General features: G+C 38.7%; 3 protein-coding genes and 1 pseudogene across 3 annotated transcripts in view; all 4 read left to right on the forward strand.

Annotated features, from left to right (window-relative positions):
* The window catches only part of MUC7 (mucin 7, secreted), a 9,851-nt gene extending 7,602 nt beyond the window's left edge, over window positions 1–2,249 (forward strand). Inside the window, exon 3 of the mRNA XM_024579693.4 lies at window positions 784–2,249. Within this exon, the coding sequence (XP_024435461.2) occupies window positions 784–2,127 (1,344 nt within the window). The 3' untranslated portion in view covers window positions 2,128–2,249. The remainder of the gene's footprint in view (window positions 1–783) is intronic.
* Window positions 2,250–23,329: 21,080 nt separating this feature from the next.
* On the forward strand, window positions 23,330–23,930 carry LOC112320010 (peroxiredoxin-2 pseudogene; annotated as a pseudogene).
* Window positions 23,931–45,920: 21,990 nt separating this feature from the next.
* On the forward strand, window positions 45,921–65,116 carry AMTN (amelotin). The gene is made up of 8 exons (XM_024578928.3): window positions 45,921–45,974; window positions 48,808–48,894; window positions 49,820–49,885; window positions 50,786–50,875; window positions 54,370–54,405; window positions 55,636–55,662; window positions 63,967–64,234; window positions 64,890–65,116. The coding sequence occupies exons 1-8, from the start codon at window positions 45,921–45,923 to the stop codon at window positions 64,898–64,900; spliced, it is 639 nt and encodes a 212-aa protein (XP_024434696.2). The 3' UTR covers window positions 64,901–65,116.
* A 23,742-nt stretch (window positions 65,117–88,858) lies between these two features.
* On the forward strand, window positions 88,859–108,857 carry AMBN (ameloblastin). The gene is made up of 11 exons (XM_024578106.2): window positions 88,859–89,008; window positions 97,815–97,898; window positions 100,636–100,686; window positions 101,982–102,029; window positions 102,540–102,650; window positions 104,211–104,447; window positions 105,357–105,395; window positions 105,655–105,714; window positions 105,790–105,834; window positions 106,370–106,414; window positions 108,315–108,857. Exons 1-11 carry the CDS (start codon window positions 88,859–88,861, stop codon window positions 108,855–108,857), a joined length of 1,413 nt encoding a protein of 470 aa, XP_024433874.2.
* Window positions 108,858–125,993: the final 17,136 nt, after the last annotated feature.

Below are 125,993 nucleotides of genomic sequence, written 5' to 3' on the forward strand. Positions count from 1 at the left end.
ATTAATTAATGGTTCAGAGCCTGGGATCTCACTAATTTCTTGGAATGGGGAGTGAGAAAGGTGTTCTCGGGTAATTCCACCACCTTGCAGGACATTTGGTCCCATACAAAACATCCATGAGGCCATTTGGTCCACACCAAAAGATTTTTAAAATTTAGTCCTGTCCAAATCAGCCAAGATTAGGAAATGCCCTGGGTCCAAACATACCATAATGTTTATTTACACTTCTGGTTTACAGGATTAGATTTTATAGGAGTAGATTTTTCAAAAAGACTATTATGTTTTATTGGTTCAATAATTGTGTTGTGGCTGCCAATCACAACCCTTCTCACCTCAGGGGCCTTGCTGGTCATGGTACACGGGGTGTGGTAGATTGGGTTAGTGTGGATGAAATGTCTCTGTGGGCACTTTGGACAGGACCAAATGTATGCTAGTCATTCCCATGGAGCATTTACTTCCATCTGAACCAACTTCCCAAGGCCGCTTTTTTCATTAAGCAGTGTAGGTAATTTGGCCCTCTTCAAAATCTTTCGGTCAGAGAGTAAAGTTGTATTGTGTTCTGTTTTGTTCTTTTGTTTTGTTTTGTTGCATTTAATATTATTCTACTCTTTAGTGACTGCTAGAGTTCCAGAAGGAAGAGAAATATTCTATTTTTTCTTCGAATTTATTTTTTCAGTGGAATATATGACTATGACTTTTTAAAGTACATATACTAATGTTTCAACTTTTAAGTGATCAAATTTAAAACTATTTTTTGTTTCTGTTCAATTTTTATCACCACAGTCCAGTGATGGCTACGGAGTTCACAGGGGATACCATAGACCTTTCCAGCTGTCACCATTCCGTCTACCCCAACAGCCAGGAAGGGTTATACCAAGCGTCATTGTTCACTATCGTCCAGGATTTATTTCACCGTTCCCTCATTCTCTTTTTCGCCCACTATTGAATGTTCCTTTTCCTCCCCCTCCTCCCTTTCGACCACGGCCCATTCCACCTCTACCCCGTCCATTGATCCCTATCAGACAGCATCAACACCTTCCAGTCTCTCCAAATTCACCATTCCAAAAAAGACCCTCCCCTCCCATTATTCCTACAGATCATTCCAAATGTATACCTGTACCCATAATTAAAACAATCCCTGTAGCTACAACCACAACCCCTATCCCTAGAGAACCCAGCACCACTCCAACAACTGTCACCACTTCCACAGAACCCACCACCAAAACAGCAACCACTACCAATTCAGGAAAACCAACCACCACAATAACCACCACCACTCTTACAGAATCCCCCATAACACCAACAACCACATCGACAGAACCCCCTACAACAGAAACCACCACCACTCTTACAGAATCCCCCATAACACCAACAACCACATCGACAGAACCCCCTACAACAGAAACCACCACCACTCTTACAGAATCCCCCATAACACCAACAACCACATCGACAGAACCCCCTACAACAGAAACCACCACCACTCTTACAGAATCCACCATAACACCAACAACCACAATGACAGAACCCCCTACAACAGAAACCACCACCACTCTTACAGAATCCACCATAACACCAACAACCACAATGACAGAACCCCCTACAACAGAAACCACCACCACTCTTACAGAATCCACCATAACACCAACAACCACATCGATAGAACCCCCTACAACAGAAACCACCACCACTCTTACAGAATCCACCATAACACCAACAACCACATCGATAGAACCTCCTACAACAGCAGCAACCACCACCACTTCCACAGAAGAGACTACACCTGCAATCGACATCATTCTCGCAGAAGCCACCTCCACAACAACCACTATCACTTCTACAGAACCAACTACAGCAACCACCACCATGAAAATTTCCACGGAACCAATCATCACCACAACAGAAGCCACCACCTCCTCAACAGAACCTACCATTTTGACAACAGACCTCACTGCCACAACACCAGCAGCAACCACCACAGCTACTAGTCAAATTAACACAACCCCTCCCTCTACTGTACTGGCTACCACTATCCAGGTGACAACTCCCAGACAAATTACATCAAAAAAGAATATTTTCCAGCGTCTTTGGGGAAAACTCCTTTCATCTTTCCATCGACACAAATGAGAAATAATATTTCCCAAATCTCTGAGCTCATAGAAAAAATGAACTCCAATTATTTCATTGGAATCAACCCTGCTCTAACTAGCACACCAATGAAATAAAATAAAGTACTATTTGAGCAACAATTGCTGTCCTGATGACTACCACTCTATCTATATTTTAATACCTGCCACCAACTGATCGGTCAGTTTCCCAGAAGAAAGCAGAGAACCTTTATTTTTAACAAAGGCATTTAATAAAGGATCTACTTAAAGAGAGAGGGCAGGATTAAGTGAATGAAAAAGGGATATTAAGGCATTTAGGGTCTAGCCACAGTGGAGCTTGTAGTGTGCCTAGGCTTGATGGTGCAAAAGGATCAAATACCAATACCAGACCCTCAATGAGAGTTGGGACAATGGACAAAAGGCCACCCAGTGGGATCTGTTGCTGTCAAGGGATGTAACTACTTCAAGATAATGCATAACAGTATGGAGAGTGCAGGACAGTACCCCTACCTCTCTCCTATTGCTTTCATCACTGGGCTCCATCCAAAATCTAACAGGCAAGGAAACCCACGTAATAAAGTTTGTATAGTCATCCTCCCCAGGTAAACAGCTTAGTGGAGAAGGCTGAATTGCTAGTGAGAAACTAACGGCACATAGGGGCATGGCTCAGCATCTTAAAGACAAATGAGTAGGCAACAAAACACGTGAGAGCTCTTGGCTTCCTGCAGAGAAAGGGAAGGGATGGCAGCAAGGTAAATTATAAAATTAGATCAATTTTTACTGCCTTTTCCTGGAAATGCACATATCTCTGGGGATTCTAGGTAATAAAAATATAACTAAATAATATAATTTCTAAGAAAAGAAATACAAAATTGAAATAAAAATTATATATAAATATATCAATATAAAACTCAATAAATATATATTAAAGTGAAATAAGCCAGGAGGTAAAAGTCAAACACCATATGATCTCACCTATAAGTGGAACCTAATCAACAGAACAAACAAATGAGCAAAATAGAACCAGAGACTTGGAAATAAAGAACAAACTGACAGTGACCAGAAAAGGCAGGGGAGGAAAATAAGGGGGGAAAGCAGGAGAAAGGCAAGCCACGGAACGTGAATAGAGGACCCATAGGTATGAACAATGGGGGCAGGGAACTGACTGTGGGAGTGAGGGGGAAGGGGCAGGGCAGAGCAATGGGGGAAAAGACAGAACAACTGTAACTAAACAACAACAAAATAAAATAAATGTAATTAATACAACTTTAAAGGTGGTTTCTTAAACATAGCAGGACAACATACAAATATAAAACATAAGATAATATCTTAATGAATGGACCATTTTATGACCCATGAAGATAGCTCTCAAATTATACAATCACTTTTTATAATGACAGCACCATTGATTCATTTGTGAAGTTAAAAGTCTATTCTATCTATTCTAGCAAACTTAAATGTCTAAATGAGATATGAGGCAGTATTTTAATAAAAGTAGAAAAAAATGAATTTTGGTTATAGCAAAAAAATTGCTTCTCAGAATGCAACCAGTAAATATGGTTACAGACTTACTTGCTCTCAATCAACCTAATAATATCAGTCAGGTATGTTGCTGTCACTTCCAAATTGTATTTGTCTCTGACTCTTGTTCTTTGATTCTTTCACACAAAAAGATCACATTAACCCTTTGTGGAAAGTATGAAAAGTCAGAGTTACTGAATGCATTTGCATCAATATGTATTTGGCCTGTTAGAACAGCTTTTAACTCCTATTCCTGAGCACTACACGCCAAATTTAACCAACCTCCTTGTGAAGTATCACTAACATTACCTGGTTTCTAAACCTAAGTGCTGCTTAAGTATCTCAGAGAAGTCCACATCCCACTAATCTTCCAGCATGGGGCCATCAGAATTTCAGCACTGTCAGCTCTCTCTGCCCCTGCTGCTTCTGCTAGCAACTGGACAGATTCATGCCAACTCCAGTTTAATTCTTAATATGACCTCCATTAGGCACTTTTCTATGGCCCATGTGTACATGAAGTCAAAAGCATGTCTCCTGTCATCAAGAGCTCTTTATCCCTTTGACTTTTGGTACCCATTGTCTTATCACCCCAGAGATTTTAATGCAGGCAATTCTTGCCATTTCTGGCATAGACCCTATTTCAGTTGCCAGGGTAGGTTGGCCACCTGGAGGGACCATTTTGATAAGGAAAGATTCCTCTTCATTCCTCTCCATTCTCCCATGAGCCTTTGTAAAGAGAATTAGCTGAGTCACACCACACTGACACTGCAATGGAACATGGGCTCATCAGTTTTGCAAGACAGCCATCAACTTCATTTCCATTCAGCACACCCTTTCCCTAATGTTAACTTTTCGCCAATTGTCTGTTTCCCTCATTCCTGATAGGAACAGCTTTCACCAGAGACTCAGAGCCCTCCCCACAGCCTATTTCCCCTCACTTATGCTTCCTGAGCTTATATTGTGCATGTTATTCTAGAAACTCTGTCAAATGAAATAGCCATGGCTGCATTGTGTTCTGCACTGACCAGAAGCGCTGGGCTTACTATACACAACTCAGCAGTCACAGGGTTGTGAGTGAAAAATTCTTCATCTAAGATGTTTCATGGAATTCACTGTGATTCACTTCAGCAAATGTCTACCAAGTGCCAGACGCTGTGCATGGTGCTTGAGTTTCAGCACTGTACATAGGGTTGACATCTGGCTGGGGAACACATTCAACAAATTATTGCAAGTGTTTTATACAGAGGAACTACAGGGATCTGTGTGCTCAAATAGGAAGGAAACAGTCTATTCTAGGTGAAATTCCCTAAGCTGCTGTTGGCCCAGAATATGGAATAATTTACTTAAATAATTTTTAATATCAAGTTCCAAACAATAAAACATGATATGTCACCCAGAAAATTCTGTTCGAAGATCCAAAATGCATCTCACTGGGCTAAAACCAAGGTGTCCAGAGGGCTGTGTTCTTCCTGGAGGCTTGAGAGGAGCCTTAGTTTTTTTGTCTTTTCAAGCTTCTAGAGGTTGCCTGAATTCTGTAGCTTGTGATCTCTTCCTCCACCTTCAAGTGCATCACTCCAACCTGTCCTTCCATTATCACGTCTCCTTATCTGACTCTGCCTCCCTCTCCCACAGTTAAGAACTCTTGTGATTACATTGGGCCCTGGATAATTCAGGATAATCTGTTTATATTAAGGTCAGCTGATAGCAACCTTTATTTCATCTGCCATCTTACTTCGTGCTGACCATGTAACAAATATTCATATGTTTCAGGGATTAGGGCATGGGCATGTTGTGGGGTGGGAAGGAAGTATTATTCTGCCTACACAACTGGGTAAAGGGCAGAGAGGCTGCTACACATCCTACAGAGTCCAAACAGGCTCTTCAAGTGTCAGTAGCACGTGGCTGAGGAAGCCTGATCTAAGGTGGTGGATGGGTTTTGCTGTAAGGGTTTTCTAACTGAGCCAAAAGGGGTCCCTGGGGAGCCAGAGATTTTTCCTGTCTTGATCTGGGCTCTGGGCACACAGGTATAAACATACATAACATCTGTAAACATTCAAGATGTGACATGTGAATAATCAACAAAAGAAGAAAGCAAACAGAATATAACCAGAGACATTGAAATTAAGAACAATGTAGCAATGGCCGGAGGGGAGTGGGGAGGGGATAGTGGGGGGAGGGGTCTACAAAAACTACTATGGAGGACACAGGGACGAAATTGAGGGGGAGGGTGGGGGTGGGGGAGGGAGGTGGAACTGGCTGAGGTGGGAGAAAATGCAGACAATTGTAACTGAATAAAAATTAAAAATTTTTAAAAAAAGATGTGACATGTGAAGATTAAGATGAGCATACTTTACTGGAAGTATGTTTGTCCCCTTAAAAAGACCACCACCTTTAATATATGTTAAGCTTATGGTTTTAAAATATGTAGGCAAATAGAAGAAACACCTAAAAGAGTTAAAAACAGTTTCCTCTGGAAAACAGATTAAGATGTGAAGGGGTAGCATTTGTTCTATAAAATATATTACCTTGATAAAAATTAATAATTAAAAAGTGACAAAATGGAAGGAAAAATGCTCTGTCTGCATTTAGCCTCAGAAACCTGAGAGCCTCACCTAACAGGGACAACTTGGTGCCACTGAACTGGGATGTTGACAGAAAGGACAGAGAATATCTACATGAGCCATCAATGGCACAATTTTTTAATTTAACACTCATATGGAACTGCCAGTCACTAACAGCTTTACAGATATTAACTCATTTAATCCACAAAACTATTATTATCCCCCATTATACAGCCTGAAAGTGTCAGAGCCAACATTTAGACCAAGAGCATCACACGTTTTATCTAAATAGTTGGTAGGCCATGAACCTATAGATATTAAAAGTATGAAATGCCCTCTTTATATATTATTAATCAATTTTGACTAGACATCCATAAAAATTAAATCTGTTTACAAATTTATATATTTGATGAGTGAAGAATTTTGCATGGACTCACTTCTGGCTCTGTACCTTTCAAACTGTATTTCTCTTCCTCTATCCACATTTATTTTGGTGCTATATCCCTTAAGGTAAGTTCTTGCTCTGATATGACCTTTGGCCCTGCACATTGATGTCCAAATGTGCATAATACTACTTTAATACAACTTGGTCAAAACAAGCAAGATTCTCATGTACAAAGATAATGACAAATATACAGAAAAGACCTAAAGAACCCAAACAGCCACTGGGTGAACAGAGAACTGATATAAATGGGGTAGAGCATTATCAGTGTGCCCAAACAATTCTTGGTTAAAAAAAAAAATCTCCAGTAGGTCCAATGCATCAGCAAACTCCAAATCCTAAGAAATCAGTAATGCATGAGAAATCTACAGCTAACAAATCTCATTCAATTAAAACTGATAAAAAGTTACTGTGGAAATCTAAAACAACTTCTAGAACCATTTTCCAACAAATAGCAATGACCCCAACCACACTCAACTTCACCTGGTAGAAGAAATGGACAAACCCACATCAAGCCACCAGCATTCAGACCACGGAAAACATCTGGCCAAATAAAACTTCATGGAGAAAATATCACAAAGCAAAATATAGTCAAGAAAAAATTGTCAAAAGCAAACTAGTAAAAGAAACTATCAGGTCAATTTGACTAAATACAAACAACCAAGATGCTCAAAGCTTAAGACAAAAGCATCTGCTCAACAGAAAAGCAAACCAGCAAAACATCATCAGAGACCTCTCCAACTTGCCCTCAGCATCCCTTTTCAGGGCAACCAAAACCTCAACCAAAGGTGCCTTTATTTTGGCATTCTGTTGGGCAGAAACTTTCTGTCCCACTGTATATCCACCCATATAAACCTATTCAAGTAACTGGCACCCAAAAATATCATCAAAGTTGGTGCAGTAAAATACCCAAACCTTACCTAAACAAATATCCCCTAAGGCCATCAGTTAAACCTAAACCATGCTCACATCATCATCTTCCAATGGTATCCTAAGTGCTTCAACCTGGTAGAAAGTTACCACCCAGTTCAACAACCTGTAAACCTATATTCTTCACCACTGCCAAATCAGTGGCTGCCAGCAGCAAATCCTCTATTATGATCAAGACTGTGGTACTTACTATGAAGTCATCCACTTCTGCAATACCTGAGGCCATCACCACTGACATGACAGCCACTACACTCCTACCAACTCCCTCTAACAAGAATATGAGTGCCGCCACCAACTTCACTACCATCTTCAAAACAATGGCTAATACTACCAAGTCTGTCATTTTATCCACAAACCTCACTACAACCATAAAATATGTCACCACTACTAGAACTCTGGCCACCAATACAAAGGGTACTTTATCTATCAGGATATCCTCCATCAACACTGCAACATCCTCTATTCATACTACCTCATCAATTGTCCCTAAGGCTGCATCTGCTGCCCACTTATCATCAGATGCCACAAACATCAATTCATTTCCCACCATCACCTCCCAACCCATGACAACTTCCAGGATCACATCTGCTTCCACATTAACTACCCATCAGGTTAGTAACTTCAAACCTGGTAAGACTATCAGGCCACTTCCTTCCACAAATGTCATCACAGCTGTCAATCCAAAATCTTCTACAGCCACCATATCAGGTGTCACTTCCAGTTTTTCCATTTCAGCTGCCTGTACTCCACCACCATCTGAATCAGCTGGCACAGCACCTGTTTCTGCTATAACTGCTACAACTACCACTGCGTGTGACTTGACATCACCTCCTACAAGCATACCCACCACCACACTGTTTCTACTAAAAAGTTTTCTCTCCTGGCAACAAAAGTCACTAGTTCCAAGCCTGCCACCTCTACAGTCACTGCCATCAACATACCACCTGGGGCCACCATCAAGTCTTCTACCCCTTCCACAGCAGTTGAAATCCCCACCATTGTAACTGACTCACCCTCTCTAGATACTTCCACATCTGATGTCATCACAGCAGCTGGCCCCTCATCTGATGACATGTCTACTTCAATAACCATACCTGATTCTATGCCAACTGACATTTGTGAGCTTCCTGAAATCACCACCCTTGCTACCCCATGTCTGATTCCTTTGCAATAATCTTTTCCTTTGCAATAATCTTTGCTTCTACAGTATCAGCTGTCAGTACGAAGACCACAACATCAGTGTCCTTTCTGCCTCAACAGTGCTTCTCACTACTGTTTCCTTTGTCAACCGCTAATATACACTGGCTCCTACAATCACCTCTTCTTCTCACACCACCAAACCTACTCATTACACCAATCAATCAGCTTCTTCTGACATTCCTGGAAAACCAACATCAAGTGCCATGTCGACTGTTGCTAACTCTCCTGTAATCACTGCTTTCTCAACAATACTTGCAACTTTATCCACTAATACCAGGCTACAGGCTGCCTCTACCACAGTTGCATTCTCTCCGTCATCTGGAAGTACCACTGGCATATCCATTGCCGTGACCATTTCTGTTCCCTCTACCACCACCAAGACCTACCTGAGGCTCCCTCTTGTGAGCACAGCTGCCCCTACCAGCTCCAACCTCCTCTCTTGGCACCACCAGTCAGCTCTACTGCTTCTAGTGCAGGAGCTTCTTCTACTGCATCTTCCCTAGTGAGAACCACATCAGCTGTCCCCGCTCAGGCTCATGTTACCATTCTGGCTCCTACCACAGTTTCACCTACCATCCCTGCATTTGTACACACTATTTCTCTCTTCCCTACCACTCAACCAGTCACTGACATAGGCACCGCCACCAACACAGATGCTGCTGCCAATGCAAACTCTGCTGCCTCCACTACTGTTACAACTAATACTTCATCTGATTTCATATCTCTTAGCATTTCTTCACCTTCCACTACAAATCTGCTGCCTCCAGCTTATCCATATCACCCGTGACCACCCTGATCCAATGGACATTCCCACTTCCTCTATCTCAATTGTCCCTTTCACATTTTTTGGCTCTACTATATTTGTAGCCACAATTTCACCCACTGCCTCTATAGCAAATGCCCTGGTCATCACAGATGGCATGACGTTTTACTCAAACACATTTGATGACACTATGCTTTATGTGAACTTGACACCACTGATCTCAGCATAGACACACTGATTCCATCAATTTTTCTAATGCTTTTAAAAGCTCTGATATTACACCAGCCACTTAACATTCCTACACAAACAGAAGGAAAGTTCTGAGTCTAAGCTTTATATATCTACTGCTGCTCTATTAATAACTTCATTCAAATAATTACCACCTAATGTCAATCATGAACTTAAGGGGCAGACATAAAGGTAAAACTGGAAGACCTACTCCGACACCAAAAGTTCTATAGTGATTATTTCATCTCAGAAAAATGTTATATTTTATATTAATTCAATATATTTTTATATGTGTACTTGGTGTGACAAGCAATTTTATCACATTATTGATACTGTGGAATGGTGGGGAAATTAAGGAAAAGAAAAAAATGATGAACAAACTAAAAATTGTCTGCTATTCCAGGAATGATGAATGATCTTATAGAAATAAACTGCTTTGTCAGCTAATACATGAAGTAAAAGTTTCACAAATGAATAGAGTGTTGCAAAATGTAGACTTTTCATGTTGGAAATGAATGGAACACCCCCAACTCACACAGTTGGCCACACTACTGCTCCCGTCCAAATATAACAACAGTTATAACAGAAAGGGACTTGTCTTTGGGTGGTGGACCTACAATGCAATCTGTAGATGATGTATTATAGAATTGTACACCTGAAACCTATAAAATTGTAGTAACCAATGTCATCCCCAATAAATTTAATAAAATTTAAAAACATAAAACAAAAATTAAAATAATTTTTTAAAAACAGGCACAATGTATAAAGTTATTATGAAGACCATCATAAAAACTCTTAATCCAAAGGGTATATTTTCATGGCATTTTCCATTTTCTTGGCCTGAAAATGTTCTTCTGAGATATAACATTATGCCTGTCAACAGCTATCTCTGCTCAGTGAGTGAAGTTGATGTTTCACCATCCTCCCCCAATCTCCACAGAGCACTTGAAAAGCTGCCTAAAAAGTATAATTCTTTTTGCTTTTAATGGATTTCTTCTTAAAGAATCATCTCATTGTGTTATTTAATTCTTGAGGTCATATGCAAAGAAAGCAAAGAATTTGTTTGGGTCAACCAGAGGCATTTTATATTTACATGTCAAGCCCACCTTTCTCTTACTGGAGTTAAAGTATTTCCCCAGAGTCCTTTGGGGGGTTCTCAGAGCCAGAGACAAATTTTCTTCCCACAGATCCTGAATCCAGGGATTTGTAAATTTCCCAAAGAAACAATATTTTAGCATTAAGCTTGCTCATTATGGTCTGTGACTCTGGTAGGCAAAAGATGATAGAAGTGTAGGTAATCAGTAGTCAGAAATCTGACACTAACTCACTAACAACACCAAAGCAAAAAGAGTCCATAATGTGTCTTATAGATATTGCTACTCAACCAATAACAATTTTATGAATAGTCAGTGCTCAGAGAATCCTGTTTAGAAAGGTGAGCGTCCCATAGTTACTCCACACGGAATATCTCACCAACCTCATAAGCCAATCACAGTATATGCTCTCTCATTACTTTATTTGCATTTTGGTTGGAAGACTATCAACATATTTGCAAGATGAAAGTACCTATTCATTTGCTAACTGTATATAATGCCATTGCAGAAGTCACAAGTACCAAAATATGATGGCTTCAAAACATGAGAGCTACTATGTCCAGGTTTCCAACACAGCAGGGCCCCTGTAAAAATATCATTCATAAACCCTACCTAAATGTAGAAATTTACAGGAATGACAAAACACAAAAAGGAAAAAAGAAGGAAAGAATGAAATTCTTACTAGGTATGTAACCAAAAAAATCAATAAAAGCATACGATGCTCATGAATGTCTTCAGGAGCACATGTGATTTGAGAGGCTTGATCTCAGAGGATGAAGTAGAGAGTCAAGATAGAAAAGACTGACACCAAAGGATAGACTGTCTATTAATCAAGGAAATTATAAAGGTAACTCAATGAGGATTTTGTAACTTATTTCAAAATTAGCTTCAGATTTTAAAATTAAAGATAAAATTAGCTATGATTTAAAAATGTAATGATATTTTTCAGCCTAAAATTAATTTTTACAATGGATCAAAAGCCAAAGACTGTGCCTCCTCTCTCCTTGAATTGCCTTATCCAGTCTATCAACAAACTTTGTTAGTGCTAACTGCAAATAAATCTAGAATCTAACCTCTCTGCCTGTCTTCATCCACCCTTGTCCAAGTCATCACCATCTCTGACCATGCTATTACACATTACTGGTCTCCCTGTCTCCATCCTTGCCTCTTTCCTGTCATTCTTTCCACATTATAGCCACAGTTATCTTTTTAAACAGGAGTTAAGTCATGTCACTGCTCTGCTCAAAATCCTGCAATGGCTCCCATCTGGGCCATTCCTCTCTGTCATCATCTCTTTATGCTTTTTCCCTGTTCCCCCCCTAAGAAATGCTGTCTCTACCGCTGGTCCTCAACAAAACTAGGCACATTTCCGCCTCAAGTTTCTCTGCCAAAACTATGCTTCTTCTGGAAACCACAGGATTCATTCCAACACCTCCTTCACATTTTTGGTCACTTGACATTTTTCTCAATGGTGCCTTCCATTATCATCTATTTCAGTAGCTGATAGCACTAGCACTTCTGATTTCCCTTAACTAACTCTATTTTATTCACACAAGTTGTCATCTTTAATATACTATATAATTAACCTTGTCACACACACACAACCTGGGAAACCTCTATAGGGAAGGAATTGTTTTTTCCCTTGTTGCCTGCTGTAACCTGATATTGACAGCAGTGTCTGAAACATAGTAAGTATTTGATAAAAATGAGGGAATATTTTCCATTACTTAAATCTACTAGGTTTTAGTCAGATAAAATAAAAGTTTTAATCAGTAAATATAGAAAAGGCCCAATTTTCTATATTTTCTATATTCTACATTGTACATTCTAATTTTCTATATTCTACATTGCTAGCTCTTCGCCAAAAAAGTAGCTATTTCCTCCTCTCTGGAAATATAGCTAGACACTTCCCAGCCCCCTGTGCTGTTCGTTGGTCATGTGACTGAGTTTCATACTGTGGAATATGAGCAGAGGCAATACAGTTATTTCCAGACCAAGGCTCTTAGAAGTCTGCCATCTCCTCCCCTAGTTCTCTTTCACCAGCTAGATAAAGGTGTTGATGGGGCCCTAGTAGATGGTGGGACCACAAAATAAAAGAAGACTGAATCCATGGATCATTACATAAAATAACTATAAAGAACACATGGACAAAACCAGGGGGGGTGGGATCAGGGGTGGGAGGTGGCAATGGCTGGAGGGAGGGGGGATTGTGGGGGGGAAATGGAGGCAACTCTACTTGAACAACAATAAAAAATAAAATAAATAAAATAAAATAAAATAAAGCCGCCCACTGACTTAGAACAACAATGTTGAATCAAGTAACAATCTTCTCCTGAGTGAGAGCAATTATACATTTTGGGTTCGTTTATTCTAGCAGAGAGCATTACTCTAATATGTAAGACACCTACATTGCACAACAAAGCTTGATGCAAAGTGCTACAGATGTACAGAGGACATGAAGTTAAAGACGATAACAAATCTGTAACTAAACTAGTAGAAGAAGTAGACACATGCAAATTACTAAAAGCCAACTACTGTAAGTGTTAGTACTGGGCTAACAGGTTTTTTAAAAAAGGAGAGAATACTACAAGAAGACAAATGAAGCTTATTTTGATAGGGGATCTTAGTAAAGTACTTAAAGGATTACATAGCAATGTCTAATAGAAAGCATGAAAGATCCTTTCAAATAGAAAACTTTAATCTCTAAAGAATAAACTAAAAGAAATGCCATCAACTAACATGGCTGAGAGAAAATATGAAATATACCCAGAGGCTACTGACTGGCCCATAGAAATATGTCAGTAAGTGCGTGTTGCATAAATGAAACACAGGTTACCAAAACCTCCAGAAACTTAGCGTAGGCACACAGAAAAACTTGGTGCCATGAAACACAGCACGACGTCCTCAGGGGGGAAGACAAAAGACAACTGACAAACACAGTAAATGACAACGGTTTATTCTTTTGTTTAAGGAGAACACTTCAGTCACATTTAGTCATGATGTTCTGTTTTAGCACAATACATCCTATCTCTAAAAAAGAATGCAATAGAAAAACACAGGCTATAAAAATCACTGTTGTCTCACCGGTTCTTCTTGTGTCCTTACTTTTACTTACTCTTGGATTGTGTAGACTCTCAAACACAGTAACTGACAAGACTCCATTTAACTAAATTGACCACCTCAGGAAGAAAGAACACCACAGGGGTAGGTACTGGTAACTTTCAATAGAGACGCAGAGTCAGTCCTTTGAACTGGATTTTTCGGGTTAATGAACATTTTCAGGCACTGTGACAGGATGAACTTTTGATACGCTTTCAGTGAAAATGCAGTCGCTGATGCTGTTTGTATATACCTACAAAACACGTAGTAGGAAATATGACAAAGGAAAATACTCATACGCCCCATTTAGAAAAGCCAGGTCTGTCAACAGGCCTTTCTAGACTTCTACACTTTTAACCTCAAATAATATTCATTCAGTTGACCATGGGTTTAAACTAATTACATGTTTATCTTAATGACTGAATATTGTGGTTCATATTATTCCTACTTAGAAATCTAACCATAACATCTGTTATAATAAAGACTAAATTTTTTTAATTAACTGTGTGATTCTCTTTTATTCTATTATTCTATTCTTGAAGCTTAATTAATTTCCCAAATCAGGGCAAAGGACTAACAAAAATAAAACCATATTAAAGAAGAAATGTCCCAAAAAATAAAAGTTTTCTTTTCTTTACTGTGGAATTTTAGAGGATAAATGAGTTATTGTTAAATTTTCCACAATAGCATAACAGGTAAAAACAAAAATAGGAGCTTTGGAGTCAGAGAGTCATGTTTTTAAACCCTAGCTTTGTTACTTACTGGCTTTGAGACTTCGAACGAGTTGCTTAAATTTTTTACTTAGTTCTTCTATCTATAAAATGAAGGTGGTTTTATTCAATTCCTAGGATTGTTGCTAGAATTAAGGGAACAATATAAATAACATGTAGCCCATCTCTTAGAACAGGTCAGTAAATGGCAGCTACTCAGTAAATGGTAGGCCTGTTTCTCTAGACTGGAGACTGTGTTCTTATGACGTACTGCACTGACTGGTGAGAGAACTTAGAGCTCCACATTCTTCCCCACAGCATCGGTCAGGGGTAGAAGACAGGGCAGGCTCTGTGACTCTGTGCTGGGAGCCACAACGTGATATTTGGGGAGTCCTCCTGAACCACAGCTCTACTCCCAATGCAGTAGTTTTCTCAGAGAAAAGAGTTCTCCTATTCTTCCAATAATAATAGAATTTTATCAATGCATAAAAAAAGCTTATCCATTCAAGATTTTGAATCCATAAGTGAGAGGTTATTCATGCTATTTTTTTTTCCTTCCTGTAAGACAAGCATGACACAATAGAGACAAAACAGGCTGAAAAACAGACCACACGTGAATCCATCTGCATGGGCATCATCTACACTCCAGCACATACATTCCTTTGGGAAGAGTGGTTACATTTTCACTCGGTAAAATTCACCTGTTAACAAAGATCTGGAGGCTCTCAAACCCACTTATCTCCAAAGATTAAATCTAGCCAAAGCTCTGCTATACAACAAAGTAGCCGACAACCCTCAAATGATCTGAATTTGCCAGTTAAATCAAGATCTAAAATTGTCAAATCTGATGCCAGTCAACCTGCTGAAAAGTTAATTGAAGGTAATAAACCTCTCATGGTTATCTACAGTCATCCAAAATTAGATCAAGCCAAAGCTCCCCCATTTCAAAAAAAAAAAAATAAGCCCAAAATTAAGCTAAACCTATTAAGTAATTCAAAAATACCTAAGCAACCAAAATCTCAGTCAAAAATATGTGAACAAAATCAAAGTTAATGAAAAAAAAAAGAACAGCATGTTGTAAAGAGATATTACCCAAGTGAAACTAATAACCATCAAATTAAACCAAAAGCTAGTCAAAAATCTGCACATTAAAAAAACCAACAACTCTAAAGTAATATGAATATAACAGCTCAAAAACAAGATCAAGCAACACAAATCTTATCTAGTCAAAACTCCTAAAGCATTACCAAGGAAATCTAAATCTTTTTCCAGCACAAATATTCAACAGAACCCAGATATGACTAAGACATTTACAGCATCAACTGGTAAAAAATATAGTCAATGTCAAACCAGGCAACAAACTTTAGGTCCGCAGAAAACATCTGCAAAATCAAAACTTTGTAAAATTAACACCATAAAGCAACATCCCAGTAGTCAAATAAAAACGCCTTTATAAACTAGCCAGACACAATACAACTTCATTAATTCTCAAACACGAAAAACCCCATTATCAAAGCCTAAAGCAAAATCTACTGGACATAACAAGCCTAAAGAGACAAAACAAGAAACAAATAAACTGAAACCTAAAGCAAAAAAAATCCAAGCCTAGTGGAAATCATCAACTTGATCAAGCAAAACCTCATCAGATATTTCTTTCACAAAGGAGCCACCAAACCTAAAATAATACAAAAGCAAATGCTCACAAAAAAAGTCTAGTACATTCAAATCTCACACAAGTAAAACACCTGAAAAAAAGCCCAAAGAAATCTAAATCTTCCACAGGTACTATTATTCCACAGAACACAAGCCAAACCAAAGTATCTTCATGTATAAATGGTCACCAACAAGCAAAACCACAGATATCATGCCAGCAGAAAATATCTAGATATTCAAAACTGCAACAAAAAAATACAGTTATTAAACAGCAACCACATCAAGTAAAAAATCCTGTGGAAAAGCAAAATGACCTGAGAAAGCACCATTTCAGCACTACTAAAATAATAAAGATGAGATGCTCTAACCTGAAAACAAAAGAAAATGGACAAAAGAGGTTAGCGCTAGCCAAACATAGACCTCAACCAAATCCTCACCAAACATCTCCTACACCACTGAGTAGCCAATAAATTCGAAGCCCCAGGAATTCAACAGATCAACAAAAACCTAACAACCAAATCTCACCAAAGTAAAACTGCTAAAAAGTTAACATGAAAATTTTGATCTCATTCCATTACCCAAAGCCCAAACCATCTTTATCTTCCACTGGTATAAGAAATGGTCAATGCCAAACTAAACTACAAAATATAGCTGATCAACTGAAATTTCATAATTTTAAGGCCATCATGCTTTGTGAGCATAGGCCAAATCAAGCAGTAGATTAATAATACGTCATGACCAAGTGAGCTTCATTCCAATAATGTAATGTTGATTTAACACTTAAAATCAACCAATACAATTCACCACATGGAAAGACTAAAATAAAAACCTTATGTTCATCTCAATGAATGCTAAAAAAGTTTTCGACAGAAGTAAACACTCACTTGTGACAAAAACTCAGTAAATTAAGAGAAAGGACTTCCCTTAAACTGATAAAGAGTATGTACAAACAAAACAAAACAGCTGTGCCTAACATAATACTATTGGTTTGTAAACTGGCGTCCCCACAGTGAGGGAAATGACAGACTTAAGACTCAGACCTCTCCAGATGGTAGGGATTGTGTTTAATTAGCCAGGGAATTTACAAGGCTTGTCCTTAGAGGCAGAAAGAGGAGCAGATCTCTGTGCCCACCAGTATCTGAAAAGTTCATATAGAGGACTTAACTGGGTTCGGTCACATACTCACTCCAGAGAGTCTCAATAACATCTTACTCTGTCAAGGTCCCATCCTTGAAATGCCTCTGGCTGGAGAAAACGGTGGGCAAACATTCCTAGGACAAAGGAGCCTCAGATTGCCCAGATCCAGCTCACAGGTCAACTGCTGGTCATATCCCCTCAGTGAACTCCTCCAAAACTCCCTGCCCTGGAAAACACCTCTTAAGGTCTTACATGCTCTCATCCCCTTTCACACTGTTCCCTGAGTGATCGGCAAAGGTTTCACTAGCATGGAGGTGGCTGTTTTGACAGCTGATCTGGCTGGCTGCATTAAAGGTAGATGCCACAGCAAAATATACACATGTGTAAGAGAAAACATAGGTTACGGTAATGATTCACAAAATAAGTAAGTTTTTTTCCACTAATAGCCCCATGATCCAAACTGCTGATTTATTAAATCCCAAAAGCTAGGGGTAAGATCACTTAGGGTTTTCATTTTGTCCTCATGTGATTTAACAAAAACAATACATTAGCAGACTCATCAGGTATGAACACACGACCCTCTGGTAGTGGTGTAGGTGCTTCCTTCTGAGGCAGTAATAATGTCTAAGGCCAGCCTGTTTTGGAGGACTGCTTTTCTCATTAGAGACATTTCAGTATTCAATAAAGACAAGCTTTTTAAGCTATCATGTAAGGTTTGTCTCAAGCCAATCTGGGGTGAGACGTGACTATTTCAGTTCCTGCTTGGGCAGTGGTCTAAAATTCACTTCATCAGGTATAAGTGAAAGGTGTTAGTTTCTTGGGGAAGCTCTATAAAACACTGGTAATTTTGCTTTATTCAACGTGAAAACAGCTCTCTTCTTTTTTTCTTTTTTCTTTCCCCCTTTTTTTGTGCTGTGTTTCTGCATGTTTGATGTTTCTCCACTTTGAGCTTTCTGCCTGCAAGTACTGTCTCTGCACACCTGTGACACAGTTGTGAGTTAATTTCCACAATCTTGAGTAGGAAGGCAAATTCTTGAATGGGTCCCAAATTTCCCCATTGGGCAAAAGCATGGATGCCATGAAAAATTCTCCCTTAATAGCTTGGTAAATCTGCTTCTTTGTTGCCATAATTCTGGAATGTCTGCATCTAACAATTTAACAGACAATAATAGATAACGTTTATTGGGCATTTACCACATTTTTCAGACTATAAGATGCACTTTTCCCCCTAAATTTACAGGGGGGAAATGGGGATACATCTTAAAGTCCAAACGTAGCTTACCTGGCTCGCTGCGGGGGTGCAGGGGGGAGGTGATGGAGGGCAGGGGATCACAGGAGGCAGGAGCAGGACCACATATTTTGCTTCAATTTTTTTTTCCCTATTTTCCTCCTCTAAAACCTAGGCGCATCTTATGGTCCAATGCGTCATATAGTCCAAAAAATATGGTACTTTGTGTCAGATACAGCTAAACAGAGGCAATGCTAATTACCACATTTAATCTTCACAAAAAGCTCATGAGGTTGATCCCGTAATCATGTACATATATTACTATGAGGAAAATCAGTAACATATTACTAATTCTCAGAAGAGTTAAATAACTTATATAATCATAGAACTAATTCATCAAAAGGCAGAGCCCAATTGAATGAGGAGCCCAATAGAACACAAGTCAATGCAGAAATATGCCAACCTTTTCCAGAAAATACTTGTTTGATTCTTGAAGTCTTTTAAAAATAGGTAAGCCCAAACATCAAATGGTAAAATGGACTTTCTTTAGAAAGTTTCTCTAGTTAAAACAGAGATCAGCTAACAAACTTTTTCTGGAAAGGGCCAGACGGCAAATACTTTAGGTCTTTATGGGTGTGTGTGTGTGTGGGGGGTGTTTTTACAATCTTTTAAAAATGTAAACACCTTTATTTGCTGCGTATAAAACAAGGCCACAGACCAAATTGGGTCCATATGCTATGTTTTAATAAATTCCACTCTAGTAGCAAATTGGTTACTATTTTCACTAAACCTAAATTATAATACACATTTCATTCTATAATTTTATTATCTCAATGACACCTTCCCTTATTATTCATTCATTTTCTTTAGAGAACAAATTCCTTCCTGAGACATATTAGGATCCATCTTTCCACGACTACAGAGAAACATTAAAATCATTGCAAGTTGACTTTGCCCTTGCCAGTATCTTTCCTTTCATTTGTCTGCCTGTGCTCAGCTAATCAGAGAAAAGATTTCTCCACATTCAAAACTGCTTTTTTGCTTCCTTTCCTATATTTAGCACAAAATAAAAGAAAAATTATGGATTTCCAGTATTTCCATGCAATTTTCCCAGTGTATATTTCTTTAGTAAGATGTCTTCATTTTGTTTTGTTTTAACTGAAAAGAAACTCTGAGTCTTTCCTTCTTTTGTGATGTTTACCTAGTCTGTCTCTTAGATCAGGTATAATTTAAACATAATCTTTTTCTCAGCAATTTCTTGGAAGAAGGATCAGATTTTTAAAAATATTTTGTTATATAGAATGTGAAATTACAAACATCTTAATATGTTCTATAACATTTCTTTTAGCTTTTCAATCACTTCCCAGAAAAAAAATAATTGAAGTTTAAAGACAAAACACTGTTTTCAAGCAAGTTTTTTAGAAGACTATATCACATTTTAAAAACCATTTTCATTACAGACATCAATCAACCTTCCTCTTGTGCTCAGGAAGATTCTACCCTTTAAAAAAATTCACAGGTTTCCACAATATGCTAAAAGATCACTGACTCATTATCTACTGTTCTGTTTGTTAAAATCTGCATTGAAATAATAAGGTAATGAACACAAATACTGTTAATCCACTTAACCACTCAACCCAAGCAATTCTTTTGTGGTGAGGTGACTATGGATAGATGGGAGCACTTCCCCATTCTTGCTCTGAATGCCCACTGGTCCTGCTATATTCCCTATAGAATGACATGTTTTTTCATTTTCCCTTTCAGTCCAAGAACTTCTTATTCTGTCTTTGTCTATTTCAATACAAAATGCCCTCTTTAAAGTAGACCCAAAACTCCAGAGGCAGACATGGCAGTGGGCAAAATAATTGTAATTTATCTTAGTGAAGAAGTGCCTCAATCAATACAATGATTTACCTTAGGTTTTGCTAAATCCAAAACCAGAAGAAATAATCAATATAAAACCTTGAATCAAAAAAAAAATAAGAAGAAAATGATTTCCAGGCTAAAAAGTGTTAGTTTTATAAAACTGAAGCCAGAGGGACACAGCTGATACAAAAGGTATAGTCATTCCAAAGGAAGATTGGTGTTGGAGAAATGGAAAAAACTGAAGCGTGTCACTGGGAAGCACAGAGTATTTATTTAACCTTCCCCTAAAAAACATAGTTTGAGAAAGCTGATTTCCAGGACAAAAAGTGTCAGTTTTGTAAAACTGAAGCCAGTTTTATAAAAAGTGTACTTTTTATAGCTGTGCACTGAAGCCAGTACACAGCTATACAAAAAGTATAGTCAGGGCAAAGGAAGATTGACGTCAGAGAAGTGGAAAATAAGTGAGGCATTTTACAGGGAAGTACAAACTATTTACCTAACCTTCCCCTAATAAACATACTTTGAGGACGCCATATTATCAATGTCACCATTATCTATTGTTAGTCCACTGGCTTTGTTACATTAAGCAAAATGAGTGTCCCTAATAGATTCCCAGACACTACATTTGCTTCTAATAATTGTTCTATATCATTGATAATTATTGACTTTGTGGAAGTACTTTGAAAATGAAAAAGATTAGAGCACATTAAAATATTGGGATTGATAATAGTAGGAAATCAAAACTAAAGAAGGTGTACATTATTCTTTAATCCTTTTTCTTGCATATACAGACATAAGTTAGATTATATTGTCCCTACCAAGGCTAGCCAAAGCTGAGACAGGGCTTCCCACCACTTTTCCAGGTCAATTTTCCATTGTGTGATTGATAAATTCTCTTACTCTTAAATCCAGATTATTTCTCTAAACCGGAAAGCGAATTCCATAGACTCTCCCATCCTGCACATGCCTCCTGTAAACTCTAAAGGAAGCCAACTATCAACTTCGTAAAAACAGAGATACACTTTGAATTAGAAAAGCAAATTCTAAAATAATATTGATTCAGTTGTCTTAATGCACTGATTAAAATACTTGATATTCTCCATATTCTAATTAGGTTTTACAAAGGATTAGAAAGCACAAAATAACCTGAAGAATCCATGGGGCTGGGGGTCAGGGTAGAGAGAAGGCTGGTAAAAGCCTTTTGCTATGAATTCTACTTTAATGAACTTTTCAATTAATCAGCATCTGGTCTTATTGAAGTAGTTAACAAAATTCCTTTTTTCCAGCTACGAAGCATTCTGGTACGAAGGTGAAAGTGTAGTGAGGAGCAGAAATCAGCTGTAGTTGTTTTATTTCAGAAGAGCGGAACTCCGTGGGCAGTAAGCACACCATGATGTTACCATGTGGTGCCCCATGTCACAGCACCCAGTGCCAACTTAAACTATAGCATAATGGTAGTTTACAGTGTGTATGTTAGTAATTTCTACATGTTAGGGTTAAAATGTGCCTAAAGTAAACATGCTACTGCTTGATCATGAGTTCCTAAAATGCCAAGTGGCTCCAACTTAAATCAATAAAACTTCTACTACACAGTCAATGTTGACCACAACAAAAATAAATACATATCAAGGGTTATTGACAAAAAAAGAGGGAAAGAAATTGATACTGTGACCCATATCTGTTAACTGAATGCTATGCCAAAACTACTGTTTTCCACTGGTAGCGATTCAATAGCTGAGAGCTTATAACTTAAAAGTACCATTTCAGGCCCTTTAAATTACCTAATGTTATTCTCACAGCAACTTTGTAAGGTAGAAACCACCCCTATTTCTTCAGGTAGAAAAAGTGAGACTTAGAAAAGTGAGATAACTTAACAAATATTATATTACTGGTAAATGAAGAAGCAAGGAATCAAACCTGAACAATGTAATTGAACCTGCCCTTAGAAACCATATGTGAAAAGGAACAAATTGACTGGCTAGAAGTGCAATCACACTTCCAATTCAATGATTTTATATAGTAGAAATATTTCATTCTGAAAACCTTTAGAAAAATGGTTTCTAAATTTATTTCTAAGGATAAGTATTTATAAGACAACTGATCTAGTCATTCAATGGATCAATATTATGGGGAAGAAGAGAGGAGAATGTTATAGAATAAAACAAATTAGATACCTAACAAGTAAATGTAATGTATGGTCCCTCAAAAGAACCTGTGCACCCCAATGTTCATAGCAGCACAATTTACAATACCCACGTGGTGGAAACAAAGTGCCCATCAGTAGATGAGTGGATCAAAAAACTATGGTACATTTACACAATGGAATACTGAACTGCAGAAAGAAAGAAGGAGCCCGTGCCCTTCCCTATAGTGTGGATGGAACTGGAGAGCATTATGCTAAGTGAAATAAGCCAGGTGGTAAAAGACAAATACCATTATGATCTCACCTTTAAGTGGAACCTAATCAACAAAACAAACAAGCAAGTAAATTATAACAGAGACATTGAAATAAAGAACAAACTGACAGTGGCCAGAGGGCAGGGGGATAATGGGGAAAAGGGGGAAGGGTCATCAAGGAATATGCATAAAGGACACATGGACAAAGCCAAACGGGGGTAGGATCCAGGGTGGGAGGTGGGAATGGGCGGGGATGACGGTGGGGAGTGGTGGGGAAAAAATGGAGACAACTATACTTGAATAACAATAAAGAAAAAGACAGGTCTCTGAGAACGCAAGTCAGCTAGTCCGCTTCTCTGCGCCTCCCACCCTTCCCCACGCAGCTTTCAGTCATGGCCTCTGGAAATGCTCACATCAGGAGGCCCACCCCAGACTTCCGGGGCACCACCATGGTAGATGGCGCCTTCAAGGAGGTTAAGCTGTCAGACTACAGAGGGAAATAGGTGGTCCTCTTTTTCTACCCATTGGACTTGACTTTTGTGAGCCCCACGGAGATCATCACTTTCAGCGAGCATGCCAAGGACTCCGCAAGCTGGGCTGTGAGGTGCTGGGGGTCTCTGTAGACTCACAGTTCCCCGACCTGGCTTGCATTAACATAACATCCCCCTGAAGGAGGGATGTGTGGGCCCTCTGAACATCCCCCTGCTGGCTGATGTAACCAGAAGCTTGTCCCATGATTATGGCATGCTGAAGAAAGATGAGGGGATTGACTACAGGGGCCTCTTTATCATTCATGGCACGAGTGCCCTTCGCCAGATCACCGTCAATGATTTGCCTGTGGGATGCTCCATGGATGAGGCTCTCTGGTTGGCCCAGGCCTTTCAGTACACAGATGAGCAGGAGGAAGTCTGTCCCACTGGCTGGAAACCAGGCAGTGACACGATCAAGCCCAACGTGGATGACAGCAAGGAATACTTCTCCAAACAAAACTAGACTGACAAACAGGCACCATGCTTGGGCTCTTGGTCCCTACCTGGGTGCCCAGTGCTGGGTCAGGAAAGGCCAGATCTGCCCTTTCATTTTAGGGTCATAGCCTGTGACTCTAAAAAGCTATTCCTAGGCCTTTTCATATTCCTAGCTGAGTGGTGAATGGTGACCCATCCCTGGAGCTGCCCAATCAGGCACTGGCCTAGAAGTGACAAAGTATTAGGGGCAGGAAAAAAAAAAGAACAAGTAAAAATGTTTTGGCAAAATTTGGGAAATTTGAAGGTGGACTGACTTTTACATTATATATATGAATTAATGTTGTTAGATGTTGTTTGTGTTGTGTTATAAAAATAAAGTTTTAGCCCTGGCTGTTGTGGCTCAGTGGATTAAGCACCAGCCTGCAAACCAAAAGGTCACTGGTTCGATTCTTAGTGAGGGTACATGCCTGGGTTGTGGGCCAGGTCCCCAGTAGGGGGCACTAGAGAGACAACCACACATTGATGTTTCCCTCTCTTTCTCCCATTCTTCCCCTCTTTATAAATAAATAAATAAATGTTTAGAGGTAAATTCTGAAGTACTTATAGATTATTACAATTTCTGCAATTTCCCTTAAAAATGTTTCATCAATACAATTAATATTAAACATCTTTAGCAAAATTTTAACAACTGTGAAATCCAAGGAATGAGTATATATTTGTCCTCTATACTGCTATCCTCACTTTTCTGTGTTTGAATATTTTTCGAAATACAAAATCAAACTTTTTTAATTTTTTCATATTAAAAACTTCACTGTTTATCTTTAAGCTCTGAAGCAATTGTTCTTCATGAATATTTAGTATCTTCTTATTTTGTTAATTCTCTGCCCTTTGCTAAATCCTATTTCTTGACAGAGGAAAAATGGTGCTCTGTCACATGAACGGTCAGAGGTCAGCCCCTCGGCTTGCTCTGAAAGGCCAGCAGCAAACGATGGAAGACCGCCCCTGTGTGGAAGACCTGGGCTATAGTTGTTCGAGTCTACTTACGTGTCATTGATAGCTACCACTCAAGTTCTATCAATCGAGTGAATTATTCACTGAGAGCCTCTTCATGGCATTGTGTTCATTAGGAAGAAACTGATGCACAAAGGGCTACTGTCAACTCTTTCTTTGTCTTTGAAATCAAATTCCTTGACAAAAGTGACCCTCTTCTAAATCTAATAAATTTCCCATTTCCAGAAAAACTCAACTGGGAAGCTATAAAACCTGAAAATTCTCTTGTACTTTCTCCTTTTTTGCTTGCAGTTCTTATCCTAAAAGGATCAGTTGAAGGCAATCAATTGGACAAAACATCCTAAGAAGATAGAGTTACACAAGGCCAAGTATATGAATATTTTAGATGTATTGGGGACTAATATATTCTAATGTAAACTAAGCAGCTTTCAAGTTATATACATAAAGTAATAGCAGTAGTTGTGCTAATAGTTATTCTCCTCTGTTCTTGTGAACTGCTCAACTATGCCATAACAGGCTCAGTTCCTGTGTTATTAGAAGAAAATATTACCTGTGGGGAATACTGTTAATCTTGAAAATAAGAGGAGATAATCTGATAGGATATTAGGAACCCAATGAAATAATAACAATTCCTTTCTCCAATTGGGCCAAAGTTTTTCTTCTTGGTATATGTGTACTATAGTAATAACCACTACAGAGACCATACTGTGAACTGGACATTGCCCTCATAAAATTCGTAATATGAGTTATTCCGGTCAATCCTCATGACAATCTTAACATGTGAGATTGCAGCTCACACTGTAAGGGACAGAGCTGGGATTTAAAACCAAGTATGATTGATTTTACAACCTCTCCAGCACTTGTTGTTTGTTGATTTGGTTATGATGGTCATTCTGACTGGTGTGAAGTGGTATCTCACTGTGGTTTTAATTTGCATCTCTCTGATGGCTAGTGATGCTGAGTATCCTTTCATATGTCTCTGGGCTCTCTGTATGTCCTGCTTGAAGAAGTGTCTGTTCATGTTTTTTGCCCATTTTTTAATTGGGTTGTTTGTCTTCCTGGTATGGACTCATGTGAGTTCTTTATATATTTTGGAGATCAAATCCTTGTCCGAGGTATTACTTGTAAATATATTTTCCCACACAGTTGGTTCCCTCTTCATTTTACTGCTGTTTTCTTTAGCCATGCAGAAGTTTTTTTATTTTGATGAAGTCCCATTTGTTTATTCTTCCTTTTATATCCCTTCCTCTAGGGGACATATCAGTGAAATTATTGCTGCATGGAATATCTGAGATTTTCCTGCCTATGTTCTCCTATAGGATTCATGGTCTACTGACTTACATTTAAGTCTTTTATTCACCTTGAGTTTATTTTTATGTATGGTGTAAGTTGGTGATCAAGTTTCAGTTTTTTGCATGTAGCCATCCAGATCTCCCAACACCATTTGTTGAAGAGGCTATTTTTACTCCATTTTATGCTTCTGCCCCCTTTGTCAAATATTAATTGACCATAGACACATGGGTTTATTTCTCAGCTTTCGTTTCTGTTCTATTGATCTATTTGTCTGTTCTTATGCCAGTACCATACAGTTGATTACAGTGGCCTTGTAATATAGTTTTATATCAGGTATTGTGATCCCTCCTATTTTGTTCTTCTTTCTCAAAATTGCTGTGGCTATTCAGGGTCATTTACAGTTACATATAAATTTTTGAAATGTTTATTCTATATCTATGGAATATGTCATTAGTATTTTAATAGAGGTTGAGTTGAATCTATAAATTGCTTTGGGTAATATGGACATTTTGATGATGTTAATTCTTCCAATCTATGAACAAGGTATATGCTTCCATTTATTTGTGTCTTCCTTAATTTCTTTCTTCAGTGTTCTATAGTTTTCTGAGTATAGGTCTTTTACCTCCTTGGTAAGTTTATCCCTAGGTACTTTACTTTTTCTTGTTGCTATAACAAATGGGATTTTTTTTCCTGATTTCTGTTTCTGATATTTTGTTGGTGGTGTATAAAAATTCCTTCAATTTCTGAATATTGACTTTGAATCCTGTTGTTTTGCCAAATTCATTTATTAGGTGGAGTAGTTTTTCGGTGGAGTCTGTAGGGTTTTCTCCGTATACTATCATGTCATCTGCAAACACTGACAGTTTTACTTCCTCCTTTCCAATGTGGATGCCTTTTATTCCTTTTTCTTGTCTGATTGCTGTGTGTAAGACTTCCAATACTATGTTAAATAGAAGTGGTGAAAGTGGACATCCTTGTCTTGTTCCTGATCTTAGTGGGAAAGCTTTTAGTTTTCGCCCATTGAGTATGATGTTGGCTGTAGGTTTCTCATATATAGCCTTTATTATGTTGAGGTATGCTCCCCCTACTCCCACTTTGCTGAGTGTTTTTATCATAAATGGGTGCTGTACCTTATCAAATGCTTTTTCCGCATCTATTGAAATGATCATGTGATTTTTGTTTTTCCTTTTGTTTATGTGATGTATTACATTTATTGATCTGTGAATATTGTATCATCTTTGCATCCCTAGGATGAATCCCACTTGATCATGGTATATGATCTTTTTAATGCATTCCCGGATGTGGTTTGCCAATATTTTGTCAAGGATTTTATTGTCTCGAGGATTTTAGTTGCTAATGTTCATCAGCGATATTGGCCTGTAGTTTTCTTTCCTTGTTTTGTCTTTATCTGGTTTTGTAATTAGGATGATGCTGGCTTCATAAAAAGAGTTTGGGAGTCTTCTTCTTCTTGGTTTTTGGTAATAGTCTGAAAGGATAGGGGTTAGCTCTTTCTTAAATGTTTTGTAAAATTCTCCTGTGAAACCATCTAGTCCAGGGCTTTTGTGTGCCAGGAGTTTTTTGATTACTGCTTTGATTTTGTCAGCTACTATTGGTCTGTTCAGTCTTTCTGCTTCTTCTTCATTCAGTTTTGGGAGATATATCTTTCTAGAAATTTGTCCATTTCACTCAGGTCTTCAAATTTAGTTGTTCATAGTAATTTCTTACAATACTTTGTATCTCTGTACCACAGCTTTTTTATCCACTCATCTACTGATCAGCACTTGGGTTGTTTCCAGATCTTGGCTATTATAAATAATGCTGAAAAAAGTTTTTAATTGAAAAGATATATTCTTAATATCTATGTTGTTTTAAAAATATTTACTATCAGCATATATTATTTCTATGATTGGAAAAATTAAGAGTAAAATGAATTTTAAAGTTATCTGGTGGGCACACAATGCAATATACATGATATATTACATAATTATACATTTGTAACTTACATAATGTTATTAACCAATGTAACACCAATAAATTTAAACTATAAAAAATAAAATGAAATTATCTAAAAAAGAGTCTTTTTGCTCATTTATCTATGGGCAAAACAAATCATACATAGACTCACAAAAGCCAAGTATTGTAGTTAAGTTTTTTTTCCAGAAAATCTATTCAACCTTGTACTGTCAATGTTATCACTCCCACGTGATTTTCTAAATGATAAGTTCATGTTTGAAATTCAACAAAATGCGTTTTCTTATCTTTGACAAAGATCACTTCTTTCAGAAGAAATTAAGAAATCCACTAACTGAGCCACCATCAGAGAGCAGGAAGAATAAACACTTCTGTCCTGGAATTGCATTCTTAAGAGCTCTAGAATCTCTTTTAATATTTGTCTACCCAATGTAGGACACAAGGTTCCATGTACTATCAATTATCAATAAACACTTTTGACAGTGATAAGAAAAATGATGATGATGACTATTAAAATATCAGAAAGAAAACCTGCATAAGTCGTTATCTTTACTATTTTACCCCTTTGCTGGATGAGCTCCTCAGCTGCTCATTGGGCTTATTATCCATGACTTCTGGGTGCATATGGAAAATTAATCTTGGTTTTGGTTCAATAGTAAGTAACTTTAAAAATGTACTTGGACCAGGCTGCGGTAGTCTGAGAAGGATGAGGTAAAGCTATGAGAAGTTTACTTATTACTGATGGTCTATGTATTGTATTTTAGCAGTCATACTGAGTAGTGTACAAGAATATGAGGATTGTGCTGGGTCCAGGTAAGGCAGTCCCAACATTTATTCATGCTACTACATGGAGAATGAGTTTAACATTATGTATGAGTGTATGTGTATCAATCTGGACCTAGAGAAACATGATTAAGCTTCCAAAAGGTTTATATGGTTCTTAGTCAGCAATATATTTTCATCTGCACATTCTGCTCCTGCTATGAAGCTCTGGGTGGTCTTAACATTCCACTCAGCTTGACTAAATTTTAGACACATTTCTTCCCTGACTTAAAGCATTTACTTCAGAAAACTTAAAATTGCCAAATATTCTGCTGCTACTTTGAAAAGTAGATAATAATCTTGCATTATCTCACCAGTTTTACCACCCAGAGAATGACTTTCCCTAAGACCAAAAAGGACACATGGACAAAACCAAGGGGGAGGGTGGAGAGGGGGGAGGGAGGTGGGTTCAGCTGGGGTGGGGTGGAGGGATGGGGAGAAAAGGCATACAACTGCAATTGAATAACAATTAAAAAAAAAAAAGATTAAAAAAAAAAGAAAAGAAAAGTAGTCCTCAAGAATGAGTGTCCCTATCTCCCAGTCTCTGTGGGAGGTAGCCAACTACCACTCCCTAACAAGTTTAACTATCTAATGCCAATTAACAAATACAGATAGCCTAATCATATTGGCTACCCCTCCCCCATTTTCCCCCAATCCTTTTCCATTAGCTCTCATTCCGAGGCTTAAAAACCCTCCCACCTTTTGTCTCAGTGGATTTGAGGTCAATCTCTCTCCCTATTGCAATAGTCTTTAATAAAGTTTTCTCTGCCTGTTTAACTTGTCTGGTGAAATCTTTCTTTGACAGTAGTCAGGAAGTTTATACATATCTCTCTTAGAGAAAGTTGCTGCTTTCTCTGCTGATCATTTTGGTTGTGCTGACTTCCTCTTGTAAGAACACTCGGCTCTGCCCTGGCTGGGTGGCTCAGTTGGTTGGAGTGTCATCCAGTACCCCAAAAGGTTGTAGGTTCAATTTCCTGTCAGGGCACATACCTAGGTTATGGGTTCAATCCCTGTGTATGGGAGGTAACCGATGGATGTTTCTCACATCCATATCTTTCTCTCTCTCTCTCTCTCTCTCTCTCTCTCATCTCCCATTCTTTCCTCTCTCACTAAAATCAATAAATATATCCTCCAGTGAGGATTAAAGAAAAAAAAAAAACACTGCTCAATGTTTACAAAATACTTGTGTTTTTCTATCAATCCATCCCACATGATATTTGTCAGTATTATTTGTAGGAAATGTAATGTAGGAAAGGCAATATTCAGGAAAATTCCAGTGTGTTTAAATTAATTTATATAGTATATATAATACATATAAAAGAGCCATAGATTTGATGATACTTAAAATGTGATTCATTAAAAATATGAAACCCATATTTCAGTCTTTTCTAAAACCTTATCAAACCTCAATTTATGACAAAAATGTATCATACCTAGACACACAAAAATAGTAAATTTCAAGTGATAATGTGCTTTGTGCTTCTCAAAAATGTACTCCACAGAAGAGTAGTTGCATGAAAATATATTTTCTAAGGAAGTAAGTTTGAGGTATGTTAGAGAAAACATATTCATTTATTCTGGGACTTCTGGGAGCCTTGCGCACAGAGAGAAGCATTGTGAACCTCCAGGAAGCCTTACACTGTGTAACTTCTCCCAAACTTACTTAACTATAGATCCCTTTTTTTATGGCACATCCTGTGGAATGATGAAAACGGAAAGATATTATCATTAGTTCACTGTACATTTTTCAGGGAACTTTTGCGATGCTGGGCACCCACCCACAGGAGATTTGGCTCCACATTGAGACAATGAAAAGCAAAATTAAGCAGCCTTCTTAATTTGCTTCTTGTGGCTTTTGAGTTTTCAAAGCAAACATCAATCTCTAGTTGAAAGTCTCTAAACAAATCAGTAATCCTAAAATATATTTGAGTAACCTATCCTTGTATTTTTTCAGTAAATAATCTGATTGGGGAGTTTATGGTAAAGTCTATCCACTATTAGAATGAAAAATAATAGACTAAATTTTTATTCAAGGAGTTCCAATTTGATTTGTAATCAGAAACCATTACAAAATATTGGTAAAAAGATGACTAAATTGTATCTTAGAAAAACTATTGCTCTTCAGCATCCTTTTATTTACAAATAGGCTGGCCAATATTGTTTTCATTTTGCTTTTTTATTTTAGAGAGAACTTTATTTCTGACCATTGACAAGAAGGGAACAGGTCTTCACAGCTTTAGAAAAGCTGTTCACTGCTTCTCAACCTTTTGGCTAAATTCATGTAGAAAAACTGCTCACCCTAATTCTTACAGCTTGACAAATGTGCCCTCTGGTGGCTGCCTGCCTGACATGCAGATTCTGATCTTGGTGTTTGGTTGGTTTGCTTCTTTTTGCTTCTTTGCTTGCCCGCTTGCTCATTCGCTCTGTTATCTATCTATCTATCAAGTGAATAACTGAGTCTCCTTAAAAGGCACAATCTAAAAAAATCGAAAAATCCAGAGATTAGAAATGACAGCAAACAGCACACTGCATCATGTTTTAAATTGCTGTGATGCAGAGTGTATTTTAATCTCATTCTTTAACTTGCTAACCATATTAGTAATTTACAGTAATTTACAAAGATTACAGAAGAGTGTGGATATGCTAAAAGAGTATGGATTCATAGCAAGAGTCCCAAACAAAATAAAATGACATTATCCGATGGGATTTCCGAAGATCAACTGCCTTGGAAGCAAGGTTGTCTTCTCCAGCACGAAAGCAGCAGGTTGCAGATCCCTAATCTTCCACGACAAACAGATCAACCCTAGGAATTACCTGGAGGTGACTAGGTTATTACTTTAACCAGGGACGATGTTGAACAAGCACCCCCACACAGTTTCCCTGAACAAACATCACAACTTGGTCAGATAACATCCAAAACAGTCTTCAAAGAACAGTTGGATATTTCACTGTTTTTCTTCCTGTTTTCTCTATTTTATGTAAGTGTTGGATGTATATTAGGAACAGCACTCATTACTGAGGGATTAATTTCATTTCTCCACCAAATTACAAACGTAGAAAGGGAGAGGAGTGCTACCTTCCAAGCTGCTGCAGTGTGAGCCAGGAAAAGTAGCACTCCTTTTAGAGAATGAGCTGCTCCTTCTTACGACACCTTTGATTTTGCAAAGAGAGAATTGAGGGCTAATCTGGATAGTGGATGTGAGTAAAGAGAGGGCAAAGGAGCAAAATTATGCATACTATTGTCAGAAACATCAGAATTTTCTGCTAATTGTGAAAGAAGAGAGGGTAGGGACCAGAATTGGGTTATCGAAACTGCCCCAGTACCTTCTAATCTGTGTTTGTTCTCTAGCGAGTTTTTAATCATGAGGATGTTCAGGAGTCCCCTGAACATCCTCGTGATTGGTGACATGGACTGGTGACTCTGAGAATATGTCATACACACACGCTTATAACACCCACACCTGCAGTCAGAACTAGAGAACCAGTGGCAATGCGAGACAGAGTGAGAGAAGTCCTTCATCTCATGTGAAGAAGTGACTTATTACTGCTTAAAACCAGACACAAAGGGACCCAATGAACATACCTTTCTACTGACACCAATCTGCTTTCAGCTTAGCCTTGGGTCTCAGACCCCAGAAAGGACATAAATATTAAATATTTACTGTGCATCAAGCATTGTGATAGATATTTGTAGCCATACTAACCTTCAGCTCTATAAGATGAAGATGAAACAGCTGCTTTCAGCCAAGATGGAGATGTAGGTAGACACATTGTGCCTCCTCACAAAACCAAAAGAAGGACAACAACAATTTAAAAACAAAAAACAACCAGAACTGACAGAAAATAGAACTGTATGGAAGTCTGACAACCAAGGAGTTAACGAAGAAACATTCATCCAGACCTGTAGGAGGGGCAGAGACAGGCAGCTGGGTGGAGAGGACTCGCGGCAAAGCTGCAGCTGGTCAGCAAGGCAGGAGCTGGCAGACCAGCGATAGACTGCGCAGCCCAGGGCTCCAGCAGGGGAAATAAAGCCTCAAACCTCTTATTGAAAACACCTGCGGGGGTTGAGGCCCCAGCCGGAGAAACTCCCAGCCTCACAAGAGAGTTCATTGGAGACCCACAGGGGCCCAGAACGTACACAAACCCACCGACCTGGGAATCAGCACCAGAGGGACTAATTTGATTGTGGGTAGCAGGGAAAGTGACTGAAAACCGGCAGAGAGCAGAGCAAGTGGCATTGTTCCCCCTTAGACCACTCTCCCACATATACTGTCACAACACAGCCACATGGGTTGCCTGCCCTGGTGAACACCTAAGGCTCCCCTCCTTTACATAACAGACACGCCAAAACAAAAAGAAATGGCCCAAATGAATGAACAGATCAAAGCTCCAGAAAAAATACAACTAAGCAATGAAGAGATAGCCAGCCTATCAGATGCACAGTTCAAAACACTGGTAATCAGGATGCTCACAGAATTGGTTGAATTTGGTCACAAATTAGATGAAAAAATGAAGGCTATGCTAAGTGAAATAAAAGAAAATATACATGGAACAAATAGTGATGGGAAGGAAACTGGGACTCAAATCAACGGTGTGGACCAGAAGGAAGAAAGAAACATCCAACCAGAAAATAATGAAGAAACAAGAATTCAGAAAAATGAGGAGAGGCTTAGGAACCTCCAAAATCCAACATCCAACATCCAAATTATAGTGGTACCAGAAGAAGAGGAAGAGCAACAAATTGAAAACTTATTCGAACAAATAGTGAAGGAGAACTTCCTCAGTCTGGCAAAGGAAATAGACTTCCAGGAAGTCCAGGAAGCTCAGAGAGTCCCAAAGAAGTTGGACCCAAGAAGGAACACCCCAAGGCACATCATAATTACATTACCCAAAATTAAAAATAAGGAGAGAGTCTTAGAAAAGGACACAGTTACCTACTAAGGAGTGCCCATAAGACTGTCAGCTGATTTATCATAAGAGACCTTACAGGCAAGAAGGGGATGGAAAGAAGTATTCCAAGTCATGAAAGGCAAGGACCTACATCCAAGATTGCTCTATCCAGCAAAGCTATCATTTAGAATGGAAGGGAAGATAAAGTGCTTCTCAGATAAGGTCAAGTTAAAGGAGTTCATCATCATCACCAAGCCCTTATTATACAAAATGTTAAAGGGATTTATCTAAGAAAAATAAGATCAAAAATATGAACAGTAAAATAACAGCAAACTCATAGTTATTAATAACCACACCTAAAACAAAAACAAAAGCAAACTAAGCAAACAACTAGAACAGGAACAGAACCACAGAAATGGGAATAACATGGAGGTTATCAACAGGGGATTGGGAGGGGGAGAGAGGGGGAAAAGGTACAGAGAATACATAGCATAAATGGTAGCTAGAAAATATACAGGGGGAGGGTAAGAATAGCATAGGAAATGTAGAAGCCAAAGAACTCATATGTATGACCCATAGACAGTAGTAACTAAAGGGGGAGAATGTGGGTGGGAGGGGGTTTGCAGGGCAGAGGGGCATGAAGGAGGGAAAATGGGACAACTGTAATAGCATAATCAATAAAATATATTTTTTAAAAAGATGAAGATGAAATGTCTGTTTTATGGATAAAGAATTTAAAGGTTAGTAAAATTCCTTAATTTGTCTGAGGACATCCAGCTGGAAAGTAACAAAGTCAGGATTCCAATGCAAACATGTTTCTTTCCACTATACAAAATTATCTCACTCACTCACGCAAAAATATTTATCAAGTGCCCATTACGTGCCAGGCAACGAGACAACAGTGGAAAAGACAATGTCATCACTTCCATAAAACTTGCATCCCAATCAGGAGAACCACAACATGCAAGTAGATGGCACATAAACAAGGTAATTAGAAGTGGTGGTTAGTACTGTGAAGGAAATAAACAGGGTGGTGTGAGAGAAAGTGAGGGAGAACACTTCTCTGGGCACTAGAGAGTTCCAGAAAAGGTCTCTGAGAAGAAAACATTTATGCCAAGCCCTAAAGGTTGAATAAGAGCCAGCCAGGCCAACATTTAGGGGCCAAGCATTCCGGCAGATGAAGAGCAAGGGCAGTCTCTGTCGTTTGAGGAGAACAGGAAAGAGTCAGTGTGGCAAGAACATAGTGAACTGCAGGAAGACTGGTACCAGAGGAGGTTCACAAGCACCAAATTATTAAGGAGATTTTTTCATTAAAAAATTTAAAAAGATTTTGTAGACCACAATAATGAGTTTGCATTTCGCTCAAAATTCAATGAAAAGCCACTAAAGATTTTAAGAGGCCAAGATATTATCTGATTGACATTTTTATAGTAACTGGGTAGAAATCCGAGTGGAAACAGGGGATTAGTGGAAAAGCTATTGTGGCAGTCCTAGCTCAGATAATGGGACACAGGCCAGGACGGGGGCCAAAAGCCGAGAGATTATAGTCTGGAGGTTACCGCAGCAATTCATGTTGGAGATGATGGTGTCTGAGTCTAGATCAGTGGTTCTTAACTGAGTACAACTTTGCCCCTACAGGAGACATTTAGAAATGTCTGGAGGCATTTTTTGTTGTCTCAATGGAACACTACTGGCATCTAGCAGGTAGAGGCCAAGGATGCTGCCAAACATGCTACAATTCACAGAATTGTGTCCCTGAAAACAAAATTATCTCACCCATAATGTCAATGGTGCTAAGGTTGAAAAACCCAGAACTAGAAAAGACTTGGGGGCAAGGGACAGAATTGGAGAAACATTGAGCGGTTGGGATATATTTTAGAAGTTGTACTAAGGGTATAACAGCAGAATGAGCTCAGAATGGCCCTGTTCTGTTCAATGGATCACTGAGCTGTTTTTCAGAGACATCAGACCAAAATTACAAGTTACGCTGCCTTGGCAGAGGAGAGAACTTTAACCTTTGGCTACATCCCAAAGTCTTGCACCCCACCCTCCTCAAAACCAAAGGACCAGGACATAACCAGAACTTGAACACTAGAATGCTTTCAGAAGCCAAAGTTCCATTGTCTAGGAATATCAGTGTTGACTCCTCTTTACCATAAATAGCCAAAATCCAAGGTCCTCCAATTAGAAGTTGCCCTGCCAGCATTTCTGCACACCTATTCCCTCTCACCTGTGAAAAACCCTTAACCTAGTCCAGCAAGTAAGATCGATTTAAGATACCATTAGATCTCCCATCTTCTCAGTTGGTGCCTTCTCGATCAATAAACCTTTCCTTACTCCAAACTCTGATATTTTGAGTTTTGGCCTTTCAAAGTGTCAGGAATATGAACTTTGGTTCAGTAACAACAGCCATGCCAAAGGGTTGAAGTGCAAATCCAAGGTGTTTGACCTAGATAATTGGTGGATGATGGTGCTATTTACCTAGATGATGAAGATTTGAGAAAAATGAGTTTGGTAGGAAAATGGAATGTATTCAAAAATTAGTTTGAAATACATTATGTTTAAGATGTTATCAGATATCCAGATAGAGATCTTAAGTAGGCCCTCAGGTATAGAAGTTTGAACTCATAGGAAAAATGTAGGCAAAATATAAAATTGAGAGGTAACAGCATTTGAATTCTATTTAAAGATGCGGAATTGAGTGAGATTGCATAGGGAGAGAGGTGGGAGAAGAGATAAAAAGGGAAGGGAATGAAAGAGAAGGCAAGAGAAGAAAGCTCAGGACTAAACCTAACTTTGCTAAAGATTATACAGAACATTAGAAGGAACAATCAGGGAGACAACAGAAAAACCAGGAAAGCAGTACCATGCATGCAAGAGAGAAAAGTATTTCAAGAAAGAGGCAGTGGCTAATGGTACCCAAAGGCTGAATGAGATGAAGACCAGTGCCCCTTAGTGCTGAAAACTTGGAGGTCATTCATAATGTTAAGAAAGAGCAGTTCTAGCGGAGTAGCAGGAATGGACGCCATTGTGAAGTGAGCACACAGGAAGTGAAGAAAGAGGGAGAGGGAATGCAAACAATTCCTATGCAGAGGAGCTAAGAAATAAGGCAGCTGATTGACAGAGATGACTGACTCTTTGATAGAGTCAAGATAGTTGTGTTTTATTATTTCTTAATGTGGAGCATGTTGGTATGTTGATGGAAATGATCCAAGAAAAAAATAGAGTGGAAGATAACCAAAGAAGTGAAATCCTTTAGAAAGTAAACGAGAATGGGATCCAGAACAAAAGTAAAGGAGCTGTCCATTAGTAGGAGTAAGAATACTCCTTCCATTGTAACAACAAAAGGATGAGTCCAGGTGTGGGTAGGTTGAGAAGAAAAGAGTTCCCCTAAAATGGCTGTTCTTCTCTCCATGTTGTTTTAATTAAGAAAGGTGAGGAAATCAGCTGGAAGAAGTAGGGAAGAGGAAGAAATGTGGGGAGGAACAATCCCAAGTGGGGATCCTTTACGAGTTCTGTTATCAGTGGAAGTGGGGTTCTTGAGGTATCATGAGGAAAAGAATTTCCTGAGGCCTGCATGGGACTCTGTTGTGAACTTTACTGATGATGTAAAATCAAGGGGGTTCCCTTCCTGACTTCCCAATGTCCCATCTCTGTCCATCTCGCCATGAAAAATTCCAACCTTGTCTTTAGTAGGACCAGGATAAAGGCCATTGTCCAGAGTTTCTGTTCTATATTAAAAAATAGTCCAGTCCAGCATCCAGCCAGCTTAGTGTGTGTTTCCAGCTGCAGTCCATGGCTGTGCGGCAGTATTCAGGCTCCTTCCTGGAACCTGCATGTGGAGTCCCCACGGTCAGGGGCCACGTAGCTGCGAAGGCCGCATAGCTATGCAGAGAGGCCATGCATGTGCACAGTGCAAGTGCAAGTCATGATGAAGACACAGAGAGCTTCTTTGCTCCCCTGGGCTTATAATGAGGAGCTTGGGTTTTGGATGACCAGGTGCCTTTTCAAAATGACCAATCAAGTCTCCAAGCTTTTGCAGGCTTTGGATGGGTCCACACCCTCTAATTAGACTGACAGGCCTCTATGGTCCAGCATCTCACCTAGTGCCCCCCAACAATCCAGCAGCTTAGAGGGGGGGAGGAGGAATGAACCTCCCTGATGAAGCAATGCATGATCCCCTGGGGTATAAAGCTGTAGCTTCCTGGCGAAACATACAGGCTCATGCTCCCCATTTTATTAAACTCAATGTCTACTTACCTTTGTTCCCCTTTCCTATTAATTATTAGTTAAATGCCAACAGTAACAGTTCCATCCATGCCCTAAAGCTACAACTGTCCTCAGCACCACGGCTAAGTATCCATAAAAATAAAGGCACCCCACAACTATCTAAACCACAGCACTGTAACCGAGATGCTGAGAGTTACTGGAGATGATCACACAGCAGAACAATTGGAATTACTAGAAATGCTTGCCCCAGACCATTAGGCCCTGGTAACAGGCTCGCTCACACCCCAAAGAATTGTTATCCAGTCATACCCCAGAAATATGCAGGTTTGGTTCCAGACCGACACAAAAAAGTGAGTACTGCAATCAGTGAGCTGTAATGTTTTTGCTGATACAGGGTTTTGCCTTCAATCTGTAAAAAAAAGGCAACACCTGTAAAGCTCAAGCAAGCTCAGTAAAACAAGTTACACCTGTACATCCTCCAGCCTAGAATCCCAGTCTCTTTCCCTTGTCCCCCTCTCCTTAGTAAATGAACTTGATTAATCGTTCACAGAGTAAACAGAAGTCATCAAATTGACTTCTTCAATTCACTGCCACCATATCTACAAATCTACCCGCATCTGTTCACATCCTCTCCTTTAGTCCTATTACAATGGCCCAAAGACCAACCCCACCACTTGTGTTCTAGATACAAAAACATTCTGCCCCTCAGGGCCTTTATGCTGATAGGGCCTTCTGAGGCCTTTATTCTTTTATTCCTTCATCAACTCAAAGCTGAACATTTCAAAGGGCTAAGTTGTCTACAGATATCATAACACTCAGTATCTACTTCTTAACCTTCCATTCACTTCTCATTGCACTCACTTCACCAATGACCTACTTGTTGCTAATTTAAATGGACATATTTCAGTCATTATTATACCAAACCTCTTAGCAACTACAATTTAATCACTTGGTCATTTTTCTAAACCTTTGTCACTTTGCCTTGTATAAAACCACCCAAGTTTTTCTTGGGGCGCTGTTCCTTCTCAGTCTCCTCTACTAACTTCTCCACCTTCATACACTCTTCAAGACATTGGCCTTCAGAGCGACTGAATCTTAGGCGTCATCTATTCTCATTTTACATTAGAGATAGCAAATTAACAACATACTAGCTCAATCCCCCACTGTCTAGCATAGTGTCTGAAAAATAGTAAATACCTAATAGATAGTTGTTTCAATAATCAACTAGCTAAACTAGAATGTAATTGGACTTAGGTAAGGGGATGGGACACACTGAGAAACTAGTCACTAAAACAAAAGACAAAAAGCAAAAAGACTAGAATTCCTCTCCGCCCCACCTAAACAGGTTCCCACACCAATTAATATAAACTATCTAGGCTTGACAGTTGATCAAGAAGTCAACAATTAATGCTTCAGCACCTCCTTGACACATGGTGATTTAAAAACACAATTAGGAAGTTGTTTGGAGTACTTAACCAGAGGACTATGACCTAAACTACATAGACAAATGAGAGCTAGTCTATACCTCCTTTTGAGGGTCAAATTAAAACATTACCATGAGTTTATCCACTTGCTGCTCTTCTAAAACTCAGTGATGGTGTTTTATGTTTATTATCCTTTCTAACCAATTCTGTGATACTCAGCAAAGAAAAGCTAGAACTAAATAAAAAACAAAGTCTGATTCACCTGTTTTCAGGCCAGCTTCATCTCAATAAAAGTATGAGCAAATTCAAATTCTCCCTAATTATGTGATGTGATAGAAGTGTTAGCTCACACTACAACAACAATAGTATTGCAACATCAACATACATCAAATCAATATGTTGTATACCTTAAACTTACACATCAGTTATACCTGAATAAAAAAGCAAGTTAATTTCTTCCAAAACTCACTGAGAAGCAAAGAACACTCATAAACTCATCCAGAAATAGTTTTTCAGCTAAAATTTGGCCTGACACAAACGTATCAAGGACCAACCAATCAACAAAGAACCGCCTCATCCCAAACTCATCCCAAAACAGTGGTTTGTTCAAGATCTAGTGCTGCATAAACTCCACTGAAATCAGCTGGTCAGAAAAAAGTTTCTTTGTCCAAAGATCACCCAAAAGTAACTGCTTAGCTAGAACCCAGCTCTACACAAATTCATCAGACAAGATGATCTGCAAAGTCCTCTCCTGTCCAAAGAAGCTATTCAGCAAGGAGCTACCACAAACTCATCTGAAACAAGGCAATATACAAACAGCTGCACCATCCAAAACTCTCCCAAAAACAGCTGCCTCTGTCAAACTCACCTAAAACGAACTCATCAGAAAGAGACTTCCTTGTCCAAAGCTAGCCGAAAACAGGTGTTCAGTTAAGAATACCATTCAAGAATAAGTAATAAGCAAAGAGCCAACCCATCTAAAATATATACCAAAAACAAACTTGTTGCATCTGCTGTTGTCTTTCCTTATAATCATCCAAGAACAGCTATTAAGCCAAGAATCATTCTATCCAAAGCTCCTCTTAAAACAGCTATTCAATCAGGAAATTGCTCTCCAAAAATTCATAGAAAATTCCACAGTCAATAAAAATGTATCAAAATATTTTCAAAAAGCTGCTACTCTAAAAAATTCCTATGTCTCAATCTTATCCAATTGTCCAAAGCTACTGCAAAAATATCTGATCACACCAATTTAATTCAAATCTACTTATCGACAAGATTTGGACAAACTCAATCTAATCAAAATTAATTTTTTCTTTCTACGCTCCTCTATGCAATCCCACATTTGGATACTTTCATTTTTAAACTCTAACCCTCAAACACAAACCACTACTGTATCTTTCATAGCCCCTACTACCACTGCTTCTGAAGTGACTTCCACCACCACCACATCTGCAGCGCCAGTTATAATTCCCACACTGACATCTGCTATAACCATAAAACACACCACTCCATACTACAACAGCCTAGAAGCTGGCACCTGTGTCAGCTACTTTGAAACGAAAGCCTCTCCCTGCGATGGTACCCAACCTTACACTGACTCTGTGAACTTTGAAACACAGAATCTCCTTACGGCACCTCTGATTCATATACTGACCTTTTATTTGACTTTGAAGCAACAAATTTTCCTGACAACCTCTACAAAACTGAAAGTAATTACCCAATTGGCAGTATTGTATTAACTCTGAGACTACATATATTCCCAGCAGCATCCCAGAGCCTCATCTATACCATCATCCATCATCCATACACTAAAATCACTCATTCCTTTCACTAGTACTGCATCTCGTATCCCTCTCCTCAGCATCTTCATTTTGTTGCCATTTGCAAGACATCCTTTCCCAATTTCACCTACATCCAAGCTTATTTTTTAATCTATGTGTGTGTACTTTTAACATTGAGTCAGAATTTTACGTTACTACAATCTATGAAACCCCTGAAGTTGTCTAATACACATTATGTTTATGGACGTATGTGCATTTTTCTGAGGAGATGACGTATCTATTCAACCAGATTCTCAAAAGGGTGCATAACCCAAAGAAACTTAAAACTAAAACCAATGTGAAAGATTAAGAAATGTCGGGAGAACCAAGATGGCGGCGTAGGTAGACACACTGCGCCTCCTCGCACAACCAGAACTGACAGAGAATCGAACAGCAAGGGGGACCAACACCAAGGAAACAGAAAATAATCATTCATCCAGACTGGTAGGAGGGGCGGAGACGGCACTGGGGTGGAGAGGACTCGCGTGGCTGTGGCGGGACTGAGACTGGCGGAGTGTGGGACAAATGGCGCAGGCAGTCCGAGCACTAGCAGACCCTGCAGTCCCACATTTGCACAGATAAACCCAGAGGGCCGGACTCAGAGTGGCGGAGAGTGGGGCAGGCAGAGTGGCGGATAGCACATTGCGGCACCACATTCGCCCACAGATAAACCGGACGAACGGCGGGCAGAGAAGCAGACCGCTGCGCAACCCAGGGCTCCAGCGCGGGGAAATAAAGCCTCAAACCTCTGATTGAAAGCGCCCCTGGGGGTTGGGGCGGCAGGAGAGACTCCCAGCCTCACGGGAGAGGTTGTTGGAGAGACCCACAGGGGCCTAGAGTGTGCACGGGCCCACTTACTCGGGAACCAGCACCGGAGGGGCCCAGTTTGATTGTGGGTAGCGGAGTGAAAGACTGAGATCCGGAGGAGAGTGAAGCGGGCGCCATTGCTCCCTCTCGGCCCCGCCCCCACGTACAGCATCACAGCGCAGCGACCAGCATTACCCCGCCCCGGTGAACACCTAAGGCTCCGCCCCTTAAAGTAACAGACGCGCCAAGACAAACAAACAAAAAAAAATGGCCCAAATGACAGAACACTTCAAAGCTCCAGAAAAAATACAACTAAGCGACGAAGAGATAGCCAACCTATCGGATGCACAGTTCAAAGCACTGGTTATCAATATGCTCACAGACTTGGTTGAATCTATTCGAAAAACAGATGAAAAAATGAAGCCTATGCTAACAGAAACAAAGGAAAATGTACAGGGAACCAATAGTGATGAGAAGGAAACTGGGACTCAAATCAATGGTATGGACCAGAAGGAAGAAACAAACATTCAACCAGAAAAGAATGAAGAAACAAGAACTTGGAAAAATGAGGAGAGGCTTAGGAACCTCCAGGACACCTTGAAACGTTCCAACATCCGAATTATAGGGGTGCCAGAAGGAGAAGAGGAAGAACAAAAAATTGAAAACTTATTTGAACAAATAATGGAGAACTTCCCCGATCTGGCAAAGGAAATAGACTTCCGGGAAGTCCAGGAAGCTCAGAGAGTCCCAAAGAAGCTGGACCCAAGGAGGAACACAACAAGACACATCATAATTACATTACCCAAGATTAAACGCAAGGACCTACGTCCAAGATTACTATATCCAGCAAAGCTATCATTTAGAATGGAAGGGAGGATAAAGTGCTTCTCAGATAAGGTCAAGTTGAAGAGGCTCATCATCACCAAGCCCTTATTATATGAAATGTTAAAGGGAGTTACCTAAGAAAAAGATCAAAAATAGGAACAGTAAAAATGACACCAAACTCACAGTTATTAACGACCACACATAAAACAAAAACAAGAGCAAACTAGGCAAACAACTAGAACATGAGGGTTGTCAATAAGGGAGTGGGAGGGGGAGAGGGGGGTAAAGGTACAGAGAATAAGTAGCATAGATGATAGGTGGAAAATAGACAGGGGGAGGGTAAAAATAGTGTAGGAAATGTAGAAGCCAAAGAACTTATAAGTATGACCCATGGACATGAAGTATGGGGGGGGAATGTGGGAGGGAGGGGGGTGGGCAGGATGGAGTGGAGTGGGGGGGGAAATGGGACAACTGTAATAGCATAATCAATAAATATATTTAAAAAAAAAAAAAAAAAAAAAAAAAAAAAGAAATGTCTAGACCTGCAGGGCTAAGCGATGTCACCTATACTTAATATAACACTTTAATGAACCCTGATATCCTAAGTCATTTCAGAAAAATAACTTGCTTCACTGTTTCTGCTGATGTCTCTTAGTTTTAGAATGATTTAGGAATTTTTCCCTTGTACAGTACCTATTTCTTGACACAGCTCCATAATTATATCATTGCAAGCTATCTGCTTTCAGACTTAAAATTTCTTGTCTAAGAAATTACTCAGCCTTCTTAATTTTCCTTGTTTATTTTGGTCATATCACACTGCCTGCTCAGTTTCCGAGATAGGGTGTGTCCCACTCCAGCTTGGGGTTGAAAGCATGTCTGCAACAGGTAATCACACACAGTCTGTCCCTGAATCACCTGAAGCCCAAATGGTCACAAACAGTGATTCAGTGCAAATGAGCTATTCACTGGCACGGTACTCAAGGCTGGTGTTAGAACACGTCTCCTCACCTAAGCCCGGGAACAACAGTGGCCTAGAATTCAATTCTATATCAACCAAAAAGAAAAACAAATTAATGAAAACCTTCCTCCTACAAATTGATTGAAAATAATGCCCAGAGGAAAGTGGGCTCCCCAGAGACATAGGCTCTCTTCCACACAGTGAGGATTGAGTATTTCGCTCTTTCCCTATCGTAATGTAAGCTCCAAGAGGGCAGGGATCTTTGCCCTTTTCACTCATTGTTTTACTCCCAGGAACCAAAACAATGCTAACAGTACACAGAGTGAATGTATGCTAAATGATGGGTGGGAAGAATGAATTGACTGAATAAAAGAATGAATTAATATGTCTATGAAAGCCAGTTGCTTCCTTTCCACATCCCTCAGCACTATGGTCTGTTGCTCCTCTCAATATTCACCCCTTTACCATGCTGTTTTCTGTGCTGTCAATCACATTTAGTCTCCACATCCACTCAAGGCCCCATCTCTTCTCTGAAGTCTTTCTTCACCTCAACTCCCTACAGTGTATACCTCTACAATGTATTCATCAGTGTGCAGAGACCATCTGGTGCCGTGCGATGTTGATGTTATCAACATAGAAGACATGGAAGAAGTATAAGACAAGACCACAGGACCTCCCCATAGAGCTCAAGGAAAACATACCATAGGAAAATAATGAAGGAGTCATATAAAATAATATCTGATCAAGAGTCAAAAGGAGCAATAGAGACAAACAAAAATACTAAAGGTGATTAAAATTAGATGTCACTCCAACCCCACCTTCCACTGCTTCCCTTGCCCCATTTTGCTCCAGTAATAATAGGGAACAATAAAATCACTCACCATATCTAGATACTTAGTCTGCCTGGATGCGCTCCTTGAATTCTTAATGAATTTTTTTTAGTCTTCAAAATCCAGTTCAAGTGTCGACTCTTCTATAAGCCTTCTCTACCTTTCTGGCCCCAACAAAGTTAACCACATTCCCCTTTATGCCTGTGTATACTCTTAGTATTATAACTTATCAAGCATATAATTACTTGTTAACCAGTGTATTTCCTATCATGTTTATTGAATTTTAAAACATATGTATATACATATATCCTTCAATATAGTACTCCTAGAAATAATACCTACAGAAGTATTCCCACAGGTGTGAAAAAAAAGTATAAGAATATTCATTGTACCACTTCTTTAATTATAAAATAAAATGGAAATGGATTAAATATCCACAAAGGGAAATGTAATATAATACAATGTAACTATTAAATAAGTTAAACAAATCTATATGTATAGACACATAAAATTGTTCATTATTTGTCAAGTAAACCAAGTAACTTGAAGAGCAATATGCATAATTGACCTCATTTTTAACATATATTATATTTTGATGCTTGATTTATGTGTCCATATATACATGATAAAACAGGTACTTCTGGAGAGTCATTTGGGAAGGAAATGAAGATGAAGAAGGATTTTAATGTTTTTAATTGTCTGTATACTTTTTAATTAAACAAGACATGTCTTTCTGAAATACCCTCTACTCAAATGGTAGACATTGGGTAATACAATGTCTGCAGCTAATAACTCACCTGATGAAGTGTTGGGAAATGAAAGAAACCAAATGATTTCACAGCTGAGTCCTGCCTGATTGGTCTTTCAGTTGCCAACCTCCTGGAGTTCAGTTTAAATTCCTTCTACAAACTGACAACTCATCAAAGGGTAAAATTTTCTCCATAAGAACTGGAGGAATCAGCTGGACTTTTGGAGACTGCTTCACCTGTACACTTTGCCTAGTGGAGAGAAAGGTAACATTAATTGACCATGTTTCAAATAAACATTCTTTTTTTAAGTATCATATTCTCTCAAAAGGAAAAAATGGGATGAAAGAGTAACACTATTTTGTTGTTATAGATAGGAATTTGAGACATGAAGACTATGATTCTACTGTTTTGTCTTCTGGAATCAACTCAGTCATTACCAGTAAGTGCAATATGTTTATTTTATGTGCCAACCAGCCTTAGCAGCATCTTAATTGTAGAACTATCGCTCTTCTTGCCCTCTGCTAAAACTGCTCTGTTCTGTGACCCATTCCCTTAGTTTTCGATTTTTATTTTCCAAGGTGACAGATGATAAACTAACAAAGTATTAGTGCATATTTTAATCTATTTACATTTTTAAAATGCATCCACTCCACTGTGTCAGAACTTCTACTATTTGGGCAGAGCCATAGATAGAAATGAGGGGAAAAAAGAATACCTTGGATTACAAGTACTCAAATGGAATATAATTTTACTTCCCCCAAAATGTAAGGTTTTTTGGCAACTAATTATTTTCTCATAACTAAAGAAGTAAACTACATTTTCTGATTTTTCTAATTGGAAACACAAAACATCTAGATTATCTAAAGTCTAAAGAGACTACCAAATCATGCAATTGCAAGAAAATATTACAGACTTTTTGTAACTTTTGACTTAGAACATTTCATCACAAATGTGTTTACATGTGACAGGTTTTTGAAAGAATTAAGCACTTGCATTTGCATATATACTCCAACATCCTCCAATATTTTATAGACCTAGAGATAGGCTGGGCCTCTAACTGGGCTTCCCTTTGACTATTTGATATGATTAAGTGTGAGCATTAAGAAAATAATTAGAATATATTTGCTATGAAATAGCAGAGCACAAAAAAACAACATTTTAGGCGAGCTGAAAACCCACTTGACACCTCTGTAGTCATCCGTACCATGAACGAATATTGACTGGAAACCTTCTATAAACCAGACACTGTGCCAGTTGTTGAAAATACAGTGATGAGGGGGAAAAGAGCATGATCCTCCATGGTGTTCACTAGCACAGTACTGATAAATAATTTCTAAAAGAACTGTTAAGTGGTAAATTATAACTATGATTAGTCAGGAGATGAAGAGGGTGATCTTGTAGGAAGAGGATGGAACAGACATGAATAAACCTCCTTTTAATTTCATTCCAAATGATGCATATGTCCTTGAAAGAAGTGATCTTACACAAATTCAATTTCTAAACAAGGTAAATTAGGAGATTAATTGTTTTTGTAAAACATTGATTTTTCACTTCACCAAATATATTTACCAAAAGGTTCTCCTAAACAGCGTCTTTCATGTATTTAAGTTACCGTACATTTTGTAAAAACTGAAGAGAAATAAAATTTCCAGGAAGACAGCTTTCATTCAGTGTAGACTGAGGAGTAGCACGCATGTCCATGCAGGCCGCTAATAGCCAACACCGTGAGGGCAGCTAGGGAGACATGGTGCGGGGTGGGGAGCAGGGAGCGGGGGAGGGCCGAGTGGTGCTGAGATATCTGTTAGCTATGGTAGTGGTACTTATCAACCGAAAAATCGGGACACATAGATGGGACTTTTTTATTATTTGTAAGTTAATTTATTGAACTATCGTAAAGGCATCAAAATGAATCAATTTGCAAATGTGGACACTTAAAACAGCCCAACACTTGTTTTCCGTAGGTCTGTTTAGGAAGATGGGGCAGGTTGCATATGCTGGACAGTGGGCCTCAGTAAGAAACGAGCTCAAGCAACGACTTGAAGGCGTGAGGAAGTGAGCCAATGTCTGAGGAAAGAGCTTTTGAGACAGAGGGAACAGGCAGAGTGAGTCTCTGAGGCAGGCGGGACGGGGCCTTAGCTGTCACAGAGACAGCACCTGGGGCCCAGGCATGAGGGCCTTGTCGGCCACTTGAGGGTCGCTGGCTTTTACTCTGAGTGAGAATAGAAGTCCACGCAGGGGTTGAGCAGAGGAGTGGAAACAGCAGACTGCTGTTCTCAAAGGACCTCTCCGGCTACCATGCCGACAATAGATTATAAGGGATGAAAAGAAATTTGCAGAATTTATACTTACATATCTTAAAGCTTATAGGAACCTCTAAGAAAGGATAATGCCAGTCTTACCTCTCATAACTGAAGGGGGAAAGTCCAAAGTGAAACCAGGAATTAGTGGCAGCTCCAGGGTATATCCAAGTGGCCCAAGGGCATGTGCTGAAAGGCCACGCCCCACCCACCGCCCTCTGAGGTGCAGCCAGAAGCAAAGGCTAACTGGGGTCAACCTGGCCAGGGAGCTTCCACCTGAATGCAGAGGGAGTGCTGAGAGAAGCCAAGAGAAGGATTCCTTTCTTCAAGGACCAAGAGCACTTGCGGGATCATAGTCCTGGCTCTGCCACGCACCATGTCACCCTGGGCAGGTCACTTTGCTTGTCTGAGCCTCAGTTTCCCTATCTTTAAACAAAAGCATACAAATAATAGCACATGAATTACAAGCACATTTTCACCCCTTAAATTCAGTGGTTCTTAATACACTAGGAAAATACTCTGGCCAGAAAAGGGACTTCACTTCCACTACAGAAAGTGACTTGTACGGTACAGGTCTAAAGCAGAACGCATCATGAAAATGCACTAGGAGTTGTGGTGGCGTACCTTCAAGTACTGCGGAAAAGCACATGTGTACACAGCTAAGGGACAGACTATGTCTTTCATGCCCTGAAAAAAGAAGAAGGCGGTTACAGAAAAGAAATGGAAAGCTAGAAACCCATGTGCCCTGTCCCTTGCTGTCTCCCTCCCCACACTGCTCACCACCTAGGCTGACATTTTTCCACTCTACAGTTCCATCTCCTGTTGTGCATAAAATTTTCCAGGAAATTAAAACTCCAAACACACAGACCCTAGTGGCAGACATTTTTGCATGTGGGATAAATTGTTACATCCTGGGAATAAACGGATACAAAACCTCAAACACATCCCTGACTCTTCAAATATTTGTTATCACAGATGCAGCTCACCCCTGCTTTGGGACTTCCTCCAACTCAGCTGGCTCCAGATCAGACAACCCTACTGAACCAACAGCAACCAAATCAGGTAAGAGTCCTCCCAGAGGAACATTTGCAGACCAGCGAAGGACATGTGGTAAGACTAGCGGATTAAAATCAAGACTTACACAGTGTCACATGACTAAATGAAAGAGAGGCTTTCCTTTTGGGAAAAAAGCTAAACAGGAGCCCTACACTTTTTCTAAAAAGTTGAGTCAGGAAAACAAATCCAGTAAACTTTGCAAAGCAATAGCTACACCTATAGATAAAGTTTGGTTTTCTGTGCCCTTGTGATGCTGTGTCATGTCACTGTGGTATTTGCCAGAGCTAACAGGGATTAAGAGGTAATCTATAAAAATAACTGCAGATTTCCTCAAGTTCTGTTGCTGATGATGAGCTAATATGTCACTATAGTGTCTATTTCTTCAAAGCATATTTAAATACTTTTGAAAACTACCTTGTCTCTTAGCTACTACCCTTCTTCCGACTCCAACCCTTCTTCTGTTCTAAAGGCCCCCACCTAACCTTCATCTAGACTTTGTGAAACAATCAGATAACAACAGAGTCTAAAGTTCTTTTTTAAACTGATGGACATTATGGAACACTCAAGTCATAAGCCTATCTCTCTCATTAGGAAAACTGAACCTTATGTAATTTGGGGATACTCTTTAAGAAAAAAAGTACAAAATTAGATATGTAAAATTAAGTACTAAAGTGAATAATTCACAAGGAGATGAGAAATAAGAAATACACATTTTTCAAGCTGATGAATACCATAAACGGGATAGACTGCTAGGTGCCTCCGGGGCCAAAGAAGGGGGCAATACTAGTGAGAGGCCCTGAAGCTTCACCTTCATTTCACCTTCATGGCAAATCCACCTCTGGTGGGAGTACAAGTTACATGAGGATATCTGCCATTGACAGGTTAGTGAAAACAGACCACCTCTTGTCTCATCAATTTCAATGCCCCGCAGGTCTTCCAATCTTTAAGTCTAATACCATTGACGCAGATGCTCACACTGGGGTCAGATCTGCAACTGGTAAGTGCTCTTCTATATCATTTTAATATCCATTGTTGAGTATATATAATACCTAACGCTGAGTGTTGTATGTGTGTGTATATGTGCGTATCCACAAATGTACACATACACACATATTCATGGCAGATCACTTGAAAGAGAGGCGACAGGAAACTCAGATAACTGAATGCTATTCAATACATCATGAAATGTTTTTCTGAGCAAAATAACCTCTAAAAGAATTATAATTCTTCAGTCTTTACTTCTTTAGTCTTTCTCATCTCTTATCCAAGTTCCTCTCCCCGTTTCATAACCAGACCTTTGTCTCTGCTCCTCACAACACCTACACACCCGCTGAAACACACAACCATTATCTCCAACCCAAGGACAAGAGCAAGCCATAAGGGGTAGAGAGATTTTCATTTTTTACTGAATATCGGTACAGTTATTTAAACTATATACATATAATTTAAGTTCCTTTCCTGATTAAAGTGGATTTCCTGATTAAATCTGGATCCAGTGATCAGATTCATACAATACATAGTAATAGATTATATGCAAACTAGATATTTTCTTCCTTTGAAAAATCATTTCTTCATAAGAAAACCATCAGAAAAATTCCAAGAATTATTGCTGGTATAGCCAAAAATGAAAAGCTAGGATGAAATCCTAAGTTCTCAAAAAGAATGAGTTAAATGCCAAAGAAAAATTTAACACGGAAAAAAGTTAGATAACATATGGTTGTGCTGGTAGACTAAACAAGTCTGTGAACTCTATAACTTATTCCAAATGAAATATAGTATGTTTTACATTTGCATGGCAAATTTTTTATTGAAACATGTTTTACATTCAGTAAACACATGGTAGCTTCCTGAATGTTCAAACTGAAAGAACACAATGAAAATCTCCTTTGCCTTACAGCTAAATCCTCCTGCTGGGATGGCACCTGGTGCCCAGACCCTCCCACTGAACCTGGAGGCCTTAAACGTACAGCAGCAGCTGCAGCCACAAGTAAGTTCAACAAGGGGACTGCAGTTTACCGATGGGGAGCATTTTCTCTCAGATGGAAGTCTAAAGGGGAAGGAAGAATTTTTTCAAGGTTCTTAAACATTTTACCCAGATAATTTGCAGGAGGATGCCTTACAGAACATGGAACAGTCTTTGACAACTTGGTCCTTGCTGAAAATACATGAGAACACCCCTGGAAAGTGGGGCATGCTGCCCTATAACCTCTCTAGTCTACACTTGTAATGGGTGGCAGAAAAATGTGAAGAGCTGGGGAAGGCTGAAGAGTCAAAAGTGTAAGGGGGGAAATTGAGACGTAGCAAGATTCTTCTCTAGCATGTGGTTTTCTTGTTTTGTATCATTTTTTCCATTATATTGAATTTATTGGGGTGACGCTGGTCAATAAAATTCTACAGGTGTCAGGTGCACAATCCTACAACACATCATCTGTGTACTGTGCTGTGTGTTCACCACCCCCAGTCAAATGGTGAACAAGTAATGTGTTTTCTACTGAAGGCGTTCTGGGTGGCCAGAATCATCCTAAATTAAAATTAAGAGATGAATAAAATTTAAATTCAGCAAATCTAATCTTTCTCTTTTGGATTTATCAAGCCCCTTTGAAAGTCCCCAAGTACTTTCTAGATCTTTCCTATTTTCCACCATCATTTTTCAGGAAAAACTCCAGAAAACCCTCTCACAGTAAGATATAAAGGATATACTTAAGGCATCAAACACTTAGGGGAGTGTTTGAATTTTAATTATGGACAAAGCCCTAATTTTTACCTTTTTAAAACTTCCTTAAGTAGATTATTAGGCTCTAGAGAAAAATATAATGATCCCTTTATGATCGGACTAAGTCATTATGGATAGCTTTTTCTCCCTACCAAGTCATCTCAGCCCCACATAATGGTATAATTTTTTGTAGAAGCTTTGTTGTTTATTACATACATCACATATGGTAATCATAGGTAACTCAGAAAATACAATAGAGCAAAAAACACCCATAAAATTCAGTTTAACATTAGAGGGCAATATAATCATAATAGCCAGAATTAAACACTGTTAGCATTCTAGGGTACGTCCTTCCTGTCTTTTTTCTGTGATGTGTTAAGCACATTTTTTAATAAACTATGTTCTTACAATATGTAATGTTCTATAATATTATTTTCCCTTAATAAATATTGATTAGTTTTTGTGTTTTGAAATACTGTTTAAAAAATATTTAAAAACTTTTGTATTTTAAAAGATCTACTGCATTTTAATGTACCTTCTGAAATAACATAAAATAAACACGCATCTTTTTTTTTTTTTTTTTTTGCTTTGATTTTTTTTTAATATATTTATTGATTATGCTATTACAGTTGTCCCATTTCCCCCCCCACTCCACTCCATCCTGCCCACCCCCCTCCCTCCCACATTCCCCCCCCATACTTCATGTCCATGGGTCATACTTATAAGTTCTTTGGCTTCTACATTTCCTACACTATTTTTACCCTCCCCCTGTCTATTTTCCACCTATCATCTATGCTACTTATTCTCTGTACCTTTACCCCCCTCTCCCCCTCCCACTCCCTTATTGACAACCCTCATGTTCTAGTTGTTTGCCTAGTTTGCTCTCGTTTTTGTTTTATGTGTGGTCGTTAATAACTGTGAGTTTGGTGTCATTATTACTGTTCCTATTTTTGATCTTTTTCTTAGGTAACTCCCTTTAACATTTCATATAATAAGGGCTTGGTGATGATGAGCCTCTTCAACTTGACCTTATCTGAGAAGCACTTTATCCTCCCTTCCATTCTAAATGATAGCTTTGCTGGATATAGTAATCTTGGACGTAGGTCCTTGCGTTTAATCTTGGGTAATGTAATTATGATGTGTCTTGTTGTGTTCCTCCTTGGGTCCAGCTTCTTTGGGACTCTCTGAGCTTCCTGGACTTCCCGGAAGTCTATTTCCTTTGCCAGATCGGGGAAGTTCTCCATTATTTGTTCAAATAAGTTTTCAATTTTTTGTTCTTCCTCTTCTCCTTCTGGCACCCCTATAATTAGGATGTTGGAACGTTTCGAGGTGTCCTGGAGGTTCCTAAGCCTCTCCTCATTTTTCCAAGTTCTTGTTTCTTCATTCTTTTCTGGTTGAATGTTTGTTTCTTCCTTCTGGTCCATACCATTGATTTGAGTCCCAGTTTCCTTCTCATCACTATTGGTTCCCTGTACATTTTCCTTTGTTTCTGTTAGCATAGGCTTCATTTTTTCATCTGTTTTTCGAATAGATTCAACCAAGTCTGTGAGCATATTGATAACCAGTGTTTTGAACTGTGCATCCGATAGGTTGGCTATCTCTTCGTCGCTTAGTTGTATTTTTTCTGGAGCTTTGAAGTGTTCTGTCATTTGGGCCATTTTTTTTTGTTTGTTTGTCTTGGCGCGTCTGTTACTTTAAGGGGCGGAGCCTTAGGTGTTCACCGGGGCGGGGTAATGCTGGTCACTGCGCTGTGATGCTGTACGTGGGGGCGGGGCCGAGAGGGAGCAATGGCGCCCGCTTCACTCTCCTCCGGATTTCAGTCTTTCACTCCGCTACCCACAATCAAACTGGGCCCCTCTGGTGCTGGTTCCTGAGTAAGTGGGCCTGTGCACACTCTAGGCCCCTGTGGGTCTCTCCAACAACCTCTCCTGTGAGGCTGGGAGTCTCTCCTGCCGCCCCAACCCCCAGGGGCGCTTTCAATCAGAGGTTTGAGGCTTTATTTCCCCGAGCTGGAGCCCTGGGTTGCGCAGCGGTCTGCTTCTCTGCCCGCCGTTCGTCCGGTTTATCTGTGGGCGAATGTGGTGCCGCAATGTGCTATCCGCCACTCTGCCTGCCCCACTCTCCGCCACTCTGAGTCCGGCCCTCTGGGTTTATCTGTGCAAATGTGGGACCGCAGGGTCTGCTAGTGCTCGGACTGCCTGCGCCATTTGTCCCACACTCCGCCAGTCTCAGTCCCGCCACAGCCACGCGAGTCCTCTCCACCCCAGTGCCGTCTCCGCCCCTCCTACCAGTCTGGATGAATGATTATTTTCTGTTTCCTTGGTGTTGGTCCCCCTTGCTGTTCGATTCTCTGTCAGTTCTGGTTGTGCGAGGAGGCGCAGTGTGTCTACCTATGCCGCCATCTTGGTTCTCCGATAAACACGCATCTTTATCACATTTTGTATTATTATTTCTTCGAATAATTTCCAGTTTGGAGGTAGCTTAAGACCAAAATTATTTTTGGATCATCCAATATACTAACTTCTACCTTCTCAGTGTGCTGCCTTGTACTGGTTTCAGAATCTCTGTGGGTCTAATCTTTTTACAGATTGGATGAATTCTGAATCCTATCCAGCTCTATAAGTCTATATCTATGATTATAAATGATACATTAGTAACAAATAGCTGTTTAACAAATATTGTGTTTTTAAGCAAATCTTGATATTTATACCATCCATCAGAACATACCTTTGAATATATTTTTACTGAATTTTTACTATTTTTTTCAGATGGTACCACTTATTGTAGCACAAGTTGGAGCCCAGGTAAGATTATTTGTATGATGGTTTTTGTTTTAAGCATCTTAATGTGAAATATTTAATCTTGCTTCAATTCACCAGATAGTTGCCAAGTTTCCTATTTACTTGGCATTGTATGGACATTATAATAATGAGAACACTTACTGAGTTTTTACTATGTGCCAAGTACTATTATAAGTATTTTATTATTTATTAAGTACTATCTCATTTTAATCTTCAAAGCAACCTTTTGCAGACAATATTTTTATTTCCAATTTGAAAATGAGTAACTGGAGATTCAGTAATTCAGTTATAATCACACAGTAAAAGTCACACACAAGGCAAGCAGTCAGTCCTTCAAACCACCTTGTCAAGAAAAATAAAGAAATGGGCTTGATCTAATGAGTAATGATTTGGGGATTTATTTATTAAATACATATCTTTCCCCTAAAAGTAATATAAACACTTCCTCATCTCTCTCCCTATTTTCTTTTGTCAAAGATAATTCTTGAGATCACTGATAAACTTACCAAGAATCAAAATCAAATATGAGCATTAGGTGGCAGCTTTTACTGCTAAAAGTAGAATCAAATATAAAATTCTTATCAACTCTTAATTCCACATCTGGGAATGCAACCCAAGGAAATAATCTGAAATACAGCAAAAGTTTACTTATTAATCAAATTAATATTTATAGTACAGAAGAATATTGGGTTCAATTTAAATTCTAAAGAAAAGAACATAAATAAACTGCAACAAAAAAGCAAATATTTTGTGACCATTCAAAAGTCTATTTGTTAAAATATGTCAGTTGTATGGTTAAATGACTATTGTATAGTATTGAAAGAAAACACACAAATTGTATAAATGACATGGCTTCTATTATGTAAAAAATAAATGTGTGAAAAAATCTGGAAAAAATACATCAAACTCTACATGATGGGATTATATATTTGTTATTGCTCTCTGCATTTTCTAAGTTTATTCCAATCTACATCTATTACTTAATAGTAGAAAATATATAAACTTTAAAACATGGAAGAACTCACATCAGATAATGCCAGCAGTCCAAAATCATGTCCTGACAAGAGTTTTGTGATGCAAGTCACAAGATAGTTTTAAAATTTTGTTATAAACTTAAAAATTCTCTTTTTATAATTTTTAAAACTTTTTTAACTTTTTAAGTTATGTTATACACATCTTGCCATGCATATATTACTATTTGTGTAATAATTCATGTTATTATTTTCCTTTTAGGGAACTATCCTAAGCTCAGAGGAATTGGTAAAAATAATTTTAATTACTAATACTTAAAATTCTTTTCAGTGCTAACACAATGCTCTTTTCTGTCCTCATATCCATAGTTTCTTTGACCACAAACCCCAAAGTTGGTATCTACTACAATAAATTGAACAATTTTATAGGTCTTTGCATTAGGCCATCCTTTATCTAGAAGGGGCTTCTATCATCATTCTCCAGCTACATCTCCATTAATTTGACTTAACTTTTGTTTTTCATATATTGATGTGAGACTCGATTCTATCCAGAAAGCCAATGCATATTTTTTTACTTTATGTTGATTAAAATCTAGGATTATAAATTATTGAAATGCATGTGGATGTACAATAATATATATATTGATATTTATTGCAGGAAAGATTAATTTACTTGACTTAAAATTTTAATTTTTGTAAGAAAATATGTCTTCTAGTGTTTTATAGTGATGAATGAACCCCTCCCTCTACACATGAATAACTAAAGGGCTTAACATAAATAATACTCATATTATCATTCCTAGGCCCTTCTATGCATTTCCCATAATTAATGTGATATCTAAATATGACATTGCAGACAACTGTAATTGAACAACAATAAAAACTTAAAAAATAAAAATAAATAAATAAATAAATAAATATGACATTGAAGTTAAGAACAATCTAACAATAGTCAGGGGGCAGTGGGGAGGGGACAGTGGGGAGAGGGGTTTTCAGAAACTATTATAAAGGACACATGGACAAAATCAAGGGGGAGGGTGGAGGCAGGGGAGGGAGGTGGGTCTGGCTGGGGTGGGGTGGAGGGATGGGGAGAAAATGCAGACAACTGTAATTGAATAACACTAAAAATTTTTAAAATAAATATGACATTGATATTAAGAGTTGAGGCAATATCTAGGAAGACAGTGTTTTTTTGAATTTTTCTATTATGAAAAGGTAGAGATTTGCTAGACTGTCCCTGGATAAAATAATGGGGCTGTTTGCCAACATGGATACATGAACACCTACGTCTACCAGTTTTTGAGCCAATTCTATAGAACAAGCACCTTAGTAAGTCTATTGTATGCATTGCCTTTAATCCTCACCAAATTACAAAGTAGAAATTTTTAACCCAACTTTATAGATAAAGAAACTGAGACTCAGAGAGCTTAAGCAAATTAGATCTCAAGGTCAATTGGTTAGAGCATCATCCCACACACCAAAACGTTGCTGGTTCAAACCCACTCAGGGCATGTATGGGAAGCAATTGATAGGTGTTTCTCTCTCACATTGATATTTCTCTCTCTCTCTCTAAAAAAGTTAATAAACATCCTCAGGTGAGGATTTTTTAAATATATTTTTTAAAAGATCAAAAGTCATATTTCTGTCTACTATGCCAGTGATGTTCAAATGTTTTTTGGTGAAACCCACAGTAACAGCTACATTTTTCATGCACCTCACACACACACACACACACACACACACGTTTCATGAAAGTACATTACGTTATGGGATACACATGTAATATATATATTCTATAGAGCCTATACTTTGTGTCTTACTTTTTTTTTTTTTTAATTTTTTTTATTGTTATGCAATTACAGTTGTATGCCTTTTCTCCCCATCCCTCTACCCCACCCCAGGTGAACCCACCTCCCTCCCCCCTCTCCACCCTCCCCCTTGGTTTTGTCCATGTGTCCTTTATAGTAGTTCCTGTAATACCCTCTTCCCACTATCCCCGCCCACACCCCCCACCCCCGCCCTGGCTATTGTTAGATTGTTCTTAACTTCAATGTCTCTGGTTATATTTTGTTTGCTTTTTTCTTCTATTGCTTATGTTCCAGTTAAAGGTGAGATCATATGGTACTTGTCCCTCACTTCCTGGCTTATTTCACTTAGCATAATGCTCTCCAGTTTCATCCATGCTGTTGCAAAGGGTATAAGCTCCTTCTTTCTCTCTGCTGCGTAGAATTCCATTGTGTAAATATACCATAGTTTTTGGATCCACTCGTTTGCTGATGGGCACTTCGGTTGCTTCCAGTACTTGGCTATTGTAAATTGTGCTGCTATGAACATTGGGGTGCACAGATTCTTTTGGATTGGTGTTTCAGTGTTCTTAGGGTATAATCCCAGCAGCGGAATTACTGGGTCAAAGGGCAGTTCCATTTTTAGTTTTCTGAGGAAATTCCATATTGTTTTCCACAGTGGCCTCACCAGTCTGCATTCCCACCAACAGTGCACAAGGGTTCCCTTTTCTCCACATCCTCTCCAACATTTGTTTGTGGATTTGTTTATGTTGGCCATTCTGACTGGTGTGAGATGATACCTCATTGTGGTTTTAATTTGCATCTCTCTGATGGCTAGTGATGCTGAGCATCTTTTCATATGTCTCTGGGCCCTCTGTATGTCTTCCTTGGAGAAGTGTCTGTTCAAGTCCTTTGCCCATTTTTTAATTGGGTTGTTTGTCTTCCTGGAGTGGAGTCGAGTGAGTTCTTTATATATTTTGGAGATCAGGCCCTTGTCTGAGGTATCGTTGGCAAATATGTTTTCCCATACTGTTGGTACTCTTTGTAATTTGGTGCTGTTTTCTTTAGCCATGCAGAAGCTTTTTATTTTGATGAGGTCCCATTTGTTTATTCTTTCCTTTATGTCCCTTGCTTTAGGGGATGTGTCTGTGAGGATGTTGCTGCGTGGAATGTCTGAGATTTTCCTGCCAATGTTTTCCTCAAGGACTTTTATGGTGTTACGGCTTATATTTAAGTCTTTTATCCATCTTGAGTTTATTTTCGTGTATGGCGTAAGTTGGTGATCGAGTTTCATTTTTTTGCACGTAGCTGTCCAGATCTCCCAACACCATCTGTTGAAGAGGCTGTTTTTGCTCCATTTTATGCTCCTGCCTCCTTTGTCAAATATTAATTGATCGTATAGACTTGAGTTTATTTCTGGGCTCTCTATTCTGTTCCATTGGTCTATGTGCCTGTTTTTATGCCAGTACCAGGCTGTTTTGATTACAGTGGCCTTGTAATACAGTTTGATATCAGGTATTGTGATCCCTCCTGCTTTGTTTTTCTTTCTCAAAATTGCTGCAGCTATTCGAGGTCGTTTATGGTTCCATATGAATTTCTGCAATGTTTGTTCTATATCTGTGAAATATGTCATGGGTACTCTAATAGGGATTGCATTGAATCTATAAATTGCTTTGGGTAGTATGGCCATTTTGATAATGTTGATTCTTCCAATCCATGAACATGGTACATGCTTCCATTTGTTTGTATCTTCCTTAATTTCTTTCTTCAGTGTTGTGTAGTTTTCTGAGTACAGGTCTTTTACCTCCTTGGTTAGGTTTATTCCTAGGTACTTTATTTTTCTTGTTGCTATATCGAATGGGATTTTTTTCCTGATTTCTGTTTCTGCAGTTTCGTTGCTGGTGTACAGGAATGCCTTTGATTTCTGGGTATTGACTCTGTATCCAGCTGTTTTGCCAAATTCATTTATTAGGTCAAGTAGTTTTTGAGTGGAGTCTATAGGGTTTTCCATGTACACTATCATGTCGTCTGCAAACAGTGACAGTTTCATTTCCTCCTTTCCAATTTGGATGCCTTTTATTGCTTTTTCTTGTCTGATTGCTGTGGCTAGGACTTCCAATACTATGTTGAATAGGAGTGGTGAGAGAGGGCATCCTTGTCTAGTTCCTGATCTTAGTGGGAAAGCTCTAAGTTTTTGTCCATTGAGTGTGATGTTGGCTGTAGGTCTCTCATATATGGCCTTAATTATGTTGAGGACTGCTCCCTTTATTCCCACTTTGCTGAGTGTTTTTATCAGAAATGGGTGCTGTATCTTATCAAATGCTTTTTCCGCATCTATTGATATGATCATGTGATTTTTGTCTTTGCTGTTGTTGATGTGATGTATTATGTTTATTGATTTGCGAATATTGTACCATCCTTGCATCCCTGGGATGAATCCCACTTGGTCATGGTGGATGATCTTTTTAATATATTGCTGGATGCGGTTTGCTAATATTTTGTTGAGAATTTTAGCGTCTATGTTCATCAGCGATATTGGCCTGAAGTTTTCTTTCTTCGTTGTGTCTTTATCTGGTTTTGGGATTAGGATGATGTTGGCTTCATAAAAAGAGTTTGGGAGTCTTCCATCAGTTTGGATTTTTTCGAATAGTCTGTGAAGGATAGGGGTTAGTTCTTCCTTAAATGCTTTGTAGAAATCTCCTGTGAAACCATCTGGTCCAGGGCTTTTGTGTGATGGGAGTTTCTTGATGACTGCTTCAATTTCCTTTGCTGATATTGGTCTGTTCAGGTTTTCTGCTTCTTCTTCATTCAGTTTTGGAAGGTTATATTTTTCTAGAAATGTGTCCATTTCATCTAGGTTTTCAAATTTCTTAGCATACAGGTCTTCATAGTAATTTCTTACGATCCTTTGTATTTCTGTGGTATCAGTTGTAATCTCTCCACTTTCATTTCTAATTCTGTTTATTTGGATCCTCTCTCTTTTTTTCTTGATGAGCCTACTTAAAGGCTTGTCGATTTTGTTTATCTTTTCAAAGAACCAGCTCCTGGATTCATTGATCCTTACAATTGTGCTTTTAGTCTCTATGTCATTTAGTTCTGCTCTGATCTTGGTTATTTCCTTCCTTCTGCTTGCTCTGGGCTGTCTTTGTTGTTGTTCCTCCAGTTCTTGTAGGCGTAGGGTTAGGTTGTTTGTGTGAACTGTTTCTAACTTCTTAAGGTAGGCCTGTATTGCTATGAACTTCCCTCTCAGGACTGCCTTTGCTGTGTCCCATAGGTTTTGGGTTGTTGTGAGTTCGTTTTCATTTGTTTCCAGGAAGTTTTTGATTTCTTCCCTAATCTCGTTCTTGACCCATTCATTGTTTAATAGCATGCTATTCAGTCTCCATGCTTTTGAGTGTTTTGGGTTTTTACCCTTGGGGTTGGTTTCTAGTTTCAGACCCTTGTGGTCAGAGAAGATGCTTGATATGATTTCAATTTTCTTGAATTTGTTGAGGCTTGCTTTGTGTCCTATCATGTGGTCTATCTTTGAAAAAGTTCCATGGACACTTGAAAAGAACGTGTATTTTGCTTCTTTGGGATGAAAAGCTCTGTATATATCAGTTAAGTCCATTTCCTCTAAGGTATTGTTAAGTGACACAATATCTTTGTTGATCTTTTGTTTGGAAGACCTGTCCATTTTTGATAGTGGGGTGTTAAAATCCCCTACTATAATTGTGTTGCTGTCAATATCTTTCTTGAAATCCTCCAAGATTTTCTTTATGTATTTGGGTGCTCCTATGTTGGGTGCATATATATTTACAATGTTTATGTCTTCTTGGTGGATTCTTCCTTTGAGTATTATGAAGTGACCTTCTGGGTCTCTCTTTATGGCCCTTCTTTGGAAGTCTATTTTGTCTGATATGAGTATTGCTACCCCTGCTTTTTTTTCCTGTCCGTTTGCTTGGAAAATTTGTTTCCAGCCCTTCACTTTCAGTCTGTGTAAGTCTTTTGTCCTGAGATGGGTTTCTTGTAGGCAGCATATGTGTGGGTCATGTTTTCTTATCCATTCAGCTGTTCTATGTCTTTTGATTGGAGCATTTAATCCATTTACATTTAAGGTTATTATCGATAGGTAGTTATTCATTGCCATTATTTCCTACCTGTGTTCCTCTGTCTTTCTCTTTTCCTTCCTTTCCTTAAAGCAGTCCCTTTAGCATCTCTTGCAGAGCTGGTTTGGTGGCGCTGTATTCTTTTAGACTTCTTTTGTCTGGGAAGCTCTTTATTTGGTCTTCTATCTTGATTGAGAGCCTTGCTGGGTAAAGTAGTCTTGGTTGGAGGCCTCTGGTTCTCATTACTTGGAATATTTTTTGCCATTCTCTTCTGGCTTGGAGCGTTTCCATTGAGAAGTCAGTTGCTAACCTTATCGGGGCTCCCTTGTATGTTACTTCCTTTTTCTCCCTTGCTGCCTTTAAGATCCTCTCTTTGTCTTGGAAATTTGCCATTTTAATTATGATGTGTCTTGCAGTGGGTCTCTTTGGGTTCCTCTTGCTTGGGACTCTCTGTGTTTCCTGGATTTGGGTGACTTTTTCTCTCCTCAGATTAGGGAAATTTTCCATCATTACTTTTTCAAACAGGTTTTCTATCCCTTGCTCTTCTTCTTCTCCTTCTGGTATTCCTATTATACGGATATTGTTACGTTTCATGTTGTCCTGCATTTCCCTTATTGCCTCTTCATTCTTTCTGAGCCTCTTTTCCTTTTCTTGCTCCTTCTGGGTGTTTTTTTCTACTTTATCCTCCAGCTCGCTGATCCGATCCTCTGCTTCATCAAGTCTGCTTTTAATTCCTTCTACTGTGTTCTTCAATTCAGAAATTGTATTCTTCATTTCCGCTTGGCTCTTGTTGATATTTTCTATTTCCTTTTTCATGTTGATATAGTTTGCAGTGAGTTCATTGTAGTTTCCTTGTAGTTTCTGGTAGTTCTCTTTGAGCTCAGAGAGCTCAGTGAGTTTCCTGATGACCATTGCTTTGAACTCAGTATCTGATAGTTGACTTGCCTCTTTTTCGGTTAGTATTCTTTCTGAGACTTCCTCCTTTCCTTTCATTTGGGAATTGTTTCTTTGTCTTCCCATTGTTTGTGAGGTTCTTCTTGTTGGCCTCTGCGTCTTAAATTGCTTTGTTCTGACTCCCTGGATTTATGATATGAACTTCTATGGTAGAATGCCAATGGGATTCGGTGGTGCTGTCTCCTTACTCTCCTGTGCTCACTGGTCTTGAGCTGACGTTTATGTGTTTAACACGGTCTATCTCTAGTCTTTTCAGCACTCCAGGTTTTGTTGTCTCACCGTCAGATCTTTCAGTGTCCTCTATCTTTGGTCTCTGATCTTCGTATATGCTGGAATACTGTTGGCTGTTCGCTCTGCTCCTCAGATCAGCTAGGTATTTCCCTGGCGTTGAGGGGAAGTGGACTCCACTCCCACCTATGTTGCCGCCATCTTCCCCCTATTCTAGATTGCTGGTTGGATTCCTGGTCCTGGCTCACAAGATGCTGGTCTGGGCGTGTATGGGAGGCATCCAATCGATGACTCTCTCTCGCATCACTGTTTCTTTCTCTCTCTTCCTCTCTCTCTCCCAGAAATGATGAAAATGGCACCCAGAAGATTGAGGTGTCCTCTCAGCATCTGCCCTGAGCCTCGGCTTTAGGAAGCCAACAGCCACAGCCCCCAACCGGCGACGGAACGTGGCCCCGCCCCCCTGTGTCTTACTTTTTAATGATGTGCACAACCCACCTTTATTTCAAACCTATGAATGTCATGACCCCAAGTTTGAAAACTTCTGTACTCTACTGCTGTCTCTCATCCGGCATAAATTTAATTCTGGCTTCACTAACAGTGCTGCCCAAACTTCAGTCCTGGACCACCAAATCAGGACAACTTGGGGTGCTGGTTAAAATGCAGATTTCTGGGTCCTGCCCTCAGCCTACTCAATCACAACCTCTCTAACAGTGGAGCCTAGGAACTTGCCTTTTTAACAAGTTCCTTAGGTGGTTCTTAGTGAAAACTAACAATTAAGAATGATGTTCAAGGAAACTGACCTGTACTTTGGCTCTTGACCTTTTTATTCCATCAGAACTGGGAGGGCCCAGAGAACTGGTTTCTGTTTGAACTCTTTCCAAAACCAGCCAATATGAAAGTATTTCTTCTTAGGGGAAATTTATAACAGTAATTTTTTCCCAAAAAAGAAAAAATGTGGCAACAATAGCATTCACACCAGTGTGCAAATTATTAAAATTGGTAGAAGAGAGATTTCTGACTGAATATTCCAGTGCCTTTGAAAAACACATCAAAAGAAACATGAAGGGATGCAAACCATGAGATAAGGATTGAGTAATCTACTTGAAATTATTTTGTCCATTAATTTTTAGTCTCCTATGTTGTTACATTTTTTTTAACTATGGGCAAAAACAAAAAAGACTATGACTTAGGTCATTAACAGAGATAATAGTGTTGTAATTGTAGGAATTTTCTGCCTGAGTTCTACCTGCAACTACACCTGACATTAGCAAAGGATTCATTCTTCCTTTTTGGGCGACTGGTTTGATGGTGGCTTTCCCTTTCTGAGGGAAACGGAGCACAGCAAGGCATCCCAGGCGTGAAAGCAGCATCAGGTGTGGCTCAGGGAAGAATGCCCCATCTTTATTATCTTCTCTGACTCCACCTTCTCCATCCTGCCATTCCTACCCCAACTTGCTCCCCTCAGAGAAGAAAGACTGGTTGACTGGCCTTTGAAATGTATTCCTTTAACTCTGTTTTCTGTTTCCTTCCTCACTCCAGCCAGTGGCCCCGCACATCTTCACAGGCCTCATCTTCCAGCCCGTGCTCCCCGGAGCCATCCTGCCCAGCAGCCAGCCTAATCCAGATGTCCAGAACAGAATCCTTCCTGCAGGACAAGCAGGAATCAATCCTGCCATCCTGGGAACCGAGATCCCCTTCCTGACCACCAATGGCACAGACACAGACGACGACTTTGAAGTGACCACCCCTGCAGGCATCCTGAGGGGGGTGCCCGTTCCTGAGGGAACCACCACAGAGTCCCCAAATGGTAAGTTTGCCCAACTAAGAAAATACCTCTGGGTCAGGAAAGTCAGCTGCTGGGTGGGTGAGAGGACTTCTTTGTCTTGACAAATATAGATCTCAATAAAGTCAGGGAGCCCCTTCACTTACAGTGGGCTGCAGCAATGAGAGGGAATATTTTTACTGGGCCACCAACCCTATCGGCTCAACCCAGAAAGAAGACATTTAATTGCTTGTATAATATACTTTCCATCTTAGGTCAAACCTGGAAATATTTGTAAATAGATTGCTCTCTCCTTTTCCCATCTCAAAACACACAGACCCACAGTAGGTGCAGTGAATCACCATCCTCTTTTCTACTGTCTGAGCCTCAGAACCTCCCTAACTTAATGTTAACACGCAGCTGCTGGTTGCACACTGGAATTAGCACAAAGATGACCCCATGAGCCATTCTCCACTGATGGAACTTAACAAATGCTGCAAAAATAAGCTTTTCTAGCACTGACAACCAAAGATAATAGTTTAACACATGTGGATATCTAGAACCAAATGTCCTTGGAAATAACAAAAGAATGATTTGATATTGATACTCTTGCTCCTAGAAAAGAAATTTTGATGTCAAATAAAAATGTTTAAATTCAATATGCTTTTACCTTATTTAAAAATGTTTTCTTTTCTTCTAGGAATTCAGTAAGCTGAATTTTTTTTTCAACTAAATGACCTTAAATGTGCTGCTTTTTCATTGGTCATATTTTGGGGAAAATTGAGATACATGGGAGAATATCAGAAGATATTAATTCTTAGTTAACTAAAAACCTTCTTGAAATTTCAGCAAATGTATTCTTCCTAGAGAATGCTGACTTCTGAAAAAGAATAATTAAATGGATGATTTGTCTTTGAAATGTAACATTATGTCATCTTGAATATAGAAGACACATGTATTAAAACATATTTTGAAAACTGGCTTTTTCTTTTGGGGGATGAAAGAAAGGTAGACCCTTTCATATAGGAACCATATGAGCCCAGGACCCTAGGATGACACTGGCATCTAGGGCCTTCTTTGGAAGCAGGCGGTGGCGCAATCATGGGGGTGGACATCCATTAACAGAAGGGAATTTTCTAATTTCTTCACAACCACCTTATGACTTACTCTCTCCCATAAGAGCTACAAATTTAATTTCAATACACAAATTATTTTTGATCATCTAAAATGTACAGTGAAAACAAAGAATTGTAAATCATATTGTTTATCCTCAAGCTACCTTAATACAGAGCTAGTGATTGTAGTGTTTAACATTTATTTTTAGCATGTCTGAGAGTAAGAAATGACAGTGATAAAAGTTATCATTAATGGTAATACCTAGCTTCACAACCTGAAAGGTAGAATTTAATCTGATTTAAATTTATAACCTAGACCAGTGATTTTTCCCCTTTTTCATGTCTTGGCACACTAAAATTCTATGACACACCAAAAATATATTTTTCATCCTTCTGGGAAAAAAATAGGTAAATTTTTCATTCATTCACACCAGATGGTTATTGCTATGTTACCTGTGGTCATTTTTTTATTTGACAATCTAAGGGAAAAGATGTCAGTGCCAATAACTAAGTAGTCATGTATTACATGTTTTAAACATTCTTGAGACACACCAGTTAAAAATAAATAACCTAGACCATTACAGTTCACTCAGAGTGGGAGAGGGTAAGATAGAGTAACACAAACTACACTATGGCCCCCACAGATGAAAGATATGGATGGATAGGTTTAATAACATATCTCAGTATAGTTGAGTCATCCCCATCAGTACGGAACAAACCAAATATACACCTATGAAATAGAAATATTCCATGTTAAGTTTTTTAGGTGGGTAAAGATTTACTAGTGGTTTTAGATTTATTGGTCATAGTGTTTCAGATTTGCAGAATCTGAATAACACTTATGAATTGCTGAGATTTTCGCAGCCAAATGAGAATACATTAGGATTCAATTTTCCAAAATTCTTTTGTCACTAGTGTCATATGAACTAATTAAAAGGGCTATCAGAAGACTTCCTCGAGAGAGAGAACCAAGATGGCGGCGTAGGTAGACACACTGCGCCTCCTCGCACAACCAGAACTGACAGAGAATCGAACAGCAAGGGGGACCAACACCAAGGAAACAGAAAATAATCATTCATCCAGACTGGTAGGAGGGGCGGAGACGGCACTGGGGTGGAGAGGACTCGCGTGGCTGTGGCGGGACTGAGACTGGCGGAGTGTGGGACAAATGGCGCAGGCAGTCCGAGCACTAGCAGACCCTGCGGCCCCACATTTGCACAGATAAACCCAGAGGGCCGGACTCAGAGTGGCGGAGAACGGGGCAGGCAGAGTGGCGGATAGCACATTGCGGCACCACATTCGCCCACAGATAAACCGGACGAACGGCGGGCAGAGAAGCAGACCGCTGCGCAACCCAGGGCTCAGCTCGGGGAAATAAAGCCTCAAACCTCTGATTGAAAGCGCCCCTGGGGGTTGGGGCGGCAGGAGAGACTCCCAGCCTCACAGGAGAGGTTGTTGGAGAGACCCACAGGGGCCTAGAGTGTGCACAGGCCCACTTACTCGGGAACCAGCACCAGAGGGGCCCAGTTTGATTGTGGGTAGCGGAGTGAAAGACTGAAATCCGGAGGAGAGTGAAGTGGGCGCCATTGCTCCCTCTCAGCCCCGCCCCCACTACAGCATCACAGCGCAGCGACCAGCATTACCCCGCCCTGGTGAACACCTAAGGCTCCGCCCCTTAAAGTAACAGACGCGCCAAGACAAAAAAAATGGCCCAAATGACAGAACACTTCAAAGCTCCAGAAAAAATACAACTAAGCGACGAAGAGATAGCCAACCTATCGGATGCACAGTTCAAAGCACTGGTTATCAATATGCTCACAGACTTGGTTGAATCTATTCGAAAAACAGATGAAAAAATGAAGCCTATGCTAACAGAAACAAAGGAAAATGTACAGGGAACCAATAGTGATGAGAAGGAAACTGGGACTCAAATCAATGGTATGGACCAGAAGGAAGAAACAAACATTCAACCAGAAAAGAATGAAGAAACAAGAACTTGGAAAAATGAGGAGAGGCTTAGGAACCTCCAGGACACCTTGAAACGTTCCAACATCCGAATTATAGGGGTGCCAGAAGGAGAAGAGGAAGAACAAAAAATTGAAAACTTATTTGAACAAATAATGGAGAACTTCCCCGATCTGGCAAAGGAAATAGACTTCCGGGAAGTCCAGGAAGCTCAGAGAGTCCCAAAGAAGCTGGACCCAAGGAGGAACACAACAAGACACATCATAATTACATTACCCAAGATTAAACGCAAGGACCTACATCCAAGATTACTGTATCCAGCAAAGCTATCATTTAGAATGGAAGGGAGGATAAAGTGCTTCTCACATAAGGTAAAGTTGAAGAGGCTCATCATCACCAAGCCCTTATTATATGAAATGTTAAAGGGAGTTACCTAAGAAAAAGATCAAAAATAGGAACAGTAAAAATGACAGCAAACTCACAGTTATTAATGACCACACATAAAACAAAAACGAGAGCAAACTAGGCAAACAACTAGAACATGAGGGTTGTCAATAAGGGAGTGGGAGGGGGAGAGGGGGGTAAAGGTACAGAGAATAAGTAGCATAGATGATAGGTGGAAAATAGACAGGGGGAGGGTAAAAATAGTGTAGGAAATGTAGAAGCCAAAGAACTTATAAGTATGACCCACGGACATGAACTATGGGGGGGGAATGTGGGAGGGAGGGGGGTGGGCAGGATGGAGTGGAGTGGGGGGGGAAAATGGGACAACTGTAATAGCATAATCAATAAATATATTTAAAAAAAAAAAAAAAAAAAAAAAAAAGAAGACTTCCTCAGTAACTCTCTACCAAAAAAATTCTATATTAAATAATGAATGGGTTAACAATGAGATCAAAGAAAAAATCAAAAAGTTCCTGGATACAAATGAAAATGAACACAAAACAGCCCAAAACCTATGGGACACAGTACAGGCAATCCTGAGGGGGAAGTTCATAGCATTTCAGGCCTACCTAAAAAAGATAGAAAGGTCTAAAATAAATAACCTAACCTAACACTAAATCTATAAGAACTAGAGGAACAACAACTAACAAAGCCTAGACAAGTGGAAGGAAAAAAATGATCAAAATCAGAGCAGAATTAAATGACATAGAGACTAAAATAACAATTTAAAGGATTAATAAATCCAGGAGATGATTCTTTGAAAAGATAAACAAAATTGACAAGCCTTTAACCAGACTCGTCAAGAGAAAAAGAGAGAGGACCCAAATAAATAAAATCAGAAATGAATGAATAGTTACAACAGATACCACAGAAATACAAAGGATTGTAAGACATTACTATGAACAAACATATGCCAAGATATAGGACAACCTGGATAAAATGGACACATTTCTAGAAATATACAAGTTTCCAAAACTGAGTCAAGAAGAAGAAGAAAGTCTGAATAGATGGATAAAAATTAGTGAAATTAAAGCAGTAATCAAAGAACTCCCTGCACAAAAGAAGTCCTACACAGGAGAACTTCAAAAGCAAATTTTACCAAACATTTAAAGAAGAACTAACTCTTATATTTCCAAACTATTCCAAAAAATTCAAGAACAGGGAAGACTCCTAAACTCTTTTTATGAAGCCAGTATCATCCTAATTCCAAAACCAGGTAAAGACACAACAAAAAGAAAACTACAGGCAAATATTGCTGATGAACATACATGTTAAAATCTTCAACAAAATATTGGCAATTCAGATCCAGTAATATGTTAAAAAGATCATACACCATGAGCAAGTGGGATTCATCCCAGGGATGCAAGCATCGTACAATATTCCCAAATCAATAAACGTAATGCACAACATAAACAAAATGATACACAAAAATCACATGATCATATCAGTAGATGCAGAAAAAGCATTTGATAAAGTACAGCACCCATTTATGATAAAAAAAAACACTCAGCAAAGTGGGAGTAGAGGGAGTATTCTTCAACACAATAAAGTCCATACATGAGAAACCTACAGTCAACATCATACTCAATGGGCAAAAACTAAAAGCTTTCCCCTTACGATCAGGAAGAAGAAAAGGGTGTGCACTCTCACCACTTTTATTCAACATACTGTTGGAAGTTCTAACACAGTGATCAGACAAGAAAAATAAAAGGCATCCAAATTGGAAAGGAGGAAGTAAAACTGTCATTATTTGCAGATGACATGATAGTGTACATAGTCTCCATAAAAAAACTACTTGACTTAATCAGTGAATTTAGCAAAATAACAGATTACAAAGTCAATATGCACAAATCTAAGGCATTTTTGTACACCAACAATGAAATAGCACAAAAAGAAACTAGGGGGAAAATCCCATTTACTATAGTAACAAGAAAAATAAAGTACCTAGGAATAAACTTAACCAAGGAGGTAACAGACCTGTACTCACAAAATTATAGAACACTGAAGAAAGAAATTAAGGAAGATACAAATAAATGGAAGCATATACCCTGTTAGTGGATTGGAAACAGTAACATCATTAAAATATCCATACCACCCAAAGGAATCTATACATTCAATACAACCCTTATTAAAATACCAATAGCATATTTTACAGATCTAGAACAAATATTTCAAAAATGTATATGCAACAAAAACCAACCCCAAATAGTCCCAGCAATCTTGAAAGAGAAAAAAAAAAGTAGGAGGGATCACAATACCTGATATCAAACTACATTAAAAAGTCACTGTTATCAAAACAGTCTGGTACTGGCACAAGAACAGACACATGGATCAATGGAACAGAATAGAGAACCCAGAAATAAACCCATGTTTCTATGGTCAATTAATATTTGACAAAAAGGACAGGAACACAAAATGGAGTAAAAATCACCTCTTCAATAAATGGTGTTGAGAGATCTGTACAGATACATACAAAAAAATAAAACTAGACCACCAACTCACACATTACACCAGAATAAACTCAAGATTGATAAAAGATGTAAATCTAAGGTATGACACCATAAAAGTCCTGGAGGAAAATATAGGTAAGAAAATTTCAGATACCCCACACAGCAATATTTTCACCAATATATCTCCTAGGGCAAGGAACATAAATGAAATAATTAACAAATGGGACTATATCAGAGTAAAAGGCTTCACAGCTAAAGAAACCATCATCAAAATGAAAAGGAACCAACCATATGGGAAAACATTTTTGCCAATGATACCTCAGACAAGGGTTTGACCTCCAAAATATATCAAGAACTCATATGACTCAATGCCAGGAAGACTAACATTCTAATTAAAAAATGGGCAAAGAACCTGAACAGCACTTCTCCAAGGAGGACATAAAGAGGGCCCAGACACATATGAAAGGATGCTCAACATCACTAGTTATCAGAGAGATGGAAATTAAAACCACAATGATTCTCCACTTCACACCAGTCAGAATGACCATCATATATATGTCAACAAACAAGTGCTGGCGAGGATGTGGAGAAAAGGGAACCCTAGTACACTGTTGGTATAAATGCAGACTGGTGCATCCACTGTGGAAAACAATGTGGAATATACTCAAAAAACTAGAAATGGAACTGCATTTTGACCCAGTGATTCTACTGCTAGGATTATACCCTAAGAATCCCGAATCACCCATTCAAAAGAACCTATGCACCCCAATGTTCATAGCAGCATTATTTATAATATCCAACTGCTGGAAACAGCCCAAGTGCCCATCAGTACATGAATGGATCGAAAAACTGTGGTACATTTACACAATGGAATATTACACAGCAGAAAGAAAGAACTCCCATCTTTTGCCACATCATGAATAGAAGTGGAGAATATTAAGCACAGATGATTTTAAGGGTGCAATTTCCATTATTAACTCCCACAAATGTACTTTCCTAACACAGATCTGCCTGAAAACATACTCTTTTCTTCCTCTCTTTTCATAGTCACTCTTTTCCCACATTACAAAGAAAAACTTACGTCTCCTCTATCACTGATCTCACTGAGTAAAACTGCTCTGTCACAGGAAACTTCCACAACACAAAATAAGGCAAGAATCTCAAATACTGCTGCTGGTGTGAAGAAAAAAATTAGGCTTTTGTAATTCAGATAGTTTCTTGTTCTTAGCTTTCAACAAAATTAAATGAGTACCTACTAGAATTATCAGATGATTTATCACTGAAAACAATTTGATGGTAGAAATAAAAACTGAAAAATTTAACATGTTAGTTATTAATGTATTGTAAAACATCAATAATATATATGTTAATACAAAAACATACTTTTTAAATTAACTAACTTTTTAAATATTTTGGTGAGCATGGGAAGAGGAGAAGCAACAGGAACTCTCATTCATTGCTGCTGGGAAAGCAAAATGATACAGCCACTTTGGAAGGCAGTTTGCAGTATCTTAGAAAACTTATCATACTCTTACCATATGATTCAGCAATCATGCTACTTGGTATTTACCTAAATGAGTTGAAAACTTACATTCACGTGAGAATCTGCATACAAACGTTTATAGTCATTTTACTCATAATTGCCAGACTTGGAAGCAACCAAGATGTTCTTCAATAATGAAGGGATAAACAAACTGTGGTACAACCATATAATGGAGAATTATTCAGCTCTCAAACCACGAAAAAGTCACATTCTTAAGTGAAATAAGCCAATCTGAAAATGATGTATACTGTATGATTTCAGCTAGATGACATTTTAGAAAACACAAAACTATGAAGACAGTAATATGATAAGTGGTTGCCAGAGGTCCAGGGGGAGGGAGGGATGAATAGGGGGAGCAAAGGGGATTTTCAGGCAATGAAACTATTGAAATTATAGATACACATCATCATAAAGTTGTAAAAACTCATAGAATACACAACACATATTGCCCCCTAGTGGCTGTAAAACAGAACAACTGAAAGTGTAATGAACCAGCTGGAGGGAGCCCTGGAAAAGACAGCTATAGCCGCTTAAGGGAACAAGGTACTGCTAGGAGCAAATTAACTCTCAAATCTGAAAGCCATCCATAAATCTAAATAAGAACTCAAGTATCCAAGAAGATGGGTTATAGAGGACATTTAAGCAGTATCAGAGAGTGTATGAGCAAAGTATATGTGACCAATGCCTTATAATACCATGGGAGTGACTCCGAAAGAAGGAGAGCAAATTCTGTAACTCTTCCTACTGTCTAAGTACCCCCTGGGTAGTAGGAAGAACTCTGCAGGCCAGGAAAAGAAGGCCAAAAAATGCAGGCTGATCCTCCCAATGAAATATTGGCAGACCTCAACAGCAGACTTTTAATCCAAGATGTAAGAAGCCACAATCAAGCAACTCAGTGGAACTAAGCAAACACAAGGTGATTGATTATCTTGGATAACGTGTCCAATGTTGTTTCTAAAAACTTTGTAGAAACAATTAGGGTCATAGACTATTTTGTTTGTTTCCACCAGGAGCCTGGGGGAAAAACAATCTCAAGCATCTTAATCCAATTTTAGAGTTTATTTTAACCCGATTTCAGAATTTGATATTTTTCTAGATCACTCAGATAACAGGGCAAAAATGGCCTCAAATGCAGGGTTCTTCTCTCTAAAGTTTCATCCCATCCTGGATCTTGGTCTACTAATTTCTCAGTATTTGATTAACTTCTTGATGGTTTTAATCTTTTTATATATATTTCATTCAACTTTTTAATTGACCTGAGCAGGGGAATCAGTCCAAGTGACTTAATTTACCATTACTAAAACTAGAAGTTTATTCCTGATCTTTATTCCTAACCCAGGCAAGGGGGAGATATATTAACAATCAAAAGGTGTATGGTATTCAAGGAATGGGTGGGTCCTGATACCTGATGTTTCCCTGAAACAAAGAATGTGGATGATCAGCCCCTGTTGCTCTCATCTGGGGCTTAGCTGCTGATTCTGATAAAGTAGGAACAATGCCACATGGTGCCTCAGCATCTATATCAAGTAAGAGGTGATTATTCATTGGAAATACATCTGGAATCGCAAAAGCTAAACATTAACTTTTGTCTCCTGATGGCTCTGAATAAAGAAAAAAATGAATAAGATTGAAAAGAAGAGTGTGTGTGTTTCTATGTGTATACTGGACTTCAAAATATTACATTAGCTATTTTGCTTTCTCTGAATATGTATATGTGTTTTTATTTAGAAAGTAAAACAATTCCCATATGACATGACAGTGTCATGTTGTAGTAGTGTCTTACTTGCTTTTTAATAATCCTTTTGTATAAAAAACAAATTATTATACTGGAACATAAAAAATCTCTAAATATATTTTGGAGATGGTGCAGTTTATCAAATCATAAGACCTTTAGCCATTCATCAGGTGATTTTTATGATTTTTGAAGCAAAAATGAGTAGAAAAATTTTAATGCAGAAAATTATAAGAAAGAAATGTATCCCCCCAAATCCCACTATTCATTCATATATTACTACCATGAACACTTTGATGAATATTTTCTAGTCACTTGTTTCTTTGCATATTATATATTTTTCCTGCAAAGTTTAACTTATGCTGCAGCAACATGTAATAATATGTATCATGCTTCTCCTACTTCAGTATATACCATAACTATTTTTCTTGTCATTATTTTGCTAAACCACAATTTTCTTATCTAAATTAAGTTCTACATTATTGATTAATCATAATTTATGCAGGCAATTCCTTAACAATCTTAAAGAGATTTTGTACTATAGGGAAAACTTTATTTCTGTTGTTATATCTACAGCTAAAATGACGTTGGAATTTCCTGTCACTGTGAGCATCTTTTCCTCCTCCCTACCTGAAAACTGGTATCAGTGAGATGATGGTATTTGGTATTTTTCCTTCATCTCTCCTCAGAGCTGTGACATGACATGTTACAGAGGGCAGCATTTGGAAAGAGGAGGAAGGAATGAGAGTGTTTAGGAATAATATCAAATGGAAGACAAGCCAGTGGTTGTTCGGGGACTGTGGAGGATATGACTGGCTCCTAACCTTGCTGCCCGTGGGACAAGCCCCTCCCTCAGGAAGCTCCATCTGGTGGCGAATCAATGGAACTAGCAGCTTGCTCTGGAAAGGGGGCAGGAAAGAAAGTGTGGGGCCGTAGATTAAAAGAACCTAGAGGCCATGAAAAAGATTAAATCCAAAGGGAAAGGTTCTTTTTCACTTACAAAGTATAAAACAATATAGAAACATAGACTGTTATTTTCAGGAGAGATGGAGGGAGTCTCTTATCGTGAGTAACTGGTGGGGGTGACTGCACTCGGGAGTTGTGTGGATTGAAGGACTTGACTCTGGCCTGAAGGGCTGTTTCATACACTCTTGTGGGCACTATGTGTGTGCTTGATCCGTTGATGTAAGATTGCTTAGTAATGCACTGTCTCTCCCCACTCTCGTCCACTCAAAGGATGTAGTTGTGGGCTTACAGAGAAGGAAAACCTATATGCGATAACTATAGATATGTTCTGTATCCCTGCTCAAATCAGACTTTATGTCAGCAGGTTTCTTCTAGTTAATTACCAATCATTTACGCCCTCCACACCCAGTCTGACCCACAGGCTGTAATTGTAGTCTGACTTGCTTTTCAAAGGAATGTCTCACCAGGCTAATTGAAGCTAGTTGTACCAATGCAATCTTCAAAGATGCTTAGGGAAGCTTTTACACCATACCCAGCAAGTGGCCACTAAATGAGTTTGCTGAAAGTTATGAGCTTACATTCTCATATCTGATTAAATCTGTCTCTAAACCCAATAGCATGCACGTTAAAGTTTTTTAAATCTTAAATTATTCTAAGTGCTTTAAAGAAATCAAATAGGGGGCATACTGTAGAGTGGAGATTAGACACATGACATATTCAAAAAGGAAATCATCTTTCCTCATATTCCTCTTTCTGCACCCTCTATTTTTGTCAATGGTCCCACCATATTCCACATCACCAAAGCTTATAACCACTGTGAAACTCTTCCCTATTCTGCCCATCACACTCAATCAGATGCCAATCAATCCCTTTGTAAAATCATAAAGAAGAGTAAATGAGGTTCCTTATTTAGAAAACACTTGGCAAATTCTCTAGCATGTGGTAAGACTGCAATAAAGACTGGATATTATTATTATTATTATTATTACACAAATATTACCGTTTTCTGTAAGGGCAAGAGAATTTGACTTTCCAGTTTCATTTTTAGGAAGGCACAAAAGAGTACCAGTCAGTAAAGAGCTTTGTGTCCTCAGAGATTATATTTTGAAATCTGCAAAACAGGGATGCTAATAATAATTATCTTATGGGACTGATGAGAATACAATGAGGTATAAATTTAAAACTGCTTTGCAAAGTACGTTATTTCCATCCTCTTTTTTATCTATAAAGTGAAAATAAGCAAGCTGGATTACGTGATACCCAAGATGAAACACTATTGATTGTGAAGAGCAGTTTCAGAAAAGCTTATGACAAGAAAGATTCGGTATACCATGTCATTTTCATCTCACGGAACAATGATTTGCAGAACTTCTGACAGTGAAGGGGCGACTGCATCCGGTCAGCCATTCTGTATTTTGTATTGAAATGACCACTCTTTACAAAAGGAAAGCCTAATTACAATTTTTAATTTTTGCTTTTTTATAAAGATGGTTAGGGTTGCAGTCATATGTTGAGAACTGAGTCAAGATGGAGAAGCATAGTTAAACTTTTTCTTCTGTAGTTTACATTTTAACTGTTCTGGAAATAATTTTAGACTTATAGAAGCATAGTCTCTTCAACCAGTTTTCGATAATGTTAACATCTTGCACAATCATGGTACAATGATCAAAACTAAGAAAATAACATTATTTGAGACTAAATGGTAATGGAAAATATATAATAAAGACTATCTTTAAAAAACAAGAAGAAAAAGACATTAGTACAATGTCATTAACTAAACTACAGACTTTATTTGGGTTTCACCAGTTTTTCCACTCCTGATCTTTTTCCCCCCCCCCCCCAGGATTCAATTCAGGTCCCACATTTCATTTGTTGCCATGTGTCCTTAGCCTCTTCCAATTGGTTTCTGTTTCTCGGTCTTTCCTTGTCCTTATGATTTTGGCACTGGAAGTGTATTGGTAAGTATCTTGTACACAGTCTCTCAACTTGGTTTGTCTGCTTTCCTGCGGTTGGACTGGTTGTAATTCTGAGGAACAGCACCGCACAGGTGCTGTGTCCTCAGTGCGTCATTCAGGCGGTAACTGGTATCAATACGTCTCATGTGATGTTGAAATACTGTTGGTTAGATTTCTCTACCACAAATGTAGTATTTTCTCCAATAAATATTTGGGGGAGATAATTTAAGCTAGACAAGTATCGTGTTTCTCCTTAAAATGTCGATCAGTAATGTTGGCATTCATCTGTGGATCTCGCCTACACAACGATACCTATGGGTTTCTAATGTTGGGTTTCTAGTTCGTTGATTCCTTCTTTATTTATTAATTAGATTTCTTATGTAAAGAAAATTTGCCGATTTTCTCCCCACCAAAAAAATGTATTTTACTGGAAACTAGCAGCAATAACTTGTCAGCTCTTTGTGTGGTTGATGATCCAATGTCCTGACTACCATACAGTGTCATCATGAGACTTGAATAAGATAGAACAAATACGTGGCAAGCACTCAACAGATGTGAGTTCCATCCCTTGCACTATTCATTGCCTAATGCCTAGAAGTCCCCAATGTTGAGCCATCCAGTTAGTGTGCAATCAATTATAATCAACAAAAATTTCTATTAGTTAACTTTGCATACATGTAACCACACCAAATAGATATGCCCCAAGATGAGCAAACAGATTTCCTTATGGCCACACAGACTCAGAACACTTGTACAGTATCCTACGCAGAGAAACCAGAAATGTATTAAATAAATGAATGACCGAGTGTTGGACGAATGCTAAGAAGAGAGATGTAAAAGCTAAGAGCCCCAATGAAGGGTCAGTTTAATTGTTCTTCCTTTGTTCAGGACATTGTCCCTCTGTTTTCAGGTCATGTGCTTCTAGATAGATTTAAACTTCAATGTGAATAGATCTACATTTCATAGTTCATTCATGTCCCTTCATAAACCCATCAGTTTTTATATCTTCAAACATCTGAGAAAATAGCCATAATTTTAAAACAGGCAAAGTATGGAAATGGACAATTTTTTAAGAGCTAGAAATGGATGATAAACATGGAAAGGAGAGTTTAATCTCAAACATTGAACTTGCTTTATCAAATTAAGAAAAACTATTTTACATCAGTGCTTCTCAAACTTTAATGTGTTCAGATCAACAGGATCTTGTGAAAGCTTAGAAACTGAATCACTGAGACAGAGGAAAAAAACAGAGATCCTACATTTCTCATAGTCTCCAAGTGATGCCAATGTTTCTGAACCTGGGGACCACACCGAGGTCACTCAGGTGATCTGTAACCAGAATGATGAATATTGGTGAAAATAGCTCTGTGCTACATGCAGATGACTCTGTTGTTAATCGGTACAACCTTTTTGGAAAGTAGTTTGGCTGTGTGATTTACAGCAGTGCTTCCCAGTCCTGGCTGTACATTAAAATTTCACGACAAACTTTACAAAATATCTCTGGGAGTTGGGCCTGGTAGTGAGTATTTTGTTGTTGTTGTTTGTAGTGAGTATTTTCAATCAAAAGATAATGAATATTTTATTGAATAGATAAAATTGTGATTATATTGATAATAAAATATAATGTAAATGTTAATAATACAACAGGAAAATCCTTACAATACTCATTTTTTCAGCTTTACTGAGGCATAATTGACATGTTAGAAATATATAAAGTATACATTATGGTGATTTGGCAAACATACACATTGTGAAAGGATTCCCCCATCTAGCTGATTAACACATCCATTACTTCATATGTGTATCTTTGGTTGTTAGGTGTGAACGTTTAATTTCTGCTCTCTTAGCAAATTTCAGTTATACAATACTAATGTCATTAACTAGAGTCACCATGTTTTACATTAGATCCTCAGACCTGGGGGAAAGTTTGTGCCCTTTCACCAGCCTCGATTTCCCCCACCCTACTCCCCCAGGCCATGACTACAACATTCTAGTTTCTGTTTCTATGAGTTTTACTCTTTTGTTGTTTTTTTAATTGAGATATAACTGACATGTAACATTACATTAGTTTCAGGTGTACAGCATAATTCAATATTTTTATACACTGTGAAATAATCACGATAATTCTATTTAACAATCGAAACCTTACATCATTACAGAATATTTTTCTTGTGATGAGAGCTTTTAAGATCTTCTCTCTTAGCAACTTTCCAATAAGCAGTTCAGTATTATTCACCAGCTAAATAGTCACCATGCTGGACACTGACTAGCTTATTTTATAACTGGAGGTTTGTGCTGTTTGACTCCCTTTACCCATTTTACCCAGTCCTCACCGCCGAGCCCGTGGTAACCGCCGATCTGTTCTTCGTATCTAGGAGCTTTTCTGTGTTTTTTAATTTTGTTGTTGTTTGTTGTGTTTAGACTCCACAGGTAAGTGACACCATGCAGTATTTGTGTTTCTCTGTCTGCTCTCTGGCTTATTTCACTTAACATAATGCCTTTGAGTTCCATTTGTGTTGGTGCTAATGGAAAACTTTCCTTCACTCTCACGGCTGAACAAGATCCCGTGCGTGTGTGTGTGCATGTGTATATCTTTATCAATTCATCTGTCGATGGACAAGATCATGCTAAATAAAAGTGACACTAACTATATTATAGTAAAATTTTAATTCTTGATTAATTCAACAGTTTAATTATTTACTATCTATATGTGCATGGCACTTATAGATGAATAGCTATTTAGATTAATTCAATGAGTAATATAAAAATTCATTTCATTAGGTGGGGTGGGGAGAAAATGCAGACAACTATAATTGAACAACAATAAAATAATTTTTAAAAATTCATTTCCTTGAAGATCTCACATTCTATACATTATGTCTCTAAAAATAAAAGTAGATACAATCAAATCTGAGTCAAAGTTAATCTGGGCAACCTTCACTTTCTCCTTGAAATTTTCTGGTTGTTCCACGTTTCAAAGTCAAATAAAAATAGACATTGTCCTCTAATATATTCTCCATAAATATGAAGATTTGTTAGAATTCCAAAAGTAATCTTTTATTAAAAGAGTTAAATTAAGCTCTGTTGGCAATTTCAAGTTGACCTCTTTCCTTTGTCTGACAGTTGCTTTCCTATGGCCAGAAATGTCCTCCTTTCTGCACTTTGTTCTCTGATCCTGACATAGATCTTGGGCTTCCTCTCCTGGCCAGACAGCATTAGCCAGAGAAGCCTGAACTGAGAACAAACCTGGAAAATCACAAAGCACAGCAACTACCCTACATATTTCTCCCTCATTCATTTGAAGACAGTTACTAAATGCGTGCTATGTACTAGACACCATGCTAGGTGCTTGAAATACATAAGAAATAAAATACATTCCTGTCCTTGAAATTATCCTACTCTTATCTCCTGGAAATTACCATATCCCAGAAGATTTCTGGGGCCTGGGACTCAAAGAAAGCATCCATTCTCTGTAAAAAAAGGATGATTGGTATGTATTTATGCTGGGCTATTAAAATAATTATGCCTTTATGAAAATCAGGGACATCCTTCTACAATACCCTCTGGAAGATGCTGAAATATTTAAGCTTCAAATTTCCCTGAACTATGGCACTCAGCATACAGGAAACCTAGACACTAAAATAGAAAAAATGGCTCAAAACCATGAGAAGTCTGGGGTAAAAAATATGGTCAGTAGTCTCAAGAAAAACCAGGTATGCTCTTGATTCTTTCCTAACTTAGTCATGATTTAAAGATTTACATTATTGCAAGACTATAAAATTTCACAAAACAAGAATTCTGGCAGACTCTCTATTCTTACCCCTTCATTACATGACCAGTAGTTACTTATTTGATGTGCTAGTAGACATGATATTCCAGGAATAGCATCCTGAAATGAACATTCACTACAACTGATGTTTACCCACAAATGTTCATTGGGCAGACAGTGGGACTTGAACCCTGCTTAAACATTCACTAGTAAGTCAATACAACTTGCAAACTCAGTTGTTATTGTTTTTTAGTCTAAAGAGTTAGCTCCTTTTGAACTATGACAGTAAAAAAATTACAGGAACATGAAAAACTACAGATGTATAAATTTTATACTAAGTCGAGACATTAGAACATTTTAATAATTCCACAAGACCTTTTTGAAATAACATCTGCAGCCTTGGATTTAAAAGTCTACCAGTTGGTTCCATCCAACAGAAAGCCTCCTCACTCTCCTTCAAATCTTCTATAATACATTTTTACCGTTATAGTGTAACGTAACTTAGGTAAGCTTTTTTTTATTGCTTTATAGTAAAGGATGTTGGAATAGAAATGGGACAATATTATGGAGGGTATTTTGGCAATTTTTTCAGGCATTTTTACTGTCACAATTAAAGTTGCCATTGACATACAGTACAAAGAACCAGTGCTGCTAAATGTCCTGCAGAGCACAGGGAAGTGCCAGACAAGGAAGATTTGGTTCCCATCCTGCATGACTTACAAATGACCCACCAGATTTTCATGGAGGTAAATAAAGCAATTTGCATATCTGAGCTTAGAATCCAACTCTTTTTGATATATAACACAATGTATTTTTTGCATAATAATAATGTACATGGAATATTTTAGTCTGCACCTTTCTTTTAATCATGGGAAGAGAATATTTTGGTTTTGCTCAAACTTTTCCGAGAGTTGCTAACCATTGTGAAAAATCATATTTCTAAAGGCAAGCACCACTCACGGTGTTTGAGCCAATGTCCCACACTTGAATCATTTGCATTGGTAGCTGATGCTCGCAAATATTTTACAGTGAAGATTTAAGATGCCATTAATATTATTTGAGATACATGAAATGCAAAGATCTATATAATTTTATTAATAATTTTTATTGTGATTCTGTGGCACAATGGTTACTTATTGTGTGTATATGTCATGAACATTACAACTAGAAATTTCTTGAAATGGCCTCCTATTCTTCAGTCTAATGTTCTTTGCAATCTTACAGTCCTCAGAGATCTGCCACAAACCTTCTCCATTGTCCCTTGAATTGCTACTTCTTTTTTCAGTAGATCTCTAATTACTGATGACTATCAAAGCATGTGGTCTCTGTGGCTGTTTCAGATATTCAAGACAGAGAGTACAACTCAGCATGTGGTTTCAAGATAGAATTTCTTTAATGAAATATTCTATCTCACCACCATGCCATGCCACACAGGAAACTATTTGGACACACTTATAAATAAGGGCCCAGCTCTTTGCAAGAATATCATGTCTATTTTCTCACTTCAACAATATGTAATTTGTTTTGACATGTTATCCTTGCTACAGTTAAGATTATTTCCCTCTTTCTCTTATCATATATAGACAGGTCTAGTCTCTCATTACTAATCCTAGCACTAGTTTTTATTCTATGTCCACTGAACCTCTGCTCTTTCATTTCCCTCTATTTTTTGTTTGGCATGGCTTTTAATTTTACTTCTTCTAAATTCTGAGTCATTTCAAGGAGGCACCAACACCTGACTACTTCATTTTGCTTTCTTGTGTACTCATGCTCAAGCCTTACATATTAAAATTCACACTGCTTATTATACTCTTTTTCTCTTTCAAATTACAGTGAGAACATTATATTTACATTTAATTCAATTTAGTTTTTAAACTGTGTGTGCATGTAGGTTATGGAATTAATTGGACTTCAAAAAAGTAAAATTTATTATGTAAAAAGGGCTTCGGGTCTAAAGGGAACAAAAGGCATTATTTGCAGCCCCTACCTTCAGACACTTTGCCCCTCCTCTCCGCCCTGTGGTCCTATCTGCTCTTCAAAGCTCTTTTAAGTGGCTTTGAAATTAGGGCTTTGAGTGGAACCTAGTCAACAAAACAAATGAATGAGCAAAATAGAACCAGAGACTTGGACAAAAAGAACAAACTGACAGTGACCAGAGGAAGGGATGAGGGAGGTAACATAGGGGTTGGGGGGAGAAGGGAAAGACGCAAGCAAAGGAACATGAATAGAGGGCTCCTGAGCATGGACAAGGGGGTGGGATTGACTGTGGGAGTATGAGGGCGAAGGGGCAGGGGTGAGTAATGGGGGAAAGATGGGACAACTGTAACTGAACAACAATAAAAAATATTAATTTAACTCTAAAAAAAGAAATTAGGGCTTTGAACTGCTCCTGCCTATAAACGGAAATCCTATGGCTCTATTTTCTGTAAATAGTTGGAATTTCATCTCATACAGCCTTCAACTACCACTGCTGATCTTGGGATGTGTATGTGTGTGCATTATTGTCTGCTCAACTGGCTGCATGCTTCTCAAGGACCAAATTATTTGCCAGGTCCTACACCATACTCTGTACAAAGTTAGAAAGTACTCAATAAATTCTGGTTGAGTGAATAAGGTAACACCTAAATTTTATATGGTAGCATAGTTCTTGCCACATCCCTGTGTTATAACACTTGTCAGATCAAACTTTAATAAGTTCTTTAATATGTCTATCTCTCAAACTGTTAGCTCCATGAGGAAAGGGGCCATGATTGTTCACCTCTGTGATCTCAGTATCAGAGTACACTGACTAGTTCACAGAAATCATCCAGTGAGTACTTATGAATGACCTTATAGGACGTATTAGTTAAATCTATGAGGATTTTGATGTGGAAGCATTTTGATGGGAATGAATACAATTAAAGTCACTGCAATAAAGATCCCCAGAATTTTACCTTCAAATTAACATCATAATTTGTTGTGACTTCAGGTCTAATTTTTGATTCTCTCCCCCTCTGAAATTTTCTCTACAAGAAAATTCTTGAAAAGGAGCTGAAGGAAAGGAGAGTAAGATAAGAAAAGATGAAGCCCACGCTAAGGTTGAAAAGCTTTTATCCTCCTTAAAAAATGGAAGGAATTATATTTTGTAGCATTTTTGTAAGGCTAAACTTTGGATACTTGGAAATAATCCTAAATGTCTATATACACAAGTTTACACTAATTCACTTTACCACATATGCATTACCAAAGAATAAGCATGCTCTATGTTTTAAATGATATCTAATGCATTATTTTATTTTAATAATAAAAGAATTGGTACTAATTGTAGAAATTTTGAAAAGATATATTCAAATTTTAAATCATCTGCAATCATACCAAAGGTTATTACATTATTTCTTTGTATACATATATGCCTATGATTTTACAGCACTGGAATCATATAAAGTAAACACATGTTTTTTCCAATTCTAAAATTATAGTAATGCTAAAAAGAAAAAAGAAAAAAGGCTTATTGCAGGGGTTCTCAAACTTTCTTGGTGGCAGGGCTCCTCTAACCCTTACAAATTATTGAAGATCCAAAAGGTATTGTGGGTCAAAACTAAAAAAATGTTTTAACATTTATTCATAATATATTTTTAAATAACAATAATAAACCAATTACAGGTTAACATGAATAAAATATTTATATAAAAAATAACTACATTTCCCACAAAAATTTTAGTGAGAATAGCAACACTGCTTTTACATATTTGTAAATCTCTTTAATGTCTTGCTGAACAAAAGATAGCTGTATTGTCCTGTCTACTTCTACATTCACTCTGTTGTATCACATATCAAGTAGCTTTTAGAAAACACCACCATGCACTCATGGGAGAAGAGAATGTGAATAGAAAGGGGCATAGTATATTAGTACTATTATTTTTTTAATTATGTTATTGTTGTTCAATTACAGTTGTCTGCACTTTCTCCCCACCCCAGCCAAACCCACCTCCCTCCCCTGCTTCCACCCTCCCCCTTGGTTTTGTCCATGTGTCCTTCATAGTAGTTCCTGAAAACCCCTCTCCCCACTGTCCCCTCCCCACTCCCCCCTGTCCATTGTTAGATTGTTCTTAACTTCAATGTCTCTGGTTATATTTTGTTTGCTTTTTTCTTCTGTTGATTATGTTCCAGTTAAAGGTGAGATCATATAGTATTTGTCCCTCACCGCCTGGCTTATTTCACTTAGCATAATGCTCTCCAGTTCCATCCATGCTGTTGCAAAGGGTATAAGCTCCTTCGCTCTCTCTGCTGTGTAGAATTCAGGACCCCAAAAGGATCTTGAGAATGCCAGGTCCCCAAACCACACTCTGAGAACCATGACCCTGTAGATTGGATGTGGGTGAGAAAATGGTGATGGGCCTCTCCTTCAAGGAAGGATTCTGCTCCATACACTCCAGGAGCTCCACATTGGTCATGCCACTCCAGCAGACCTTAAGAATGCCAGTCTTGGCTTGGTCATGTCACACTCTTGGGGGACAATAATTTCCACATGGATCATTGTACCTTTGTCCACATGACCACAATGGTCCATAAATGACCAGAGTCTTCCATAAATGACCAGAGTCTTGGCTAGGCAAGGGCTTGTGACTGGAAGTATTAAGTAGAGCCATATTTTTTTATTTTTAGCTAAAAATAAAAAATAAATACCATCTTTAGAAAAAGGTGAGTTACAAACACCAGTAGTGTCTAGCCAAACCTTGCTTACTGAAGTAGCTCTTTCCAGTGAATCTTCAAACTTCCAAACCCCTTGTGAGGCCATTTACAGTGTGAGAAAAATGCAGGAGCTAGTAGCTGAGAAACTCTGTATTCCAGGCCCAGTGGCAGGTCCAACCCTCTCATGAACAACATGTGTCAGAATAACTTAGTCGCTGACCACTTAACATCCGGGTTCACAAAGAACTGTGTGATCATGATTTAGCTTTTGATGTAGGTCTTTCTATGGGAAGATACTAGAGTCTGACCAGAGAGAAAGTTCTCCTGCTTCTTATAAATTAATAAAATAGCAGTCCAATTTTAACTTTTTTTAATACTCCCATTGTGTCATGAAGCTTATAACTGGACAGACCTAGAAAGCTACCTGACAATTATAACCCCTTCTGGAAGCTTCAGAATGGCTGCTGGGCCCACATCCCCTTCTAATTATGCCTCATACCTTTATCCTCTGCCTCCCTGGACACAAATGAGTGGACTAGGGATGCGTACTTGTTCTGGCCGATAGTACGTGGAATGCCCTGACTCAAGAGATCTGCCCAATACAGACCCATATGGAACCGTGATGAGTTGAATCAGTCAGGTCCTCTCCCTGGGGAAATTTAAACTGGAAATTTAGGAAGAAGCAGTTAGTAACAGCTGGCTCATTCACAGTGCCACAGGAACAGTTGTGTCTCCGTAGTAGTGACTGCCTCTACAGGACAAGGCGACAGCGCCTGCTAAGTCATGAAGCTGCTGGCAGGTACCAGAGCTCTAAAGGTGCTGGATGGCCTCCTTTCTCCATGAGGCCTGGAAATGCATCTGTTCCTATTTTGCTTTCCTCAGTTAGGGAGCATACTTTGTTACTACAGCTCATAACAGGGTAAGCCACATGACACTGTAATCTCTGTAAGAGAGGGAAAGAGTTTAGTCGGGTGTACCTCAAGCTGCAGTGACAAGCACTTAAGATTTAGAGAAGGCATTAAAAACCAAAATGCCTACCCAGGCAAGGCAGGCAGCATATGTGAGTGAAGCCATACAGGTGTAAGAAAAATAAGGAGGATTCTTGTCCTGTTAAAGGGGGCACTTGCTCCCCAACTTTGGTCATAGCTACCATTCAGAAGGGCGGACATTCCAAGTTTTTAAATGAGATGATGTATGTCAAGTGCTTAAAATATGCCCAGCACATTGTAAGAGCTCATTAATATTCATTATTGTTGTTTTGTGTCATTTACAATCATCATTAGCAGTCAACATCTACAGAAATAATCTGGAGAAATGAGACTACTTGGCAGATCCATATTTTCTAATTCCTTAAAATATATTTATCTCACAAATTTTTTTGTTCATGCTCTTTAAGATGTTTTTTCAATTTTAATTGGTCTCTTAATTGAATCATAAAAACCTTAAAATTTTAGACATGCTGACTCTACTGTTTTATTTTCTGCTAATGATCATTTTTTGGGTGGGGTTTCTTTTGGGAAAAAAATAGCCTACCCATTTTTTTGTTTTTTCTAACCTATATTTTCCCTGAGTAATTACCCCCATAGACAACTTCAGACATTGCCTATTAGACAGAAATGTACATTGAACATAACGTGATTTTCTCCAAGTTAGCTTAAACCTATAATCAGAGACAGCCAAGTTCTGACCAGCTCTTCCAAAAAAATCACTAAATTTTCTTGCCTTTGAAGAATTGGTACAAATGATGAAATTTAAATAAGAAATGTGCAAAGAGACAGCATCTAAAAAAGCATCATGGTAAAAAAAAATACATACATGCAGAGAATTTATACCATAATTTACAGTTCCAGGCTGTAGAGTGGTAGAAACTGATTGTTTTGTTTCTTTTTAAAATATGTATATAGTGAGGGGAGCCCATAATCAAATGAAAGTAATTGAGTCGATTATCTGGATCCTTCTATTTTAACAACTACTATGAGTTAATCTTGTGAATTAATATTACAAATTCATATACAACATATTCAAAGCACATCTATGTCTCAAAGTAAATAATGCTGTATTAATATCACCTATTCCAATCCAGTTTCCTACTTAGGGACAGAGTGACGTAGGGTGAACAGTATGTAGGGATTTAAGAGTTAGACTGACCCAAGTTCAAATTCTGACGTGCCTATCAGGTGTGTATCTTCATCAAGTTCCTTAACCTCTTGGAGTCTGTGTTTATTACTATAGATGGTGACAGTAAAGCTTACTTTATAAGGTTGATATGAAGATTACATGAAACAACACAGAAAAAGTGCCTCTCTATAATTAATCATGTAACAGATATTGAATAAGTGTTACTGTCTTGCTTCCATCCCATTTTCCCACAACAGAGTGCAGGAATCGATCAATTTCAAATATATCTCGGAAGATATAAGGAAAGGACTTGTGTGTCTTTAGACGCAATGCTGGAAGTGAAGGAAGGATCTTCCCTCTTACATCCTGAGTAAGCTCATGTCTGCGCTTCCCCTTCCTTGCAAGGAGACCTGTCTGGAGGGGCCAGATGAGTTTGTTTATTTGCTGAGTCATTTATTTAACCAATGCTGTGCCCTATGTATGTTCTAGGCACTGGGGTTAGAAAAAGTAAATGACAGCCCCCTGTCCCCAAAGTTCACATTCCTGGCTGTGAAAGATTCAACTCTAAGTAGCATTTTTATGGAATATCAGTTCCACAGGCTAACAAACTTTATTAAGAACACTGAATGTGAAGAAAACTGAGGGCAAGTTTCTGAAGTTTCTCTACTATGAAGTTTTCAAGAGCTAATAATGTGCTTGAGGACATAGAATGCAATGTTTCTATTTAACCACATAACTTTTTTTCAAGGAGCATCTCAATGTTTCTCAGAACATTCTTTGGGAAAGACAGACCTATCATATAACTGTGGGAGTTCTCCCCTCCAGCCTCTTCTGCAAGACTTCGAAGGAGACAGAATGGAAGGGGGGTGTTTCCCTCCCTCCCACCCCCCACGCCGCTGAGCTGTTTCAGCCCTACATGTTGGGTTACATGTCTACAGTGGGACAGCTGTGGGCTTTGGACCCAGACTACATTAGAAATTTGATTCTGCAATTTCTCTGTGTGGCTTCAAGCAAGTTGTGAAAGCTCCTTGATGCTCATTTCCACATCTAAACAATAGGGATCATAATAACAGCTGCCCCTGGGACTCTTGTGAGGAATAAATGTAACAATACAGGGGAAGTGCCAGGCATAGAGTAAAAGTAGAACTCAGTGTATAGTCTGCCCCTGCCCCCTTATTTTATTATATCCTGGAAAGCATGGCACAAACAGTCAGCAATAAATCCATTCTGCTGCTCTGAAGAGCAAATACACGTGCTTGATCGTGTGTACTTCCTCTGTTATTTTTGCTTGCAGTTTTGGACCTCTCTGCACTTCTGTGCTTTAGCCAGAACTGCTGAGACAGGATCTTATCTTGCCTGAATAAGAAAACTGGCTGCTTTGTGGGAGAAGCTGATCTTATATTTTCAGGTTAATCAGTTTAGAGTCCTACATTTGTACCACGTCAACTAAATGTTACCTTGCTCTTTGTAAAAATCAGTGAAATCCTCTGAACTCCATTGAGACTCTCTTGGTCAGTAAATTTTTTAACAAATGAATTTCAATAATGTTTAACACAACACTTCATATACTGTGAAATGCTGTGTTTCACAGACAAAATAAAATTTCTTACTGTACAATCATTACTGTAATCCATGTCTCTCTATGAATAGTTGAAATTTACTTCTCAGTGATAAAATAAATCCAAAAGAAGTAATCATGTGAGACATAAGTCTTCATATATATTACTTTATATTATAATTAATGTATTATTATTCCATTATATAATTTATATTACATATGTTGTACTATATGACCAAGAATACTGCATTCATTGGGCTTATCAGAGAATGTGCTGTTCCACACAAGTGAATTTTCAGGTAAATGAATTTTAAAGTTGACCCACTTCCTACTCCACTCACCCCAACTAACTTACAAAGGAGTTCTAGAAGGCAGAGAAGAACATGGAGGAATGTGAAGAAGGGATCAAGGTCTACATCACAAGTTCAGAGCAGCAGGCACAGCCTGACCAGAGGTGGGGAGGACCGGGAGCCACAGCCCTGCCCAAGGCAGCAAAGCCGCTGGAGCCTGACTGCCCCCTCCATCCCGTCTGGGTACAGACAGCACAAGACTGTGCGCTATGATCTTTGACAGCCGGTGCAGAGCTGCAGATGGGAGAGCTGCAGAGGTTTGGAACCAGAAGTATCTTGGATTAGAAATTTTTGTGGCTTTTTAGTCTGTAGTTGTTGACCTAAAACTAAAAGATTTGGAGGCATTTGATCTCAGGAGTCTTTGGGGCTCATTGTGACCTTTGAAGGCATCTGTAGGCCTTTAGAATGTGTGAAGAAGAGTCTCAGAAGAAAGAGAACAGGAAATTCCTTGGTGGGGTTTGTTCCAGGGTCCAATTTTAAAAGAAAGGGAATAATTGACTTGGGGTGGTGAATACACAATACGGTGTATAGATAATATGTTGTAGAATTGTGCACCTGACAGCTGTATTATTTTATTAACTAGTGTCAACCCAATAAATTCAATTAAATATATATGTATAATAAAGGAGTTAAAAGAGCCTCAACACTTTCTTCTGGCTTGTTAAGCTGGCTGGCTCTCCTCCAAAGGAAAAGTTACTGTAATTCAACACCAGAGCTTTGTTTATCTACCAGAGGAACTGCTGCTTGTGCCTGCCCTAGAGATTGACAAGGGTAAGGAATTCCGATGTATTTCACTATTTTAGAATACAAACAGCTGGTTCCTTAACTTAACAATAAAAAAAATAGCGTAACCTGATTTTAATGGCACAATGATGATTATAAACACTCATTCTTTTTAAGGCAGTGAGACATAGATTCTATATCAAGTGGCCCTGGGGTGTCTATTCTTTGTTTTTGTTTTGTTTCATGTGTTTATCTTAGTTCTAAAACTCAGCTATTTAGGACTCTAAGTATTCCTAAAATTGAAAACCTTGGTCTTTCCTTTTGGAAGATAAATATGGTAATAGCTGGGAAAACCGTGAGGAAAATAAGTTTCTCTTCTTTTTCAGCATGTAAATTCACTAAGTTCACTATGTTCGATATCATGATTATACCACATCCTACTAATTGGCTACATTTTTCACTAGATCCCTTAGTATCATTCAACCTCAACCAACTTGCTTTTCTTTCACCATCAAGCAATCAGCTCCTTTCTTCTTATAGGTCATTCCTTCAATATAAAGCATCTTTTACCTTACAACTGTCAGTCTATATTCTTTATTTGTTGCAATCTTGGATTTAAAGCTCCTTTTCTACACGAATGTTTTTATGATTAAGTCTATCCCACCCTAATAACCTCATTTGACACTCCTTCAGTATTTATGCTAAATCAATAATAACTTGCCTTAATTGCATGTTTACAATACACCAGGCACTGTTCTAAGAGCCTTAGAGTACTATTTCACTTACTCCTATGTTGAGTCCTTTGTACTCTTTTACAGATGAAGAAACTAAGGCACAGAAAAGTGACATAACTTGTCCAAGACCCACAGCTAGAGAATCATGAATCTGTATCCCAACCTGAGCAGTTGGACTCCAGAGCTCACATTCTTAGCAACCAAGCAATTTGTACCCTATCTTCCTTTACATAATAAGATATTTCATAATAAGGCTCATATCAGTTCATTAATCAATGTCACGTATGGTTTCTTCAACTAGACTACACTTTTTGAGAAAAAGAAGCTTCGGTGTCCCTCTTCCCATCATTAAATATAATATGATAATGGTCTGTTCATAGCAAGCCTTTAATAAGTGTTCTTTAACAAACTCAGCATTTAAGTGACCAGTACAAGACATGTTTCCTGACTTGTTTTCCAACTATCTACACAAGAGGCTTCCTCTGGGCAAGGCAAAAAACCAAATACCATTTCTACTGTAAAACTTTCTCTGAGGTTAGTGTACAGGGTCAATGTGTAAAAAGCTCAAATCATTCTTTATTGTCTTGTGGTCAATTCATTCTTCCAAAAGTCCTTCTGAAGTGGGCTTAGGTGGGTATCACCTGGCAGATGATACCAACCCTGAAAAGAAACAAATGAATCACCAAGTATTGTGTCCATTACACATATTTTGCCACAAACTCTTGTTTGTAAAGGATCAATGCCAAATTTGTATATTGTCAGAATTGCCAGGTATGTGTCTTTAGAACCCACTATGCAAAGAAAGATATGAGGGGTCGAAAATGAGCTAAACCTGACTCCAATAAAATGCATGAAGTATTCTATGTAAGAAATTACTGTGAAATAGAAAAGCCGTTACATAGAGGCCATTTTAACATATATTTTTAATGTCTGTCAAAAAATTATATCAAACATGGCAAGAGATTAATTTGTGTGTTATATAAAATGTTTTTTAATATATTCAGTCAGTGAAAAACAAGTACCATACGATCTTACTTACATGTGGAATCTAATGAACAAAATAGACTGATGAACAAAATAGAAACAGAGGCATGGATACACGGAACAGACTGACAGCTGTCAGAGGGGAGGGCCTGGGTGAGGGGACCTAATGAAAGAAGGTGACGGGATTGGCCAAAGAACATATATGCATGGCCCATAGACACAGACACCAGTGTGGTGATGGCTGAGGGAAGGGTGGGGGTCGAGGGCTGGGTGGAGGTGGGCAAAGTGAGAAAAAATGGAGACATCTGTAACAGTGTAAACAATAAAAATACAGTTAAATATATATATATTTAACTGTATTAACTATATATTAACTTTATTAATTACGTATATTTAAGATATATTATATATATATGCTTGATGATATATAGAACACACATACATGTTAATAATAATATCAATTTCCCTGTGACTAATAAGCAAAAACATGAAAACTTTACAAAAGAGGGAATACAGTTAGTAAATAAATATGTGAAGAAAATATTTAACCTTGATTATGAACAAAGAAATATCAATGAAAACGCTAATGAAATATCACATTACATCTATTAAGTCAGCTTTGTCAATTGGTCTTCCGCTGACGTGACCATACTCTGCCCTTAGTCCCTTGCACTAAGACTTAACGCACGACACTCCATGAGATTCTTTCCCTGGAACACTAAGTACTTATCAATGCACTCAGTCACTAGCTATTGACTAGGCATCTTGTCAAATCCCATTCTTCCATCAGTGATGAGCATGAATCTATGTTCTTAACAACTGACCTGCAAAGATGTATCCAACATCAAAAGCTTTATAACATTCTTTTATTCCCAGCCTCGCCATTAGTGACATTTGGGGCTGGGTAAGTTTTCTGGTGGGCAGGGGCCTATTATGTGCATTTTGCAGTGTTTAACAGCATCCCTGGCCTCTACTTACTAGATGCCTATAGCAAATCCTTCCTCCCTCTAACCCCCTCACCAGCAAACTTGACAACCAAAATATCCACCATCTCCCCAACCTTCCTAAATGTTCCCTGAGAAGCCAAAATCATCCCTGACCGATAGGTACTAGACTTAGCAAGATGATCACTTTGCAAGTTATATAAATGTCGAATCACCATGTTGCACATCTGAAACTAATATAATATTGTATGTCAACTGTAATTGAAATTTTTTTTAATTAATCATCCCTGACTGAGAATTACTGTTCTGTAGCATTCTTTTTTTAGCAGTTAATCCATGTGGAGTTATGCCTTCTTATATTAAATGAGCTTTTTAATTATTGTTGATTCATTGTGTGCTTCATTAATTATTTTGTGTATCTTTCTTCTCTGAGTAAATATCTGATGAATTCCTTACAGATAGGTGTATTGTGTTCTATCTACCCGTGGTTAATTCCATGTCTTCTGTCACTGAGTGACTGATTTATTTTGACGTAGTGCATAACAGCAAGGACTCTGGGGCCAGATGTCTGTGTCTAAATTCTGGTTCCACTATTTACTGGTACTTCAGGCAATTCACTCTACCTCTCCATAGTTCCATTTTATCATGTATAAAAAAGGAAAATAGTATTTTCTTCATAAAATTTTTGCGGGAATTTTAAAAATTCACGTATGTAAAACACTAAAATAATGCATTTCCACAATAAATACTAACCAAATATTACCTATTATATTGAGCATAGAATGTTAAAAGATGCAACTTAGTAAAATGCGAGATTTCCACCCCACGGGAATGTTTTCTATGGTTGAAAGGACATGAAAACCATATCCAAAAAACTAGAAGGTCACATGCAAAATAAAATGTTAACAGTATGTAACAAGCTAACTATCATAATATAGAGCGGGGATGATTTTCAAATGACTAACAAATATTTGAAAATCAGAAAAGGTTAAATCACAGAGGAATGGAATGATGGAAGAAGGAGTCACAGAGAGGTGAAATTTGAGTAGAACATAAAAGAAAGTTGTTGTGAAGAGGTGAGAAAAGAGTCTAGGCAGAGAGAAAGTTTCAACCAAAACCCCAGGAAGAGAAAAACCATGACACATCCTGGGGGGCTTAAGTAAACAAGTCTGGATGGAGCAGAAGGTTGAAAAGGACATATCAAGCTCTGGCTGGTGTGGCTCAGTGGACTGAGCGCAGGCCTGCAAACCAAAGGTTAGCTGCTTTGATTCCCAGTCAGAGCACATGACTGGACTGTGGGCCAGGTCCCCAGTAGAGGGTGCATGAGAGGCTACCACACATTGATGTTTTTCTCCCTCTCTCTCTTCCCTTCCCCTCTGTCTAAAAATAAATAAATAAAATCTTTCTTTTTCATTTTTTTATTGTTGTTCAAGTACAGTTTTCTGCCTTTCCCCCCCACCCCAGCCCAACACCCTAGCCCTCTCTACCTCCCTCCCATTTCCCCTCCCCCCGTTATTGTCCATGTGTCCTTTATAATTGTTCATGCAAACCCTTCACCCTTTTCCCCTGAAATTCCCTCCCCTCTCCCCTTTGGTCACTCTCAGCCTGTTCTCAATTTCAGTGTCCTTGGTTATATTTTGCTTGTTTGTTTGTTTGTTTTGTTGATTAGGTTCCTGTTAAAGGTGAGATCATATGGTATTTGTCTTTCACCATTTGGCTTATTTTGCTTAGCATAATGCTTTCCAGTTAGAATGTGTCAAAACAAAACAGAACTCAAAGTCCACATTTTGTCATGTGGAATCGTCATACCCATAAGTAATCAAAATTACTCCTATACATTTTAGTTAGCTGTCATAGTTGCCATTGGTAACTGGAATAACTATAGTCAAGGCCCAGAGTCCAATACAAAGCAGGCTTTTAGCATACATGTTTCCTTATTTCAACAAGAATAATAAAAATAACTCTTGATCATTGAACGTTTTCTTCATACCAGATAGTGTACTGAGCGTTTACATTTATTATATTTAAATTAAATTAATGCTTTCCTCTGGCAGGCCACAAACCATGGATGAAATTACTGTATGAAAATACTATACATATTGTAGCTGAATAGCTCACCCAATGTCCCATGATCGGTGGCACAGAGAGGACTGAAACAGCTGAGCTCTCAGCTACCGTATGAACATCTTCCGCAGGATCTTCTTTAAAACTTTTTCTGTGGCATGTGTCCCCTCATGCCTCTCAGATCTTCTGTCATTCTGAGGTTGTTTCTTTTTTGCTGTACTTTGGACACAGCATTTTTTTGGACTGATGCTCTGGTTGTTTTTTATATAGGTACAGTGCTGATCAACGTAATATAGTTTTCATCAGTTATAGTAACTTCCTTAACACCTATAATCACTATCAGAAATGCATTCATATACTCATACTAATTTCCAAATTTTTGTAGTTAAAACACTTTTCATAGGATGTAATAGGATTATATTTACTAACTTTCCTAGTAGCATAAAACCTAAATAAAAAATGTTGTTGACTAGATACAAAAGGAAACCAGCTTCAATTGATTAAAACACTCATTATTACTATATCAACGCACTATGTCTCACATTGAATGAGAGACAAAACTGGGAAGGTGAATTGAAATGTTAATTTGACAGTGTAGTTACAAGGGGGGAGTTTTACATTAGAACCTTAGGGATCCTTAAAAAGTTTTGGAGTAGGGCAGTGAAATGCTGAAACCAATGATGAACCAGATTCATCATTTTAAGATGATGAATTTGGTGTGGGTATGCAGGAAATTGTAGGAGAAAGAAACTAACAGGTAAACATCTGACAGGCAATAATCCAGGACTGAGCGTAAAGGACATGTAAAAAGGTGAAAGCAACCTTATTTATTGGATATTGGATATTTGGCTTAAGAACGAGATAGAACATCCGAATCTACCAAAACATCATCATTAGGATGTCCTGATCATGCTCATAAGCCATAAAAGATATGCACAAGCGCCATTAACCTCGGTAGCAGTCATTAGGAAGCGTAAGCCCATGGTTTTAGTACCAACTTCCGTGCACAGGAAATGTCTTCCAGCGGGCCCTGCCCTACCCTCCTTGGAACGTATGGACCGAACTGCCAGTACTCCTCCGACAGCACGCAAACGCACACACAGTATCTTTGTGGTCCCACAAAGAAGACAATCATCCCATTTATTGAGCACCCACTGTCGGGCAACTGCTGCATCTTCGTCATCTCACCAAATCCTCAAGGCAATCCTAAATGTGTACTAAATGATTGTCCTTCTATTAGAGAAGAAGAAACTGGGGCTTCGAGAAGTTAAGGGGCTTGATCAAGCACCAGAGCTGAAATGAAGATAGAGAGGGAGAGAGAAAGAGAAAAGCCAAAAATAGTATACTTTTCATTTCAACAACTTTTTGCTGTTTACAAAACATATTCCCATTCCTTATTTCTTTGCATCCTAAAAATAATCATTTTATCAATGAGAAATAAAGTTTTTTTCAGGGACAGCTTCTTGGCTAACATTACTTGAAATTTTTAGGCCAACACCTAGGTATGAAGACATACTTCTTCCATAATACCAGCTTCCTGCACGTTCTCTGTAATTGGCAAGATCACTACTGCCCTAAAGAGTTTACTGACTCATCCCTTTTTAGGAAACTAATCTTAAATACTTATCTCTCCCATGTCTAAAATCACCCCTTTGGAAGGACAAGGAGGGTCACAGAAATAACAAAAGCAACTAAAGTTCAATCCACATCCAAGACACTTTTATCTGCTCATAGAGAAAAACCCAATCTGTGTTAAAGTTAGCCTTTTACGCAACACAAATGCCTGGAAGTGGGTCTATCTAAAGAGTGAACTGAGAGTGTGCCCAAGGACTTGATTGGTTCCTGGAGAATGTTCTGACTTAAGTCCTTCTCCCCCTGCAAAGAACATGCACCAAAGGTTTACCTGAAGCGATTCTCTCAGAGGGTCCAACTGAAATTTCTTACTAAAGTTTGGCTATCTCTAGTGTAATATCTAGGAAATTCTGGGAGGGTGGGAAATCATAACATGATTCAGCTCATATTTTCATCCTCTTGTTCAAGCCCCAAAAGTTATTTTAGTGTTTCCTTCCAGACTGTGTGTTTGTTGAGGGAAGGGGGAGTTACTTTCACCACAACAAACTAGGTGGAAACCTTGAGAAGGTTGGCACTAGGTTATTGGCTTTATCTGCAGATAAAAACCTGCACAAAACAGATAATAGTTTATTTTGCACCTATTTCACATGTATTTCCCCCCAGCTCACCAAAATGATTGTCTTCAAAGTTCAAGTCCATTATTCCTTCCCTGCTTTCCCTACAATCAAGTTCTCTGAATAAATACAGGGGTTGAGCTGTAATTAAAAATAATGAGACTGTACTGGGTCAATGTCGTTGCATGCAGTAAAGAGGTGTGGGTTAATTGCAGGACCAGAGCTGGGGTGTTTTTTCCCCCATTTTGCTTCACTTTGATTGGTGGGTTGGCACTTTAAATAAAGATTTCAGGTCTACCCTGAATGAGAGATACAGAGCGAGTCCCAGGCACACACAGTCCAGAAAAAAAAATTAATCTTCTTTTCTTAGACCTATCTTGGTTGGCATCACCAGGCCCTGAGAGCACACAGTGCAGGCCAGCATTGAAGGTAAAATGTGATTTTATGATTTCAATGTGCTTCCTGTAAGTTCTTTCTTCCTATCTCCAGGTAGCTTTGGTAGAGAGGATCTCTCTTCACCAGAAGCTGAATAATAGCTTATTGTAAACCATTAGCAAGTTGCAGAGAAGATGTGTCTAAATACCCTTCCAGTTAAAGGGGAAAAGAAAGAGTTATCGATGAACTTTTTTTACTATTTGTGTTGATTAGTGACAGTGTTTAATTCATAAAAATATTAGAAGATGACCAAATCTCTTGGCTACACAGACTTTTGTTCATGTAAGGGTAAAGAGCCTTTGAACTTGTAAAATAACTTTAAAGAAACAATATTTTAGAAAAAGATACTCAATTTTGAGAAATATTTTCCATGAACATTATAGGAAATTTAAGTATTAATTCTTATTTTTAAAACATAAGTTTGGATTATGGAAATAACCTAAACACAGAATGACATACCTTATAAATCTGTAAATAAAGGTTTGTTATGAAATTATTATTGTCTGTATTACATTTCCAATGCATTTCAAAATTTACTCTGGAAGGAAACAAAATATAACCTCCTGTGAATGATACTGAATAGACCAAACTTTCACATAGTAGAGGGATTTTCTAATTCCTGTTTTATTTTATAAAATGAAACAGAGCAGTTAAAGAATATGCATAAAAGTTGTTCCTACATATCCATTTAGGTTGTGGCTTTGCAAAAAAATACTTGCACATTTTTTAATTGCTTGTCAATTCTTTCCAAACACTGGTAAATACAAATCAGTTGTTCAGCAGTGTTTAGTTTTGGTTTTTTTCTTTTGCTTTTGTTTTTGTTTTGAACCCAATTGTTTTAGATCAGGGATTCAGTTCATTTGAAGTGTTGTCTTTTAACCCTTCTGAAATAAAAATTCATCTGATTTAATTCTCCAAACTAACTCTGTTTCAGATCCCACTGTTCAAGATGAAGAACCTGATACTGATCTTGGGGCTCCTGGAAATAAGCTCTGCAGTGCCGGTAAGTCAGAGTCCTCCAGCGTGTCTAGAAGAGGCATTGTTGGCCACCAAACAGTGCTGAAGGACGTGGGCTGAGAGTCCACGCAGGGACACCTTTGAATTAATCCAGTGGCATAATTCCTACTGAGCCAAAAGTCATAGCTGCCCAGACATCAGCTTTACCCTCCAAAAGCAATAAGTCAAACTTAAATTTTTCTATTCAGAAAGATATTTAAAATATTACAAAGACAATTTCTAAGTCTTCTTCCATTCATTCAAAGGTGGTGAAGGAATTTTAAAAAGGAAGGGGGAGAGATTTGTGGGCACAGACAACAGACTGTGGTGATTGCCTCGGGGAAGGGGGGTGGGGGTAGTAAAAGAGGGTATAGGGGGAATAAATGGTGAGGAGGACATGACTTGGGGTGGTAAATATGTGATAAAATATACAGATGATGTATTATAGAATTGTATACTTAGAACCTATGTAATTTTATTAACCAATGTCATCCCAATAAATTCAATTAAAAAAATTTTTTTAAGAGAGAGAATTATGCACAATGCCACGGCACCATTTTCTTATCAACTACTTGCTACCATTATGAAATTTAAAAGGGGAGAGAAAATTTCTCCAAGAAAGTGAAGTACATTTTCTTCATTTTTAAAAGAACAATATTAGCCAAATTACTATGGCTACAAAACCGACCTAGTAATTCCATTTGAAGCTAGTAATTAACCAACAAATTTGGTTTTTAAGGAACATATTGTGTGATAGAAAGCTGAAGTTTCTTAAACGAAAACATGCCATGGCAATGGGGCTAATTATATGTTACAGTCACGTACCTGGCCCACTCTATCAACATTGAGATAATATTGTAAGACTACAATTCTTCTGGGTGCTGAACTACTGCAATAGGCATGCGATTCTGTTTTCATGAGGACTGCCTTCAGCTGCTATCTGCTTTTGGCAAATGGTGACCAAGCACCTACCATGTATCCAGCAATGTGCTGGACATTGGGGCCACAAAGGCATATGTGGCCCGGTCTCTTGTCTGGGGAGCTCACAGTCAGCCTCAATGCACTTTAAAATATTTCAGTTCCTTGAGAAAGAAGGTTAATTGTTTGGGTTTCTTAAAGTCAACCATTTTGGAAAAAGAGGATGAAAACTAATTACAAGGATGAATACCTCAATTCTACAAATAAAACGTTTCTATTCTATTGCTCAACATATACTTTAAATGAAAGAAAAATTAAAGCTGCCATTCCAGCTTACCTTCAGCTGATACTGACATTGAGGTCAGTCTTCATCATCATTCTAACACCTTGACACTATTGGGACCTACGCTACTCCACACCTGTAATAGATCCACTCTGGGGAACAAGGCAATTGCTTAGGACTGCCAGCTGACTTCCTACCAAATCAAATGTTCTTCTCCTTCTACTTCCACATGGAAAATGTATCCCTGCCTATTTACATTAACATAAATATTGTTCTTTAACCCATGAGGTGGAGCAGTTGGAAAGCAAAGCATACTTTGCACTACAGTTGAGCCTGCTGTCCAAGATATTTTATTTATGTACTGGCCAACACGAGGAAAGAGACTCTACTCTCACAGTCCCCACAAATTCTGAACAATCTGCACTCTGCTCAACACACATCCACATCACTCTTCCTGTCTACACAGCTAACCTTCTTCTCTACTTGGAATATTAACTCACGGTTATAACTCCTCTCCCTCTACCCATTTCCAAAACTGAATGATTGGGAGAAATTTGCCCCATGACTCAGAGCGTGGGATTTGACCTGTATAAAAACAGTAGGAGGTGAAGGATAAATAACATATGTTCAAGAAAATATTCCTGATCTTCTTACTCATCAAGAAAAATAATTTAAATACATTTAGTGGAGATTCTATAAATATTTGTGGTGTAATGAAGGAAAGTAGACATTAAAACCCCTTGACCCTAGAAACTAAGAATATCCAAATAACCAGAGACCCTCGAAATCCAATTTACTCTATTTCCTACCCTTCCATTCTTCATTTTTTCCCACTGGCATCTGTGCATATTAACAAGAATTGGTTTAAAATGGAAAATACTTTACATTTTAAAAACCTAGTTGCAAATATAGCTATATTTTAACAACTTAAAAACACATTAGTAGAACTTAGAGCTACAATGATTTTTATTTAAGAAAAAATACCTTTGATATGATCCCAAAAATATAAGCCCAGATCAACTGGTTATACATAAAGTAATTTTTCACTAAAGATAACAGAGGATTTGTTGGAGCCCTTTGAATAGGAGGCAAGTTAGGTTTTACACAGGGCTTTGCTGAACACCGTAATCACGTGCCCCATTCCATAAACCAGCAGCGTATAGGTTTGTCAACAACAAGAAAATTGGCCTCAGGTTGGTCCCTTTGCTTTTCTGTATGACAACATTTAAGAATATAAAGTACGCTTACTTTCTATTTTGTTGTTTTATTTTACTTCTTACATAACTTTCTAAACTAAAACAAAATTTTGCTTTTAAAGCAACATAGCATTAAAATGCAGGCAAATGCTAGGTGATTTCTGCGAGAGCAAAATTGTTAAATAGTATGGTAATTCCCCAAGTAATTTAAATTACTCCTCTCTCTGCCCAAAATTTCAAGTTCTTTGGTGATAAACCAAATGATGGCCTCTCAGTTGTACTTTCTACCAGTGGGTAAGGAAGTTTCTCATCAAAGAAAACACAAAATTACTCTTATTTCCATTTAGGTGTTTCCTCAGCAAACTGGGACACCGGGCATGGCTAGCTTGAGCCTGGAGGTATGTATTGTCAGAGTATTTGCATTTAATTTTTCCATCTGTGTGTTCCTGATAGGGGAGAAATGCAGTGGGCTCTTTCTCCGTTTTCCTCCTCAGAAGTCAGTGGCTGTCCTCCTGTGCAGTTCTAGAGAAGCTCATGATGTTCATGAGAGCCTTGTTTTATCATTTTTCTTTAATTTTAAATTCTCAAGTGTTTTAGTCCTTAGAACACCAGCTGTGTGTGAATCAAAGCAATACTATTGTTTAATACCTGATATAAATACATTAATATAATTACTACATTAATATAATTACTCTATTAGTTCAAACACGTTGTTCTGGAGTCACAAATGGTTTATATTTAGTTCCTTCTCTTTATACTGTATTATATTGTAAAGTTCCCATGAAGAAAATTCACCTTACAAAATTTAGTTATCTGTAAGAACTCCTGTAAATAACGGTAACATTGTACCTGCTGCATAACCTGTGGTCGTCTCATTACACGTCTCATAACCAATATATACTCTGTTTAGAAAATCCCAGCAAAATGGAACTGTTTGACCATATTAATAGAATATATTGACAGTTACAATTAGAAAAATATTTGTGAAATTATACATTTTTCACAAGACTTTGTAAAATTTATCAGATGATAACAATCTGAGGGCAATCATACCTATATTGGCTAGATGTTTATTTCACCTGCAAGCTAGTTTCACTGAGTTTCCAGCTTAAACTCAATTCAAAGCACCCTAAACCTCTTCCCATTACATTGACTTTCTGTTGGGTTGCCGGTGTTCTTGACAATCTATCCACATACCATTTTCCCCAATGTCTTTTATATTGTTTATTTTGAGGACCCTTTTGTCTGGGGAGGAGACGGAGATCATCTCATTTTGTTTTGTTCACCTGTTTGTTTGGGGTTTTTTTCATATTCCTCTTTAGGTTGAATTTTAAAAGGCAAAGTAAGGTAAAGGGGGAATAACAGTCAATGAAGCAATGTTCTCGTGATTGCATTTATATTTCAGTTGAATGAACTATTTTCCCATGTTTCAATGTGATCTCAGTTAAATGATGCTTTTTCTCTGAATTAATAATGAAAAGCAACTCACTGCTTTAATGGCAATAGTAACAACAGCAAGCAGAACTCCATTCAACAGTTCCACTTTTCAGGCATAATTCATGTCTACTTCTGCTTTACTCAAGTTGACCCACTCCAAACTTTGTGCTAATAATATATCTTGAGAAATGAGATGTGTCATACAGAAAAGGAACATCTATGGTAAACACTAACCCACTCATTTTTTTCTTTACAGACAATGAGACAATTGAGTACCTTGCAGGGCTTAAACATGCTTTCTCAGGTAACCTTATTTTCAAATATTTCTTATTGCAAGTAGGAATGGTGGTGATGGGAGTAACATTAGCAGCAGCATTGGCATTTATAAAATAGTTTGTGAACAGGCGATATCCTAAACAACAGAAGAGAAAATGAGTAACTGAGATAACCTAAAACAGAATAAGATTCTGGGTTGGGCTGGCAAGGGAAAATAAAAACAGTACTGAATTTTCTTTAGTAAAAAAAAAAAATCTTTTTTTGAATTATCAATTTCACTATACAGCCCAAAATATGAGTGCTTAAAAAGCTAAATCCCAAACTAACGTATGAAGATATTACAGTTTGTCTCAGAATGGAATGTGAGTCTGTTCAAAGAGAGTATTTACCTCTCCATATTAAATTAACCAATGTCACTGTTATTTTTTCTTTCCCTATGCTTTCTCTGGATCTTCTAGAAAATAAAAACCAAATGTAAGCTGATATTGAAATAGAAGTATGTTTCTCTCTCTTTCTCTTTTTTCCCCTATGTCCTTAGTATTCAAAATTTGGCCTTGGGAAATCACTCAATTCTTTGTGGATACATGGTCTCCTCCCACCACATCCCCTCTTCCCATGGATAAGACCAAGGGAGCATGAAACTCAGCAGGTAAATTATTTTCATCAATGTGTTTAAAACACCAAGCTTCAAAATTTTCCCCTACTTAATTCTCTAAGTTGTCATGTACTGTCCACAGACAGGTAAGAGTAATGAATAAAAAAATTATCCAGGTACCAAGCACATCAAAACTTGTGCTGGGTGAGGAGGGTGAAAGGATTAAGCAAAGAGAAGAAGAAAGAAAGAAAGATTCATGGACACAGACAACACCATGGTGATAGCCAGAGGAAAAGGGAGGGGAGGTGGTAGACAAAGGTGTCGGGGGATAAATGGAGACATCACCTGGGGTGGTGAACACACAATACAATATACAGACGATGTGTTGTAGAATCGTATGCATGAAACCTGTATAATTTTATTACCCAATGGTACCCCCAGAAAATTTAATTTTAAACACCTGTAACGGTTTTCAGTACTTCGGAATATTTCAAATAAAATGGTCCAAATTTTCGATCCATTTGAACATTTATTTCAACCAGGAAGATACAGACTCCAAAATATGAGACCTATGTTAAAGATGTCAGCAATAACAATAGATAAACTATCCTCAAAACGGAAACAAGCTAAATTCTGGTCAATTCCCATTTTAATCAAGATTCCCCAAGTAATTATTAAAAGGTACATTTAAAATGATGCCAAAGTCCAGGTTAAAACATCACGACCCTACAGCAATCAATAAATACATCAGTTAATTTTAACCATTATTTATTAGGTGCCAATACATTAACCAAATTATAAATTGGGAGTGAAAGTGAAGACATGTAAGAATGGCTCCAAGGCACACAGAATTTCAGATCTGACTGGGAAGACAGAACAACATATTACAAAATGCTAAATTGTGAGGAATAAGTCATGAGCGAGGAATGAGGAATGAGAGGCACAGGAGTTCAGAGATGGACAGTGCTTGTTGTGAGATCCACATCACTTTGAGGAGCTGGTGATCGCCTCAAATTAAAAATAACAGGAAGCCATTTACCACAGCTAATTTTAAAGAAGATCCACAATGTACGGTTGTTTTACCAGGAACTGTTAAACCCAGGTGCCCTCCCCCAACAGGCAGCACTGCCCACCCACCCACACTTAGTGGAGCAGTGAATTGTGTTAATGGTGACTGTTTCTCCTCTTGAGTGTTTCCCAAATGGGCTCTGTGGTGCAGAAATTTGATTGGTATTTTATTTAATTACTCTTTCTTCTTTCATTAACTCAAAAAATATATGAAGTATCTATCATGTGCCAGGCACTTATTAGGAGCTATGTTAAGTCCTGGGGCTACAAAGATAAATAAGATACATCTCTGTTGACTGGGGACAAAGATTGACAACAAATCATTGTAATCCAGTGAGAAAGTGGTAAAATAGAGATTAACAGGGGCAACTGTGAGAACCCAGAGGAGGAAACGCCCTGTTCTACAAAGCAGTTCACATAGATTCCTACCTTCATGAGCAGACTCTTGAAATACAAAGTTCCCCAAGCTCTTTTGTTTTAGAAATTCTAGACACCACAGTTCAGTGAGCCATCACTTCCTGACACTCCTTTCAAATTTCTCTGCAGTATGAATATTCTTTGCCTGTGCATCCCCCACCTCTCCCATCGCAGCCATCCCTACATCCTCAACTGCCAGGACAGAAACCTTTCCTCCAGCCCACTGTTGTAACCGCCATCCAGAACACAGCCCAGAAGGGAGGACCTCAGCCTCCAGTTTACCAGAGACAGCCACCCTTGCATCAAGAAGAGGGGCCAATGATTCAACAACAGGTGGCACCATCAGATAAGCCACCAAAGACTGAGGTAAGTCCTTCCTCTGAAGTCAGATCAGGGCCACCCATTAACATAAGGAAAGAAAACTTTGCAGAGAGCATTTAAATACCCAGAGCTTTAAGGCATAATGCATGAAAATGCAAGTATGTTTTTAATCAGTTGATATATCTGGGAGTAGAACATAAATACCCATTCCAGTACTTTGCCATCAGGAATGGGGAATGAGTTCAGAAAGGTCCAGTGTCTGTAAAATTTGGTTTCTTAAGTGCAAAAGAAGGAAAGCTTTCAGAGAAAATAGGGAAGCCCAGAGAAGTCCAGGCTTCCTATCACCTGGGTCCTTTTCACTATTGGAAGGACAGAGAAAAGTGATTGATCCCTCAGCATTTCAAGGAGTATTTTGCACTATTATTTCTCTACCTGCTAGTAGAGAAGACAACCATGAAAAAATATCTTTCAATAATGTAGAGAAAGGAACCACAGACAGAAAAGGAAGGTACCATATATCTAGTAAGCTACAGACATTTGACATTCCCCATAGCATTCTGACTATAGTCCTATACAAACAGATAGTATTATACTTTTTCAAAAGGAGAAGACAGACTTTCAGAGGATATAAAATTTTCCCAGTATCACACAAAAATTAAGTGGCAGTGTCAAGATTCAAACCAACCTGGTATGATCTGATTCCAAAACTCACTCTTTCTACTGTGCAAGACAAAACAAACCCACGACAGGCTGCTGCACCTCCCAGCCCATGAACTTGGGCCATGTCAGAAACAGGCAATGGTAATCTCTTAATCTGTAGACCCCAAGACGAGTTAAAGTAAAAATCAGGAAACTTATTTGAGATTGTTTTATCATATTCATAAATAAGAGTATGTTTGGTTTACTTTTTCTATTTTGATAGTTTAGTAATTTTAATATTTGTCTGTGATGCAGCTACCAGGAATGGATCTTGCTGGCCCACAAAACCCATCAGTAAGTACAGATCTCAATGAAACTTTCTTGGGAAAAATATCTCGTTCTTCAAGAGAGGAGTAGAAATTTTAAATTCCCTCACGTATTATGAATAACAAGTATAGTGAGTTCCTTTGTATTCTTAAATACTAAATACTTCTTTGTCTTATGAATACTTCTGAAAATGTGTTTCATGCAACTCTTAGAAATGGCAGTAATGGAAGGTTTGCCTGTGTTGTAGCAAATATGAATTATTTATTCTGTTTTCTACCCCTTAAAGATTTTCGCAATAACCCATCTGATATCTCAGGGACCAATTCCACAAAATAAACCATCTCCAGTGTTTTTTGTAATTCACTTAAAAGTTTTTCCCTTGGAAAATGCATTTTGTGTTGATTATTGTATTTATATTTAGCTTTTTCCAGGAATGTTTTACATGTCCTATGGTGCAAATCAATTGGTAAGTCTGTAGTCTATAAAAAGTGTCATTTTTTTAAAGGACACATGGACAAAATCAAGGGGGAGGGTGGAGGCAGGGGAGGGAGGAGGGTTCAGCTGGGGTGGGGTGGAGGGATGGGAAGAAAAGGCAGACAACTGTAATTGAATAACAATAAAAAATTTTTTAAGTGTCACTTTTAATTAAATATTATCATAAGAGCTAAAGTTATAAAATCCAGTCCTCACACAATAGATTCCATATTCTCTGAGTGCCTAAGTTAGCAACTGAAATGGCAAGGGGACCCTTCCTATTTGAATAATTCTGGCCAGACACACACACGCACAAGGCATTAAACAAAAGGTAAATTTGCTGCCTGGGTTATCCAAATTGGCTACATTTATTAAATAATCTCACCATTTCACTCTGCCTCTAGACACAGCCTTAATGTTAAGATTTAAATTTCAAGGAGAAGCTACGTGACCTTTAACTTTGTCTTGAGTAGCTGCAGTAGGAATCAGCTGGTTGATAATACAATGCAGTGTTTCTTTCTGAATAGAGTGCTCCTACCAGACTTGGTATCATGAGTTCAGAAGAAATGGTGGTGAGTAATATCTTCAACCTTTTCTTAAAACAGTGTCCAGGGGGAACAGTCACAGATGACTGGCTGCAGGAGGTATTGGCTATGAATGTGGCCAAATACACAGCATGGGACTCAGATCGTTCGGCTCCCAAACCAAACGCTTGATTCTGAAGCGGCAGGCAAAGATTTCATCACGTTTCCCACATGCACGTTTCTGAGAGGTGACCTTCCTTGAGCATAGGGTTTTGCCCTATTTCTTAACTCTGAGGAGAGAAGAAATCTCTCTTGAAAAGTCATCATTGAACAGCAAACACTTCAAACCAAGAAAGATACCCTTGGTTCATACAAAGTTCCTGTTCCTTCTCAGACCATTTAACCCCTCAAAACAAATCCAACAGCATCACAAATCATTTGGACTCAAAACTGAGAGATCAAAAAGAAAAAGAAAATTAACTCAGTTTAACATTTCATTATTATATAATTGAAAGTACATTAAAAGTACAATTATATAATTGAAAGTACCATAAAAAGTACATTAACATTAAAAGTTAATTCAAGTATATTCCTATTCTGTTATTATTATCTCTGCACTTTACAAATTTAAAATGCGAGGTCCATAGACACACAATTTGGCTTTTTCTCTCAGAAAGTTCATGTTACATCTTTTAGAGCACAAAGCAGAACAAAGCCGTACCGAATTAACAAATCGTTAGCAACTGCAGATCTTAGCACATTAATAAAGACACCCACATGCTATCACTGAAAGAAAATTTGCATCTCAACATTGCGCTTCCTGTGAGCTAGACACAGAGAAAGATACAACAGAGGCAAAGTAAATAAGTGTCCGTTCTCAACCAGTTTACAGTCTATTCAATGGAAGAGATCAGTACTAGGGCAGCTAATGTCTAACTCTTGTGATAAGGCTATCAGAGCTACAAAAGAGGGAAAGAAGAGGGCCATTTAGCCCAGCCTAGGGGTTTAAAATGCCACCTCTGTAGGAGGGGATGCCAAAAGGCAAGAGTAGAGAGACAGGAGGTGAGAGAAAACAGTATTATATCTGTATAACACCAGCACAACTGGTTTAAAATTTCAAGTAAGTGTTATTTATCACCTTATAATTTTAATTAATTTATTTATATTCTGCCTTATATGCAAAAGCCTTTGCTATAGCTTATGAAAAGCACACAGTAAGTGTAACCACAAAACTGAAGATGTAAGTCTAAATGAATCAAAGTTGTCAGAAAATGAGAATACAGATATGCAAGTTACAAAGCCCTGAGCAATGCCTGTAAAGAGCCTGAGATTTTGGTTTCAAATTTTGGGGTAGCGGAGGAAAAAAAAATATGTTCAGTTCTAGAATTCTAACTGCCCAAAGGAAGAAAGTATTACAGTTCCTCCAGAGAAATCAAGCTTCTTTTTTCAATACAAATTTTTTTAAAGAAGGAAAAGAAACAGTCTTACATGGGGCTTCATTCATTTACGGGTTACTAAGAAATGATGTAAACGCAATCCTCCAAAACATCCCTCAATAAACTCAGGAATGGATATGTTTTTGTTTGTTTTATGATGTAGTATTGCCCATTTTAGTTGCGTATTGTTTTCTTAAAAGTGAATTCAAGTTACTTTTTGCCTATGGGCTTGGTTCTGCCCCACTTGTCTCTTTCTTATCCTTCCAGCCAGGCATGGCAAAGGACCTCTGTTTCCCTTTCAGAGACGTGGTATCCCCCACCAGGAAAGTGCAGAATTCTCTCCCTTGTATTTCAAAGCCAGCTTAGTGAGAAATGTGCTTACACAAAGCTGTCAGCCAGCTCCCCATTCCTTATCAGTTTTGTATAGTTTCTCGGTGAATCTGACCAGGTATAATTGCATGGTATAGAATTGTATGTGATAACGGTATCTTTGGTAAATGTTTTTTTTCCAGGGAGGCAGAGGAGGTCCCATGGCCTATGGAGCCATGTTCCCAGGATTTGGAGGCTTGAGGCCGAGCCTCGGAGGGATGCCTCCCCATCCAGGCATGGGTGGGGACTTTACCCTGGAATTTGACACCCCAATTGCTGCAACCAAAGGCCCGGAGAAGGGAGAGGGAGCTGTGCAAGGCTCTCCTGTGCCGGAGGCCAATCCGGTCAATCCAGAAAACCCAGCTCTGCTTCCAGAGGCAGTGGTTTCTGGTGCCCTTGGAGGGCTTCTCGCTGCTCTCCCAAAGGACAATATTCCCAACCTGACCGGAGACCCTGCAGAGAACAGCAAGGGATCCCCCAGGGTTACCCCAGCACCTGCTGACCCACTGATGACCCCTGGATTAGCTGACGTTTATGAGCCCTACAGTGTTGATATGACTACACCCTTGGGAGAAACGACCATGGATACCACAGTGACCCCAGACACAGAGCAAACATCGATGCCAGGAAACAAGGCCCAGCCACCCCATATTATGCAAAGTGTGTGGCATTTCCAAGAGCCCTGAGAGCCTTGAGATATTAGCTACATTCTGTAGACACAAGCTCCCTGGCTTTGTCCCCATAGCCTGTCTTCTTCCCAAAACACTTACTACCCTTCTGCAGCAAAGGCATTACAGGTGCTCAGCATATATTAATAAATTCAAGTGGCAGAAATAGTGTAGGTTCCCTTCTTGCTTTCATTCTCTTATTGAAATAAAGTCTGTTGACTCTGTGACATAGAAATACTATTAATCTCTGCATTTGAAAATCACAGTTTCTTCGCTGTCTTGGCATCATCGAATTTCTCTTACTAGTGTGATACTGTCAGATCCAGAAGGTGTGACACTGCTTTGGATATTTTTCTCTCAGCAAAGGCACATATTCTCAGAATTATAAGCTATTTCATTCAAATGTTATTAAATGGGGATCCGTGGACAATCTGACTGGTGTTACTGGGTTTGGTATGTTGGATTTTAAATCCTCATCTGTAGAGTATTTTATTTAATCTAGTAAAAACATCTAGCCTATTTTAAATAAAGAACTTTTCTCACTGAAAATATCAGGCATTACATGTTTATTATTTACATATATTTAAATGGTTAGGAAAAGCATACTCACCCCCCACCTTTGTTACTCTTTAACTCATTTTATTTATTCATTCTTCACGGAAAGTCTGTTGAGCATCTATCAATGTCATAGGTACTATACTAGGCAACACAGATATAGTCCCTTCCCTCACAACTTACAAGTAGACAGACAACCACAGTAACAACAAAAACAGACACTCTGGGCTGAGCTCACGAACGTTGTATATCTTATCTCACAACAACACTGCAAAACAGATATTTCCAAACCCACCACACATGTGAAAAGTGCTGTGAAAAAGCCAAACACTGTGTGGGAATTAGCTTTTCCCTGTGAAATATAATGAGGGAAAAGGGAGCCCAGAAATTGTTATTACTTGCCACTAAACTAGGTATGTACCAGTAAAGGCTATTTGCCTAAATCAAGAGGTTTCAAAGCCAGGTTTGGTCACCCCTGAAAAGTAGCTCCTGCTCCATTCTCTCCACTTCCTCCCAAGTTGCTCAGTCCAGGTCTTAGACTCCACAGAACTGAGACTCCCCTTCATCCCCTATGAAGATCCTGGAGTGTGGGAAAAGAGCCACGAGAGGGCTCCTGATTCAGATACTTCAGGAGCCCTGGCAGGAGCATGCAGGCACCACCTGTTGTCTCCCTCTCTCAGGCAGGGCTCTTCTCACCCCCACTCTGTGGCTAGAGCCTAAAGAGACACGCAGGAGTTTAATGTTCAGTTTGCATCCCATAGTGTCTCTGGCAAAGGTGCAAGGGCAGCAGAATGACCTCCGCTGAGAGCCCACTGTGACCCACCTTAGCAATCCACACACTCTCTTAACAAGCTGTATGCAAACAGGCATACACAGACCTGGGTCCGAACCTTGACATCACGTCTAACCACCTATGAGTCTGTGAGACTTAATCTCTCTGCTCCTGTGTTTTCATTTTTATGGTGGACCTACAACCCGACCCACCTCGCACGGTCATTGTGAGACACAACTGAGATAAAGTACACAAATAAAATTGCTGAATCATAGTAGTTTCCTTTTTTTTTCCTGCTGATCCTTTTCATAAAGACAACCTAGCAAAATAGCAGTAACAAGGGAAGGATGAAACTGCTCTCTCTCATGAATTGTGCTTTTCTACTCACACACCACACACTGCCCTTCTGATCCTTCTTGGTAACTTGGAACACACATTTGGGAGATCACATATGCTGGTTTTGCTGGTGAATGTTGTCATATCGAGGGCTCAAAGTTGGCCTCTGCCATTGGCAGGCCAGGCACTTAAAAGTGTTAATAGATCGACTTTGACAGGGGGTGTACCATGTTGTTGAACCCTTGAATAACCTCTGTCCCTGCCACCATACACTTTAAACACTGACCCACAGAGCAAACACCAAAGTGGCCAGGGAAAGAGGATGAATGTCACCCAAGAGGTGGGGGAAATCTTAATTATTGAGAATTTCCTCCACCTGGACTTCCTCCTACAAGGCATTTGCAAATAGCCTGCCTGCTGGACCTCCTTATTGCTAATATATCAATTTTATTCTTTCAAAGTCCCTGACCAGCTAACCAATCTGGTAGTGACCCTGAGTTAAGTGTCAATCTGTATCTCAGGCCATGTCTCCTTCTAGAAAATACAGACAATCAGACATGTCATTTAAAGTTCTGCCCACTGAGTGGGGCTAGGTCACACTAACTGTTCACTTCCAGCCTATGCCAGAATGCCATACAGAAATCCATGAGCCAGGCACACTCTCTTCTCTCCCCATTACTTGATCATAGATAAGATAGCCATATAATTAATTCTCCAAACTGGGACACTTTTGCTAATGAAAAGTGGTATTGTGAATGATGAATGAACATTGAACAACAGGTATAAACCAGTAATGCCCAGGCAAAACCCGGACATCTGATTATTCTACTCATATGGAATTCCCCATGAAGCCAAATGTGCAGAATGAGGGGCAGGCATCAAAGTCATAAAAAGGGAGTACATTAAAATCTGAACCACTTGTTTGTGGAATTTGCTTGAGCCTTCTAGACTGAGGTCATGCCTATCATTTTAACTTAAAATGGAACGCTGCTGTTTATATTCAATTTTATGGTTCAGTGGATTATCTACCACCTACTTCAACATGGGCAACTCAGATAGGACACTCACTTGGCATCCCATAATCAGGTACATTGTCTCTGTCAAGGTTCAGTGACAAGGCAAAAACTATTATGCTTCTCACACACACACAAAAACCCTTAAGGTTCTGTGGTGTAATTCTGTAAGGGCTTTCCAGAGGCCCCATACGGCCATAGATAGTTTCAATACATTTCAGTCCCTGTGTCTGAATACCCAAGTGACAGGGAAGCATATATTACAGTACAAACCCCTCTCATACTCTAAGTCCTCTCGAAACTGTCAGCCTTTCAAGTTATATAGTATGTAGTATACAAGGGAGCAACCAAAAAACTGGAATCATCTTCTGGAGGCCAGGCCCCGTATAGTACCTGTTTCTCCTACTAAGTGAGTGTTCTAGGAACCCATCTGTATCAGTGTACCAGCTGGCGTTGTTGTGAGAGGCTGCATTCAGCTTCAGTGAATTATTTTTTAAGACTCAAGCATTTGCCCATTTTATGATGGGTGATTTACAGGTGCATCTGCCCACACCGTGCTGAATGTTCAGCAGTTTTTGACCAAAAACAGAATGACCCTGATGCCCCACCCTCCCTATTCACCCAATCTTGCTCCAGTGACTTTTTTTTGTTTCCCTGGATGAAAAAAAATTCCTCACAGGGAAACATTTGCCAGTGTGAAAGAGGTGAAACAAAAAACGGCAGAAACACTAAAAGAATCAAAATCGACAAATTCAAAAATTATTTTGGGCAGTGGAAAAAACATCTCGATAGGTATATTACATCAAAAGGAGAATACTTTTAAGGTGATTGAAGTTTAAACATGTAAGAATAAGTACATAAATTTTTATGAATAAAGTCTGGGCATTTTGGGTCCCTCCCCTCATATGTTGCCTTCAAAACACAAAGAAGTGTAGAAAGCACTGCGGTTGTCTCTTCTCGTACAGTGCTACAAGCTGCAGCAGCCTGCCTTTCCCTTTCACTATCCTGATGTGCCCCAGACTACTAGACCTCCAGAAGTGTTAGCAGCCCAGTGAACTTTTGCACCACTTAGCTTCCACCCTCTGGCTTGCTGTTCCATGCTATCAAAACCCATTGCATTCTGTCTTCAGTGTAGTGGACTGGTTTGGCGTCCTGTAGAAGATGAAGATGATTAAGGATCCTTAGGACTGTATTATAATTGCAGGAGAGGTGACAGAGTCCTGGGGCAAGAAAGTTTAAGTTTGTATTGGCCCTGATTTTTCTTCCTGATTGGAATAGAAAGCAAGCACCTGCCGGATCAATAATCACATGCTTGATGCCATGGGTTACACTGATTTGCTCCAAACTTACCACATCTAGAACAGCTACAACTGCCATCACCATCTTACTGAGTTTACAGTAATCTGCTGCAATCCTCCATTACCCATTGAGCTTTTGTATCAGCTAAACAGTTGAGTTAAATGGGGATGTGGTAGGACAAATTCCCTGTGATTCTCAGGTCTTCAACGGTGCCAGTGAGCCCTGCAATTCCCCCTACAGGAATTAGCATCTTGTTGGGGGGTTTGAGGAGGGAGTGGAAACAAGTTTCCACCACCAACCACCACCCCCACCCCTGCTGCCGCCCTGCCAAGGAGCTTCTTCCACTTGGCCCTTCCTACCGTGATAGCTTTCATTTCACCGGTGTAGAAATCAATGTGGGGTTCTGCCAGTCCGTCATTAGGTACATCTAGTCTCACTATACATTCTGGGACTAGGGAAATAAGCACAAGACAGATGCTTTGGACCCACTGTTACATGGATGTGGACCCAGATTCCATCTCTCACCTGACTTCTGCAAGCTTTAATTGGTAAACTGTGAAGGCTTTTCAGGTGAGGAACCACTATCTAATAACTTCCAGGAAGTCCAGGTATTCCCCTTTTCTGCCCCACCCTACATAGTAACCCTCGTAAACTGCTTCAGGGTCCCTCTGGAGAAAGCTTATGGAGACTTCCATGGTCTATACATGTGGCCAAAAGACTATACATGTAGTCTTTTTCATAGGAATCTGGTCTCCCCTTGGCTGAAGGGCTCTAGGTCTGGAAACTGGATAAGGAAATGTGAATCCCACCACAGTGACTTGAGTCAGGCTCAGTGAAGCTAGAATTTTTTTTGTCTTTTTATGTCAAATAGCACCTTAGGAAGATGTCCACCAATTTTTTCCCAGAAACCCATGATCCACTATTCTTATTGTTCAAAGCACCCTGATTATCATTTCATTCTGTGGCTTATTACGTCCTCCTTGTCTCTGACATTTTGGCAACACAATCTGCCTTCTATTTCAGAGTCTTATTTCTCCCACTGAGAGTCCAAATCAACATCTACCATCATCCTATCTGTGCTCCAGAGGATAAAACCACAGAGCTCCTTAGTGGAGAAAGTGCTTCCTGGGTCCTTCTGGATGGAGAAGGGTGAGATAGTGAATTGGGAGTGGCAAACATATCCATTATACCTGTGTGTCTCAGGGGATATATTTTTATGTAATTCTTGAATAATCTTATTTTTACTTTTATCAAGGGATGCTGGTTTTCCATTTACAAAGGTAAAAATTAGTTTCCTTTTAAAATAAATCATTTCAAAAATATTAAGTGAATAGTACAGTACATAAGGCAGTACATAAATGACCATGAACATGAACAAAGGGTGAAAAGAACATTGATTTAATTCAGTCTTCTCGTTTATGTGTAAGGAGACTAAGGCCTGGAGGAGTACTATCTTTTTCAAGCTCTGGTTGGTATTAGAGGGTGAAAACCCAGGCCTTCGGCTTTCTGTTCTACACTCTACTGCACAGAACCACCACAGTGGTCAAGTATTCATTTGAGAATCTAATGACAGGTATGAATGATCTTTTCTTTAAAATGGAGAGAATGTATTAAATTCCATCGACAATTTCATTGATTACTCGCAGGGCCTAAAGTTTGATCATTCAAATACCTACCAGTGTATGGTAATGTTGAAGTTGAAGCCAATATTCAAACTGACCCAAAGTCACAATCTGAACTTTTTTTGATACTTGAAAATATTCTCCTTGGGAAAATAAGACCCAAACACATAAAAGCTTTGAGTTCCTAAGTGTGTTTCTCTTCCATCCAAAACTGTTCAGCACAGGCCCTGACCGGGTAGTTCAGTTAGGTTGTAGGTCTGATCCCTGGTCAGGGCACATACAAGAATCAAACAATGACATAAACAAATCAACAAACAAATGTTGGACAGGATGTGGAGAAAAGGGAACCCTAGTGCACTGTTGGTGGGAATGCAGACTGGTGAGGCCATTGTGGAAAACAGTATGGAATTTCCTCAGAAAACTAAAAATGGAACTGCCCTTTGACCCAGCAATTCCACTGCTGGGATTAAACCCTAAGAACCCTGAAACACCAATCCAAAAGAACCTGTGCACCCCAATGTTCATAGCAGCACAATTTACAATAGCCAAGTACTGGAAGCAACCGAAGTGCCCATCAGCAAACGAGTGGATCCAAAAACTATGGTATATTTACACAATGGAATTCTACGCAGCAGAGAGAAAGAAGGAGCTTATACCCTTTGCAACAGCATGGATGGAACTGGAGAGCATTATGCTAAGTGAAATAAGCCAGGCGGTGAGGGACAAATACTATATGATCTCACCTTTAACTGGAACATAATCAACAGAAGAAAAAAGCAAACAAAATATAACCAGAGACATTGAAGTTAAGAACAATCTAACAATAGCCAGGGGGTAGTGGGGAGGGGACAGTGAGGAGAGGGGATTACAGGAACTACTCTGGAGGACACATGGACAAAATCAAGGGGGAGGGTGGAAGCAGGGGTGGGAGGTGGGTTCAGCTGGGGTGGGGTGGAGGGATGGGGAGAAAAGGCATACAACTGTAATTGAATAACAATAAAAAAATTTTTTTTTTAAAGAATCGAACAATGAATGCATAAATAAGTGGAACGACAGATTTATATCTCCCTCTCTCTCTCTCTCTGCCCCCCACCACGGCTCCCCCAAAAAACAAAAAAACTGCTCAGCACTGACTGATTGACTAGTGTAGACAACACGTGACTCCAAACGACAACAGACAGACAGGCTGCGCTGCATTTTCTAAAAAGGGAGATCAAACCAGATGTTTGGACAATTTCTTTCTTCCACGAACATTAGAGACTAGGAGGAAAGTAGAAGTACCAACAACCACACTTCACAAAAGCCAGACATTAGAAACAAAATCCTCAGCTTTGAGAAATGATCATTATGAAGCTGTTCGTCGGAATACCTTTTGCTGATGCCTTCAGCTCTCTTCCTGCACTTTTATCTTTCCCCAGGGTTCAGCAGCTTTCCACCAAGAGATCCGCTTAACAACCAGTCTGATAATGACTTTAAAATAAGCTGTAATGAGCACAGTGAAGGAAATGACTGTGAGTTTTCCAGAGTGGATGGGGATTTACATTCTAATTTATTCACCAACTAGAAGTGTCTGGGTGTTACTGAAAGCTGGGTTTGAAAAACCGACATGAAAAGGTCAACCCTGGAGTTATGTGTCTAGCACATTGCGTCTAACATCATTTCCTTATGACTGTCTAGGCTGCGCCACCTCCATGAGGCAAGGAGGACTGAGTCCCGAACAACGGAAACTACAGCCCTTCTGCAGGGAGCAACCTTGGAAAAAAGAAAGAAAGAAATCCTGATAGACACTGTCTGTCTGTCTCTCTGTCTTTCATGTCCACCCAAAACCCAAATATGCCAAGTCAGCTACTGTCAAACCAAGCTCATGAAGTGTAGTTTTCCCTTAAATAGCAGATTCTAAAAAACATACCATTTGCCTCCTTTTTTTTTTGTAGTTTCAGAAAGGTTGGCACAAAGCATACATTTTTATAAAAGATGCCATGCTGCTTCTGAGGGTTATTGTGTATCCCAATCTTCTGTAAAACACGTTTGTTCAATAAAGATTCATGGGAACACCATGCACTGGGCACTGTTCTAGGCATTAGGAAGCCCAGACGAGAAATCTCTGATATATGATGGCAAACACTGTGAAGAAAACTAAAGCAGGGTGAAGGAAGAGAGAGAAAGAAGGAACTATGGCTCTTCAGGGGGCGCTCCCTGACGAGGTGACATTTGAATGCGATGATTTCAAAACTGAAAGGTCCTTAGAGAACTATTAGTCAAACACACACATAAAAAATTAAAATGCGGTATCGATTGCTAAGAATTGATCAAAACAAAATGTCATGCAATGAAATGGACAACAAATTGAAAGTCAAAGCCCCCAATGCTGACCCTAACCATCAGTGGGAACTTGGAAAAATCAATTTATCTCTCTAGAGCTCAGTTCCCTTATCCGTACAATAATAGTGTTAAATTACCAGATTTTATTTAATTCTACCAGCATTTACTGAGTTCTTATCACTTTCTAGGTGCTAGGGATTCAGTAACAGACAAAATATACAAAATTCCCTGCCTTTATTGTAGGAAAAAGAGAGACAAAAAAATGAATTAAAAAAAATACGTGTTAATTGATGATGAGTAAAAGAGAAAAATTAAGCAGGAAAGGGGGTTGGGAAGATGATGGGGTTACAATTTTGAATAGGCAAAGCTTCACTAAGAAGGTAGCATTTGAATGAAGACCTAAAGGAAGCAAGAGAGTAAACCATGTAGACTCTAGAAAAAAGCATTCCAAGCAAAGGGCACAGCTAGTGCAAAGGTCCTGAGGCAGAAGTGTCCCAGGTGTGATCAAGATAAAGTAATAAGGCCAGTGTGGATGGAGAAGAGAAAGGACAGAAAGTAAGAGAAGGTGGACACCAGAGAGCTGGCATCAGGTCACATAGGGCCTTGTGGCCAGATAGTTACTGTCTTTAATGCAGACTGAGATGAGAATCTATATATTTAGTGTATTTCTCTCGCTGCCGATTTAGAATAAACTGAAGAGAAACAAGAAGCAGAGAGACTGCTAAGGTGGTACGATTGGACCACAGTAGTGCAAAATTGTCCAATTCAGGATCTATTTCAAATGCAGAGCTGACAGAACTTGTTCAGGAATGGAGGAAGAAAAGAGTCAAGGGTAACTCCAAGGTTTTAGGTTTGTGAAATTAGAAGGACAGAGACACATTCCTGTAAATGATCCTAAGGTCTCTTACAACTCTGAGATCATATGACTTGAAGAAGCTTTTTATCTTTCTTCATAGTAGAATCTTCCATTCATTTAGAAAAAACCTGAAAATATGAAATCTCTGTTAAATTCTTTTCTCTCTTAAGGAAGCTTTACAATAAAGGAAAATCTATAACAATAACCCTTTTTAAAAACAATGAAAGTTGTCCATTTCTTTAGAAAAAAAAAAAACAGTCTTTTTCAGCAGTCACCCTTTGAACCTAAATTGTGCTGGGTTAGGAATGTAACTACTTTGATTATAGATAAAGCAAGTATTGAATAACTCGGGGCAGGGAGCGGGGAGGACAGAATGACCTTATTATCAGAGGAAAGACAGAACAATGCCCAGAAACACAGGCAAATTGCTTATGAATGACATGTCGACCTACTAACTCTGGTGGCCCTGGTCAAGCGGCGCCCTTGCCCTGGTGTTTGCCCGGCCCTGTGAAGAACACATTGTGGCGAGCGGAAAGTGGAAGCAGACAGCCTTGGTGCAAACCCACATTTCACCTGTGTAGCCTCAGCACATGTTTGTGCCTTTATCACCCTGAGCCCTGGTTTCCACAAGTGTTCAATATCTACTGTTCAGAGGCGTGAGGAAAAGACAATATACCTGAGGTACACACCTTTTTCCCTAGGTCACATGCTGAACAAGTGGGTATCAGAACCTTGGAATTCAAGGACACATTTGTCTAACATCCCAAGGGTGGGTGTATGACAGCCATTACCTATAAGTAGATGGGTGAATTTGGGTGGTGATGGGTGGGAAACGGAACCCATACAATACAAAAGCCATAAACAGAGGGCTGCACCCTGTGTGTATGGGCCTGTTTAGGAAGAGGAGCTTGAACCAAATATGCGCATCGTTCAATGTATTTGTGTCCGTGTAGATGTTAGCATTTCTGAAAAAAGTGATTAGATGATGTCTGGTCATCACTAATCACTGATGTCTGGAGTCTATCTTGTCAGAAGAAATGATGCAATAGACTCCACAAGCTTGAACTTACTCAATTATCCAGTCTGCTCTAACTATCTATTTAAAGTTGATTCATCTTGCCCAGCATACACTGTACTCCCAGGACCAAGAGAGAGTCTCTTGTTTTCAATAGGAGCAAGAGTTATTTCTTTTTAACTTTACATGCAATTGAACTTCAAAAAATTATAATCCATGTCAGTATTTGGAATTGTAGTTGCACAAGCCAATTTCCTTTCAGTTCACATCCCACGTCATGTTTACAGGAAGCCCTTTACAGAATCTTGGTCCTGGGGCCCTGACACCTCTGGTGAGAACAGGCAGGCTGCATATGGCTACACCAGAGAGAAACAGTTAACCACAGGCCGACCTAGTTCCAAATCCCCATTCTATTTCTTAGCCTTTGGCACGCTTTTTAACTTAACTAAGATTCCATTGTTTTTTCAGTGGTAAAATGTTGATGGGGGGGGAGTCATAGCACCTACCTTATAGGATTTTTGTGAAAGTTAAATAAGATAAATCATCTAAAGCACTTAGCACCGGGGCCAGCACATAATAAATGAAGTTATTATTGTTACACATTTCAAGGTGCTATTACTACAAGAAAACAATAATGACAAGGTTTATTGTCAGTACTTTCTTAGTTAAATTTTTATATCTATCTCTTTTCAAAAAGTATTTTTAGACAATTCACAGCAAGAAATAGTAATAATGTTAATAAAATTAGAAGGTAGGCATAACAGAAAGGAAGTTCACAGACAGGCTCAGTGTGGAGTCAGAAGTAGAGTCACAGTGAAACCTATGAGGCCCAGGCCCCTCCACCCCCCAGAGGTCCCAGGCGGTGTGTTCACATGGCCATGAGGTTTTGTAAAACTTGCCTGCAATTGTCTAAGATTGCTGCCTCTTCCCGCTCTCGTAGTCCCTCCCTCTGGCTTCTCCTAATTCAAATGGCGTTGGAACAGTCATGGGCATTTTGAGGAAATTGAAAGGGGGAGACATTTCTTTGTGTTTCTTGCAATATATTATGTGATCCACCATCAACTTCTGTATATAGTGAAAATAGTGCTAGCCATTCTCACGTAAGAGTGGCTTTCAGGAATATTCCTACTTCCCATGCCTAGTTCTCAATGCCTACTCATTCTACAGGCGACCCCAAAGATACAAGACCAGAAATCATATTGTGTTATGAATGTGCCCTTGGCTGTTGATGCTAAAAACATGTGGCTAGTGGAGGAGACACAGGGCTTGAAGCATGCAGATCTTGTGACGAAGGTTGGACAGTTACTAAATAGAGTGTTTCTCCAGACTTTGTGGTGTGTGCACTGTCGCCTTTTTAAAATCTGAAATTTGTTGCAGTCTTCTCTTATCTAAATAAATATTGATGTTCTTTCCTAAATTTTGCTTTTTTAAAGAAAGTCCCTTAAATTATACTAGCTTAAGCCTCATATAAGATGAATCCACCATTAAGCATCAAATTTAGCTCTGAGTTTCCTAATAACCAGAGTAAGAGGAAAACAGAGCATTAAGCATAAGAGAGAAACACAGAGCTTCTTATTATGGTGAAGAGGGAAATAAATCATAACAGTAGTTGTGAGAAAAGTGATTGATATTCTTTTTTTTTTAAGGATTTTATTTATTTATTTTTAGACAGAGGGGAAGGGAGGGAGAGAGGGAGAGAAACATCAATGTGTGGTTGCCTCTCGGGTGCCCACCACCCAGGCATGTGCCCTGACCAGAAATCAAACCCATGACTCTGTGGTTTGCAGGGTGGTGCTCAGTCCACCAAGCCATACCAGCCAGGGCGATATTCTTTAAACAAGATGTAGAATACAGAGGCACTGGTCTGGATTCCCCCACTAGCAATGTGACTCCAGAAAAATAAATTAATACATGTCAAAGACAGCAAGGTCTTTCCTGAAATAAAATTCTAGTAGAAATTTCCTCTGTAGCATTTTATATGATGTGCATGATGTGATGCAGTGCTGTTTTCAACTTTATTTTATGGAAAAGTCCTTCACTGGGCTTGAGAGTCTATTGGGCTGCCCCTGCTCGTCTCTTCCAGCCTCGTCTCTTACCACTCTCAGCCCTGGACTTCTTTTCCAGCCACTCTAGACCTCCAGAGGTGTTTAGATGAGCCTTGCTGATTCTTCCTCCAGACTTTACCAACTCTGTGCTCTGCCTTCAACACTTTTCTATGCTCTTTTGGCTGCCTTCAACTCAGACATCAGGTTATAGCTGGTATCTCACTACCTCTGGGATTCCTTCTGTAAATTCCCTCCTCCATGCTCTGAACTTGTCCAATCTTATTTCTATTTACACAGTATTGCATCTGCTATTATAATGTCCGTTGCATAAGTGTCTCTGAATGCATAGCCTCCATTCATGGTGATCACCATTGTAACAGCACTCACCTGCACTGTGCCTGGAACATACTGGGCACTTAATTAGAGCAGATTTCCCGTGTATATTGTTTATTTGGGAGCTTTAGTAAATGTAACTTCATGAAGGTGATTTTTTAAAGGAGTTAAGTTAATCTAAACATATGGGGTACCAACAGTATTACTTAATCTGCAGACAGATCTCAGAGTTTCCAGGAGACTGGTTGAATAGCGTTTTCCCTAAAACCACCTCTCGCAACCAGGCATTTCACCAGAACTGAACTGCACATATTTTAAGGTTCTCTTAGACTGAAAGTCCAGACTACTAGTATTCTGCTCTGCACGTGAAAGACAATAAATTTCACGTGCTTTGGAAAACATATAGACAGGTTCTTGTGAAGAAGAGGGAAACAAAATGAGGTCTTAATGACATTCCCAAAGTCCCAGAGTTGGTGAGTGATTGAACAAGAATTAGAAACTAGATATTCTGACTCCCTGTGACTTTTTTCCTCACCGTTAAAATCAAGACAGCCAAACAGGGGCAATGGCAAGCACTGTTCTGAAGGGAAAAGCTAGGGAAGCTGTGTGTTAACCTCATTGCTTCAATCCAGGCCAAGGCAGCATGGAGTAGAGGATAGAATAGGGATTCTGGAGCCAGACTGCCTGCTTTAGTCACTTATTGGCTGTGGAACCCAGAGTAAAATGTGGATAACCATAGAACCTATCTCATAGGATTGTTGTGAGGAATACGCAAGTGTTAAACCATGAGAAGTGCCTAGAGCAGCATCCGTGTGGTAAATGGTCAGTGCACATATCTCTCCATGACAAGATGACATCACAACCAGATTATATGAAGTATAATAAGTGCAAGAACATCTAACCCATATGAAGCACTTTCCATGAGTCAGGTGCTATTCTAAAGCACAGTGCACACATTACTCGGTATTGCAAACCCCAAGGCCCATCTGCTTAACCACTGGGTTACATTTTCTTCTCAGGGTGAAGAGAGAAAACGGAGAAGAAGACAGTCCTCTTAAATTTGAAATCATCTTAAAGCCCATCTTCAGTACATATATGAGAGTGATTACTCAGAGCTGCAAGAAGTAAACACTACCTTTGAGGGTGGTCCCCAGAAATAACCACCCACCGGCTCTAACATGCTAACACCACAGGGTAACATTTGCATTTGTAGACAAAAGCTGGACTGAAACTGGATAAATCTGATAAAACTTATGATTCAGTTTTTTTCTCTCTTCTAATTATGTGTAAGATATGTTTGATTGCTTGTTGGGAAGTTTTTTGTTTCTTTTCTGTTTTTCTTGTTTTGTTTTGATGAATAAGCACAATGAGGTGAAACTTTCCTCAAAACTTCTTTAGGAAGTGTGTCACTGGTCAGTATTAAGGCAACTATTAAGCAAACTCTAATCATAATCATATGTGGGTAACATTTAGATATCTATTTATTTATAACATTTATTTGCACTATATGCTAAGAACTTTAAACGTTATTTCATTAAATTCTTAACAAACCAATAAAGGAAATACTATTATTATCGTCCACTTTATAAATGAGGAAACTTAGACATAAAGAGATTTATTCACTTGATCAAGATTTGAAAACATGTAAGTCATTGTATGAAGCCAGAATTGAAACCCAATTCTGAGCTCTGACTCGGAAAACTTCCTAACCTAATGTCTCGTACAGGATGGGTGGACACCTAAGCTGGGGCTTTTCATGAGAGGCCGCTCAAGAAATGTTTGTGGAATAAAATGCTGTTACCCATTTAGTATGTGGGAGATGAAACTATACTCCTCTTCTCCTGGGTCAGAAGAGTTTCTCAAATTTAGAGCCTGCAGATATGTTATATGAATGGTCCCAGAGAGAAGTCAAGTTGTAGATTCTTAGACACTATTTAGTCACCAATAATGGATTCCTGAGACACAACTTTATCTCAAGTGTCTCAAGTTCAAAAATTCTGCAGAGTTGGAGTATTCTACTAAAAATAATCCATGGACCTTCAGACTGCCTTTATTACTCTGAAGTCCTCAGCAAATCATTGTAAGGTCGAATGTGGACCATGCATGTAACTCACATACTAATCAGCTAGTCACTGACCAACACTCAGTGCCTACCAGGCACCAGGCACTTTCTATACATTAGTACATTTGCTTCTTAGGACAAACTTACTACTCCCTAATTTACCGAAGAGGAAATTGAATAGTTGGATAATTTGTGGCAGGTTTAAACTCAGGCCTGGCGACGTCAAAGCCTGGCCTCTTTCCACCATACCTAAAGTAAAAAAAATCAGAGGACTCTGCTGCTCCCAGCAGCTTAAACTCTAGGGCAGCAATTTTCAACATTTTTCATCTCATGGCACACATAAAATAACTACTAAAATTCTGCAGCACACCAAAAAATTTATATATTTTTGCCAATATGACAAAAAATAGGTATAATTTTGATTCATTTACACCAGGTGGATATTGTTGTGTCGACTGTTGTCATTTGTTTTATTTGACAATCTAAGGGGAAAAGAGGTCAGTGCCCCTGACTGAATAGTCAGGTAGTGAATGTTTTAAAATTTTTTTGTGGCACATCAGTTGAAAATCACTGCTCTAAGGCAATGAGAGGATCTTAACAATTGGAGGAAAAGAAAAGTGGGGAGGTCACAGACCTTTGGAGGATATGAGTTCTCTTTCAGGGGAAAATAAAAGTGCATTTGTACACACAAATACTTACATACAATTTCATGGGTTTACAGATCCTATTTAGGAAGACTTGTTTTATGGACAAGAAGATGGGGAGGGGAGGCAAACAAGCAACAAACACACAGACACACTTAAACTTTTTAAAAATCCAAATCATAAATGTTTGTCAACAGGACGGGGAATAATTATAAAATAAGTAGAGATGACTGAAGCAGATGGAGAAAGGTTGCAAAGGACTGGTTTCAAAATGTTATATCTAGTTGAGCACCTCTTCAGAGTTCTTAAAGCAAAAAGAGACTGAATTGTTTTCTCAGTCCAAGCCACCACTACTAAAAGTTCACCCGTCCAATAGCTTGGCTGGATTTTTAAAACATGGATTATTTCACAACCACTAACCACTCTTGTGGCAGTGGGAACAGGATAAATAGATAAGATGGTCAAAAGTGAGGTTTAGTGGCATTTCCCAATAACCTATCCCGCTAAGGCCAAAAGCAAAACGAGCCCATACACGCAGGGCGCAGGCAGAGGCTGGGGTCATCGCACAAGACGATTCCCATTTCACCTCCATGAATACACTGCGCCCGAGGTGTCCTACACATGCAAATTCATCTCAATGTACGCACAGCACAGACAATATTATCATTTCTGCTCCGCTTCTACAAAATCAGACAAAGACAGCCAGGCATAGATGTACCTTTGCACATCTTTGATACCTACAGGCTTAACAGATATTTAGAGCTTAATTTAAAGTCAAATATTCTGGAGCAATTTTAATTTGTGGTGATACATACAGGGTGTGGGAGTGGGGCTAAGAAGTGCAGTGTCATCTGGCTCCAGAGACAGGACATGGCCCCTCTCCTGACTTGGAGAAACATTGGCCTGTGCAACCCCTGGATGAACTGATATGTACAGTCTTACAAAATAGAAAACAGCTTTGGCATTGAATTTAACATTTTTAATTTTTAAACATAAACATTAAAATAAGCAAACTCACCACTACAAATATTTTCTCTTGTGGAGCCATAAGAGAACAGGAGAATTCAAGTTCAGCAAAGATAGCAAAGCTTGTTCGTGTCAATGAAAAGTATAATTGTCCCATTTATTTGGAAGTGAAATCTTTATTATGGTAAGCCAGGTTTCAAAAAAAATAAATAACCCATAGTATATAACCCCTTTGGTGAATTTCTCAACTCATATTTTTAAGAAGTTGTGTTGTCATAAATAGCTGAGACTTCATGTGTTATTTTGCCCATCTCCTCTCAAACTCTGAATCCCCAGGGACTGAATTATAGCTGACTTCAGAAAGAACACTGTGTCCTGGTAGCCTTATGTAATTTGAACCAAACCAAGCCTGTCCATGGACATGACATTCCAGTTAATTTTAATTATATATATTAAATATATTAATTACACATTAAATTAATTATATATATTGGCCTGCCTTTTGATGATGTTCAATGATATATGAAAACAGCACAGTAAATATTCACCTTTGTTCCTTAAATGTCTTTGTATAAACAGTTTCTATGCCAGAAAAGCCCAGGTTCATCAAGGAAAGCATCTTCTAAATCTTGCTGCAAGTTCATTTTCCCAGACTGTTATTATACGTAATAAGAGACTTGATTTGACAGCATCTATAATAACACATTATAAGTTTTACATTGAATGTGTTTTTTCACCTTAAACTCTTGTGAGGGCAAAACCATTTTTCTCAAAGCTGATTGGTTGTGCAGGTCAGCAATGGTGCTTAAATGTGACCTTGCTCTCCCAAGCTCTTCCAACAAGGAGGAGCCTTTTTGCTACCAAACATGGTACCTTTATGAAGAATTTGTTTTATTATTCAGAAATAAATGTGTCTTGCTTCTTGAAATTTCTCTGGCTTCAGCAATTTGTAGTCATTTCCACTGTAGACCATTAACAATATACCTCAAAGACAGGTTAACAAAATTCAAGTAAAAGGTTTTTTTTTTTAAATATTGGAGCTTCTAACTGGCATTGGGTGAGTATTAGAGATTATCAACATAAATAATGTAGAGCCAAAAGTAAACTGAATTCATAGGTGTTGGTTGACTTCTTTAATGCATTCTTTGATATTAGTTGTACAACCATGGTTTGCAGACTGATTTCTGATAAAACTTGAAACTCCTTGGTTTATTTGCTGTATTTATTTTCTTACATGTTTTCTTCCAACCTACTTACATCTCATTTAACACTGTGATGTTGTACGTTTTCCAACAGAGCCGTCAAGTTTTATCA

The sequence above is a fragment of the Desmodus rotundus genome, chromosome 4 (genome assembly GCF_022682495.2).
Source record: "Desmodus rotundus isolate HL8 chromosome 4, HLdesRot8A.1, whole genome shotgun sequence".
Classification (NCBI taxonomy): Eukaryota; Metazoa; Chordata; class Mammalia; order Chiroptera; family Phyllostomidae; genus Desmodus; species Desmodus rotundus.

What these genes read in the sequence shown, in the direction of transcription:
- AMTN (XM_024578928.3), top strand. Translation starts at nt 45,921, where the DNA reads ATGAAGACTATGATTCTACTGTTTTGTCTTCTGGAATCAACTCAGTCA. An exon ending in AATCAACTCAGTCATTACCA is followed by an intron (nt 45,975 to 48,807) that starts GTAAGTGCAATA and finishes TTGTTATCACAG; the next exon opens with ATGCAGCTCACCCCTGCTTT. An exon ending in AGCAGCAGCTGCAGCCACAA is followed by an intron (nt 50,876 to 54,369) that starts GTAAGTTCAACA and finishes TATTTTTTTCAG; the next exon opens with ATGGTACCACTTATTGTAGC.
- AMBN (XM_024578106.2), top strand. Translation starts at nt 88,859, where the DNA reads ATGGAGGAATGTGAAGAAGGGATCAAGGTCTACATCACAAGTTCAGAG. An exon ending in TGGCTAGCTTGAGCCTGGAG is followed by an intron (nt 100,687 to 101,981) that starts GTATGTATTGTC and finishes TTTTCTTTACAG; the next exon opens with ACAATGAGACAATTGAGTAC. An exon ending in GCTTAAACATGCTTTCTCAG is followed by an intron (nt 102,030 to 102,539) that starts GTAACCTTATTT and finishes CTATGTCCTTAG; the next exon opens with TATTCAAAATTTGGCCTTGG.